The following is a 125,935-nucleotide window of genomic DNA, read 5'->3' as shown; positions in this document are numbered from 1 at the left end:
CTTTAAGGTGAAGTGAGTTAACCCCGCAGAAAGCCTCGCTTGGAGAAACTCAAGAAATGTACCAACTGGACAGTTAACAGGGTCAAGCTGGCGGTCTCTGCACCATGAGGAGAAGGGTTTCAACCTCCGGGCGTACAGTTTCCTCGTAGAGGGAGCTCTGGATTGGAGTGGGGGGGTCTCAACAACCTCGGTTGGGAGACTGGAAGCTATGAGCTGTGCCCCCTCAGGGGCTACACAGACAACTTCCACAACTCCGGGCGAGGGAGAGAGTAGATCTGTCCTGATCGGAATCTCCCATGGAGAGCCGTCGAGGAGAGAGATCAGATCTGTGAGCCATACTGGGCCCGTCCAGAACGGGGCTACTAATAGAAGACGGACCCCGTCCCGGTGTACTCTCGCCAGAGCTCCCGGGAGCAGAGCGATAGGGGGAAAAGCGTACAGACAAAGCCTCGGCCAGGTCTGTACCATAGCGTCCAGTCCCAGAGGAGCTGGATGAACTAGAGAGAAACAGAGGGGACATTGCGATATCTCTTGAGTCGCAAAGAGGTCCAAAAACTCTCCATATCTACTTCACCACCTTGGGGTGAAGCCCCCCGGGCCTCGGCCCCTGTCTCGACAGTATGTCTGCTCCCACAGTCAATCTCCCAGGAATATACACTGCTCTGAACAAAAGGAGTTTGTCCTGGGACCACAGGAGGATCTGGTGTGCCAGCTTGTACAAGGGGCACGAATGCCGATCTCTCTGGTGACTGATATAAGAGATTGCCAATTTGTTAATAGGAAATATTTCAATGCTCGATGCACAGCTAGCATCTCTAGACAACTGGTATGCCATGTCAGATGGCGACCGCTCCACAGACTGCAGGCAGGGTGGCCACTCATGACTGCACCCCAACCGGTGAGGGATGCGTCTGTCGCTAGCGTTACATAGCGACCAAGAGCTCCCAGCACCGGGCCCTGATTCAAGAACCAAGGTTTCTGTCACGTCTAAGGCACGAAGGCATCGCCGCGTGACCTTGATAGCTCGTAATGGATTCCCCCTCAGGGAAAATCCCCTGGTCTTGAGCCACCACTGTGTAGGTTATGTGCAGGAGGCCAAAAGGTATCCAGTTGGATGCAGCTGCCATAAGCCCTAACAGTCTCTGAAACTGCTTGACAGTGAGTGACTGGCCTTCTCTGACTCTCTTGACTGAGGTGAGGATTGACTCGATCCAAGCAGGAAACAAATGTGGCTGCATCGTGGTTGAATCCCACACTATGCCTAGATAGGTGGTTCTCTGAACTGGAGAAAGTACACTCTTCTGGGCGTTCAGTCTCAGACCCGGCTCCCCCATATGTGCGAGAACGGCATCTCGATGTCGAACCGCCATTTGCTCTGATTGAGCTTAAATCGTCGATATAGTTCAGAATGCGGATGCCCTGCATACGGAGGGATACCAGAGCCGCATCTACACATTTCCTGAAAGTGCAGGGTGAGAGTGCAAGGCCGAAGGGAAGTACTCGATATTGGTGGGCTTTACCCCCGAAAGCGAACCGCAGAGACTTCCTGTGTTGTGGAAGGATGGATATATGGAAGTATGCGTCTTTGAGATCTATTGTGACAAACCAGTCCTCGGATCTGATTTGAGCTACGACCTGTTTGACAGTGAGCATTTTGAACTTCATTGACATTACTGACAGGTTTAGATGACATAAGTCTCAGATCGGACGCAACCCCCCATCCTTCTTTGGAACTATGAAATACCGGCTGTAAAACCCGGACTCCCTGTCTAGAGGAGGAACCACCACGATGGCCGCCTTCCTTAATAGGGTATTCACATCTTGTTCCATCACCAGAGCCTGCTGGGGGCCGACTACTGTCGGTGTAACCCCATTGAATGTCGATGGTGGATGGCCAAACTGAATGCGATAGCCTCTTTCTACCATGTGCAGGACCCATTGAGATACATTTGGCAGTAGTTTCCACGCTGTTAACTGATGTACTAAGGGAATCAGTCTCTCGAGACTGACCTCTGGTGTAAGAGGCCCCCGAAGGGGCGGCGAGCATCTCAGCTCCGCTACGCTCACGGGCGGAAATAACTGAGAGCAGTGCTCGCTAGAAGCGGCTGCGCCCTGAAACTCTGGCAGGGTTGGCAGACCCACCTCCCGAGGGCACTGAGGTGAGACGGGCACCGTATAATGACGTGGACACCGCTCTACCCCAGTAGGGGCCGCCCTCTGTAGTCGTGACTGAAATGCATCATGACTTCTTGGCCGTGGACCTCCCAGCCTGAAGTACGCCATCGGATTTGGATTAGGCTGAGAAGTCACAGGCCCAGAGCATTGCTTCAGCCTCTGGTCCCAAAGCGGGGAACACGCGCGGCAACGCTCTGTTTGTACGTGCAGGGGGCTGCTCCCGCCCAGCAGTCCCTCCAGTACATCTAACTTCACATGTTCAATAACTGTCGTTATATTCCGCAGAATTTAATGCAATCAAACAATCAGTAAAGTAAACACGGTCTGGATTGAGATACAATTCACATTGAAGTGATATATTGAACTTCTCAAAGTTAGATAACGGTCATTAGATTCCTCAGAATCTAATGAAATTCAACAATCAGACAAGTAAACACGGTCTGGATTGTGATACAATACACATTGAAGTGATATATTGACTTCTCAGTTATTAAATTTCTCAGAATTTAATGAAATCAAAACAATCAGACAAGTAAACACGGTCTAGATTGTGACAAAGTACACATTGAAGTGATAGAACTAACTCCTCCTTATTAAATGGAGTTTAAACAACCAGACAAGTGGTCGGGTATGGAAAAATTCACATCAAAACTGAAAATGATGTAATACACGCGTTGCCTCGACAGTGCGCGAATGGCTTAGTCATACAAACAATATTGCTCTTATAATGTTAGGCATAACACTGTTTATTTTATATGCTTATGCAACTTTATGTTTGTGCAACTAAAAGCTCGCCTTTATAACTTTATAGCTTCCTGGTCGCTACGTCACCCCGCCCGTGACGTCACGCCCTTCTATTGAACAGATTGCACACAATATTCAGAGTTGATCTTTCCAAAGGCGTTTCCCCAAAGCGCTCGACACAGCTCGAGTTCCTGAAGAGGAGCTGATTTTTAAATTTAGCTCATCTTTAAAATCTTCATTTTACAATTTATTCAACTTGGTATGAAAATGGAATAGAGTTCTTTGAGAACAGGATAGCAACACCCCCACTTAAAGATGTTTTATGGCTACAAATCGTACCCTTGGAATTATAAGGTTCTATCTGACATTTTTGTCAAAATTGAGTTATTCACATATTCTTATTCTGTGACAATTTATTTACATTATGTGATGTTTTATTTTAAGTTGTGTACATTTTGGGATTTTTTATTGCACAAACAAAAATGTTCTATCTACAGAAGTCTATGGAACACAAAAACTTTAAAGCTCAATATCTCAAAACTACTCCGAACGCAGATAGAACCTTATAATTCCAAGGGGACGAAATGGATAACCCTTCAAATTCACTTGCTCAATCAGCTTCATAAAAAAAATCACTGTGTTTCTTGTGTAAACAAAATGTCTATTTATTTTTTATCTTGATTAGCTAATATAGTTTTCTTCCCTTTTCGTGCTCCTTTCAAATTGAGAGAAGCAATATTTAATTATTTCATCAAAGAAAAGGATACACAAGAATTACCAATAGAAACTCATCTCAATAAAGTATAATTCTAATGTTTTTCATTACTAACATTAGTTCCTAACTGTACATTAACTTTGGTGATAATCTTTATTCAACCTGTAAATCTCCTGATCAGAAAAGAGATCTTCACTCCTGAAAATGTTTGCTTTCTCAGCAAATTGCTCCAAATTAGTAAAGAATTCAGTGTTTCTTGCATTCTTAGTTACTCTCAAAAAGAGCTTAATGTCATCTACATTGTAAGAATGATTTGGTAACTCAACTTGAGATTGATCAAAGGAGATTTTACACACAGAAAGATCAGTTTCACTTTCAGTATTGTTTGACCCAAATCAACTTTGTCCATTTTTTTTTGGTTTACCGTAAAGACGCTGCTTCATTCTTCTCTTTTGTCGTGTCTTAAAAACATCCATCCTGTTCTTCCAATAAACAATAATCTCCTACCAGTTTTATGTCTTGATGTTTGTCTCTGCCTGTCTTCTGAACCATTGGTTGACTGCATCTGATCAGATACAGAATCTTCTTCCATCTCAACCACAGTTTTTCTTTTCATCAACTGCTGCTGCATCATCTGATAGATATATAAGGTTTACATCTGCAGATTTTTGTGTTTTTGTTTTCTCCAGCTACATCCTCTCTAAAAGTTTGTACTACCACCTTATCTTCACCTTCATTTTCAACCGAGACCAACGATACATTGTGCTTAGATTTTTCTTCTTTTCTCAACCACAGCGTTTGCCAACTAAACAGTTTTCATAAAAACAACAATGCGTTGTTCATTGCAGAAGCTGACACAACATTCTCACAGCCAACCACCTCTCCCACCGCTAAACTACAGTCCTCAACACTAGCCTTTGAATCTATTTTCACAGTCTGATGCCGTGTGAGGAAGTCTAAACTGGAAGAGATGGATTTGTAGCAAATTCTTGAAGATGGCTAAGGGCTCGGCTGCTTGGATTGAGTTGGGGAGGTCATTCCACTAGGAGGGAACATTTAATTCTGTAAAATAAAGTGTGTAAATGTGACTTTGTGCTTCTTGGGGATGGCACAATCAAGCGACGTTCTCTTGCAGAACGCAAGCTTCTAGAGGGCACATAAGTCTGAAGTAATGAATTTAGCTAAATGGGTGCAGAGCCAGTGGTAGTTTTGTAGGCAAACATATCTTGAATTTAATGCAAGCAGCTATTGGTAGCCAATGTAAATTTATTAACAGAGGTGTGACGTGTATTATTTTTGGCTCATTAAAAATTAATCTTGCTGCCGCATTTAGGATTAATTGTAAAGGTTTGATAGAATTGGCTGGAAGACCTGCCAAGATGGCATTGCAATAGTCCAGCCTGGACAGAACAAGAGCTTGAACAAAGAGTTGTGCAGCATGTTCCGAAAGAAAGGGCTTGATCTTCTTGATGTTGAATAAAGCAAATCTGCAGGATCGGACAGTTTTAGCAATGTGGTCTGAGAAAGTCAGCTGATCATCAATCATAACTCCAAGGTTTCTGGTTGTTTTTGGTTGTTGGCAAGTTATGGTTGATGTGCCTAACTTGATGGTGAAATTATGATGAAACGATGGGTTTGCTGGAACCACAAGCAGTTCTGTCTTGGCAAGGTTTCCATAGAGGGTTGCGTTCTTTGCCGTTAAAGGCTAAACATCAGTGGCCTCTGCAATTTCAGACCCTAATTAATTTGCTTGTAATTCATTCTTTTCTATTCTATTCTATTCATTCATTGGAATGTTGGGGATTGTGTACTGATTGCTAATAAGGGAGAGGGAGTGAGGAGGAAACTTGCCGACAAGTGGGAGGCAACCGTCTACGTGGTCATCAACCGGAGCCACCTATTTATGTGGTGCAAGATTAGAACGGATCTAAAAGAGTTGTACATCGCAATCTCGTGTTGGATATCATCTTTTTACCTGTTCAGCTGGACCTTGGATTAGCCAGTAATCCGCATCCCAATAAATGTGATAATGAACGGGAGTCCGTTGGTAACTCACAGCCCCAGGATCTTGCCAATTGTTTAGAGAGTGAAAGTTCAAAGACGAACAAGCCTTTGGATCCTTGATATTAAACTAAATTAAATTCATCCCATTTAGCAGACGCTTTTATCAAAAGCGACTTACAGTGCATTCAGGCTATCAATTTTTACCTATCATGTGTTCCCGGGGAATCAAACCCCCAACCGCTTGATAGCACAATGCTCTACCAATTGAGCTACAGGAACACTATATAATATATAACTGATATAACTGCACAAATCCAGTTTCACTTTGAGAGCTTTGACCCAGGGAATATTCTGTTCTATACTGAAAGCAAACAGCAGAGGCAAGGTAATGATTGCTCTGAGAAGTCTTCTGAGGATGAGTGACATATAACAGAGACTTTTAATGGTCAGACTGACTGTTTTAATCTCAATAGTGACAGAACCACTTCCATTATAGAGACAGGAGACATATCTAAAAAAAACAGCCTGATCAAGAGACTAGAGAATGAGACACTCAGGATGTAGAAAATACTTAAGAAAGAGTCACACTGTCACGGTAGGAAATCCATTGTTTCCTCCGTGTCATGTTTTGTGTTTGTATTTGTACTCACGTAGTCTCCATGTGCTCGTTTGGTTGATTGTTGTCACCTGGGTGTTGATTGTCTCGCTCCAGCTGATCCTCATCCCCACTCAGCTACTTATACTCACTCATCTCTCTGTCTGTTGTCAGATCCTCATTCATGTTTCAGCGTCTCAGTTGGATTACAGTCTCTCGTGTTCGTGTACTGGATTGTGTTCGTGAGGTTGTCTTCGTGTGAGTGTTCCGGTCTGTTCTGGGTTCATCCATTGACCGTCATCACATTCATCCACCGACTTCACCATCCAGCACTTCTCACGCCACCGTAGACCTTCTGTCACCATTGCCCACATCCTGGACTGAGTCTTCATCTTACATTTTGCTGTATTTTCTACCATCCTCAATAAACATTCTCTGATTGCCTGCATTTGCTTCCTCCTCTCTTACGTGTCGTCACAGTAGGATCTGACCATCATGGAAGCAGCAGGCGATCGCTCCCACTCATCTGGAGGAATTTCTGCAGAGAGCCGTTGGTCGTATGGATCGCCAAGACAAGGCGATAGAAGAGATGGGTCGAGCTTTCCAAGCAATGGTGACGAAGGTGTCCGAGCTCGCTCTCCAGGCTCAACATCAACAACAACCGCCACCCGCTGCGCCTCCCACGCCACCCACACCGCCGATCGTCTCCGGAGGGTTTTCCCAGTCCGAACCACGCCTCCCCATTCCAGAGAAATATGCGGGTGAGCCAAAGTTTTGTCGATCATTTCTGTCACATTGTTCTCTGCACTTCGCCTTGCAGCCCCGCACGTTTACCACCGAGGAGATGAAGGTGGCATTCGTCTTGTCACTACTGACGGGGAGGGCTGCCCTCTGGGGGACGGCGGTGTGGGAGAACCAAGACAGATGCTGTGCCTCGTTCCACACCCTTTCGGAGGAGATGAGACGGGTCTTCGACCGCTCCGTCGCCGGGAGGGTGGCGGCTAGACTTCTCACGGACCTACGTCAGGAAGACAGGTCCGTATCTGACTATGCGGTCGAGTTCCGCACCCTGGCGGCGGAGTGTAAGTGGAACGAAGAGGCGCAGTGGGATCACTTCCTGCATGGGTTGGCTGACCGCATCCAACAGGAGATCCGCGCCGCTGAACTCCCCACTTCTCTCAATGGTCTGATTGACTTCGCCATCAGAGTAGACAACCGACTCGACCAAGCCGACAGACGGAGGGGGAGAGCAGTTCTCACGACCAGACCGGAGGCTCAGCGTCAGCGCTCAGAAGTTGCGGTCAGCCCACCTGGAGATCCTGAACCCATGCAGGTGGGGCGAGCTCGGCTCTCCCTGGAGGAGAGGATCAGGCGGAGATCCCTGGGACTGTGTTTGTACTGTGGCAGCCAAGAACATCACATCCAGCGCTGTCCGGTAAAAGACCAAGCCCGATAGTAAAACTGAGGCTACTATCGGGTGGGATCTCTGCCAGGAAGACCTCATCTACATCGACACTCCTTTCGGTGAGTCTACGGTGGTCCACCCACGCACTCGATCATCACGCTTTGTTGGATTCTGGGGCCGAGGGTAGTTTCATGGACTTCAAGTTTGTTGGCAAGCTCAACATTCCTCTCACCTCCCTCAAACACCCCATTGCACCTTTTGCACTCAACGGACACAGACTGCCTGTCATCACACAGACCACTCTACCGGTTTCTCTCATCACAGCTGGTAACCAATACGGAGGAGATTTCATTCTTCATCACGGACTCACCTCTATCCCCCATTGTCCTCGGTCACACCTGGCTCCATAAACACAACCCCAGGATCGATTGGCGTCTCGGATCTGTGGTTAGCTGGAGCGAGGAGTGTCATTTGTCTTGTCTTTTGTCTGCTGGTGTTAATGTTTCTGAGTCTGTGTTTCAGGGGGAAGCAGTGGATTTGGCTAACGTGCCCGCGGAGTTCCACGACCTGAAGGAGGTGTTCAGTAAGTCTCGGGCTGATTCTCTTCCTCCTCATCGTCCCTATGACTGTGCGATAGAGTTATTGCCAGGTACTTCTCCGCCTAAGGGCAAGTTATATTCTTTGTCTATTCCAGAGACGGCGGCCATGGAGAAATATATATCCAGTTCTCTAGCAACGGGGTTCATCCGCCCTTCTTCTTCTCCAGCGGGGGCGGGGTTCTTTTTTGTGGGAAAGAAGGACGGATCCTTGCGACCTTGCATTGACTACCGAGGGTTGAACAACATAACGGTAAAGAATACCTATCCTTTGCCGCTTATGTCTTCAGCTTTTGAAAGGTTGCAGGGAGCATCCGTTTTCACTAAATTGGACTTACGTAATGCTTATCATTTGGTCCGCATCAGGGAGGGGGATGAGTGGAAGACTGCCTTTAACACCCCTAGAGGCCATTTTGAGTATTGCGTCATGCCTTTCGGGCTAACGAACTCGCCGGCAGTCTTCCAAGCACTCGTTAATGACGTGTTGCGAGACATGGTCGATCTGTTCATATATGTTTACCTGGATGACATATTGATTTTTTTCTTCGTCTCTCCAGGAACACGTGCAACACGTACGACGAGTGCTTCTGCGGTTGTTAGAGAATGGATTGTTTGTCAAGGTGGAGAAATGCGTTTTTCATGCACAGTCTGTTTCTTTTCTAGGACACATCATTTCGACTGAGGGATTTCGCATGGACCCTGAGAAGGTTAAGGCTGTGGCAGATTGGCCATCCCCAGAGTCTCGCAAGGCCCTGCAGAGATTTCTGGGGTTCGCCAATTTTTACCGCCTTTTCATTCGCAATTTCAGTCAACTAGCCGCGCCTCTGACCGCTTTGACCTCCCCTAGATTGACGTTCAGGTGGTCAGACGCAGCCGAGGCTGCGTTTGCCAAACTGAAGAGCTGCTTTGTTTCTGCTCCCATTCTCGTCACCCCTGATCGCTCACGTCAATTCATAGTGGAGGTCGACGCGTCAGAGGTGGGGGTAGGAGCAGTGTTGTCCCAGCGCGCATCCTCAGACGGAAAGGTGCATCCTTGCGCGTATTATTCTCACCGTTTATCCCCTGCGGAGGTTAATTATGACATTGGTAATCGAGAGTTGTTGGCAGTCAAACTTGCACTGGAAGAATGGCGTCACTGGCTTGAAGGGTCGGGTGTACCCTTCATTGTATGGACGGACCATAAGAATCTCGAATACATTAGAACCGCCAAAAGACTTAACTCCAGGCAGGCTCGGTGGGCATTGTTTTTCGGTCGTTTCGATTTTACACTTTCTTACCGGCCGGGTTCCAAAAACATCAAACCCGATGCTTTATCCCGTCTTTTTTAGCGTTCCGATCGTACTGCTACTCCCGAGCCCATTTTACCGGCGACCATCATTATCTCCGCGCTCAGATGGGAGGTCGAATCGAAGGTTTTGACTGCCTTAGAAGGGGTAACGCCCCCGGCCCGTTGCCCACCGAACCGATTGTTTGTGCCCGAGGGGTTACGGTCAGACGTTCTCCAGTGGGGTCATTGTTCCAGTGTTGCTTGTCACCCAGGGGTTAGTAGAACTAGGTTTCTTGTCATGCAACGATTTTGGTGGCCTGGTATGGCTCGTGACGTCCACGACTTCGTCTTGGCTTGTTCGGTTTGCGCTATTGGTAAGACTTCCAATCGATCTCCAGATGGGTTACTCTTACCGCTGTCTGTCCCTTCGAGACCCTGGTCCCACATTTCGCTAGATTTCATTACCGCCCTCCCGCCCTCTAAGGGTAATATGGTGATTTTAACCGTAGTGGACCGGTTCTCGAAGACGACTCATTTCATTCCCTTGCCCAAATTACCATCAGCCAAGGAAACAGCGGTAGCTGTCATTGACTACGTCTTCCGTATACATGGCCTTCCGACAGACGTGGTTTCTGACAGGGGTCCCCAATTTGTGTCCAGATTTTGGCGAGAGTTCTGTAAATTGTTAGGAGCGACTGTTAGTCTTTCTTCCGGGTTCCATCCCCAGAGCAATGGTCAAACCGAGCGAGCCAATCAGGATGTTGAAAGGGTTTTGCGATGTTTGGCTTCCAAGAATCCTTCGTCCTGGTGTCAGCAACTCTCAATTGTGGAGTACGCACACAATTCTTTGCCAGTGTCATCTACGGGCATGTCTCCATTTAAGTGTAGTTTAGGGTACCAACCACCTAATTTTGTCAGTACGGAATCCGAGGTTTCGGTCCCCTCCGCACACACACTAGTCCAAAGGTGTCACCGCACCTGGACCAGAGCTCGCAGAGCTCTGCTCCAGGCTAGGTCGCGCACCAAGGCTAAGGCCGATCGCCACCGGTCGAAGCCTCCCCGTTACGTCGTCGGCTCAAAGAGTGTGGCTTTCTACCCAGAATATTCCTATGCGTTCCGTTTCTAACAAACTTGCTCCCAAATTTATTGGCCCGTTTTCTATTACCAAAATTATTAATCCGGTAACAGTGCGTCTTAGCCTTCCTCCGGCGAACAGGAGGGTTCATCCCGTGTTCCATGTGTCCAAAATTAAATCGGTGATTTTTTCCCGTCTTAATCCGCCTGCCCCGGTCCCCCCCCCCCCCCCCCCCCCGCCCCCCGCCTTGTATCGTTAATGGGGAAACCACCTATTCGGTAATTCGTATTCTGGACTCTAGACGGAGGGGACGCGGATTTCAGTACTTGGTGGATTGGGAAGGTTACGGTCCGGAGGAGAGAAGGTGGGTTCCTGCTCGGGACATACTGGATCACCACCTTATAGATGATTACAACCTACAGGTAAGGCAGGCTGGGAACGTCAGGTGACGTCCTAGGGGAGGGGGTACTGTCACGGTAGGAAATCCATTGTTTCCTCCGTGTCATGTTTTGTGTATGTATTTGTACTCACGTAGTCTCCATGTGCTCGTTTGGTTGATTGTTGTCACCTGGGTGTTGATTGTCTCGCTCCAGCTGATCCTCATCCCCACTCAGCTACTTATACTCACTCATCTCTCTGTCTGTTGTCAGATCCTCATTCATGTTTCAACGTCTCAGTTGGATTAAAGTCTCTCGTGTTCGTGTACTGGATTGTGTTCGTGAGGTCGTCTTCGTGTGAGTGTTCCGGTCTGTTCTGGGTTCATCCATTGACCGTCATCACATTCATCCACCGACTTCACCATCCAGCACTTCTCACGCCACCGTAGACCTTCTGTCACCATTGCCCACATCCTGGACTGAGTCTTCATCTTACATTTTGCTGTATTTTCTACCATCCTCAATAAACATTCTCTGATTGCCTGCATTTGCTTCCTCCTCTCTTACGTGTCGTCACACACACATGCTGGTAGAGTGGTAAAAAAGGTCAGTCATCTTATTGAATCTATGGCACAGAGACAGTTAAACATTAAATCAATTGTAAACACAATGGTTAGAAAGTTCCAGTCATTACTCACCTTGTTTTAGATATTTATTTTATTGTCCAAGTTCATATCCTCTGATATATTCTTCTGATATACCTTTATTCATATGATTATAAATCAATTAATTTGACATTATTCATAGATGTGATAAAATTGACTAAGATTTGTGATTTGAAAACTGGTATGGTGTAAGAGGCATCATTTTATTCAAGAAGGTTTTTAAGGCCTGATCACCCTTAAATTTCTCTCAATTCCTCTCAAGAAGGTCATGATGTGCAAATGAGTTACATGAATGTGTTACCTTTTCTTAGAACTGAGTTAAAAGTGTAGTTTCAACTGAGATAATGCAGTGTGACGTTGTCAGCGTGAAAATGAAACTTGTGAAATTTAGCCTATGAAGCACGACTGCTGATTTATCATCTTTGTGTAAATGTTTAGCAGGAGCAGGCAAGATTGTACAATAAATAATTAACTGCATGTTTTCTTCTGATGCAGGTACAGTTTCTTATGTGTTTTCATGATTTATCTCTCTGTGTTCAAACTTTAATTGGTTTAATGTATATACAAATTGCTGGAAATGTTGAATTCATTAAATTAAATCTTTTACATAAGACATCTTCTGCATATGTAGTTATTATGTCTTATTTGAATTGATAACTATTTATTAGAATTTTCTTTATATTATTTATTCATCTTGTGAAATATTAAATTCTCTGTATTGTGAACTCTTGCTTCTGTCCACGGGAGGTCTGAGCAGAGGGAGCAGGAGCAGGCAAGATTGTACAAGGAATAATTAACTGCATGTTTTCTACTGATGCAGCCCGCGGGAGGTCTGAGCAGAGTGAGACCACTCAACATAAAAGACAACTAAACCAGCAGACTGACTCCAGTATTTCACAGCACACATCACAGCACAGAGGGGTGGTCGAGATGTGTGGGCTACACCGGCTACACAGGCATCCTATCATGTACATGCTGTGTTTACATGCAGTCAGTTTTGACTGCAAAAGATAAGGTAATTTGAATGTTCTCAGTTTGAAAACTACTGTTCTAGAGCAGTGACATGGAGCCATGGTGACATGTACTGTATAACCTGAGACATTCTGCAAACACTGGAAATATTTTAATCAAAGGACAGATTACAAGTGTTCATTTCGTTAACGAAGACGATGATGAAAAACATTTTTTATGTGACTAAGACGAGACGTTGATGAGTTAAAAATAATATCTGATGACGAAATTATGACGAAATTTATGCAGCATTTTCGTTAACTAGACGAGACTGGACTATAATGTTATTTGAAGACTACCGGGCATTCAAAATGCATCCTATTGTATTTCAAAATGTGCGTCGCCCGCCGGACTCCGCCCCTTACCTGGACCCTTCCTCCATGAACACTGCCCGACCCACACGAATCCTGCAGCACGACGAGGACACCAGATTCCCTGTTATTTTGGACACTCTTCCCCTTTGGCCACCTTTTATCCCCTGTTTTATTATTTTCTGTTAATAAAAGCCTCTCCGAGGCCTGACGTCACGCCCACTGTGTCTGTCTTGTGCTCCTCCCGTGACACTGGTGGAGAATGCGGGCAAACTGCCGAAGAATCACCGACACCACGACCCCATTAACTCACCGGTTTGTTTTTTTTGTCTTTCTGTGTTTCGTCAGGCGGTGACTCCTCCCCCAGCCATGGAGGAACTCCTCAAACACCTGACGGAGATCAGTGTTCGACAGCAGCAAATTGTTAATCATATGGCTACTCAGCAGGGAGAGACGGAGCGTGAAGTCGCCGCTCTCCGCTTCGCGGCTGCCCAGCGGGTCCCACTGCCGGATCCCCGCACTCAAGCCACCCAGCTCCTACCGAAGATGACCGTCCACGACGACGTGGAACATTATCTGGGCATGTTCGAGTCCGTAGCCACTCGAGAGGACTGGCCCCGTGAAAGTTGGGCACGGATACTGGCCCCGTTGCTGACAGGAGAACCCCAGCAGGCCTATTTCTCCATGCCAGCGAGCCAAAAAGAATCATACGACAAGCTACGGAAGGAAATCCTGGCCCGTGTAGGTCTGTCTCCATCGCCGCGGCCCAATTGTTCCGAACATGGGAATACAACAGTCGGTTGCCAGCCCGTGCCCAAGCCGCCGAACTCAACCACCTCGCCCACCACTAGTTGCTCACCGGGGATCCCAGCGTTGCCCAAGTGGCCGAATGCGTCATCGTGGACCAGTATCTGCATGCCCTGCCACGGCCCCTTCGGCAGGCAGCCGGAATGAGGAACCCGCAGACCGTAGGAGATTTCGTCGACGCAGTCGAACTAGCGGAAGCGATGTTACGCTGGGGAGCGAGCACCGCCATTTCCCCGGAGAGTGTACCAGGAGCGACGCACGCCAGAGGGCACCCAACGCACAGCCAGCAGGTCGGCGGTTCCCGGCGTACAAGACGAGCCAATGCCAACTGAGCCACCACCCTTACCCAATCGCGCTTGGCTGGCAGGCTGTCCAGTCCATCTGGAACCGCCGCGAGGGGCACCCCAGACCAAGGTTTTCCTCAATGGCCGTCCGTTTACAGCTCTGTTGAACTCCGGGAGCGCAGTAAGCCTGGTCCAGTCCTCCATATTTCCCCCACAGGTGGGAACCAAAGCCCGCATGTCCATCACATGCATCCACGGTGACACCCAGAGCGTACCTACCCGAGTGGTGACCATATCCACGAAAACCGGCACCTGGCCCCTGGAAGTGGGTGTGGTCAAAGACTTGCCTGTACCCGTGCTGCTAGGGAGAGACTGGCCAGGCTTTGACCAACTACTCACCCGAGTAACCCAGCCTGCCAGCCCTGCCGGGACCCGCCCGAAGAAAAAAGACCTGGGAGCAGCAGCCGACCACCCATCGGACCACGATCGAGCACGTGAGGGAGATGAGGGAAAGGATCGACCGCATCATGCCCCTCGTCCGGGAACACCTGACAGCAGCCCAAGAAGCCCAACGTCGACAATACGACCGGGCGGCCCAACCACGGAAGTTCCAGCCAGGTGATTACGTTTTGGTCCTCGTCCCCACGGCAGCAGGTAAATTCCTCGCTAAATGGCAAGGCCCATATATCGTCACGGAGAAAGTGGGACCCGTGACTTACAGAGTACGCCAGCCTGGACGAAGGAAGGAAAGTCAACTATACTACATTAATCTCCTGAAGCGCTGGGAGGGAACGAGGAATCAGGTCGCCGCGCTCGCCGCCACCTCTCCCGTGGTTGTTGACATCAGCCCCCAACTGTCGACCGCCCAGAGGAAGGAGCTCCAACATCTGGTCGGTCAATTCTCTGATGTGTTCTCCCCACATCCCGGGCGGACCCGCAAACTTCAGCATGACGTGCGCATACCTCCAGGGACCATCGTGCGACAGCGGCCCTACCAAATCCCGGAGGCCCGGCGACACGCAGTCAAAGGGGAGGTTCAGGAGATGCTTAAGTTGGGGATCATCGAGCCCTCCCGCAGCCCCTGGTCCAATCCCATAGTCATGGTCCCAAAACCGGACAGCACCCTCCGGTTCTGTAACGACTTCCGCCGCCTTAACGAGGTCTCCGAGTTTGATGGATACCCGATGCCCCGTGTCGACGAGCTGCTGGAGCGGTTGGGGAGAGCCCGGTTCATTTCCACGCTCGACCTCACCAAAGGCTACTGGCAGGTACCGTTAAAAGAACCCACCAAAGCAAAGACCGCCTTCTCCACCCCCAGTGGCCACTGGCAGTACCGGGTTCTCCCCTTCGGGCTGCACGGGGCTCCAGCAACCTTCCAACGGATGATGGACATCGTGCTGAGACCCCATGAGGCTTATGCTGTAGCCTACATCGATGATGTCGTCATCCACTCGGAGACCTGGGAGGACCATCTGGAGCGGCTCCGGAGGGTGCTTCTCGAACTGCGGCAGGCCGGGCTCACTGCCAATCCCAAGAAATGCTACCTGGCCCTACCTGAAGCAAAATACCTCGGTTTACGGGTGGGCCGGGGTCTGATCCGTCCGCAGGAGGGAAAAGTGGCAGCCATGCTCTCGGCCCCGAGGCCCACCTCCAAGAAGCAGGTACGGGCCTTTTTGGGATTGGCGGGGTACTATAGGTGCTTCATACCTAACTTCCCCTCCCTAGCGACAGCCCTGACAGACCTCACTAAGAAGGGACAGCCGGAGAAAGTGAGGTGGGGAACCCCAGAAGAAGAGGCGTTCAACAGGATAAAAGCGGCGCTCACGTCTGAACCGGTATTGCGCGCCCCCAACATTAACTGTCTTTTCTTGTTGCAGACAGACGCATCTGACACCGGGTTGGGAGCCATGCTATCCCAAATACAAGATGGTGAGGAACACCCGGTGGTCTACATCAGCCGAAAGCTGTCCACAACGGAACAACGGAACGCGGCGGTGGAGAAGGAGGCGCTGGCCGTCAAGTGGGCAGTCCTGGAGCTGAAGTATTATCTACTGGGACGGAAATTCACCCTCATCACCGATCACGCCCCTTTGCAATGGATGGCCCGGGCTAAAGATACCAATGCCCAGGTGACACGGTGGTTCCTGGCGCTCCAGGACTTCCACTTCGACGGGCGACATCGAGCTGGAACCGCCAATGCCAATGCGGATGGACTCTCCCGCCTGTGGACAGCTTTCACAGGTCTGTCAGGTGTGATCCCCCCCCCCAGCCCCCACCTCCCCACTCGCCCGAGGGACCAGGACGACGCTTAAGGGGAGGGAGTGTGAGCCGTGTCCCGGGCACCTACCAGCGTCGCCCTGGCAACAAATGAAATCCACCTGCACACAATCACCGCGGGCTGATCGGTCCCAGCTGAAGACGCTGAAGAGAGCCTGCCGTGTGATTCTTCAGCCCGCAACACTGGTGGAGAATGCGGGCAAGGCGGAGCCTAGACAGCGCAGTTGGGAAACATCTGGTGACGTCACTCCCTCTCGCTTGCAACCGTTTGTGAGAACCCGGACTGGGACGGAGGAAAACTGGGGACAGCCTCCCAGCCACAAAAGGGGTAAGTGACTTCTGTTATCTTCATTTTACCCTGTGGTTGGTTGAAGCTGTTACTAAAACCCGGTTTCTCTGTCCCTGTTCCGGTGCGCTGCGAGAGGGAGGACATAAATATAAAAATAAAAATATATTTTTTTGTTTGATTTTATGTCTTATTTATTAACTTTTATTTAAGTTGTATACCAAATAAAGGCTTATTTTAATTTCAAGCTATGATATATTTTACTTTATAACTTCACTGATATATTTTAATAGTATTTAGATTACAATGATTATGGTCGACAATTGTTTTAGTGTGGGTTTTTTCATGAAACTTCCATTATTTCTCAGAAAGAATGCCCATAAATATAATATGCTAAGTGCAATAAGCACATACATTGTTATTTTATCTCTCACTATCTTTATGTAAATGTTTAAAAATTAACATGATGGTAGATGATAACACAATTTATTGTGCCAAAAAGAGTATATCAGTGTATGCTATTACATGCTTTAATCATTTACAGTTTACTTGCATGAAATTGTTGACATTATCAGAAATGATATAATAACTGAAAGAAAATCTATTTATAAAACAGCGGTTCTTGTAAAGCATCTATACTTTCAGTTTGTTTCTTGGCTGCATCAGGAACAATACTCACTGACAGATGGGTGGGGACATTGTCATTTAAGGCTTACATATATCTCCTTGAGACAAAAGCTTGTTTTCACAGCTTTCAAGAAAGCTGTGAACACATTGTTTGTTATCTTTATTTTATAAGTGCACAAAGTTTTGTTGTTATTATGTCTGTATCCAAAAAAAGTAGACCCTTTACAGATTCGATTTATGTATTGCTCTTATCTGTACGATCAAAACTGAAAGTTTAATTTAAGTTATTTTCGGGCTTATCAGGAGAAAATGACTCATAACGCGTGTACGCGTTAATCGACTCCAGAGGGTTTTAAGCACAGAACGTGCAACAATGAGTTGCCAATAGGCTTTCTTCAGATGCTAAAGCAGTTGGTTCTCAGAGTTCTTTGAGCTAATGCATGCTCTTCTAGGTCTGAATATTAGCCTTGCTACATTAAACAGTCTTTCACAGGCTGCTGAGGCAGGAAGTGCTGTATTAAGTTTAAGTGATAGCTGGCACACGGCTGAGAAGGACTTCAGTACCTCTACTGTGTCTCCTGGTCACCCCAGGTATGCATCCAACTGCTGGGTCGTTTCAAGTGGACCGATCTTCTTCAAGGAGGAAAAAAGATGATTGGGAGCCCTCACTGATGTGATTCTCGATCTGACAGTCCAGTGGCTTCTGATATAGTCAAGGCATGCAGAATAAAAAACAAAAATCAGGATAATTTAGTCAATATGACAGTTGTAGTTGTGTATTGAATAGTGTGTGAGTCATTAACTGTAATTTCAAACTCATTTCACTGTCTCCGTGGAAATTACATGTATTAAGGGGAAGTTTAGACACTTACCAAGTTTGAAGATAATTTCAACACTTGTCCAGCAGGTCTTAAATTTGGAAACTAGAACGTCGATAAGCTCTGGATCTGAAATTGTTCACAGAAATTGGAGGCGACCTGAAGATGATGGAGATTGGTCCTTAGTAGAGATATGGTGGGGACCAACCATCCCATCTGCACACTGGTTTTCACCTGATAACATCCAGTGCCTTTGCATATTCTGAAAGAAATGCAGGTTCCACTGGAGTAAACCTGTACAAAGAAGAAAAGAAAAACACAACATGGAACATTTAGCCTACTTTCTAATATTCTAGATTCTAGAAAACCTTCCTATATTCTAGATTCATTGCACACAAACTCAAATATTTCAAGAGTTTTTTGTTTTAATTCTGATGAATATGACTTACAGCTTAGGAAAATTATAAACTCAGTATCTCACAAAATTATGGTATTTTCTCAATCAAAAAATATTTACTAAACAGAAATGTTCAAGATCTCCAAAGCAGGTTTAATTATGCACTCAATACTTGGTTGGAGCTATTTTTTAAAGAATGACTGCTTCAGTGCGGCATGGCATGAAGGTTATCAGCCTGGGGCACTGCTGAGGTGTTATTGAAGCCCAGGTTGCTTTGATAGTGGCCTTCAGCTCCTCTGTATTGTTTGTCAGATGTTACTTCTATTCTCTTCAAAATATCCCAAATCAAATCATCGCTAACTTCATAAACTTCACACTGTACTTCAAGCAGCTTGGATTCTGTGCCTCTCCAGTCTTTCTCCAGACCTTGATGTCCAAATGAAATGCTAAATTTTCTTTCTTCTGAAAAGAGGACTGTGGACCACATAGCATCAGTCCAGTTCTTTTTGTCCTTCCCGTACGAAAAATAACCATGGTTTTATTATAGTAAAACTGTAGTAACCCATGGTTTTTTGGCGTATTGACTGCCATTTGTAAAACCACAGATTTACTACAAATACCATGGTTAAACTATGGTTAATATAGCAAAACCATGGTTAATTTGTGGTTACCATGGTTTAACTACAGTTACCATGGTTTTTTGGTTTTATTTGTAGTAAAACCATGGTTAATTTTCGTAAGGGTTACCCTAGGTGTAATGTTTCTGACATTGTTTCTGGTCAGGAGTGGCTTGGTTCTAGGAATGTGAATGCTGTCAAATCGCCGCCCTTCACCAGGCTCCCGACTGGAGTGTGATGGGGCACATGTGAAGGGAATGGAGCCTCATCACCGCCGTTTTTTAAGGCCCAACGCGCCTCTCCTCGGGAGACCGGTCTCTTCCCCATGCATGCACGCTGGTGTCCTCGTGGTTCCAGGAAGGGTGTGTTGAGGGACTCCCACGCCACAAGAGACGTGAGCTGCCGGACCCGTGATCCAGAGGAGAACCGCACCCGTTTACACGGCCGACGGGCCAGGATGCCGGGCCGTCCATCCCCTACCAGCGCCGCGGCCAACGAGAGAGATGCAGCCGCTAGAGGAAGCCGCCGCCCCTCGCGCCCCGGACCGAGGAGGGGAGCGCGTGCATCCGCAGTACTCCGCCCCTTACCTGGACCCTTCCTCCATGAACACTGCCTGACCCACACGAACCCTGCAGCACGACGAGGACACCAGATTCCCTGTTATTTTGGCCACCTTTTATCCCCTGTTTTATTTTCTGTTAATAAAAGCCTCTCCGAGGCCTGACGCCATGCCCACTGTGTCTGTCTTGTGCTCCTCCCATTACAATATATATATATATATATATATATATATATATAAAAATATTAAAGAGATAGTTCACCCAAAATTTTCCAAATTCAGTCCTTGATTCAAATTTCTCATAAGCTTGATCGATTTGGTTTAAAGAGAGAAGAATGATTATGATTATTTTAATTTGAAAACTACATATAAAACAGTTTGGCTAAAACTATTAACTTAAAGTTATAAGTAAAAGTTGACAAAAATGCAATGACCTTTCGTTGACTAAAACTAGACAAAAACTATGAAAGATTTGAATGACTAAAATGTGACTAAGACTATTAATCATTTTCGTCTCTAAACTAAAACTAAGATTAAATAAAAAATGCCTGCCAAAATTAACACTGCAGATTACTATCAAACATAAAAACAAATTATTTTTTTATTTTTTTAGTTTTCGTTCAATTATAGTCAGAGGGTCTTTTATTTGTTTTACACTTTGAGAGCCTCGGTTATAAATCTTTTTTCATGAAAATAGCTCATCATTATCCAAAGAGCCCCAGGATATAGACTTTGCATATATGTCTAAGAAACAGTTAAAAGGATATCTTTTTAAGAGGAAGTATAAGAAATAATGTTAATTAACTGTTGTTTTTGTCAATTATTTGCAAATTGTTATGCTTGCTCCTCCTTTAACTAGCCAATAAAATACTGCAGATGTGCTCATGCAAACATTTTCAACAAGGCAGTAATCCAGGTCTAAAGGATCCAGGTAATCAGATTATTTATAAAACTTTATTTCTTTTTCTTTTTTCTCATTGCAAAATTGATATTCTTCAGTAATTTTGTCATTTTCCAGTACAAATATCTAAAAATTCTTGAATCAAGATCCATTTACTTGAGAAGTGTAAGAAATCTTTGCAGCTACTGTGCAGTGCCACTTGAATGTTTATGTACTCATAGCAGAATCTGCGAAAATGTCATTTTAACAAAATAAGAAAGATCATAGAAAATGTATGATGGTTTTATATTTAGTACTGTCCTGAGTAAGATATTTTACATAAAAGATGTTTACATTTAGTCCACAACACACACACAAATAGCTGAAATTATTCAAATAACCTAATGGTTCTTAATACTGTGTGTGGTACCTGAATGATCAACAACTTTTTTTTCTGTTTTGTGATGGTTGTTCATGAGTCCCTTGTTGGTTTTGGATGGTTAAACTGAGCACTGTTCTTTAGAAAAATCCTCCATATCCTGCAGATTCTTCAGATTTCCAGAATCTTTTGCAGCAGTGACTATGATTTAGAAATCCATATTTTCATGAGGACAATTGAGGGACTCAAACTCAACTATTAAAAAAGGTTAATACATTCACTAAGCTTCAAAAGAAAAATTTTGAACAGAAGATGTCCAAATTCTTTTCAAATTTGGAAGTAGTCGTGCAAGTAGTCAATTGAATAGAAAGACTCACATAAATAAAATCATAGAAAAGCATATTATTTCCAAAAATAAACAACAACAACAACCTTATATCCCTTTTCTGAATTTAAAGAAAAATAATCAAATGAAATAAAATCACCATGTTGTATGATGGCATTTTAGTGCCCCATTTAAAAAAAAAATCTAAGATTACAAAATTACGAGAATTCACTTATAGCAATTATGAGATTAAAGTTTTAATATTTTTAGAGTATATAAGCCTATTGCGCATGCGCATTTTATAGCAAAATACAAACAGTATGTCTTACAATAATTTATTCTTAATAATGCTTCATGCTCTTTAATGTAGCGTGACGTGACAGATTGCTGTATTCGCTTCAGTTTAAGCAGTATGTCAGTCAGTCATCTTTCCCATTACAATGAGACAATTGTTTCATTAAAGTATACTATACTGTTTTTATGCCTTCTGATGTTCCTTCAGTTTTATATCTTGCTATAAACTTGAAATAAAGAGGAAAAACACATTTACAATTTGTAATATGTGATAAAACTGACAGAATTTGAATGAGCTATGTTACATTAAAAGCAACAAAACTCAAAATTATTGTGATTACTGCACACCATCACACAACTCCAACCTCTTTATGTGGTTTTATTTGCAAAGTTCGGAAGGAGCACGATCAGATAATCATCCAATATGGCACAGGTGCATCTCGTTTAGCTAATCATCTTAACTAGCACACAAGCGTATATATATCCAGTCTTCCTACCTCATGTCCCACGACAGTTTTTCGGCATTCCTCCTCCACCCCAACTCCTCACTTCTAATCTATTTATCCCAAATAAGAGATAGGGGGAGTTATTTGGGTTCGGGCTATGCTCCGGGCCCGGACCCCTCCCCCAGGACAGCACGCCAAAATATGCCTACTATTCACCTTCAGATTAGATGTAAGGGTGAACTTGTGAAATGAAGTTTGCGGATGACACGACTGTGGTGGGTCTCATTAGCAACAAAGATGAGACAAACTACAGGAGCGAGGTGAGCCTCATCGAGAGCTGCATCACTGTGTGGTATGGCGCCTGCAAAGCATCATGCCAGAAAGAACGCATAGTGGATAAACAGGATAACTCTTTGAAGGACTTCCACATTTACACTCCATTTCCAAACAGTTAAAATAACAAATACACACATACTATGTAAGCACTCCACATGCATGTGTGATTATATTACTGGACGCTCGAAATTGCACCAGTCACTTTCTGCAGCATTGGTCTGCTCACTACAACCTCATTCAGCATAGAACTGACATCATTGTACCACCTCTTCAGTCAGTTTAAAGGGGGGTGAAATGCTCGTTTTCACTCAATATCCTGTTAATCTTGAGCACCTATAGAGTAGTACTGCATCCTTCATAACTCCAAAAAGTCTTTAGTTTTATTATATTCATAAGAGAAAGATAGTCTGTACCGATTTTTCCCGGAAAAACACGAGTGGCTGGAGGCGTGATGTGTGGGCGGAGCTAAAGAATCACAAGCGCCAGTAGTCTTTTGCGTTGAGAGCGTTTAGAAGCTGTGACATTACCGTGAGGAAAAAAACATCTAAAACAAACCATGGCTAACAGTCAGATTCAGCCGTATATTTATGATCCAGAATCAGATCCAGAGGCTGAAACTGAACGAGAGCAGCAGCAGCAACGACGTCTCTATGTGGTATGTACTGAAACTGTATATATTTGCTTAGCGGTTTTGGAAAATGACTAAGTTCCACTTTATGTCGTCTTTTTTTTTTTTTTTTTTTAAGATCTACATGTGAAAAGTGCAGTTTGATGACAACATCGCATGTTGTTTACTTGATGTGCTTACGCGCCGATAGCTAAGTTAACAACACAGAGATATTTTAAGCAGTTTTACTCACCGCCTGCGGTTCCAACACACGATCGTGACCCTTTTTCGTTGGGACTGCATTATCCTTAAGAAATAAACTATATGCAAATCCGGCATCAAACTGGGCCTTGTTTGTAAAACAAGCATCTTCGAAATGCAGGGAACAAACAAAAACACTTGCACAACTCCGTTGATGCTCTGTAAAAATAAACTCCATCCACTGGTCCCTTAATGCTGTTTCTCTTTTGGTAATCTGTGCAGGGTTGTCTTGCCCTGGCAACCAAAAACACACTTCTTTTGTGACATTTCGCGACGCTCTCGCTCTGATCAGTGAACGTCTGTTGTGCTCTCAGTGTTCTGCTGTACGGGAGCGCGCGCTCTTCCGGCAGAAGTGCCTCAGGACCCATATAAGGAAATTCCGCTCCATCTAACGTCACACAGACCCATACTCGAAAAAAACTTTCCGAAACTTGTGACAAACCGGAAGAGGTATTTTTGGAACAAAAATATTCCTTCAAACGTACAACTTAATTTTTGAAACTTTGTCCATGTTTAGCATGGGAATCCAACTCTTTAACAGTGTAAAAAACTCAGTATGCATGAAATAGCATTTCACCCCCCCTTTAAATAAGAGAAACGCTCTCTCGAGCCCTTTGTCAGTTTAATTAGACTGAATAAGCTCTTTTGCACTACAATCTTTTTATCTGCACTGTTTGTTTACTTCACTGGTTTGCACTCTATCTGCCATGTGCCTTGTCCTGCTTTATTTAACTTTCTTTTTATTTTTCTTATTTTTAAAACACCCTTATTTTTATAGATGCATTTTATATTATATAATTAATCTGCATCTATCTGTATTTTTAGGCTCTACTGTTAGTGTTAACAGTATGCACCGGGGGTCTGAGAGTAATGCAATTTCAATTCTCTGTATGTATGTGCTATACATGTGGAAGAATTGACAATGAAGCAGACTTCACTTGACATGGAATGATTTCTGCTAATAATCCCAAATGTATGCCAATTTGTACTGTATTAAAAAGGGTTAAATAAGTGCACTATGTAACCCCCCCAAAAAATGTTGAGCTGGTGTGTGAGCTGATGTTAATATAAAAAGTTTTTCCTGTTAATAGGTATCATATTCTTGACATTAAGCAGTTCCCGTAAGTCCTTTAAATGAACTCTTCCTCATTCCAGTAAGATGATGTGGATGATCGGACACAACAATATTCAAATAATTCCAGTGACCTCAATCCAGGCCAGTTGCATTAGGCTATACTCTCAAAATATTATTAATGTAATTTCTAAGATTAAATTTCACATAATTTTGACTTTATTCACGAAATATTTCGACATTTATATTTATAATTTTAACTTTATTTGAATAAATTCAAAATATTTAAAAAAATATTAATCTCGTAATTTATTTTTTATTTGTATTTTTTTTTTTACTAAATATGCTTTCATGTTGTGTTTTATTAATTAATTTACCGTTTTAGTCAACTCTATTGGTGTACTATACTGCACAGAAATTAAGTGTGTTTTAAATCTGGGAAAAAAATCTGCTAATGGGATCAGAAATGTAAGCTTAATGTAAAAGAAAATTAAGAATATGTTTCTGGCAACAGTGACTGAAAACAATACTTAAGTAATTTTGTTTCTTTAGAGTCTTGATTTGAGGATGTTTAGATATTGGTTCTGGGAAACAAAACAAAAATACTGAGGAAGAAAATATTTTTTTTGTGGACTACATATTCTTGGATACTCATCCCATGAAGAGAACTAGGTCAAGCCATTCTTCTCTCTAAAAAGCATTTAATTGTTAATCTGACTGGAGAGAGATATCAGCAGTGAGATTTGGTTTTGTTAGGTCTTAGTGTGTAAAGCATAGAAAACAACATACCCAAAAGCAACTTAAACACTCATGCCTCTTACGTATTTTACAGATGTCCTGGTTGTTTTTGTCTTAATTTTTTCAGTTTATGTTAAATATGTTTAATTTATGAAACCACACTCATTTCGCTATGTCCTCCATTTTATATGGTTCTGCTTTGAGCTGGTTGTGACAAACATAATTAAAATACAAAATGTAATATATATATATATATATATATATATATATATATATATATATATATATATATATATATATAAGAATAGCTTAAAATATTGCAAAAAATAATTTAATATCTCCTGACTAATAGGTGGTGCTGTGGTGAAACTGCAAATGTCCTAATGTCATGGTTGTTCTAACACAGGGGTCCTCAAACATTTCCATTCCATGACGCACCTAGACAAGTATTTTCTATTTCAAGACTCACCAAAATATTTGAGACCAAAAAAACAATTATTATGGTAAGATTAATCTTAATTAAAAGTTTAATACGGCAGAAATTATGTATTTAAGAAAAATAACCATATTATTTTATCAGATTTTTTTACTTTTGCAATGGTTAAATGCTTAACGGTATCTTCAAAAGATTTTTGAACTTTTGTGCTTTTCTAATCTATGTAGTGATATGGCCAGCAAATAATAGGAAATTTGGGAAATTTTGTTATGCTAGTGTGTGGAAATGTTTAAATTGTTATAATGTCAAAAAATTATTCACATTTTGAATATTTGTCGAATTTAAAATAAAAAACTGGATTTTGAAGGAGTTGGAGCCACTAGATGTGGTGCTGTTGCATTTTTTATAAAAAAAAAAAAAGAATATTGTGGAAAGAGAACATCAGTGTGGAAAAGTTTACATCAAAACTTAAATGAAGCCATTCACAGAGAATGCATATGTATTGCATTTTCTATAGGGACACAAGAGGGACACATGTTCTAAAAGCCATGTAAAATGAATGTACGTTAAACTTTGAAAAAACATATCTCAAGACTATGGTTTTTTTTTTCAAATGTTTTTCATTTGTTTTTGAAAAAAAGTACTGTGTGTGTTACAGAGAGAACAGAGGAAGTCTGCGGATCCATAAGCAGATATTTATTCATGAGCATGGTCAAATAACAGCAAGCCGACATGAATGAGGCAAGACAGAGTAATCCCAGGGCAAACATGTTGCAAACAAAATCCAGAGGGCTTGACAAAAGGGGTAATCTTTAAAAAAATGAGCAATAGTCCAGGCTGAGGGAAGCAATAGTGATGTTACATTCAACACGGAAGCTTGTATTTGAAAAAAAACCAACACATTTCACATTGAATCACTGTCTCGGAGCTTGATTCGATTTGAGAACAGCATGTGATCTATGACATCCGAAGCTTCATTTGCCTTGAAAAAAAAACACATGACTGCTTCATTATCAGGTAAAAAAAAAACAAAAAAAACGCGATGTTTCATTTTACATTATAATGTGTTAGCATTGTTTTGTACATTTCTTTAATCATAATTTATGTATTGAACTCAAAAATTAACTTTGGTTATGAAATATTAGTCTGAGGTAGAGTTAAAATAAACAGATCATAGGTTTAATTTATACATTTGTTTAATTTATTTTACTTATTTTAGTGTCAGTACACCGACACAAATGAATGACTGACAATAAACGTTATTTATATAAAATATAATAAAACAAAAAATCAATTGTAGAAACAGATGTGAAACGCCTGGCTGTATTGGAACATAACACTTTGGTAGGTGTCATTTATTTTTATGACCACTAGATGGCCACAGTATTAACAATTTAAAAAAAATTATGAACCTTTTTCCGATACAATTGTGATGAAAGCTTCACTGGTTCAGAACGCTTCACTTCGCCTTCACTAGCTAACAGTATAAATGATGGGGTCAGGCAAACGGGTAATCCAATATACACAGGCAAGAATGAAAGTCCTGGAGAACAGGCTAGGCAAAACTAAACTAAGACAAGGACTAGTTAACAGAACAATGGCTAACGAAAAGGCACCATAGCGTAGCTACACTAAGACAATGACAGTGCTAACAATCCTCAGCCATGGCTTATAAAGTGTTTGATTGGTTGCAGCTGTTGAAGTAATCAGTGCAATGGATGATGGGAAATGTAGTCCGGGGTGAAGTGCAACAGTTAGTGTAGTGCAGGGCTATTAAAATCTTGCCCTGGAGGGCCAGTGCACTGCAGAGTTTAGCTCCAACCCTGATCAAACACACCTGAGCCTGCTTATCAATGTCTTTGGGATCATTAGAAAATCACAGGTAGGTGTGTTTGATCAGGGTTGGAGCTAAACTCTGCAATACACTAGCCCTCCAGGGCAAGATTTGAATAACCCTGATGTAGTGCAAGAGTCTATAGTAATAAGCGGGTGATCTCTGGTGGTGAACGAACAGAAGGGAAGACACAGGATCTGTGACGGTGTGATTGATTTTGTTCCCTTTGTATTAAACTATGCATACATGATACTATTTTGTTTATGATCATTTGAGCAAACGTAATTATATTTGGTTAATAAATATTATTTGAAACATTATGCACTTATTTTCACAGACAGTCATGTTATTGTATTGCTTTAATACACGTGCATTAATATTTTGCTAGATGCGCCCAATTGTAGCCTCAGGAGAGAAGCCAAAACCTTTTTTCACCCTAACTGATATTGTGCATTTTACATTTATTTAAAACGCGTTTGTCTAAATGAGACTTGACATTTGCACTTACATATTGTTGCTTTTTTTGTTCATTTTGATTGCTTCTGTTGTCCTCATTTGCAAGTCGCTTTGGATAAAAGTGTCTGCTGAATTATTCAATGTAACTGTAAAATGTAAATTCGAATACAATTTGAATATTGGTAATATTTAAGTACAAAATGTAAATTTTGTTTCTCAACCATTAAGACAGCCTAACCGTTTGAGACAAGTAAAAAAAAAAAGTATACAGTATATATTTTTTTTAATAATAACATTTCGAAAAATCTTTGCGCATACAATTTTAGATTTTGGTATGCATTCGACTTGGCATGAGCCATGGAATCAAAAGGAAAACTCCACGGTTCAGTTAGTATCATAAACATGAGTGTAAATTTGAGCTGTTGGTGGCGCTAGAGGGATTGAGTTGCAGACACCAAACTTGCAATGTTAATGTTGAGACTTTCCTCTGTGTGACAAATTTCATAGCTTTCCTGCAAGCAGTTTCATGGATTGCCATAGACTCCCAGAGCAGAAAAAGAAGAACAATGCTGCCAACAGATAAAATAGATGTCTATGCACCTTCTGTGCTTGGCCTCTAATGGGCCTTGTTGAAGTTTGATTGCATTTTTTGCCAATTAATAGCACCTGTGAAGTGGGGTGCAAGCAGTTAATTTAGAGACATTGGGTCTCATTCACTAATTTTTGCGTACAATTTTCTTATTTATACGCACATTTGAACTTCTCACGAGAACTTTCCGCCTAATTCACAACACGTGCGTACGCGCATGAGCTTGTTCTTAAACTCGTTCTTCTGTTAGTGAATTTGGAGTCTTCTAAATGAGCGCCCGCGTGCACGAGGTCAGTAATTAGCATAATTCACGCCCAAACCAGCTCCATATAAGGGCTTTCCACAACGAGGCACTTGTACAGAGAAAGACAATTATGGCACCGAAACAAAAGACAAAGAAAAATAACTTTAACGATAATGAACGTAAGGTTTTGCTGTCGGAGGTGGAAGCCAGGAAAAATTATTTGTTATTTAAAAGTGTATCCCCTGGCATAACGGGCACAGGTAAAAAGGAAGCATGGGTTATAACACAGGCTTGGAGATAAGGTGGTGAGAGTGGTTTGTGATGTGGCTTAGGTGTGGTTCCAGTGAGTTGCATAAATCAATGAGGACTTCTCTGGGCAACCTAAAGCGACTGAACAGCCATTCGTCACTCTCCGTGAACATATCTGTGCGCTCTCTAAAGACGCGCTCTCTCCGAGCACACGCCGCGATGTCTTCAAGCAGTACCAAGTGTAGGTCTTGACTTATGAAGCTTAAATAATTTGTGGATTAAGAAGGCTCTCAAGGAACAGCGTTGCATGGATGGAAATTTATTGGTAAGGAGGATTGTATGCATCGCAGTCAGGGAGAAGGCTAGGAGGTAATTGGTCTTTGGCATCTCCTTGTGGTCCTGTTTGGTATCGCTGCTCGACTTGTGCTAATTTGGATTAAAACATATTATTTAATTATTGATTCACTGATTGTGGCACTATACAAACATTGTGAATTATGAAAATTAAAAATACTTATTTATTTAATATTTTTCCACTTCAAACACTGGTGAGATTAAGTAATAGACAAATGCATTAAACTGAATGAGAAGACATGCAAATGACAAGTTTGATGGTAAGAGGCATTTACTGTGAATGAAACATTTAAATAGATGAAACGCTTATTTTGCGTAGTGAAAAGGATGCTTTGTGATTTTGTATTTTACTAAGACAATTTAAAATATGCTGTCTCTAAATGTGCTGCCAATTTTGTTTGCCTTAGTACAATTCACACAATCAAAAACCATCCTTTTCACTACACACACAAAAAAAAAAGATTTAAAAAATACTAACCAAAACTACCAAGTAAACCCCCCAATATTTATACCATGTATATAATATATATATAATGGAAACCTCAAATCAGTCTATTTACTAATTATTTAAATCAAGCTTTTATAGTTCTTAATTGTAGCATTTGTTGTAATAAAGCTAGCCTATTAATCATAATCAGGCCAATAATGACCTTTTTTATGAAAAAAACAACGACCTGCACATTCAGAAACAATAGCTATAAAATGCCACAGTTGTAATCTAAAATCTATAGGGGAAAATCAATTAATTTAACAGATTATTTAACATAAATTCTAGAAGTTTTGTTACAATAAAACAACATTGTATTCTCCTCTTTTCATCAGTCCTTTTAGTTTATGTGCCTTTTTCAGATAATGTTAGACTTTCTCCATAGTATTTTAAAGGCAATTTCTCAATAGAGTTCAAACAGCTCTCACATTTTGCCATCAGCTTCACAATAGGAAAGGCTTTAATCACACTTTTCAAATGCGCTGGTGAACGTGCGCAGACCGCTTGTGTACAATATTTAAAAACTTGCTTTAGGCATATTGTGCTGATAACTGCTCCGTGATTTATATAATAAGTCAATAGACTCATTTTATGTTTCCATTATCCATGGTATAAATATTGGGGGGTTGTACTGGCTAGTTTTGGTTATTGGGGGGATTACGTGACACATGTCCACAAACAACCAGTCAGAACATTCTGTTACAAAATAAAAGTGTATTATAGTAATTATAATAATAATAATAATTATAATAATAGTCAATTTAAGTGTGTAGCTGTGTTTCTTCTTAATATGGATTCCTCAGTACCTCAGTATTTATTTTTGTCTATAGATCGTAAAATCAACTGTATCTGCACACATGGTGTGGGAAATATGATGGATGATGATACAGAAATTGCTGTTGTTGGCATCGGATGCCATTTTCCTGGAGGTAATTGTAAAAAAAATTATATTTCTATTAACACAATTTCTATTTCATTATTCCTTTATGTCAATATTTTAATATACATGCATTGTATGTGTTCTCATCTGTTTTAGGCGAGGGGCTTGAAAACTTCTGGAGAGTCCTCCTTCAAGGAGAAAACTGTGCAGTTCAGATACCAAATGACAGGTTTAATCTCTCTCAGTGGTATGATCCAAATGAGAGTAAAGCAGGAAAGACATACACAGCAAAGGCAGCACTTATTAATGGGTCAGTCTTCAATTCATTTACCTTTATAAAAGAAATCAAAAGGGTTATACTCTCTTCTTTTTAATCATTATGCTCTTTAGTGTTCACATATTTTTGTAAAATAAATGGTCCGAATGTATTAATACATTAAAGGCCAGAGGTTGAAATGCTTCATTTTGGGGATGACATGCTGAGCCCATCTGTTTGGCCTCTGTTTGCATCAGTTCACTCTCCAAATACAATAAGCCCATCATTTACTTTTTTTTCTGTGTAGATTGAATGAGTTTGACAACAAGTTCTTCGGCATCACTGATGCTGAATCGAACAATATGGACCCTCAGCACAAACTGTTGCTGCAGTGCACCTACAGGGCTCTTGAGGATGCTGGAATACCAATGGAGAAGGCCAGTGGAACGAGAACAGGAGTATTTTTGGGTAACATTTTAAATAAATGATATATTCTTACTGTTATTGTCTGGAAGAAATGTTATGTGTGTGTTCAGTTTTTAATCTCAGTGGATTTCTGTACACGTGCATTTATAATTGGATGGTAATTACCCTAGGAACAATCTGGGGTTAATATGCTTTGCTATCGTTTGATTGATTTTTCAGGCCTAATGAACAGGGACTTTGAGCTGGCTAGTATAAGGACCAATCCAAAACACATTGACCACACCGTAGCCACTGGTGTCGCTATGAGCATAGCTGCCAACCGCATCTCTTACATATTCAACTTCACTGGCCCCTCATTGTCCATTGACTGTGCCTGCTCCTCATCTCTTGTTGCCCTGCACTTCGCTTGTCAAGCCATAAAACAAGGTAGTCTTCACAAATATGTACTGAATGTAAAATGCCTGTTGTTTACTTAAAATGTTTTCTATCATAACCCCCTTTCCCAAAAGACATTATGTCGACTGATATATGGGAGTTCACTTGGGAGCCTAGTCACCTCTGAATTGTACAAAAATGGGTAATGAAATTGACGAGTGGAATTAGCATACCGAGACACTCTTGGGCATATGGGTATATAAGCTGGTGGGCGTTCTTTTCTCATTCATTCAGGTTTATGCTAAGGAGCCGAGACAGTGTGATGGCCATTCGGCAGGGGTAGTTCAAGGTTGTAGTCCAGTAATGTATCTGAAATCTCCTGTGCCCAGTGTTATATAACGTATCCTATAAAGTAATCATATTTTAAAGTAAACTGCCATACTTCAGTAAAGGTACCGATACCTTTATGGAAATCGACTCAAGTAAAAGAAAAAATTAATACTAAGCCAGAGTCACAGCAATCCTTATACACAAATTAGTACCCTTTGTATGTTCAGATGTAAAAACAGATCCAAATGGCAGATTTTTTATAGTCTCAGGGAGAATTGGTAATACTGCGCTTCTATTGGTTAACATTTACGCCCCTAATTGGGATGATGACAAGTAAGGACCTGCTTGGTGTCATTCCGCTTGCTGCACCATTCCACTCCACGGACAGGATGCGTGTACTATTCCCCTTAGGTGAGTTCTACAGTTCAGAACCCTGGGTTCCTCCAGCACTGTTGATGTCCAGCACTTGCGTACATGCTTTATCGGGCAGCCCTGTGTGGGACCAGGTGCCTCCATGTGTTGTGATTCCCCTTTCCTGGGCAATCCCACGCGTGTATTTCCACAGTAAGTCTCTTACGTGACGTCACGTCCCTTTGCCACATCGCTGTTCTGCTGAACGGCAGGTACTCTGGGCTCGGCTCCTCAGTGAAGACTTGAATGTGAGTTGCTTGCGCTGCTTCTTATATATATCGCACAGCGGGGCGGAGCTTGCGATGCAAATTCCACAGACCAGGGTACTCTGTGTACCATTGCCTCGTTTTGTTACCACTCGAAGGTGATTGGGCTCTCGGGCAAGACCCCATTCGTCAGTCTCTTTCTGATGTGAGGTCTCCGTTCCCTACTTCAGGGAACGAGGGTTTACATACGTAACCTAGATGTTTTAGGTTATCAGTTGTCAGTCACTTGAGCTGAATAATGACACTTGTCCTGTAAGGGCAGCTTTACAGCAGAATTGTAATGTGTTTGTATTGTTAAGCTGCTTGACACAATAGGCATTTTAGAAAGTGCTATAGAAACAGATGATGACTTTATTTGACTTAATGTTAACATGAAATCAAAATTGATCCTATTTATTTGTATTTTTATGCATAGTGTCCTATAGTGAAAAAGTCATCAATGCATTTATTTTATTAACATTTTTGGCATTGTAATCTTGAATTGAAATTTCATAACTTGCTCTTCCTGTGACATATGGAAGATTGCGCTGCAGTTATATCAGTCATTTTCAGATCTGCCTCCATTCCAGTATACAATACTCACTTGTCATAATCAATTCAACAATTGACTGATAAAATCAAATCCTGCCCTATACAGTTTTCTTGTAAGATAGCCAGTTCACTTAGAAATGCATCACAGTACATTAATACAATTTGTTGGAACCATTTTAATCCTATTTTAAATGGGACTTAAATGGGCCAGGAAAATCATGTCCTGTGCATTTAGTGTGTACAACTTATTTTGCCTTAAATTTAAGCACAATCGATCAATTTCTGATCACAGGATTAAGATTAATACAGCAAATTTAATATCAATGGTCAATAATATAGTCAAATAATATCAATCCCTAATTCTAGATAATGTAAAGAAAACTTTAAGTGAAATTGAAGTGACGTGTGGCCAAGTATGCTGTCCAATACTTGGAATTTTCCCTCTGCATTTAACCCATCCAAGTGCACACACACCCATAGCACTGGGCAGCCATTTTTGTTGAGGCACCCAGGGAGAAATTGGGGGTTTGGTGCCTTGGTTATTGAGGAACCTACAATTCCTCCCAGTAATGAGACTCAAACCTGCGACTATAACACCATTACTGCATACCAGACTGCAAAAAAATATCAATTATTATAGCAGTATTATTGTAATCTGTAATAAAGAGTGATTTGTCTATTACTTACATGATTTGTGTCTTAAAAATCACCTTTTGAGTACACTAGCATATCAATTGTAATGTCTGGCTCTCTGTGTTTCACTCAACAGGAGACTGTGAAATGGCCGTGTGTGGGGGTGTGAGCTGTATTTTGGAACCAGTTATATTTGTGTCACTCTCCAAGGCAAAAATGATCTCCTCTGATGGCACCAGTAAACCTTTCAGCAGCAAAGCAGATGGATATGGGAGAGGTGAAGGCTGTGGGATTATTCTTCTAAAGCCTTTGAAAAAAGTAAACAAAAAGATTGTATTACATAAACACATCATCATCACAACAATGCAACATACAAAAAAAGTACTAAAATCAAGAAACATAAGTTGTCTATATTTTGACAGGCACTCAAGGACCATGATCACATTTGGGGCATCATTTGCAAAACTGCTGTAAATCAGGATGGCCACAGTGTTAGTCCAATAACCAAACCATCCATGGTACAACAGGAGGAGCTACTTAAAAAAATCTACTCAACAGAGACTGATCTGATTAATGTCCAGTACATAGAAGCTCATGGGACTGGGACTCCAGTTGGAGATCCAGTAGAGGCAGGAAGCATCTCAAAAGTCATTGCCAAAGCAAGACCTAAAAAGTCAGGGCCACTCATCATTGGTTCTGTTAAGAGCAATATTGGACACACAGAATCTGCCGCAGGTGTTGCAGGACTCATAAAGGTTCTCTTGATGATGGAGCACAAAACTATTGTGCCATCATTGTTCTACTCTATGGAAAACTCCAGCATAGACATCGAATCTCTCAATATGAAAATCCCCACCACAGCAGAAAAATGGATCAGAGATGGCAGATCAGGGAGGTTTGCAGGAATTAATAACTTTGGTTTTGGTGGAACAAATGCACATGCAAGTGTCAGACAATATGTGCAGTCAAAAAAGCCAAATGTTCAACAGATTAGCAAATCCCAACAGTACTTTGTCATATCTGCAGCCTCTGAAAAATCTATAAAAAATATCATTAAAGATACAGCAGAACAAATCAGAGCAGGTAAAATATCAAATCTGCAGGCTTTATCGTACACATCTGCATGTAGAAGAAGTCATTTGAAAAACAAATACAGGAAAATATTTCAAACATCATCGTTGACAGAACTGCAAGAGAAACTTAATGCTTCTGTACAGAAAAAGCTTGTACCATCAAAGACAGACTCCAAGCTAGTTTTTGTGTTTTGTGGCAACGGTGTTACATATCATGGTATGTGCAAGCAGCTCCTAAAACAAGAGCCAGTTTTCAGAGAGGAAATCATTAAGATTGAAAGTCTTTTGCAAAGCTATAGAAGTCTGAATCTGATAGAGATGCTGGAAAGTGAATCTGAGAAAAGTACAGATCCATCCGATCCAAAGATTGTCCAGCCTCTTCTGTTTGCCATTCAGGTTGCTATTGTCAAACTTCTGAAACACTGGGGCATTAGTCCTGATGCTGTTTTAGGTCACTCTATTGGAGAAGTTGCTGCAGCTCATTGTTCTGGTTTGTTGTCACTTGAAGACTCAGTGAAAATCATCCACTATCGCAGTTCTTTGCAAAGCACTGTGACAGGAGGGAAGATGCTGGTAGTCAGTAATATGGCTGTTTCTGAAATCTTGAAAATTCTTCCCTCTTATTCGGGAAGGGTTTGCCTGGCTGCTTATAACAGCCCTCAGTCGTGCACCCTCTCAGGAGATGCAGATGACATCGACAGATTGCATCAGAATTTGAGCATCTCAGCCAGAGGAACTGAATTGTTCCTTCGAATTTTGGATGTACCTGCAGCATATCATAGTCACAAGATGGATCCCATTGAGTCCAAAGTAAAAGAAAGTATAGGCTCATTGCAGGCACATAGTTTGGAGACAGAACTGTTCTCAACAGTGACAGGTGTAAGTTTGTGTTCCTCAGATTTTATTACTGGTGAATATTGGGCAAGGAATATCAGAGAGCCAGTTGAATTTGAACAAGCTGTGAAGTCTGCAGCTAAAAACAAAAAGAATGCGATATTTGTTGAAATTGGTCCAAGAAAATCTTTGCAGAGGTACATCAATGAGACTCTGGGAAATGACTTCATTGTGATTCCCTCAGTGCAGCCTGATAAAGATCACGAGACAATGCTTGCTGTTGTTTCCAAACTGTTTGAGTTTGGGGTCACAGTGGACTGGGAAATGTTATACAAAGGTTTTGAGACTGAACCAATTCCCTACCCACGATACCAGTTTGATGATGTGAAGAGTGATGTCTTCACTTCACGCTTGCAGTCAAATGCTACTACTAGCAACCATCCAGTAGTTACACAAATTGGCACAGGCAGTTCAATGTTCAGCTGTGATTTATCCTCTGAATCAGTGGCCTTCCTGCAGGAACACAAGCACAATGGGGTTGCCATCATTCCTGGCGCATTCTATGCAGAGCTGGGTTTAGCAGCTTACATGGCATATGCGAAACCTAAGGTTCCACTAAGTTCCCTGCAGCTCAGCATAAAATTCCAGAGTCCATTCGCTTTCACCCAGAAGACCCCGGAAATAAACATACAGCTGGATCATTCAGAAAATTTGGATGATAACACATGTAACTTCAAAATACAGTCTACTTCTGCAGTCTATGCATTTGGCACAGTAGAAACAAAACCAGGTAGAATGCCTGAAGAACAATTTATTTCATTAGACTGTATTTCCAAAAGATGTACATTGCATATGACTACTGAAGATCTCTACAAGCATCTAAGTCAAACAGGATTTGAATATGGGTCTGTCTTCAGAAATAAGGCAGATATTTTTTGTGGAGAAGAATTTAGAGAGGTTATATCAGTTGTGAAGGTCCCAAAGGAATTATTCCCTCAATTACATGACTATCACGTTCACCCTGTGGTCTTGGATTATGTAATGCAAATTGTACCTATAACTATAGGGCATGATGTGTCATCAAGGCCTCAATTTCCTGCACAAATTGGAAGCCTGACTGTATTTGAACCATTGCAAAAGGAGATGGTTGTATATCTGAGAGCAGTAAATGTGGGAGAAGATGAATTTGACATTTGTGGCTGCTTAGCCAACAAACAGGGTAGGGTGTTGGTTGAACTCAGCTATGTGAAGATCAAAATGCTAGGAAGTCGTTCCCAAGTAGTCAAAGAGTACTTCTTCCATAACAATCTCAGTATCATCTCTGAATTTGCTCAATTTGATACACAGATTAAGGCACTGGTATTTTCTGACCAGGTAGGAATTTCCGAAGCATTGCAACAGTACTTGGATCCAAAATCTAGATATGTATCTCCTTTAAAAGCTAACATACTGTTAGAAGATGGAGTTGAACTCCTTCTGTCAAAACTGAAAATTTCAAGTGTAAAGAAAAATTTCCAGGAAATTTTGTTCATTTGGAGTGATGCAGATTTAACCTCTCTCGAATCAGAGAAGGTCTTGGACGGCATGGCAGGGTGTTGTGAGGTTTTCCGAAAGATTGTCGGCTATCTCAAGACGCTTCATTTTCCAGGTGATATCAGAGTAATAACCTATAGGTGCTCTGAGACCTTAGTGGACTCCATCAACCCTGGATTTGTTCTATCAGGCATGACAAGAGCATGTGCAGCTGAGTTGCCAGAGCTTTCCTTCCAGCTGATTGACATGGGCTCTGCCTCTTTTGAGGACATCAGAGCTTTGATTCAAGTCCTTAGGTCTTACCCCTGTCACAAATATCCAGAGCTAGTTGTGAAGGAAGGCATAATTCTCAAACCTGAAATCACCCACACACCATTGCCAACCTTGGCAATCTCTTCAACAAATGTCCACATGTTGCATGATCAAGTCTTTATGTTGCAAACATCTGACCCATATATAATGAAAAATCTGTCAGCAACACAAGTTGATAATTTAATTGAACTTAAACAAGGAAAAAACATTGAGCTACACCTCAGAAAAATCTGCATTCATTCATCAGACTACTTTCCAGTCAGCATTTCTGATCTGAATTATGGTCAGACATTGTACTGGAACAAGCACACAAATGAAAACCATAAGCTCTTAGCCCTCGACTTCAGTGGCACTGTCACAGCAGTGGGCAAAGATGTCAGTAAATTTAAAGTTGGTGATCACGTTGTGTGTTGTTACCCTGTGGCTGCCACCACTAAAGTAGTTCTCCCAGCAGCTGTTTGCTGTAAAGCTAAAAGGCTTTCATTCCTAAATGAAATCCCTTGTGTCTCTTATATGGTCTTAGCTTGGGAGATCTTGCATAAGGCTTTACCCAGAGCTAAACAGCCAAGGAAACTGGGTATTTTCTCCACTGTCCCTGACTCAGCTTTGATGACTGTTTTAATTGCTATTGCAAACAGATTAGGTTGGACTGTCAGAGTGAGCACACAGGCTGATCAGCTGTTTTGTGATTTTAGTGAGGTTGTGGGAGCTGTCTTTCTTCCTCCTTATAATGTAAAAACTGCTCAAATAGCTAGCAGCGTTAAAGGCATCAAAGACATTGTGTTTGTCTGTGACAACCAGACAGATTTTCCATTTAATTCAACAACATTTAGAGGTACAAATGAGGAAGTCTACTGCCATGTACTCTACATGTCCCAAATAATGCAGAAATCTTCTCTGCAAACCCAAATGCCACAAATTTACCGTTGGCTGATATCTATGGATTTGGGCAGGAAGTCGTTGTCTTTGGATGCAACAGCTGTTCAAAGAGTAAAATCTCAAGACGTTGATCTTTTGTCTGTAAAAGAATCTGAATCATACTTCAGATGCCAGATCGTACCCATAATAGTCCTGAACAGTGCTGCCAAACACCAGCTGTCTGACATTCCAGTGATGCCTAAGCACGGTTTATTCCAGAAAGATTCAGTATATATTGTCACAGGTGGTCTAACGGGATTGGGCTTTGAGACAGTAAAGTTCATTGCTCAGAAAGGAGGAGGAAAAATTGTTATCCTGTCTAGAAGTAATCCAAACTCTGCGATGCAACAAGAGATAAGTCAAGTCAGTAGCCAATGGGATTCAGTCATTAAATCTCTGCCATGTGATGTTTCAATATCTGAGCAGGTGAACCAGATGATGGTTAATATTGGAAAACTATTTCCATCCAGTCCCATTAAAGGGGTATTCCACAGTGCGGTTGTCCTGCACGATGGGCTGATTGAACGTCTTGACAGATCTCTTTATGAGAAAGTCATGAGGCCAAAGGTGAATGGAGTGATTAACCTTCATCGTGCAACCTTGCAATGCAATCTGGATTACTTTGTGTGTTATTCTTCCATCTCTGCCTTCATTGGAAATCCCTCACAAACAAATTACGCTGCGGCTAATACGTTCATGGATACTTTCTGTCAGTACCGCAGAAACATTGGGCTTTCTGGACAGTCCATTAATTGGGGGGCTTTGAATCTCGGCCTTCTTCTGAACAAAGTCCATTTCCAAAGATTTCTGGAGGCAAAGGGAATCATGCTTTTGGAGATTCCAGAAATCCATGAAAGTCTTGAGCAGTGCCTTTTGATCAACAAGCCTCAACAGGTTGTATGCAGGTTTGATTTTAATAAAAGCTGGAATAACATCCTAAGTCAGAACAAATCACTGAGTGTACGCTTGTACAAAATAGCACAGGAAGCCATCATTAAAACTGGAGTGATCATGTCTAGACCTGAGCAACCCATGACATCCTCCTCACCACGTGATTATCTGCAGCTCATGATTAGCGAAACAGCTGGTGTTGAGATGGATGAGTTGAATGATGATGTTAAACTTTTCGATTTGGGGATTGACTCAATGTTAGCCATGACTCTGCAGAATGTTCTCTTTGCTGATAGAGGTGTGAATGTCCCTCTAGTGACTCTGCTGGATCCGAATAGCACATTGTTAACGCTCATCAAAATCCTGGAGCAAAATTGTGTAGAAGAATATCAGAATGACGATGAGAGCAATTCCACATACTTATAAAGTTGATTTGTATTTCTCCACAGAAGTCCTGCATCCTCTGTATTAACAGCACATATAATTATGATCAGTTAGATTTTGCAGAATATTCTGACTGTAGACTTAATTTTTTTATCATGATTTTACACTGTAAAATGTGATAGCTTGGAATTGTTACCATAGGGAGATTTTTTTAAAGTCTGATTTAAACCCATATTTGTGAAAATTGGACCACAAAACCAGTCATCATTTTTTTTTTTTAATTGAATTGTATACATTATCCAAAAAGCTGAATAAATAAGCTTTCTATTGATTTATGGTTTGTTAGGATGGGACAATATTAAGCTAATATACAACCATATGAAAACCTGGAATCTGAGAAAAAAAGCTGTCCAAATAAAGTTCTTAGCAAAGGAAATGTATTAAATATCTTCATGGAATATGATCTTTAATTAATATCCTAATGATTTTTGGCATTAAAGAAAAATCAATAATTTTGATTCATACAATATATCTTTGGCAATTGCTACAAATATACCCATGCTCCTTATGACTGGTTTTGTGGTCCAGGGACACATTTATTGGTGCAACATTTTTAGGGGGGTTGATTTAGTGATGTTAAATTATAACTTTGACTTGAATTTATATTTTAAAATTTTTTCAGTGAAGTTTCCTGTATCTATTTTCATGTACTTGCAACAAAGTCTGAACAAGTGGCACCTGCTGACATGCATATTGTTTTTTTAATTGGGATTTTGAGAATTTTTTTTCTCACTAAAGTTATCATGCAAAAGATAACAACATACAAAATTAAGATTACATTACTTTAAGTAATACTTAAAGTAATTTTAATTAATTAAAGTATCTAATAGAATCATTATGTGTTGTAGTATTTCCAAAATACATTATTGTTTATATTCTGAATTTTATTTTAAATATTATATTCAATGATTAAAATAAGAAATGGTAAAATGTGTATGTTGATTGATTAATCAGTGCTTGCTTACTTTGCTTACTTTTGGTAAAAACTATTATCATAATTCTATATTTTACAAAGCAAATTTTGAATTGAAATACTGATATGGTACGATAGCTTATCAGTAAAATTATAATGAAAGAAATAAAGACATTAGTCATTTGCCTACTTCAACTTTGCAAGATACATTTGAGGACAAGGTGGTTTATATGATAGGCCTTATATGTGTGTGTATATATATATATATATATTAGGGGTGTAACGGTTCACAAAATTCACGGTTCGGTTCGATACGATACACTGATGTCACGGTTCGGTTCGGTTCGGTTCGGTACGTTTTAGATACAGCAAAATGCAAAAACATCTCAACTTTTCAGAATGCCGCAAGCGCACCGCGGGTCATGTGACAAGAACTAACCAATCAGCTTCATCCTTTCCCATAACAACGTTGAAAACTCAGCCAAGATGAAGGAACAGCTGATTATAGTTGTATATGGATTGCAATTTTGAAATAAATTTAGTAGCAGAGCTACTGCAAGCGATTTTTAGAGCTGCAAATCCATTTATCCTTCGCTGAAATTTCCGCGTCTCATGGAGAGAGCACGTCATTGTTGCTTAGCAAAGACAGACGCCTCATGAGCGCTTCTGCCCAAGCGCTTTGGAAAGGAGGAGAAAGACGCGCTTAGCGTTTTCCACGCGTTTTTAGGAGCGATATGTGAACGGACCCTAAGGCGCTCGCTCACTCAGCACGCGCTGAAGGCTCATTGCAAAATGTCTAATGCATTTAACAGACCAGAAATATAAGATCCTAAAATAACCAACAGGTCTGGTGTTTGGGTGCACTTTGGATTCCCTGTAAGCTATAATACTGGTGTCTAAATGCTGCAGGCATAGTTTGTTGCGTGCATGTTTCTCCTTTTTTTCGTCTTTTCCCAGATACTGACACAATAAGGTGATGTCGGCGTAAATGAGTTGACATGTTTCAAGTATTCACGCTGGTGTTTTTTTTTTTTTTAAAGCAATGAAGCAACCGCGCAAAGCCCTCACTATATAGGATTTTAGAAAGAATGCAGAGCACTAGTGTAGTGTGCAAACTTACCACAGTGTGGATTTCAGAAAGTGTGCAAAGACTTCACGTGCACACTTACCATAACATGGATTTACAAATAATGTTCTAAGGAGGGGCTCTCATGTCACTCTGATCGAGCAGCTCATAGATGGAATCATGCATCTCAAACAATATGTTTGAGAGTCATCTTCTTTTTCTAGTCTGTTAAACGCATTGGCCATTTTGCAACGAGCCTTCAGCGCGTACTGAGTGAGCGAGCGCCTGACTGAGTCATAACATAACATAAACATAAGTTGGTGTTTTTTTCTTCTTCGGGGGTGTCAGGGGCATTGCCTGTTACGTCGTTTGGGTTATTGGGCTACCTTGTTGAACGCATATCATTATATTTCTCTTTTTTTTTTTTCAAATATAATTAATTAGTCCAACGAACCGTTCGGTATACATAATGCGTACCGCGTACCGAACCGAAAGCGTCGTACCGAACGGTTCAATACGAATACGCGTATCGTTACACCCCTAATATATATATATATATATATATATATATATATATATATATATATATATATATATATATATATATATATATATATAATTTGTTTATGCATTTAGCAGACGCTTTTATCCAAAGCAACTTACAATGCATTCAGGCTATACATTTTTACCTATCGTGTGTGTGTGTGTGTGTGTGTGTGTGTGTGTGTGTGTGTGTGTGTGTGTTGAAGCGGCCGTTAGGATGTTTTCTTCTGGAATTTCTTAGGCAAAATTATTATAGATTTAAACCATCTTCTGACTTAGAAAAAACCTTACTATTGTACTTTCAGTATAAAACTAATAAACTAGCTGTTTACTGAGACTATTCTTCAAAGTATATTAAAAATGCAAGTACAAGTATGTAATTAGTAAACTATCAGTATACCTATAAGTTCACTTTTAGTATAATTGCAGTACAAGCAAAAAACTTTGTAACTAGTTGTGTACCCAAAGTTTACTACTGTTATAAAGTATACTCAAAAGTATATTTTTATATAATAGAAAGTGGGCCAATTTAGTCCCAAGGAGTATTGAAATAGTACACTTACACGTATACTACTAGTACACTGATATTTGTACATTTACTCCATTTACATTTATTCATTTAGCAGATGCTTTTATCCAAAGCGACTTACAGATGAGGACAGTGGAAGCAATCAAAAACAACAAAAAGAGCAATGATATATAAGTGCTATAACAAGTCTCAGTTAGGTTAACACCGTACACGTAGCATGGGATTTTAACTAATATGATAAATAAAAAGAAAACAGAATAAAAAAAGAATAGAGCAAGCTAGTATTAGAGGACTTTATACACACACACACACACACACACACATACAATTGCATAATAAATGAAAAGAAAATAGAATACAAAAAGATTAGAAAGGTAGTTAGATTTCTGTTAGATAAGAATAAGAATTAGATAAGAATAGAATTAGAATAGTGAGTGTTAAAGTTAGAGGGTCAGATAAAGATGGAAGAGATGTGTTTTAAGCCGATTCTTGAAGATGGCTAAGGACTCAGCTGCTCGGATTGAGTTGGGAAGGTCTTTCCACCAGAAGGGAACATTTAATTTAAAAGTCCGTAAAAGTGACTTTGTGCTTCTTTGGGATGGCACAATCAAGCGACGTTCACTTGCAGAACGCAAGCTTCTAGAGGGCACATAAGTCTGAAGTAACACATTTAGGTAAATGGGTGCAGAGCCAGTGGTAGTTTTGTAGGCAAACATCAATAACTTGAATTTTATGCGAGCAGCTATTGGAAGCCAGTGCAAATTGATAAACAGAGCTGTTATGTGTATTATTTTTGGCTCATTAAAAATTAGTCTTGCTGCCGCGTTCTGAATTAATAGTGAAGGTTTGATAGAATTGGCTGGAAGACCTGCCAAGAGAGCATTGCAATAGTCCAGCCTGGACAGAACAAGAGCTTGAACAAGGAGTTGTGCAGCAAGTTCCCAAAGAAAGGTCTTGATCTTCTTGATGTTGAATAAAGCAAATCTGCAGGATCAAACAGTTTTAGCAATGTGGTCTGAGAAAGTCAGCTGATCATCAATCATAACTCCAAGGCTTCTAGCTGTTTTTGAAGGAGTTATGGTTGATGTGCCTAACTTGATGGTGAAATTAGGATGAAACAATTGGTTGAAATCACAAGCATTTCTGTCTTGGAAAACAGTTTAGGGGAAGGAAGTGAAGATGAAACCATTGCAGATAGCCGGGAGGGGGAAAGTGTGCGTAGGTTACGTCGAAAGATGACATGTGGAGGGGTAAGTGATGTGTCAGGGATCATGTTGAGGTTAAGAGTGAGGAGGAAGTGATCTGATGTGTGCAGTGAAGTAATCAGAACATGATCAGTAGAGCAGTTTCGTGTATAAATAAGGTCCAGTTGGTTGCCTGGTTTGTGAGTAGCAGTAGTTGACACTCGGTTGAGATCAAAAGAGGCAAGCAGAGTGTGGAAATCAGCAAACAGAGGTTTATCTAGATGAATGTTGAAATCTCCAAGCATAACTAGGAAAAGGTTGAGAGCAACACATCTAATTCATCCAAAAAGTTACCCATTGGTCCCGGGGGTCGATAGACAACTACAAAATGTATTGTAAGAGGGTAGGTAACAGTAACTGAATGAGATTCAAAGGAGCTGTTGATACCCAAAGATGGTAAAGGATTACATTTCCAATCATTAGAGATGAGCAGACCAGCACCTCCACCTCTTCCAGTCAAACGGGGAGAGTGGGAAAATGATAAATTATTGGAGAGTGCTGCAGGTGTAGCAGTGTCCTCTGGTTTGATCCAGGTCTCTGTTAGGGCCATGAGATTAAGCTTTGAATGACTAATAATAGAAGTAATGAAATCGGTTTTGTTTACAGCAGACTGGCAATTCCAGAGACCAATAGGAAAAGAAAGTAGTGTATTAGCAGACATAGGCAAAGTATGCAGGTTGTTAAGATTGCACTGTCTACATTGTGTTATGTGTGGTTTGCGAGTGGTAGTGATAGTAGGGATCTGGAAACACATAGTAAGATTTAGTTATAAACAAAAAACTACTGAAACACAAATGAAACAAGGAGAAAGAAAACGAGATAAATCAAAACAATACTTATAATGCTCAATAAAGTCTTCTTTAAAAAAAAATAATCTTTACTTAAGTATACTTAAAAAATAAAATAAACTTTAAGTACACTACATTTTAGTAAGAGGTAGTAGAACTGTTTGTGTTCCACAGCAACCACAGGTTGCTACTACAGTTGGGCTAACTGTTGATAAATGACCAGACATGCAACCATGCATGCAGTGAAGATACTTCTTGTTTGTCCAGATGAATTCTGACTCAAGTGAAAATGTATCTAATGTCACAACCAGATACACCAAGGTGGTCGGCTACATGTATGAAAACAATTATTTAATTAATTACTAAATTAAATTGATATGCTGAAAAATATTTAACCAAATATTTGAGAATATGTTAAAGAACTTGCATCTTTTTATTTCTTTTTGCTTCATGCCAGGCCAGGTGTGTGTGTTGGAAGGGTTAAGAGACCAGGGTCGGCTGTCTGAGGCTCATGAGGACTTGAATTATAAAATGAAACAATCGCGCCACATGAAAACACTCTCAATCACTATCTTGCAATGTTGCTCTGACTTCCGGTTTCCACTTTCCATTCCTCATGAGTCCTCAGCTCTCTTGCACCTTGTCGGCGTCCAACTGGCTTATATACCAACTCCCCACGCCCATTACTGCAACGGGACCTAGGTGTGCAGGATATGGGCTACAGAGAAGCAGCACTGGACTGTTGCTCAGTGGTCCAAAGTACTTTTTTCAGATGAAAGCAAATTTTGCATGTCATTCGGAAATCAAGGTGCCAGAGTCTGGAGGAAGACTGGGGAGAAGTAAATGCCAAAATGCCTAAAGTCCAGTGTCAAGTATCCACAGTCAGTGATGGTCTGTGGTGCCATGTCAGCTGCTGGTGTTGGTCCACTGTGTTTTATCAAGGGCAGGGTCAATGCAGCTAGCTATCAGGAGATTTTGGAGCACTTCATGCTTCCATCTGCTGTAAAGCTTTATGGAGATGAAGATTTCGTTTTTCAGCACGACCTGGCACCTGCTCATAGTGCCAAAACCACTGGTAAATGGTTTACTGACCATGGTATTGCTGTGCTCAATTGGCCTGCCAACTCTCCTGACCTGAACCCCATAGAGAATCTGTGGATATTGTGAAGAGAAAGTTGAGAGACGCAAGACCCAACACTCTGGATGAGCTTAAGGCCGCTATCGAAGCATCCTGGGCCTCCATAACACCTCAGCAGTGCCACAGGCTGATTGCCTCCATCCCACGCCGCACTGAAGCAGTCATTTCTGCAAAAGGATTCCCGACCAAGTATTGAGTGCATAACTGAACATAATTATTTGAAGGTTGACTTTTGTATTAAAAACACTATTCTTTTATTGGTCGGATGAAATATGCTAACTTTTTGAGATAGGAATTTTGGGTTTTCATGAGCTGTATGCCAAAATCATCAGTATTTAAACAATAAAAGACCTGAAATATTTCAGTTGGTGTGCAATGAATCTAAAATATATGAAAGTTTAATTTTTATCATTACATAATAATGAAATAATGAACTTTATCACAATATGCAAATTTTTTGAGAAGGACCTGTATTTGTGGGTCTTGGGATATCTAAAATCCAATGCATATGTGACTCCCAAAAGATAGCAGCAGGCTCTGCTGAGATTCCCAAGATTGCGGAGGACAGTGATTCCCTCAATCACAACTCCAACATCGCTGACTGCCCCATCACTGTCCCGAAGGATGTAGATTCTTATGACCTCCTCTGCCAACTCTGCTTGTACGAAGACGGGTAGATCAGCTGAACCCTACAGGCAAATTTTAAAGATAACTGGTTAGAGCTAACATTCAAACCTGAATGTTACAAGAAAGCGACAAATACACAAAACAAATAGCACCTGAAGAAGCAAACATTCTGTTGGACCATATGATAGGTAAAATCTCAAACAAAGTTTACTAGGGGGAGGAGTTGCAAAAACTAACAGCATTCTTCTTAACAAGAGGACAGGTTAATTTTCTACATAGGGACATTTATTTTTAACAATAAACCTAAAAGAAAAATGAAAAGAGACCAACTGCGAGCTTCTATGCTGTAAATCAATGCTATAGGCTTTTATTGAGGTCCGCATTATTTCAACCAATTTCTTTATAAACATGTTTAATATTTAAGTAAAATGACTAATGCTTTTGAAACAAAAAAACTTGTTTAACTGCACTACTTGAAAAAAAAATATGCATTGCATTAACCCTCACACTCAACCCTTAACCCCCTAAATAATTCTGTGGCTTAATAAATATTACAGTAATATTTAACTTTATTAACTTAATAAAATCTTAATAAAAGTCCTTAATAAAAGCTTTCCTGTAGCTCACACAGTAGAGCGTCGGCGCTAGCAAAAATTGATAAGATTGTAAATGTGTACCTTGAAATGCAATGTAAGTTGCTTCGGATAAAAGCGTCTGCCAAATGCATAAATGTAAACATATAATAATGGACTAAAAATACAACAGTTATTTTTATCTAAAATGTACAGTTATATTTTATCTTTTTTTCCACTAAAACAATTTAGTATTTGACTAACAAATTGTTTATTTATAATACACATAATATATTTGTGAAATGTCTATCAAACTATTTAAGGACAGAAAATTAAACTGATCAAAATTAATATATTTGAACACACTCTTAAGAAATTTAGTAAGCTTACTCAATTAAAACAATGTACCCCTCCCCCAGCCTCCGCTGTCCTTCAATACCCACCAGGTCTGGATTTGTTGTGAAACAGCTGCGGTGACTGGAGTAATGGAATGAAAATTCAGCTTTAATATATATATATATATATATATATATATATATATATATATATATATATATATATATATATATATATATATATATATACATGTATATATATATATATATATTTAATATAAATAGATGGATATATTGCAGCATTTATTACTGAATTACTGTGGGAGGAGTTTCACTGATGATGTGTTGCAGTGAAAACATTGCAGAGATGCATTCATTTTTATAAAGGTGCGCTGTGAAGTCAAACAGTAACATTTTGCTTTTGAGAGCAATGTTGATTGAACTGAATGAGACCATGTCAGATATTCTTGCGTAAAAATTCATTTTAATTTATAAATAAAAATAAATAATAAATAAAAAACTGTACATTATCAGACCTAAACATGCTGAACCACTACATCTACACAGGCAACCCTAGCTGTGATAGGACGTGTGACAGTTCCTGTCCAGAATAACACAGAGGGGCACTTGGCATGCTTCACACATGAATGGAGTGCATTTCCCACACAGCCTGCATTTCTTGCGCCCCTGTGTGGCTTTTTTGTATCAGAAATGGCAACAGGTAAGTGCTGTAGGCTTAATTTGAACATATAGCGTCACAGATTTTGTGCTAGGCAGTTAGTTAAATTTTATACTGGCTTTTAAACAAAGACACGCATTCAACAACAGTTCTCAGTACAAACATAGAAACAATCGCACAAACGCATAAAAGTCAATAAATGTCAATATAGATAAATATTAATGAAGTCTGACACATGAAAACGTCAATAGATTTTGATCAGGGTGTGATGATGATGATGATGGCTGATTTCAGTGAGAGGATGAAGATCTTGGTGAAGACTCTGGTGAACTGCTTTTACAAGGACCTCTGTGTACAAAATAAAACCCTGTCATTCAGCCAGACATTTGTGAGAGGTTTCTGTCACACAGTACATTTACAATATTTGTCAGTTGTTATTTACTTTGATTTATGGAGTAAAGTGGATTTCTTAACCTGATGAACTAAAAGTACTTATGTCAAAATAACAGAGCAATAACATATTTTACATCTATGCTAATGCATATTCTTTGTAATAAAAGCGTTCTCAATAAAGAATTCTGCTGAAGATTACCCAAGAGTCTCCTGGTCTTTGTTTCCAACACATCCTTTCATTAAAAAGACATATTTCTGCTATTGTAGACTCGTTTTGTATGAAAGCTATAGACAGGCACAAACTGGTGCTTAATGCAAGTGTAATTGTCCACATTTACAAAATCAGCTGTTGATGTTCGGCCATATATGTAAATGTGTCTTTATGTCTAGAGACAAAAGAGTGAGGTTAATCAAAGAGTCGTCCCATCAGTCTGATTGTGTATCTTTGTAAAGACACTGATGAATGACCAGAAAACAAACTTGAACTTTAAGTTTTATTTTTCAGCAAACACAAAACAGCTTTAATCAAAGTGTTAAACCAGGCATTTCAACACCCCAAGGATGCTTTACAAAATAACAGAAGGAATTGGCAAAAAATACACCAGACAAACAAGTGTTGACAAAGAACTACAGATAATTAACAACAAGAGGTCATGCAATCATAAGATGAACATCAATTATGTCAAGAAGGTGCTCATACAGACAGAAACTGGGAACTTGAGAAGCAGAAGGGTAAATTAGTTATTTAGGGAACAAAGTTAATCGATGAGTTTTAAAGTTTAGGCTTAGGTCTGGAGAGAGGAGACCGCCGTTTTTAAGCAGTTTTCTATAATTTTAATTGGCTCCACTTCCGAAGATTCACAACTTCAAGGAAACTTTGTTAAACGTGTGCTGTGTAACAGGAAAAAATGCGTTTGTTCTCTGGTTTATGAATGTCCTAAAGACATTTATCATAAACCTGATATTGTTGTCTCGTGGTCTATAGACATAATAACAATATAGCTGGTAACTTCAGAAAGTGAAAAGAGAATAATAACTCTCATCTTCTTCCTAGGGGTTTCCTGATTGGACAGTTATACCGGTCTGAAAACGCCCAGGGATTGGGAAACTCCTCTTTTTTTGTCCTGGATTCAGTGAGAGCTGAGGAACGAATCACTTTCAGCAGAAACCAAGAGTCAACAAAGCTTTCGGACGCAGCTGCAGCGATCTTCTGAGGAGAGAGGAGCAGTTCACGGTATTTCTCATCTTTAAACAACTGCAAAACACACTTTACACTGCATGTTTGAACAGTACATGAGCTAATTTCTGGCTTGTTTTCATCGAGTAAGCTGTTTGTGTGTTTGACTTCGACATTAAGAGCAGCAGCAGGCAGTAAGTAGCTTTAGGTGAGGAAAACATTAAGTTCATTAAGAACTGAGCTATTTTAATGTTTTGTATGCTCGTGTAAATGATGGTTTCGATGTTTGCAGTGATAATGTTGCTGGTAAGCCGCGTTCAGACTGCACGATTTTAGCCCAGGTTTTGTCTTGCCGACATGTTTTGAGAAATCGCCGACAAATGCCCGAAATCACAAGCAAATCTGAGCTCGTTCACGCGAGTGACACTCACGCAGTATGAATGAGCAAAGATCTGAGAGAATCGCCGATGAGTCACTGATGCCCGTGAGATATTTTGCGTGCTAAATATCTGGACCTGTGGGCGATTCAAAATCATGCTGTCTGAAAACTACATCGGCAATGACCGACAGCCAATGAGAGAGCAAGATACAGAGCAGCGGGAGTTCGGGGAGGAGTTATAGACCACAATATCAGCAAGTATGGCTTCATTTCAGAAAAAGGCTTTCTTCTCTGTCTATTTGGACCCATGAAACGGAAGATAAATTAGTATAAATTTAGCAGGAGCACCCGTGTCTGTTTGACGTTTCATCTGAGCTATCCCAGTCTCACGTTAAAACTCCGGTCTTGCACGTGTGATATCGCGTTGTTTCCTTGTCACATCTCGCGTGTGTTTGGTTGTGAAACATAAGGTATTGTTTGTGATGCGCTTCGCCCTGCCTGAAATGTATGCGAGAGTAGGCGGCTGCAGTGAGAGGAGGAATGAACAAAGCGCATGCAAGCCGGACAGATCTCTCTTCTCGTAGTCGATCTGACACCTGTCTAAGATGACTATCGCGGGATTCACGCTAGTGCACAGTGTGGCTAATAGAGTCTGGGATCATGACGTCAGCAACGCAATGCATTCTGGGACTTTAGGACACGGACGCTGCTGTATGTATTGTAAGTGAAAGTGAAGTGACATTCAGCCAAGTATGGTGACCCATACTCAGAATTTGTGCTCTGCATTTAACCCATCCGAAATGCACACACACAGAGCAGTGAACACACACACACACACTGTGAGCACACACCCGGAGCAGTGGGCAGCCATTTATGCTGCGGCGCCCGGGGAGCAGTTGGGGGTTCGAGGCCTTGCTCAAGGGCACCTAAGTCGTGGTATTGAAGGTGGAGAGAGAACTGTTCATGCACTACCCCCACCCACAATTCCGTCCAGCCTGAGACTAGAACCCACAACCCTTTGATTGGGAGTCCAACCCTCTAACCATTAGGCCACGACTTCCCCAAATAATACTTTGTATTGATAATAGACTGTTTTGTTTGCTCTCTACAGCTAAAAAATAAGTTACAATGGTAAAACCTTGTTGTGTAATTAACTGCCATACTCGTACTCATGACCGGCATGGAAAAATAATTTGAATGGAGTGCGATTTTTCAGCTTTCCCGCTGGAAAACCGCACCTTGATCTCAGGTCTCCGAGTTAACAAAGCGGCATCACATAGTTTGGTTAGCAGCAGTAAGAAGGAAAAGAAGGATTGTCCCTTTGGCCTGATATATACACACGTATGTATGTGCATTTATATATATATATATATATATATATATATATATATATATATATATACAGAAATGTACGTTATATAAACAACTTTTTTTTTGGATGTGATTAATCGATTGGACAGACTTACATTAAATGTTACCTATGCATGAACCACATCTTCTGCATTATCAGTGTTATGCATATTGCATACCACCTGTTACAGTAATAAACAGCAAAATTGATAAATTCTGTATCTCTTTATTTGTGCATCATAACGCACTGAGGTTAATTTGTACAGTTTACAATAACGCATATTAAAAAGTAAAGGGGACGTGTAACTCGCTCGTTGACGCGGAAAATGTGTAGGTTCTGCACCCATCCATTTGTAAATTTATCATTTTTAAACTGATCAGAGGTGTACGCTCTGACACTACAAACAAGGTTAGAAAACACATTGGGGAAAGTTACGAGCGGCAGCTCTTAAAGATCATCCGACCATTCTTTGTGTTCGTGCAGATTGAGTTCGTTGATTGTCTTGATTTTTTTCTGAATACCGTATCTTTTCTTCCTTGAGTTTTTCTTTATATGTAATCTTACACTTGATCTGTTTGTAATGTCACTTTCACTTTTACTGATAAGCGTGTCCTCAAAAATGGCCGTGACTACCCAGAATGCAATACGCAGTGACGTAGTTTCCCAAGCTCTATAGGGCTTGGGCGTCGTGACGTCATTACTTGGTGTGGCCACCACGTTGACAGCCTCCTTTACTGCTACTCGGGCTACTGCGCAGTGTTTAGACATACTCCCTCTCATCCTTGTGTCTTAATTTGATTAATTAAAAATCTATTTCAACCATGGTAAACCGTTGCTGTATTGTGGAGTGTAACAGCGCAACATATAATCGCCATGGGGAAAATAAAGTGAGAATGGATTAACTTTACACCGCTTTCCTGCTTGGAGGCGCGACGAAGACCATAACATCTGAATATTCCTTTTATATAGCTTAAGTCAACATTGAAAATAAGGGAAATTTCTTGGGTTACTCATCCAAAATACGGGAAATTTCAACATTCATCTTTTTTTTGCTATTCGGGTCAATATCACTGTAGGGTGCCTTTTGGTGTTCTGAACATAAATAACTCATTTGCCTTGATAACTCAACACACAAATGACTATGAAAGGTGTGTTATATTAGGCTAAGTTTTTTTATTCATAACAGAAGCATTACTTGGCTCTTTAGATACATTTTCAATATTTTCTTTAGTTTTGTATGAGAGGATGTATGTTGTTTTGCTATGTCCCAGGCACTGCTCATTAAATTTGAATGAGAGTAAAATAGTCAAATCAAAAAAAAAAATTGTTTTCCTATTAATAGTTTGTTAAATAAGATATTACTCAAATTGAGTGTATTGATCATTTTGTAATAAAAACAATATTTTTATTTAATAAAAAAAGAAGAGTTTTTCCATGTCCCTTGAATGGTTGTCCACCCTGTCGTATTGCAGAATCTGTCCCTTTAAGAAGAGGCCATCACCATTAGTGACATCATTACAACAGATTTTTTTTATATCTTAAGTGGCGGGAATTTCAACTGCTGAGGTGAGTAGCAGCTGACTTTTCAACTGACAAATTTTCATCATATAAGTTTGCTTACTTGTTTTGCCAAAGCTTAACATGTCCACCCTGTCGCCATAAAATATACAGGAAGTGATTAAAATACAATATTTTCAAAGTATGTAAGTTTAAATATACCAAATTCTCTTCAACAACCAGACTAACTATTTAGCTAGTCACAGTTTGTTGTAAGCTAATAAGCTAATTGAAGCTCAAAAATGTCCACCCTGTCGTTGTTACAAAATGTCCACCCTGTTGGCCACTTAAACTCGATGGGGTGGACATACACATGACAGGGTGGACATCTGCTGTAGATAATAGTTGTAATAAAAAAAATATCAATGTGATTGAGAATGTAATTATATATTTATTTTATAAGTTGAATAAATGTTTCATTGTCATATTTTGTCATGCGTTTTGGGTTCTGCTTTATGTGTCCACTCCGTCGTGGGCTCGACAACCCTATTATCTTGGTATTTTTAAATAATATTTTAAATAATAATGTAATTATACCTATATAATCCATTGTGCTAGGTGTGGGGGCAATAACATGCAAACAAAAAACTGCAGCCAAATATTCAAATATTTCTCCAAATAATAAAAAAATACATGTGCGAATTGTATGAGTTTCTTTAAAAAAGCAGGGTTTACATAAAATCTTTTATGTATTTATAATTTGAAAGCAAACAAATAACCCTGTTTAGGAAAGGACATCATACCTTTCAGAAAGTATAATTTGTATCTTAAAGGGGGGGTGAAATGCTTGTTTTCACTCAATATCCTGTTAATCTTGAGTACCTATAGAGTAGTACTGCATCCTTCATAACTCCAAAAAGTCTAAAGAGAAAGATAGTCTGTACCGATTTTTCCCGGAAAAACACGAGCGCCTAGAGGTGTGACGTGTGGGCGGAGCTAAAGAATCACGAGCGCCAGTAGGCTTTTGAGTTGAGAGCATGTGGAAGCTGTGACACAGATCCAGAGGCTGAAATTTAACAAGAGCAGCATCAGCAAAGGTGGTATGCTATGTAGTATGTACTGAAACTGTATATATTTGCTTGGCGGTTTTGGAAAATGACTAAGTTCCACTTTGTCGTCCTTTTTTTTTTTTTTTTTTTTTTTTTTTAAGCTGTACATGTGGAAAGTGCAGTTTGATGACAACATCGCATGTTGTTTACTTGATGTGCTTACGCGCTGATAGCTAAGTTAACAACACAGAGATATTTGAAGCAGTTTTACTCACCGCATGTGGTTCCAACACACAATCGTGACCCTTTTCCGTTGGGATTGCATTATCCTTAAGAAATAAACGATGTGCAATCCGAAATACAGGGAACAAACAAAAACACTTGCACAACTCCGTTGATTCTCTGTAAAAATAAACTCCATCCACTGGTCCCTTAATGCTGTTTCTCTTTTGGTAATCTGTGCAGGGTTGTCTTGCCCTGGCAACCAAAAACACACTTATTTGTGACTTTTTGCGACGCTCTCGCTCTGATCAGGCTGTGCTCAGCTTCTCAGTGCTCTGCTATAACAGCTGTTTCGCTGGAAGGGCAAGGATTAGCAACAGGACAACAGCATAGAGACTTGACAGATCCAATTGAAGAACTAACGGGATGTTTTACAGGAAAATACCCATCCATTTGTGAACTGTACATGAGACTAAAATGACTTGTAGCTTCGGAACTATTCTGAAGTGTAGGTGCTCACAAAACAAACATGGTAGCCGAAGATATCTATTATGCAAAAGTGCGGCAGCAAGTCTCCGTCGGTACTCCACGCGTTTCCACCGAAATTACCCGGAACATTTTTACCAGGAACTTTTTCCCTCCAGACCTGTTGCTTTCTGCGTTTCCACCACGGTGTAAAGTACCGGGAAGATTAGGCAAATGACTGGTGACGTAGGTCCGCGCACGTTCCTCAATACAAAGTACCGCTGATAAAAAAAGAAAAGAAAAAAGTATGCTGATTTTGGACGTGCATCATCGGTAGTTAGTTCAGACTTTGTGCATTCGACTGGGGAGTGTGATGTCTGCAATTACGCAAGTCCGGTAAATCTATAAACAGCAGCGTAACTATATATATATTATACTTGTAACTTCAGTCAGCTCGTCTTGGCTACTGCAATTTTCCCTACTGTATATTTACAATAAAACGAAATAGGATATAAAATACCACTGCCTCCTTTGGTTTTCATTTAAGCATAATAACAGCTGCAGAAATGTACTTAGTTCAGAGATTTGTATATGCAGCCATTACAATAAAACAAAATATTATATAAATTTGCCTTTTTTATTTTCATTTTAACATATAGATAAATTGAATACAGACCAAAGAAAACCTGTTAGATTTACCCCGCAGCTCAATTATATTTTATGTTTAACCACTAAAGACACATTAGAGCCAGCGGCACATATCAGAAGGTCTATCCCAGGAGAGGCTGCTCTCTGTGGATACATTAGGACTGAGCTCCCGCTGATCGAGTGGAGCTCACAGTCGCAGAGATCGGCGAAACACATTTTTAAATAGGCGCTGTCTATATAAATAAACATCAGATTTGAATTTTAAACCACTACATTCTCGCCTGAAATACTTTTAAAATTACATTTCATGACACAATAACAGTAAAATTTTGAAAATGTTGATCCGAATAAATGGTGTTTGAACTCAACCAATGCTGCGTGATATCAACCAATCAGAATGTTTAGCGCCAAAGTCCCGCCCCCGAAAGTTCCGGAACTCTGAAAAAGTACCACCTTGCCAGCAGGGACTTTCTGAGGGGCATTTTTTTACCCGGAACTTTATTTAGTTCCTGGTTCCTGCGGTGGAAACACACCAAGTACCAGGCCAAAGTCCCTAGTTCCTGGGTAAAGTTCCTGCGGTGGAAACGCGGCTTTAGTTGGGAATTTCATATGGATCCAAACTGTTAATAGTGCCGATTTTGTCCACATACCGGTCCCTGGCATCCATATTTAGCGTATCCCTATAAATCCCACAACCTTTTCACGATTTTGCCATCTTTTCTCTTTCTCCTAACTCTGCTTCTTCTTGTTCGACTTCATGTATGTTTACATTCGCGAGGCTGCCAGCAGGACCGCCACGTCCCAGAATGCAAAGCGGCGCCCAAGCCCTATAAACAGGATGTAATTCAAGTTCTGTTGCTTTTATATGAAAATAAACTAAATGAACAAGACCCATTTAATTACATACCAAAGACGTGTTGATGATGATATTAGAGTTTTAAAATCAAACATTTTAAAAGAGAACATTACATCACAGTTGTTTAAACCAATGAGCATAAAGCTGTGTCGCCAGCAAGTCGTTTACCATCGTGCTTTTGATCAATGCAGTCAGTGGAGAGGAACTGCGCCCGACTGCAGAATCCGACACGTGCGCCTTGCGCTCGCGAGAGATTTTTGATATACGTCAGCATGACATCAGAGCAAGGCGGACGTCAGTCGGACACATTTCTAACCGGCATGCATCATAAAGAATAACTAAACCTTAAAACAACTTTTTTTTAGTTAATGATCTGTAAGAATGGGGGTTTATTAGTGCTGTTCATTGATTTGAGTAACTCTTTGGACATTTGAGTATAAAGTGTTTTTATTCTACAATATATGGTGTAAAAAAGTGTTGCCCTCTTCAGGTTGAACGGTGGCTACTGCAGTTGATTTTTCCTATCGGATGCAGTGGCAGGTGATGTAAGCAGTTTCCAGCTCACCACGCCCCTTGGTACGAGCTACCACACCCGTGGGAGTATAAAACCATCTTGTTCCGTCAAAATCACTGTACTGAGTCAGGAGTTGGAATTGTGAGTATTGAAACCGATCAGGATAGAGTATTTTAGCATCTATTTAGCATAGTATTTACAGGTCCTTCTCAAAAAATTAGCATATTGTGATAAAGTTCATTATTTTCCATAATGTAATGATAAAAATGTAACTTTCACATATTTTAGATTCATCGCACACCAACTGAAATATTTCAGGTCTTTTATTGTTTTAATACTGATGATTTTGGCATACAGCTCATGAAAACCCAAAATTCCTATCTCAAAAAATTAGCATATCATGAAAAGGTTCTCTATACGAGCTATTAACCTAATCATCTGAATCAACTAATTAACTCTAAACACCTGGAAAAGATTCCTGAGGCTTTTAAAAACTCCCAGCCTGGGTCATTACTCAAAACCGCAATGATGGGTAAGACTGCCGACCGCTGTCCAGAAGGCCATCATTGACACCCTCAAGCGAGAGGGTAAGGCACAGAAAGACATTTCGGAACGAATAGGCTGTTCCCAGAGTGCTGTATCAAGGCACCTCAGTGGGAAGTCTGTGGGAAGGAAAAAGTGTGGCAAAAAACGCTGCACAACGAGAAGAGGTGACCGGACCCTGAGGAAGATTGTGGAGAAGGACCGATTCCAGACCTTGGGGGACCTGCGGAAGCAGCGGACTGAGTCTGGAGTAGAAACATCCAGAGCCACCGTGCACAGGCGTGTGCAGGAAATGGGCTTCAGAGAAGCAGCACTGGACTGTTGCTCAGCCAAAGTTCTTTTTTCGGATGAAAGCAAATTTTGCATGTCATTCGGAAATCAAGGTGCCAGAGTCTGGAGGAAGACTGGGGAGAAGGAATTGCCAAAATGCCTGAAGTCCAGTGTCAAGTACCCACAGTCAGTGATGGTCTGAGGTGCCATGTCAGCTGCTGGTGTTGGTCCACTGTGTTTTATCAAGGGCAGGGTCAATGCAGCTAGCTATCAGGAGATTTTGGAGCACTTTATGCTTCCATCTGCTGAAAAGCTTTATGAAGATTTCGTTTTTCAGCACGACCTGGCACCTGCTCACAGTGCCAAAACCACTGGTAAATGGTTTACTGACCATGGTATTACTGTGCTCAATTGGCCTGCCAACTCTCCTCACCTGAACCCCATAGAGAATCTGTGGGATATTGTGAAGAGAAAGTTGAGAGACACAAGACCCAACACTCTGGATGAGCTTAAGGCTGCTATCGAAGCATCCTGGACCTCAATAACACCTCAGCAGTGCCACAGGCTGATTGCCTCCATGCCACGACGCACTGAAGCAGTCATTTCTGCAAAAGGATTCCCGACCAAGTATTGAGTGCATAACTGAACATAATTATTTGAAGGTTGACCTTTGTATTAAAAACACTTTTCTTTTATTGGTCGGATGAAATATGCTAACTTTTTGAGATAGGAATTTTGGGTTTTCATGAGCTGTATGCCAAAATCATCAGTATTAAAACAATAAAAGACCTGAAATATTTCAGTTGGTGTGCAATGAATCTAAACTATATGAAAGTTTATTTTTGTATCATTACATTATGGAAAATAATGAACTTTTATCACATTATGCAAATTTTTTGAGAAGGACCTGTATATAGTTACTTAGTTTTATTTTATTTAGATTTATCTGTATTTAGTACAGTGGTCAGGATGGTATGTAGCGAGTGTTGCTGGTTGCAACAGCAAAGCTGGACTGCATAGTTTTCCAGCAGACTTGAAAATTAGGCTCCAGTGGTTGCATGCGCTTAGCCTGAAAGACCGTGAATTCCCGCCTAGAGCTGGAGTGTGCAAACTGCATTTTACACGGGGTTGCCTTTCCAACGCAATGGAGGTGAAAATGGGCTTCTCCACACAGCTTGTGCTGAAAAGTTTTTTTTTTTTTTTTTTTTTTACTTTTCGCTGAAGTATCTCATGTGAGGTGAAGTGAGTTACTTTGAGCTTATAAGTACCTACACTAGTAAAATACTAAAAATAAATGCTCAAAAATGCCTACCAGAAGTGTTTTATTGAAATGAGTCCATACATCAATATCTCTAGGTAAATTATCCATTGTTTTGTTTGCTTCCAAACCTCATAAACATTGAGGAAAGCACTCACAAGCACAGGTTATGAGCGCCCAAGACACTAAAGGTCTTAAGTCAAGTAATAAAACTGTAAATATAATAATTTCTCAATTCAAAATAAAATATTATTGAATCCATCTCTGATAATCCAGAGTTGCTATGGTCGCGCAGGTTTGTTTATGCATTAAACTCGTATCCAAGAGAAAAACATGTCATTCCCTCAACATAAGAAGTTGTGGCCACGAGAAATGGATGTTGTTCCCTCAACATAACATCTCGAAGCCAAGACATAAGGATGTCGTTACCTCAACAAAATGATCTCGTGGCCACGAGTTAATATGATGTTCCCACAAATTAATATCTAGTGGCTAGGCATGCAAAGATTAATTGACTATAGGTTTATATCGATTTAAGGCTGTCGATGGTCGGTTAACTGATTTAATGTTGGGCTGTGTGCGACTAGGCCTGGGACGGTATTGTATTTTTCTTACCGCGGTTGAAAAGCAATAAATTCCCACGGTATAGCGGTAAACCGCAACTACCACCCCCCCCCCCCCCCACGCCACCGTGATCGATGGACTTTCACTTTCGCACACACACACGGGAGGCAAATGAATTTAAGGAACAGGTTGATTTCACTTTTTTTTTTTTTTTTTTTTTTACATTTAGAACATGAACATTTAGAACAGAAATGGAATGATGTCTGAAATACAAATTCTGCAAAACGAAATAATAGGCGAGGTTACCCTAGCCATCATATTTTTGGGGGGCGATATCAGATCTGATCGCAATTCACAACAGAGATCTGAAGATAGAGCATCATAAAAAAACACAAAAACATTTTTATTTATCGTATTGCTCAGTAATAGATATTAATTTGCATGTTTATTTTCCATATTTTTACCTTCAGATTAGGCTACAGTCTTCGTTATCAAACAATCACTTAAACTATAACGACTTTTGCGCACACAGGCTAAGGCAATTGAGCATAAGGAACACGTTTATTTAACATTTATTATTTCACATTTAGAATAAGAACATTTAGAACAGAAATTATGTCTGAAAAAAAAAGTGCTGGCTAAACGAAATGCGCTATGGTTTACATCCCAGCCTTCATATTTTTTTTGCTAGAAAAACTAGCATGTTCACTTTGTCAGGTTTAAGGGAGGCCCTGAAAGACGTAACGACGTTACCTGCAGCACTGAACACACGTTCTGAGGGAATGCTTGTAGCGCAAATGGTCATATATTTCGGGCGGGGACATTCAACATCTCCTCCATGAGCTCATCCTGCACCTCGTCAGAAATGTCAATATCCTTATACTTAGGGTTCCATCAAAACGGCAGACATTTTTCCTTTCTATTTTAATATTTATATAGATCATACGTGTGCGCTTTTTTGTCTCAGTGGTTAATGAAGGCTATTTAACGAAGGCATATAGAGTAATATAAATATGTAGACATATAGGCCAAATTAATATAAATATTTAAAAATCTATAATATATATAAATATTATTTATTATATATTTTTACATATTTATATTTATTTAGCCTACATCTCGTGTGCGCTTTGGTCTCAGTGTGGTTCAAGGCTATAATTTAACGAATGCTATTTAATTTAACAAAGTGTCACTGCTCACAATATTGTGGTTGTTTTTTTACTTGCAAATAAGATAAATATAAATAATATTTATAAATAAGATAAATATAAATAATATTTATAAGTAAATAAAAATAATATTTATAAGTTAAAAAAAAAAAAAAAGACCTGTGTCCTCAGGTTGGACGTATTTGAACGTGATACTGGAATCTTTTTGTAGCAAATTCTACAAATGGGCTCATTAAAATTGCCTGGAAGTCCTTTTTCATCAGGTTCAAAGCCAAAATGTGCCCATATTGGCGACGTGACATTTGGCTTTGCCACCAAGTTAGCCCTCTCTATCATGTTTTGATGGAATAGTATCTTAAATGCGCAACCACGTGAGAGAATTGTGTTAAGCAGAATAAGCACGTGCAATTAAAAACTGAGGTCCTGCTTTTTTGGCTTTCTCATGAGTCTTCCGCCTGTATTTTATGCTTTAGTAAAATGAATATATAGGCTACAAGACATTACACAGGTACTCTAGTCAATACAAATGGATGGTGCATAGATACATTTTTAATCTATATTAATCTCCCTGTAATCTTGGAATTAATCTAGATTAAAAAGGCTCATTTGACTTCTGCCGAAGGCATTCAGATGTGCAGGCCAATGTGTGTTTTTTTATTTTTTATTTTTTTGTGCTGTGATGACGGTTACAGGTTTAGACCCGCGGTAGGCGTCACGTGACCGCGGTAATGCGGTAACCGTCCCAGGCCTATGTGCGACACGTACGCAGAACACGTGTAAGCGGCTATGAGTGACGTTGACCTTATATAAATGCATCATCATTCATTGACAATGTACTAGCTAAACTTTTAATGTGATTTTAAACTTTAAAAGTACATTAAAATGGAAACAACATAAGTTGTTCAACATGAAAAGCAATAGAAACGTAGTAACTAAGTAATTTCATCAGTTAACTGCACTTCTAAAACACATTAGTTTGTTTGACAAACACAATTAAACTTCAGCGGAAGAAGATTAGTTTCCCATTTTCCCATTTACCATGTTTACTACACACAGTAAGAGATGTGATTAAAAGTGAAAGATAATAAAATAAACCTGTGAAACCGGCAAACCAGAACAAAGCCACATTAATGAAGGCTATATATCTTGAACGGCATCCAGAGGCATGGTCACGATCTAATGTTTTCCCAACCCTGAAAAAGTTGTATATACTAGCAATTCAAACTTGCATCGCAGTCTGTTCATTATGAAAATAAAATGCAGTCAACCAAACATTTAAAAGGTTACACAGGTCAGTTTCAAGAGAATAAATGATGCCCACTGCTTTGGGTGTGTGTGTGTGTGTGTGTTTGTGGTCACTGCTGTGTGCACTTTGGATGGGTTAAATGCAGAGCACAAATTCTGAGTATGGGCCACCATACCTGGCTGTATGACACGTCATTTTCTTTTTTTCCTCCTCTCGCCGCTTCACTCTCCAGTCCAGTGTGTGGCGCTAAACACATTTGTTTGACAAACACAATTAAACCTCAGCAGAAGAAGATTATTTCACTGCGCTCTGTTTTTTTTGTTTCGTGATGCTGGTTTAATACAAACTGTTAAAAAAAGTTGTTTCTGTCGATAAAGAAATACAGTTTTTGAGTTGGGTCAATAAATACCTTTTAATATTCTCATCCTCACAGTTGTGACTACGTTTTGAAGCAAGCAGGAATATCAGGAGGAGTGTCATCTGAACTGAGATCTGCTGCTGTGAAGATGGAGTTTGTTAAAGAGAAGAGTGAAGAACATATGAGTGAACCAGAAACCCGGGGAATAAAACACGAGGAACCAGAAACCCAGAGAATAAAACACGAGGAACCAGAAACCCAAAGAATAAAACACGAGGAACCAGAAACCCGGGGAATAAAACACGAGGAACCAGACACCCGGGGAATAAAACACGAGGAACCAGAAACCCGGGGAATAAAACACGAGGAACCAGAAACCAAGAGAATAACTCGCGGGGAGCCAGAAAGCCGGGGAATAAAACTTGAGGAGCCAGAAACCAAGATAATAACCAGAAACACAGAGAATAAAATGCAAGGAGCCAGGAGAATAAAACACGAGGAACAACGAGGTTGGTGTATATTTTGCATTCATCCTTAAATTTTAATATTTGTGGTACATACTAAGACGTTAACTACCATGAAATTGTCTTAAATCCTTGTTTTAAAATTCTTATGGAAATGTAACTTCACTGACACTGAGGAGATCTAATTATTACTTTAAATAGACTTTATTTTTGCTTTTTGAAAATAAGGAAACTGTATTGAACTCAGAGCCTGGGGAGAATGAATAAGTTTTTACACTAGCAGTAGAAACCAGCGTGGTAAAGTTAGTTTAAGGTTCAATGTTCGCCAGACATTGGCTTTCATGTGCCACTACTCTATAGAGTCTACAAAGATACCACTACCACAATTAGTTTTAACAATATGCAACAACTTTATATCAACGTTAAAATATTATTTAAAAACCAAAATGTGTATTGTAGCAGCAAATTTAAACCGGAGAAAGCTTTGACGTGCAATAGCGGCAATTGATGCGTAAGGGACCGTCTGACAGTTTCACCAATTGGGTTTAAAACGTCCAATTTATTTGAACTAACATGACTTCTAACATTTAAAATAAAACATTGCCAAACTGTAAGCCCTGTATAACTCAAAGTGATTTACTACAGGTGGAGTTTTGACAATACCTGCCTTCATATATGCAGTACAGTAAACACTTACGTAAAAAAAAACTACTGTAAATACCCAAACTGCTGTTCAAGGTGGTAGTACATTCGTAGTGTCCAGTCTGACTTACTACAGGTGAAGGATTGCCAATATATCTCTTACTGTACATACAGTACATATTTCATACAAAACAATTACTTCAAATCTGTCTTACTGTACATACTGTACTTAATTATTCTTGGAAGAAAATACTGTAATTCATTTTTTTTTTTCTTATTCCAAAGGCTGTAGAAAGTTTGTACATACAAGACTGACCTTCTACAGGTTCAACTTTTCCAATATCGTCCTTACTGTATTTTTTCATGCTCCAAAGGCTGTAGTAAATTTTTAGTTACAATACTTATTACAGGTGAATTTTTGCCCATATCTCCCATTACCGTACATACAGTACCTAATTATTCTTTAAAAACAATTACTGTAAATAACCAATGGGGTTTTTATGTCCCAAATGTTGTAGTACATTCCTAGTGGCCAGACTGAGTTACGACAGCTGAAATTTTGCCAATATCAACCTTACTGTACATACATTACCGTAATTGTTTTCTAAGAATGAATATGTAATCAACCATAAAGGCTTTATGTCGCAAAGGTTGTATTATGTTTATAGTTACAAGACTGACCTACTACAGGTGAAAGTTTGCCAATATATCCCTTATCTTCGCTTACCTTACAGTACATAATTAATCTTTGAAAACAACTACTGTAATTGACCAAGAGTTTTTTCACTGTCCAAAGGTGTATGTTTGTAGTTACAAAACTGGTTTACTACAGTTGAAATTATGCCAGTATCAACCTTACTGTACACGCAGTACATAATTCATTTTCAAAACCAATACAAATCACAAAATTGATCAAAAAGTTTTTTTTTTGGTCCATATTGCAAAGCCTAAGTTCTCACGTAGTTCTTCCCCTTAAGACTGATCACTCAACTTATAACACGCACTATATGGTGATGACGACGTAGAAGGACGACGTGAGAACCACTATGTAAAGTTCGCTCTGCCGCCTTATTATTTTCATGCACTCCGCACTATAATGTCATCCATGCAAAATACATAGTTTTGGCTGTTACAAAGTCTCCATCCAGAAACAGATGTACATCTTCTGCAGATATAAGGTATTTCATTGCAATTTAACAAGTAATCTGAATGATCTATATTGCCGCTTTTCCACTGCATGGTTCGGTACGGCACGGCACGCTTTGGCGTTTTTCCACTGCATGGTACGGTACGGCTCGGTTCAGTACAGTACGGCTCAGTTATGGCGCATTTCCACTGCATGGTACGGTACGGCTCGGCTCGCTTCGGCTCACTTTAAATGGTACCACCTCTGTTGAGGTTCCAAGCGTACCGTACCGATACTAAAATGTGACGTGAAAACACTGCAGATCACTGATTGGTCAGACAGAATCGTCACTACCAGCGTCATTGTATTTGCGACACGAGACACTAAAACCCGCTAGATTTAAATAGCCAGACAACAGCCAACGGGGTAGCACCTGTTTTGACAGTATTTACTTGATAAAAGAATTTTTAAAATTTCAAAAAAGAAATGGCTGAATCGTGGTCAGTGGACGAGGTGCAGACGTTCCTCTCGTTGGTTGCCGAGGAGCGGATCCAGAAGTAGCACAGCTCTTCACTTTATTGACCATCTATACTGGTAAAGCTTTATCTTGTTTTTTTTACATTTATGCCAATTCAATTATTATTTAGATGTTCTGGATTTGTTATTGTTGCTAGATTGATTTGTGTTGCTGTAATTTGTGCATTAACAAACATTGTACAAACTTTTTTTTTCAGATGCACTGTCTACGATTGACTCATTAGCACTTTCTCCGTGCAGTGATGCCTCAACGTCCCAACTGGTGATAGCAGCGTCACCACCAGCACGACCGTCGACACCAGCAACCTCCAGCAGGACACCAGAGCGTGTGGTACCAGGTATGAAATATGACTAAAACACTTAATGTTACAGATCATATATTTAGACTAAGCTTACCTAATCCTTTTCTTATATCGTTTTGAAAGCCTGCACTAAAATTGGATATTTCATGAAATCCTGTTGCTCACCATAAATCCATTATTGCTAGCTACTGTAACTTTGATTAGTTCACACTGTAGATCATGGGGTTGTTAATGAACAGTTCTTTCATAAATTAATTGACGATATGTGATAAGCTTTATTTTTCCTCTCAATTTTTTTTTTTTGATTTTAGCAAAAACCTTTAGAAAAAAAATCACAATTGTAACTTTTCTTTCTTTGTGTCTAGGCAAGAGGAAACGGAACATGCACCATCAGGAGCATCTTGCCTTTTTAAGAGAGATGCAGGTGACTGATATTCTACAGCAGAAACTGAACCGGGAAAGGAGGGAGCAATATTTGCAGATGGCAATAGATGAGGCCCGGCAAGCAAGGGAGCAGGAAGCGGCCTTAAGGAGGGAGGAAAATGCACAAACGGCTGCATTCAATCAAGCCTTTCTCAACATCATGGGGATGCTTGTACAGGCGATGAGTAACAGAACAGAACAGTGACAGAACTGACAAGAACAGAACACTCTGCCCGACTAAAACCTCCCTAGTCCATACTTCACGGAAATAGTTATTTTTTTTACTTGTTTTTCCTCTGAATGTTTTTATACTACATACATTTGTGCACAACATTTAAAGTTTGCTTAGTGTACATTTTTTACTTTTAAATGTTTATATATGTCTTTATATACATTTTTTGCACTACAGACATTAATACTTTGTTTAACGTTTGATCTGTTTACATTTTTCTTTAATAAAATTTACTAGTCAAAAGTGTACTTTCCTTTTTAATGGTGCATGTGGATTAGAGCAACAGGTATCATCAAGCTAAATGTCACAATTTAAAAGATTAATAGTACACTTTTACTTAAAACTCACTTTAAACCGCTATTGAGTTTTTGTATCATATTCTGCTCGTGGTTTAAAATAGTGTTTGGGCATTAAATGAACAAAAATGCTATTCTGTATGGCAAAATATTTAAAAGAACATGTGATAATTATTTCTCCAAATGTGCTAACAATTGGATAAGAGCCCTGATGAATGCTGTATATTTCATGTCAGTGAACACAAACCCAAGTGCATTATGAGTGATAATTCCCATTCAAAATATCAAATGTTACAGATTAATAATTTTGCACTCCTGGAATAAATTAAGAATTTAATGTCACTACAAAGCAGATTTATCATAAACCGTGGCCAAAGCTGGAGTCTTGCATCTTTATAATGATGCTACTTATTATTAATATTATATTTATAATATTTATAATATTATATTTAGAGCCTCACAGACATCCCTGCCCTCCTCTACAGGCTGTGCCAGTCCCAGCACAGGCTCTGCTGCTGAAGGTGGATCCCATGCACTCTCATAGGCCTCTCCATGACTCTCACAAAGGTTATGTAGAGCACAGCATGTCAGCACCATAGATTTCACAAGGTCGACCGCACAGTCATTTCTTTTCATAAGGCAACACCATCTTCCTTTTAATCTACCAAAAGCATTTTCCACCAATATACGTGCTCTGGAGATTTTCATGTTGTAGATCGGCTGTGATCCATCAATAGCACTGTGGAAGTCCCAATCTGTTCTTTCAACTTAGGCAGCCATTTCCTTAAACCTCTCCTGATCTGGAAAACGAATTTGTTCTGGTATCAACAACGTCTCTGCTGCAGCACAGAACTCCTGAACACACTGACACACAGTTGAAATGCTTGCTCCAAAAAGATGTTCAACACTTCTGTACTCAGAGCCGGTAGCAAGCTTCCACAGTGCAATGGCTACTCTCTTCTTTAGAGGTACACAGACACGGAAGTTTGTGTCCTGTCTCTCCATCGCAGGACGCAGTTTGTTGCACAAGTAAATAAAGATTTCTTCCGACATTCGTGTTTGTAAACCCAGGAACAATCACACCCCACCACTCCAACAAGCTCTGTTAAATGTCCAAACAGATGGTCTTGCAAAATATGATACATCTGAAATATGATACTTTGCAAAATATGATACATCTGAAATACACAGAGTACACATTTTAATACATAAAATTGTTAGCTAGATTCATTATATGCTTTGTGACAATACAGCGATTGAGACCCTAAACAAGATTAGCTTACCCTCGTGCGCCGTCGGGCAAATCGAGTGATGTCGTCATCTTCGCTTTGTTGTAAGAGTTCCCAGACTCTTTTGGTTTTTTTTGCAGTAATTTGTTTTGCTGTCATCAGCCTCATTTTTAAAACATTTCTCCATCTTGAAGTTAAAAACATCCACATGCCGAGAATCAAGAACACCATCCCCTCGATAGGCTCCATTGTTCCTGTGTTGTGCGTTTGAAATATGGCGCGTTTAGGATGATGTCATGACAGTAGAGGCGGCAACTATGAACGATCAGTCCCACCCGTTTTGAAGCGGTACTAACTGCAGTGGAAAAGTAACCGAGCTAAAGGGAATCGAACCGTGCTGTACCAAGTTGAGTCGTACCAAGCAGTGGAAAAGCGAAGCGAGCCGAACTGTACCAAACCGTACCATGCAGTGGAAAAGCGCCATATATGTGCAATATTTAAAACAAGCCCTAACTACTGAGTTTAATGCCACAATCATGGCCGTAGCCAGGCTTTGAAAATTAGTGAGGTCCAGGAGGTTTCTATAACCCCCTTAATATAAAATTGTGTTATAACAACCCCTATAAATACAACTATTTATATACCCTAACACTTGAAAAGAGACAATTTAGATGTTTTTGGAGGGATGCTCATTTCTAAATCTTACCCTATTTATTGCATCAAAGTTTGTTATTACTATTGTTATGTGGTGGGGTAGGGATGAACTCAGGAACAGACGGGAAGTACAACACAAGATTTATTTACACGAAAAAAGGGGAAAACAAAACCCACGAGGGGGAAAACAAGGACTAGGGCAGATACAAAATAACTAAACAGGACTGTGTTGGCACGATAAACAAAGACTCAAAACACAAGAACACTAACTACAAATAAACACTCACGGATATACAAAGACTTCTCAAAGGGGTGACAAGGATACACTCTCTCACGAGGCTGACAAGTATAAACACATATGAGGTACAATCACAAGTAGGAACAATCTCAGTGTGGAACAATGAACCGACAAAAGACAGAGCACACTAGGAGATCTAAATAGGGGAACTAATTAAGACACAACAGGTGGCACAGATAGGGCAATCACGACAAGACTAGGATAACAAGGGGGGCGGGGCAAGGGGACGAGACAACACAAGCACATGGCCCAAAGACAAGGCCATGTGCTTGTACACAAAACACGGGTCTGTCATGATCCTGCCTCAAGACTAGAGAAAAGTCAGGACATGAAGGCAGAATCATGACAACTATATTTATGGAGTGGATAATTTTATCAATTTTTATCACAAGTTTTAGTACAAGTTTGATTACAAAAGACATCAATTGACAATCAGCTCCAGTGGTACGTTTGTCATACACATTTTGACATGATCAACCCGGGTTCGAATCTGGCTTTTGGCAAAAAAAATTAAACGCTTGCCAAATTTCAAATCACATCAGAAAAGCAGTTATTTTCAATGAAAATTAAGTAAATAATCAAAATAAGGGTAGGCGCAGGAAGGGCTTTATTGTCCCAATAAGGTGGTGTTGGGAACTCAGAAATGAAGACCAGGAGACTTTTGGGTAATCTTCAGCAGAATTGTTTATTGAGAACACTCTGCGTGGCGCTGCAGTCATCAAAAGTCTGTCCAGTCATTTATACATTGTAGATTATATACATTTCTAGGAGGAGGGATACATGGAGGTGGAGACCATTTAAACAAAGCATGCAAATGGAATCAGTAAAGTGCCTGACACTGGCATCTTCCCAGCCTTGATCTAATCAGCATAACAGTGTCATTTAAATACAGAGGTGCCTGATAGTATCACCCGTACCTTCACATTATCATAGAAATAAAGGCACAGCTGTGCCTTGAGTTAAGCAGGCACTTTTATGTTGGTACATTGCCCTATATTTAGGATGTGCATGAAGACAAAAGGTTAATGTCTCAGGAACCTGCTCTGCTTGACTTGATCATCTCAGAATGTCATAATCTTAACCTAAGAATTTAAAAACTCAAAGTACATACTATTACATTTGAAACTTGATTTAACATAGTACAGATTTGTAATCCCACAGTGGCAGCCATTTAATTAGACTCAATAAGTTATTGCATACTGTTTTATAATGTACTACAATACTGAGGTGCAGATAATCGCCACTATTTGCAGTGAGTAGTATAAATGGCAGAAAAACTATTTTTTTGATTATTGGTGATTCCATAGGCTCTCTCTCATGCACTTGTGTGGTTTAAAACACCCAATAGTTATGCTATGACAAAAACAAAGAGTCTCTCTCTTGCTCCACCCATGCACGATAATATCATGTATCATCGATCTCACGGACTGACGATATGACGATTTGAAAAATTACCATATCGCCCAACACTAGCTTGGGAGCGCAGAGGTAAATTGTTGCCGCTCCACTCTGCTCACATACTCTAGTGTGAGACGTGAATCTAAATGTCCATGTGTAAAGATGCTGCGCAGCGCAAATCCATGAAAGAATGTTCTGAAGTGAGGTAAACTTCAACAGAGTAGGGAGCAAGGAACACTGCATAGGGACCATGTCAATGTGAACAGTTCATGCACGGAGCTCACTTCTAACAAGCTGATCATTTGAATAAGATGTGTTAACAAAAGCCCCTTTCACACTGCATGTTGGTCCCAGAAAATTGCCGGAACATTGCTGTATTGCCTTCTGTGTGAATGCAAACACGTCCCGGGATTGATTCCGGGACCTGGCAAATGGTAAATGGACTGCATTTATATAGTGCTTTCAACAGACTACATGGCCATCCAAAGTGCTTTACAATTTGCCTCACATTCACCCATTCACACACACATTCACACACCGACTGCGGTGTCACCTATTCAAGGTGCCATCCAGCTCGTCGGGAGCAGCTGGGGTTAGGTGTCTTGCTCAAGGACACCTCGACACTTGGTCAGGTGGAGCCGGGGATTAAACCACCAACCTTCCAGTTTGTAGACAACCTACATGAACCACTGAGCCACTGCCGCCCCATTAGTAACATTGCCAGGTTCAGTCCCAGAATGAGTTCTGTGTGAACAAAAGCCAGAACTAATGCTGTAAAGGGTGTGTCATAGTGATGATGCATGTTACCGTGCAACTATTTAAGTGTGTGTTTTAAATGCAGATCAACATTCACAACAAAAAAATGTTGAGATCATAGCTTAAATGAAAGTTACATCCTGGTGTCGGGTCTGTACGGGACTTTTACTGGTTGTGTGTGAATGCACGAGCACATTCCGGGTAATCACTTCCAGTGTGAAAGGGGGAAAATCTAGCGACCCGGGAACAATTGCCGGGGCACATTACCTGTGTATTTTCTGGAATCGCAGTGAGAAAGGGGCTAATGAGAGACGTGTGAAATAAGCTGGGGGCGCAAGGACTGGAATTTGAGAACTGCTGACCTAAAGGAAGTGTTCTTAATAGCAATGCTGTTGTGATCACTGGGGTTTATTAAGCTATTATCATTTTGACATATCTTTTCTTTATTTAAAGGCTGAAATGTGAGGTTTACCTTTTTATTAAACTTTTTCAAAGCTTTATTTGAAAATTTACATTTGATATTTTGAATTCTTGAATGCTATTAAACTGTTGTAAGTCAAGTTGTCTTTTAAAATCGGGACATCATTGGTAATGTTATTGTTTTAGTGATTATGCAAACAAGAATTCATTTAATTTATTTTTATTTATTTTTATACATAAAACTTAGTTAAGTGATTTGTGTATGTACTTTTTTAACATCTCTAGCACATTATAACAATACTGTGATAATACTGATAACCGTGATGAGACATTTTCATACCGTTACTTCCCTATTCCCAACACTGCAGACTATTTTTGATAATTACTCTTGTTGTAACTCCTTCCTGGGAGTTGGTGGGTTGGTATAAACATTTTCTCTGTAATTGGTCACCATAGTCTTTGCTTAGGCTTTTTTTGTTACTAAATAACTTATAAACATTTAAAAATAGCCTGTACGATTAAATTCTCATTACCAAAAAAAGAAGTTCTTTCTACCGCAACTGGCCTTAAATTGTTGTGGTAAGTGAGAATGGTGTTGTAGAGGATGAGGTGTGTTAGCATGTTTTGCTAACAACCGAGAAGCCATGATGATTTAGCCAATTTTTTACTCAATGTATATAATCAGACATTAATGAAGTATATTTTTATATAGTTTTTTTTTTTAATGTGTAAAACTACCCATTTTGGCAATGATAATCAATTTGTCGTGTACACTTTCTGACAAGGGAATTTGTAACTTTAACAATATGAAGAGATCTGCCTAGCTATTTTGAAGGTTCAGCCACATGTGTTGCATAATTTAAAATCAAGATTTATCTAAAAAACAAATTGTGTGTATAAATGGTCCTCAAAAAATGTTGCGGAGGATGTGTTCATCAGTCATGGACACTGTATTTTTCCACTTGTATCATTATTATACATAAATTCAGTCTGTCATTTTTCTGTCATGTAAAAACATCTAGCATAACATAAATTCAGACACAGCTGGACGCATTGCGGTAATGAGAATTTAAGCAGAAAATGCAATAAAATACAAAAATAATTAATTCCTATGTTGAAATTACTCTTTGCGTAAGGTAGAGAACAATATTGTCTAAATTGCATATTTAATATTTAAAATAATTAGTGCCATGGCATTTCAACAGATTCATGAGATTGACCCAATCAGTGATCTGTGATGTGCAATTATTTTGGTTCAGTCAGATTGTATTTGTCTCAAAGTGTTCAATGTTTTAATGTGTGTGTGTGTGTGTGTGTGTGTGTGTGTGTGTGTGTGTGTGAATCAGTGACCAAACTAAACTTTGTTTCTCCCAATGATATGAATGTAGTGGGTCCCACTTTATATTAGGTGGCCTTAACTACTATGTACGTACATAAAAAATAAGTACAATGTACTTATTGTGTTCATATTGTTTTGTAAAACACTTTTGCTGCTATTGAGGTGGCATAGGGGTAAGGTTAGGGAGAGGGTTGGAGGTATGGGTAAGTTTAAGGTTGGGTTAAGGTGTAAAGTATGGGTCAACAGTGTAATTATAAATGTAATTACAGAAATTAAATACAGATGTAATTACATGTTTTTTTTTAAATATAAGTACAATGTAAAAACAAGTATATACAGAATAAGTACATTATACTAAATTATTAATTACAATCTAAGTACATAGTAGTTAAGGCCACTTAATATAAAGTGGGTCCATGTAGTGTGTTGTTTAAATTGTTAAATTAAAGAAAGTGATCAAAGAACAAACCTTGTTTGCTGGAGCTGTCCATGTGTAGTGTTTCTTTACAAAGTGATGTTACCATCTATTGACCTGTCAGCATAATGCAGTGTTTTTATTTCAAATGCGCATTCTTATTCTTTGGTTTGGGTTAAACTAATTTATGTTACTTTATTGGAACAGCAGCTATGCAAATGATGTCTCTATTTGTTTCTCTGTTTTGCCACGGGATTTACATAACTATACACAAGCTCCCGTCTGGATCTAGAGCACCTGAGAAGAGATGATGCTGACCCTCAGAGGACCTCAGATGATGCTAACCCTGAATCAACATACAGATCTTACAATGTGGTTGCATCATATAATAATTGCTGTTAATAGTGTTCAGCGTCTGGCTGACTATGTCTTGTATTAATTTTTCAGAAAAATCCTGTCATATGCACACAAACTGACAGTCACCACTGATAAGCTAGAAACGTAATTTTCTGTAGAGTTGCTTTGTAATGATTTGTATCGTAAAAAGAGCTATACAAATAAACTTGAATTGAATTTTGTTATTTTAATGGCGCTGTGTTAAAAAAGGGCAGTTTTGACATAGTTTATGTCTGAACACAAATATTTTATCCTTATTTTTCAAATGTAATGTTCGATTTTCATTTTTTTATAGGCCTGATGAAACTGAAAGAAGAAAGGCAAGATCTGAATGATGTGGAGGAGAAATATCAGGATCAGAAAGATCATGATGTCAATGGTGAAAAATCAGTGAGTTGCAGCATTAAAAAAACAGAAGTCAAAAGGCCTTTTAGCTGCTCTCAGTGTGGAAAGAGTTTCAGACGTAAAGCAACCCTTAATAGGCACATGCTAATTCATGCTGGAATAAAGCCTTTCAGCTGCTTTCAGTGTGGAAAGAGTTTCAGACTTAAAGCAACCCTTAATAGGCACATGCTAATTCATGCTGAAATAAAGCCTTTCAGCTGCTCTCAGTGTGGAAAGAGTTTTACCGTGAAAGCAAGCTTAAAGGATCACATGTTAGTTCATACTGGAATAAAGTCTTTCAGCTGCTCTCAGTGTGGAAAGAGTTTCACACAGAAAGGACACCTTAAGTATCACATGTTAATTCATACTGGAATAAAGCCTTTCAGCTGCTCTCAATGTGGAAAGAATTTCAGACTTAAAGCAAACCTTAATAAGCACATGCTAATTCATGCTGGAATAAAACCGTTCAGCTGCTCTCAGTGTGGAAAGAGTTTCACACAGAAAGCAAGCTTAAAGTATCACATGTTAATTCATACTGGGATAAAATCTTTTAGCTGTTCTCAGTGTGAAAAGAGTTTTACACAGAAAGGACACCTTAAGGATCACATGTTAATTCATACTGGAATAAAGCCTTTCATATGCTCTCAATGTGGAAGGAGTTTCAGAATTAAAGCAAACCTTAATAAGCACATGCTAATTCATGCTGAAATAAAGCCTTTCAGCTGCTCTCAATGTGGAAGGAGTTTCAGACTTAAAGCAAACCTTAATAAGCACATGCTAATTCATGCTGAAATAAAGCCTTTCAGCTGCTCTCAGTGTGGAAAAAGTTTCAGAAATAAAGCAAACCTTAATAAGCACATGCTAATTCATGCTGAAATAAAGCCTTTCAGCTGCTCTCAGTGTGGAAAAAGTTTTACACAGAAAATACGCTTAAATGCTCACATGTTTATTCATACTGGATTAAAGCCTTTCAGCTGCTCTCAGTGTGGAAAGAGTTTTACCGTGAAAGCAAGCCATGGAAGGCACATGTTAATTCATACTGGGATTAAGTCTTTTAGCTGATCTCAGTCTGGAAAGAGTTTTACAGAGAAATGACACTAAAATGCTCATTTGGTAACTCACTCTTCATAAAAGCCTTTCACCTTAGGGAGTTAAAGCTGCAGTAGGTAACTTTTGTAAAAATATATTTTTAAGTAATTTATTTGTTAAACCTGTCATCATGTCCTGACACTAGAATATGAGACAGATAATCTGTGAAAAAAATCAAGCTCCTCTGGCTCCTCCCAGTGGTCCTATTGCCATTTGCAGAAATACATGGCTCCCGTTAGGAAACAACCAATCAGAGCTGCGGTCCGTAACTTTGTTTGTGTTCAAAATATAGAAAAATTTATATAATAAGCGAGTACAACATGAATCCATTTTCCAAACCGTGTTTTTAGCTTGTCCTGTATCACTAGGGTGCACCTATAATAAGTGTTTATATTCAGACTATTTTAGATTGCTTTGGGGGTACCGCGGCGGAGTAACCCAGTACCTTTGTGATTCTTCATAGACATAAACAGAGAGAAGTAGTTCTGGCTACGATGTTCTTCCGCAAGATGCAAGCAGTTCTGTTTATTAACCGCTAGAGTGTCAAAAGTTACCTACCGCAGCTTTAAAGTAAATAACTGTTTTTCTTAATGACTATTCTTATCAACTGGATCACCTCGAGGATGTGTCCTCTACCCCTTATTATTTATTTTGTACACAAAGGCTGTAAGAGTAGTTATAGAAGTAGGCATATTTTAAAATTTGCTGATAATTCTGTTATCGTTAGCTTAATGAGTGGCACAATGTGTAATTTTTCACCCGCTAGAGGGCGTGTATTCAAAATACGCCATCTAAGTGAAACAAGGCTAATGAATGAGCATGACACGCGTATAGTTCGAAAGCGGCGGAGCTTTTATTATGCCACAGTCGATCGCTTCCAGTTGTGCGTATTAGAGGTAAAGCAGCACTGTTTTATCATACTAGATTCTTTTGAAATTCCAATTATAATGCTACTCTGTGCGGTCGTCACTGGTTTTGAATAACAATTTTTTTTTTTTTCCAATACTGAGGTTTTGTGTAAGAGGGGCAGCAAAGTTTGTATTGCTTGCAGAAACTAAGGTTATTAAATGTGGACAAAACATTGATTGAGTTACTTGACATTGAGTTAGTGTTATCTTTTTTCACAGTTGTGCTGGTTTAATTCTTTAAAAGTGAAAAACATGAATTGTCTTGAGATGATTGTAAACCAGGGAGGTAAAATAACTTTCATGTATCCCCTCAGTTGTAAAGTTTAAAAATTTAAAGTAAGAACTTTTTAGGAAGGAAATGTATTGTGTTTTTGTTGTTTATGTGAAAATCAACCAAATTGCCTTCGGGAAATAAATAAAATGAACTGAACTGAACCTGCTCTAAGTATGGAAAGTGTTTTGTGCATAAAGGATACCTTGAGAGACACATTTTATAGGGGTCATCGAATGCCCATTTTCCACAAGTTGAAATTACTCTTTAGGGTCTTTATAAAAAGTCTATAACATACTTTAGTTAAAAATTCTCAATTGTAGTTTAAAGCAGCACAATTTTTACCCTGTCAAAAACAACTCTGCTCACAGTGAGTGGTTTCAGTACATGTTCCTTTAAATGCCAATGAGCTGAGTTTGTACAAAAGGCCCAGATATTCCCAACCATTCAGGGGTGCATTTCCCAAAATCATAGTTGCTAACCTGTTAGCAACTTCATTGGTTGGCAATGGGAAATTGTATTACAACCAACAAAGTTGCTAACTTAGTTAGCAACTATGGTTTTGGGAAACGCACCCCAGATTGCTCAATGCTTGATGCGACTTTGCGGAGTGGTTGGAGTACGAGCCCCAAGTTCAGGATGATACTTATAGAACAGTTACTTATGCTCCTGACTCATAAACCAAGAGGAGAGATGGTCGTTATGACTCCAAGTCCCAAGTAAAACCCACAAGCATCCTTACCTAGCAGGTACCCAACTCCTCTCCTCCGCACCGTAACCTTCCCAGTCGACCAAGTACTGGAATCCTCGTCCCCTCCCATCTCGAGTCAAGAATGCGATTTACCAAATAAGTAGGTTCCCCATCTATGAGTTGTGGTGGTGGAGGAACCGGGGTGGGCAGATTAATGCGGGCGTAAAACACGTTTAATTTTGGATACATGGAAGAGGGGATGAATCCTCCTGTACGCCGGAGAAAGTTTGAAGTGGACTGTCACCGGACTAATGATTTTGGTGACAGGGAATGGGCCAATAAATTTAGGAGCTAACTTATTGGAAACGGAATGGAGCGGAATGTTGTTGGCAGAAAGCCACGCTTTTTGACCCATGACGTATACGGGAGGCCTTGACCGGTGGCAATCGGCCTTAACCTTAGTGCGTGCCCTCACTTGGAGCAGTCTCCTGGGCTCTGGTCCATGTGCAGTGGCACTTCAAGACAAAGGCGTGAGCGGAGTGGACCGCGACTTCAGATTACAGACTAGAAAAAATGGTGGCTGGTAACCTATACTTCACTTAAACGGGGAGAGGCCTGTGGATGACACTGGCAATGAGTTATGTGTGTACGCAACCATAGAGAGTTGTTGGCTCCAGGATGAAGGATTCTTTGTGACCAAACATCACTTAAGTTCTCTCCAAATCTTGGTTGACACACTAGGACTGACCATTGCTCTGGGGATGATTACTTGAAGACAGGCTAACCGTAGCCCACAATAATTAACAAAATTCTTGTCAAAATTTAAACACAAATTGGGGACCCCTGTCAGAGACCACGTCCATTGGGAGGCCATGTAACTGAAAGAAGTGATCAATTACAGTAACTGCTGTCTCCTTGGCAGAAGATAATTTGGGCAAGGGAATGAAATGTGCTGCCTTCGAAAATCGATCCACTGTGGTCAAAACAACCTTCATAAATAAGAGAGCGGTAACAAAATGTAGTGCGATGTGGAATCAGGGTCTCGAAAGAACAGACTCCGGTTGAGTAACCCATCTGGAGGTCGGTTAGACGTCTTACCACTGGCACAAACCGAGCAGGCCAAAACAAAATCATGAATGTCGCGAGCCATAAGTGGCCACTAAAGTCATTGCTTTACTAAGCACCGAGTACGTCTAACTCCTGGATGACAAGCGACATTGGAGCAATGACCACATTGAATAATGTCAGACTGTAACCCCTCCGAAATGAACAACCGATTCGGTGGGCACCCGGGCGGAGGCGTTACCCCTTCTAAGGCCATCTTGACCTTCTACTCGATCTCCCATATGAGTGATGAGATAACTAACTTCTCGGGTAAAATACATTCGGGAGTCACCGGGTGTTCGGATGGATCAAAAATGCATGACAAAGAAACGGGTTTGATGTTCTTAGAAACCGGGCAGTACGATAGAGAAAAGTCAAATGTTTGAAAAAAAAGTTACCACCGATCCTGCCTTTTGTTGAGTCTTTTGGCAGAACTAATATATTCGAGATTCTTATGGCCGGTCCAGAAGATAAAAGGTACCCCCAGCCCTTCCAACCAATGACGCCACTCTTCGAACGCTAACTTAATGGCCAACAATTCTCTGTTACCAGTGTCATAGATATGTTCAGCTTTGTCCCGCAATGGGACAAAAACGTGCAAGGGTGCATCTTGTCATCTGAGGAAGCGCGTTGGGAAAGCACTGCACCTACCCGCATTGACCTCCACCACAAACTGATGTGTGGGATCAGGGATGACCAAGATGGGAGCAGAAACAAAGCAACTTTTGAGGTTGGTAAATACAGCTTCGGCTGTATTGGACCACCTGAATTTTGTTCTGGGGGAGGTCAAGGCGGTCAGAGGCGCGACTAGTTGGCTGAAGTTGCAAGTAACACACAGATAGAAATTGGCAAACCCCAGAAACCGCTGTAGGGCCTTATGGGAATTTGGACTTGGCCAATCTATCACAGCCTTAATCTTTTCAGGATCCATACATATTCCCTCAAACGAGATAATGTAACCTAGGAAAGAAACATACTGGATGAAAAATGCATTTCTCCACCTTGATAAAAAGCCCATTCTCTAGCAACCTCTGGAGTATTCGCCTGACGTGTTGCATGTGTTCCTGGAGAGACAAAGAAAAAATCAATGTCATCCAGGTAAACATATATGAACTGATCTACCATGTCTCTTAACATTTCATTCATGAGGGCTTGTAAACCACTGGAGAGATGGAAAGCCCGAATGGCATAACCAACTATTCAAAGTGCCCTATGGGTCTGTTAAAAGCAGTTTTCCATTTACCCCCCTTCCTGATGCGGATCAAATGATAAGCGTTTCTTAAATCCAATCTTGTAAAGATGGATTCTCCCTGCAACCTCTAAAAGGCTGTAGACAAAAGCAATGGATAAGTATTCTTCACCGTGATGTTGTTCAGCTCTCTGTAATCAATACAAGGTCGCAGAGAACAATCCTTCTTACCAACAAAAAAAAATCTCACCCCCGCTGGAGAAGAGGAAGGGTGGATGAACCCCATTGCTAGAGAATCAGAAATATATTTCTCCATGGCGTTTCTCTCAGGAATAGGAATAGTTTGCCTTTAGATGGGGACTTACCTGATACTAACTCTATGGCACAGTCATAGGGAAGGGAGGAAGGGAAGCAGCGCAGGACTTACTGAACACCTCCTTCAGGTCCAGATACTCTGTGGGCACGTTTGACAAAATCGCTGCCTTCTCCTGAAACACAGAACCAAACACAGAAGAACAAGTAGACACCAGAAAGGACTCATGACAACGTTCGCTCCAGGGACCAGGGACCTCCGCTTCTCTCTCTCCACCCGGGACAGCTGAGCTCTACCCACCTGCATGGGGTCGTGATCGAGGACAGAAACGGCTGTGTTCTCTCTGCTTGGGTTGCCAGTTTCAGTGTTTACGGGGAAACATTTAGAACAGACATGCTGTCTCAGTTGTTAAATGTGGGCATCCACCCGAAAAGCCAAGTCAATCAACCCATGAGTTAGATCTCCTTTTGAACACGGTCAGCCAGCCCATGCAGGAACATATCCCACTGCACCTCCTCGTTCCACTTGCATTCGGCTGCCAAGGTGCAAAATTCAATGGCATAGTCAGCAACAGAACGGTCACCTTTAAAGCCCTGCATTTCAGCCCAAAATTTCAGGCCAATTTTCACGTCAAGTCAAGTCACCTTTATTTATATAGCGCTTTAAACAAAATACATTGCGTCAAAGCAACTGAACAACATTCATTAGGAAGCAAATAATGTAATAATGTGTCAATAATGTAAAATTACAGTTAAAGGCAGTTCATCATTTAATTCAGTGATGTCATCTCTGTTCAGTTTAAATACTGTCTGTGCAATTATTTGCAATCAAGTCAACGATATCGCTGTAGATGAAGTGACCCCAACTAAGCAAGCTAGAGGCGACGGCGGCAAGGAACCGAAACTCCATCGGTGACAGAATGGAGGAAAAAACCTTGGGAGACACCAGGCTCAGTTGGGGGGGGCAGTTCTCCTCTGACCAGACGAAACCAGCTCTTTAATTCCAGGCTGCAGCAAAGTCAGATTGTGCAGAAAAATCATCTATTTTCTGTGGTCTTGTCCTGGTGGTCATCTAACACAAGGTCTCTAGTTGTCCTGGTCTCTGCTGTCTTTCAGGGATGTAGAGGTCCTTTCTAGGTGCCGATCCACCATATGGTCTGGATACGTACTGGATCCAGGTGACTGCAATGACCCTCTGATCTGGATACAGGCTGGATCTGGTGGCTACGGTGATCTCGGGAATAAGAAAGAGACTAATATTAGCGTACATACCATTCTTCTAATGATGTGGCAAGTACATCGGGTGTTTTGGGAAGTGTTCCCGATTCCAATTTACCTAATTAATGCAGCCTTAATATCCTTTAACAGATTTGGATATTAAAAGCATATTAGTCTGTTATGTGTAAGCCAGGTTAAAGAGATGGGTCTTTAATCTAGATTTAAACTGCCAGAGTGTGTCTGCCTCCCAAACAATGTTAGGTAGGTTAATCCAGAGTTTAGGCGCCAAATAGGAAAAGGATCTGCCGCCCGCAGTTGATTTTGATACTCTAGGTATTATCAAATTGCCTGAGTTTTAAGAACGTAGTGGACGTGGAGGATTATAGTGTAACAGGAGCTCATTCAAATACTGAGGTGCTAAACCATTCAGGGCTTTATAAGTAATAAGCAATATTTTAAAATCTATTCAATGTTTGATAGGGAGCCAGTGCAGTGTTGACAGGACCGGGCTAATATGGTCAAACTTCCTGGTCCTAGTAAGAACTCTTGCTACTTCATTTTGGACTAGATGTAGTTTGTTTACTAAGCGTGCAGAACAACCACCCAATAAAGCATTACAATAATCTAAACTTGAGGTCGTAAATGCATATTAAATGCATAGATTAAAATTTCTGCATTTGACCTTGACAGCATAGGCCATAATTTAGATATATTTTTGAGATCGATAAATGCAAAAGGTTTTACAAATGCTAGAAACGTGGCTTTCTAAAGAAAGACTGCTATCAAATAGCACACCTAGGATCCTAACGGATGACAAAGAATTGACAGAGTAGCCATCAAGTCTTAGACAGTGTTCTAGGTTATTACATGCAAAGTTTTTAAGTCCTATAATTCCTTTTTTTTTCAGAATTTAGCAGTAAGAAATTACTTTTCTTTTTTTATATCGACTATGAATTTCATTAGTTTTTCAAAGAAAAGAAATATAGAGCTGAGTATCATCAGCATAACAGTGAAAGCTAACACCATGTTTCCTGATGATATCTCCCAAGGGTAACATATAAAGCGTGAAGAGTAATGGCCCTAGTACTGAGCCTTGAGGTACTCCATACTGCCCTTGTGTTCAATATTTGATACCTCTTCAATCACTGCTGCGAATTGATGATGGTCATGTAAGTACAATTTAAACCATGCTAATGCACTTCCATTAATGCCAACAAAGTGTTCAAGTCTATGCAAAAGAATGTTGTGGTCAATTGTGTCAAACGCAGCACCAATAGATCTAATAGAGAGACAACCAAGATCAGATGATAAGAGAAGGTAATTTGTAACTCTAAGGAGAGCAGTCTCAGTACTATGATACGGTCTAATTCCTGACTGGAAATCCTCACAGATACCATTTTTCTTTAAGAAGGAATATACTTGTGAGGATACTACCTTTTCTAGTATCTTGGACAGAAAAGGGAAGATTCGAGATCGGTCTATAATTAACTAGTCAAGTTGTGTTTTTTATGAGAGGCTTAATAACAGCCAGTTTGAAGGTTTTGGGGACATATCCTAATGACAATGAGGAATTAATAATAGTCAGAAGAGGATCTATGACTTATGGAAGCACCTCTTTTAGGAGCTTAGATGGTATAGGGTCTAACATACATGTTGTTGGTTTAGATGATTTAACAAGTTTATACAATTCTTCCTCTCCTAGAACACTGCCCTTGTAGCTGACGGCTGAATGGTAACAATTTTATCACTAATAGTATCGATTTTAGAAGTAAATTCGTTCATAAAGTCATTACTGCTGTGATGTTGGGAAATGTCAACACTTGTTGAGGCTTTATTTTTCATTAATTTAGCCACTGTGTTGAATAAATACCTGGGGTTATGTTTGTTTTCTTCTAAAAGAGAAGAAAAGTATTCGGATCTAACAGTTTTTAATGCTTTCTCTGCAGGATAGGTTTGTTTCCCACCTAGCAATACGAAATACCTTTAGTTTTGTTTTCCTCCAGCTGCGCTCCATTTTTCAGGCTGCTCTCTTTAGGGTGCGAGTATGCTCATTATACCATGGTGTCATACTGTTTTCCTTAACCTTCCTTAAGCGTAAAGGAGCAACTGTATTTAAAATGCTATAAAAGAGAGAGTCCATAGTTTTTCAATTCAAGTTTATTTGTATAGCGCTTTTTACAATACAAATCGTTGCAAATCGTTGCACTCACAATTTAAGATACATTATTCGAATGCTTTGCGAAAGAGATACATTTTTAATCTAGATTTAAATAGAGAGAATGTGTCTGAACCCCGAACATTATCAGGAATGCTATTCCAGAGTTTGGGAGCCAAATGTGAAAAAGCACTACCTCCTTTAGTGGACTTTGCTATCCTAGGAACTACCAAAAGTCCAGCTTTTTGTGACCTTAGGGAGCGTGATGGATTGTAACGTGGTATAAGGCTAGTTAGGTACACAGGAGCTAAACCATTTAGGGCCTTATAGGTAAGTAATGATAATTTGTAACTGAAACAGAACTCAATAGGTAGCCAGTGCAGAGACTAAAATTGGGGTAATATGATCATAATTTCTTGACCTTGGTAAAGACTCTAGCTGCTGCATTTTGGACTACCTGTAGCTTGTTTATTGAAGAAGCAGGACAACCACCCAGAAGTGCATTACAATAGTCCAGTCTAGAGGTCATAAATGCATGAACTAGCTTTTATACATCAGAAACTGTTACGTAAGACAGAAACAGGATGTAAATGCAAACGCTTTTTATTAACTCAGCACAATGGTCAGAATAAAGACGATGATAGCAACACAGTAGAACAGGCGGGCGGACACAATGCAGGATGGAACTGTGACGCAGGGACCTTGGTGGACAACTGGTGAAGGTGCTCAATCCAGTGATGATCCCTTGAATGGTATTCCGGTCAGTGTAGTAAACCATTGTGACGGTGCTCGGTGATCCAGTGCTGAGTAAGTAATTAGGGGAAGAAACAACGATGACATGGGGAATCCAATCCGACTAGACAGACACAGGAACAGATTAATGGGTGCCCGATCTTTGATACATGGAAGGCGTGATGGATTCTCCTGTATGTAGGAGGAAGTTTGAGTCGGACTGACACCAGACTAATGATCTTGGTGACAGGAAACGGGCCAATGAATTTAGGAGCAAGTTTATTAGACACGGAGCGGAGAGGAATGTTCTTGGTTGAAAGCCACACATTTTGACCAATGACGTATACGGGAGGCTTCGACCAGTGGCGATCGGACTTGGCCTTGGTGCACTTGGAGAAGAGTCTCACGGGCTCTAGTCCAAGTGTGGTGACACCTCTGGACGAAGGTGTGAGCGAAGGGGACCGCGACTTCAGATTCTATACTAGCAAAAACCGGTGGCTGGTAACCTAAACTACATTCAAATGGAGTAAGGCCCGTTAATGACACTGGTAATGAATTGTGGGCGTACTCCGAACCAAACATCACAACGCTCTCTCCAGATCTTGGTTGGCTCTCTCCATTTGACCATTGCTTTGGGGATGAAACCCCGAAGAGAGACTGACAGTCGCCCCCAATAACTTACAAAATAATAACTTAATAATAACCCCCAATAACTTACGGTAATAAAATCTGGCGCAATGTGGGACCAGGGTCTCGAAAGGACTGGATTCGATTGGAAGTCTTTACAGTGGCACAAACCGAGCAAGCCAAAACAAAACTGCGGATGTCGCGAAACATTAATGGCCACCAGAATCGTTGTTTCACGAAAAAATTAGTGCGATTTACTCCTGGATGACTCCTTTTAGCGGTTCTAATATATTCTAGGTTCTTGTGATTGGTCCAAACGATAAAAGGTACCCCTGACCCTTCTAACCAGTGATGCCATTCCTCCCGTGCTAACTTGACTGCCAACAACTCTCTGTTATCAATGTCATAGTTACGTTCGGCAGGTGACAATCGATAAGAGAAAATCGCGTAAGGGTGCATCTTGTCGTCTGTGGAAGAACGTTGGGAAAGAACTGCTCCTACCCACACCTCTGACGCATCGACCTCCACCACGAACTGACATGATGGATCAGAGGCAACGAGGATGGGAGCCGAAATGAAGCGGCTCTTAAGTTTTGCAAATACAGCTTCCGCCGAACGTCGTTCTGGGGGAGGTCAAAGCAGTCAGAGACACGACTATAAAACAGCGATAAAATTTGGCAAATCCCAGAAACCTCTGTAGGGCCTTACGGGAATCTGGACTTGGCCAATCTATCACAGCCTTAACTTTGTCAGGATCCATACGCATTCCCTCAGACGAGACCATGTACCCTAGAAAGGGAACAGACTGTGCATGAAAAACGAATATCTCGGCAAAAAGCCTATTCTCTACCAACCTCTGAAGGTGCTGAACGTGTTCCTGGAGAGAAGAGGAAAAGATCAATATATCATCCAGGTAAACATAAATTGGTCAACCATATCTCTCAGCGCGTCATTGACGAGTGCCTGGAAGACCGCTGGCGAGTTGGATTGCCTGAAAGGCATAACCAAGTGTTCAAAGTGCCCCCTAGGGGTATTAAATGCGGTCTTCCATTCATCACCCTTCCTTATGCGAACCAAATGATAAGCGTTACGTAAATCCAATTTTGTGAAGATGGATGCTCCCTGTAATCGCTCGAAAGCTGAAGACATCAACGGCAAAGGATAAGTATTCTTTCCGTGATGTTGTTCAACTCTCGGTAATCAATGCATGGTTGCAGAGACCCATCCTTCTTCCCCACAAAAAAGAACCCCACCCCACTGGAGAAGAGGAAGGTCTAATGAATTTGGATGCTAGAGAATCAGAAATATATTTCTCCATAGCCTCCCTCTCTGGAACAGAAAGTGAATATAACTTGCCCTTAGGCGGAGACTCACCTGGCACTAAGTCTATGGCACAGTCGTAGGGACGATGTGGAGGAAGAGAAGCAGCACGAGACTTACTGAACACTTCTCTCAGGTCCTGGTACTCCTTGGGCACGTTAGATAAATTCACTGCCTCCTCCTGAAAAACAGACACAGGTACAGACGAACACGCAGACACAAGACATGACTCATAACACATATTACTCTACATAGAAACAGAATTGTGTCCCCAATCGACTCTGGGATTATGCTGTGTGAACCAAGGATGACCAAGTACGATGGGTGCCAGAGGTGAGTTCATGAGGAGGAATGTTATTGTCTCAGTGTGGTTGCCAGACGTGATGAGAGTGATGGGTTCAGTAGCATATGAAAAATGTTGGGAAGCTGTTGTCCATTAAGAGCATTGACAGAAATCTTGTACGTGAGAGGGGTGATAGGAATGTGAAGACGGTAAGCCAGTTCTAAGTCCATAAAATTACCTTCTGCCCCCGAATCCAGTAAGGCCTTGGTGTCATGTGTGTTGGTTGCCCACCTTAGTCTTACCGGAAGGAGAGTAGATGATGATGGTGAGGATGAGGTCTTCTCGGCGAAGATCCCACCCAATAGTAGCCTCATAGTTACTACCGGGCTTGATCTTTTAACGGGCATGAGTGGATGAAGTGGCCCGTCCTCCCGCAGTATAGGCACAGTCCTTGGGACCTCTGCCGTTCTCTCTCCTCCAGGGAAAGTCGAGCTCTACCCATCTGCATGGGCTAAGGGTCGTCAAGGGGACTGACCATATCCAGGTTCTCAGAGCGCATGGTGCCACGAAACGGATGGTCCTGTTTGAAGTGACCCATTCTGCTCAGCCGAGCATCCACTCGTAGTGCTAACTCAATCAGTCCATTGAGACTGGTAGGAAGGTCCAGCATATAAATCTCAGGACTCTGTCCCACTGTGGGAATCTGTCCCACTGCGCCTCCTCGTTCCATCGGCACTCTGTAGCCAGAGTGCGGTACTGGATCGTATATTCCGACACCGAACCTTTACCTTGGTGGAGATCGGCGAGTATTCTGGCCGCCTCCCTCCAGCCACCGCACGATCGAAAACCCTCTTCATCTCCTCGGAGAGGGCCTGGAACGAGGCGCAGCATGGGTCTTGATTCTCCCACACCGCCGTTCCCCAGAGAGCCGCCTTGTCTGATAACAGCGTCAACACAAACGCCACTTTGGACTGTTCCTAATTGAACCTCTGAGGCTGTAATGCAAAGTGCATAGAACATCGGATCAAAAATGCTCTGCAAAACTCTTGTTCACCTGCATATCCTTCTGGTGTAGGCAGTCTCGGTTCTCGCTGCGGCTCTGGTGGAGGGAGCTGAGCTGGCGGTGTGGACTGCGCAATGGAAACTCTTAGCTGTTGTATTTGAGAGATGTTCTCCTCTTGGGTGTCCATTCTTGTGAAGCTTCAAGCCGCGAACTCGTCCCACGTCGTAATGCCTGCTACATCCATAATGGGTCAGATCGTTCTGTTACGTAAGACAGAAAGAGGATGTAAATGCAAACGCTATTTATTAACTCAGCACAATGGTCAGTATAGAGACAATGATGATAGCAACACAGTAGCACAGGCGGGCGGACACAATGCAGGAAGGAACTGTGATGCAGGGACCTTGGTAGACAACTGGTGAAGGTGCTCATTCCAGTAATGATCCCTTGAATGGTATTCCGATCAGTGTAGTAAACCCCAGTGACGGTGCTCGGTGATCCAGTGCTGAGTAAGTAATCCGGGGAAGAAACGACGATGACATGTGGAATCCAATCCGACTAGACAGACACAGGAACAGGTACAGGAACACACCGGGAAGCACAATGATCTGACAACATGAGACACTGGTTACTGAACTTATCAAGGGAGCAAACAATAGAATCCAGCGGGCGCTACTGATCACCGCTGATCAGTGACCACGCCCACAGACACACACAACAGCACACTAGACGAGAGAGAGAGACCGTGAATTAATGAGCCGTGACAGAAACAGATAACATGTTGTGTAGCCCGGCAATGTTTCTAAGATGGAAGAATGCAGTTTTTGTAACATGGGAATTATGATTTTCAAAAGACAAGTTGCTGTCTAATATAACACCCGGATTTTTGACTGAAGAGGAAGTAACAGTACATACGTCTAGTTGCAGATTGTAATCTACAAGATTCCGTGTAGTGTTTTTTGGTCCAATAATTAATATCTCTGTCTTATCCAAATTTAATTGGAGAAAATTATTGGTCATCCAATCTTTTACATTTTTAACAAACTCTGTTAGCTTAGATAATTTAGAAGTTTCATCTGGTCTCATTGAGATATATAGCTGAGTATCATCAGCATAACATTGGAAGCTTATTCCGTATTTTCTAATAGTCTTACCAAGGGGCAACATGCATATTGAAAAATAGAAGGGGACCTAGGATGGATCCTTGTGGCTGTCCATATTTTACTGGTGATAAATGAGATGACATTTAAATAAACAAAATGGTAGCAATCGGACTGGTAGGATCTAAACCATTTTAGAGCCTGCTTTTGAATACCTGTATAGTTTTGTAATCGATCTATGAGTATGTCATGATATATTGTGTAGAACGCAGCACTAAGATCAAGTAAAACTAGAAATGAGATGCAGCCTTGATCTGACGCAGGAGGCAGGTCATTTGTAATTTTAACAAGTGCAGTTTCTGTGCTATGGTGGGGCTTGAAACCAGACTAAAATTCTTCATACAGATCATTTTTGTGCAGGAAGGTGCTCAATTGAGCAGACACAACTTTTTCAAAAATTTTAGACATACAGTTGCAATCAAAATTATTCAACCCCCTTGACTTGCAAGACAATTTGCTGTGGAGGATAACATTTTATGAAATCAATTTAACAAAGGCATCAATAAAGTATTAGAGAGAGGGTGTTAATACACTTTTGAGTGATTCTGAGAATGGAACATTGATGAATCATGATAAAATTCGAATTGGCTCTAAACATTCATGTTTAAAATTATTCAACCCCCTTTGTGCAGAATCTTTTATTCTTTAAAATCTCCAATAAACGCTGTATGTAAGTGTTTAGAAGCTTCTGTCACCTCTCTACTACAGTCTTGGCCCATTCCACACCTGAAAAAGCTTTCAGATCACTGATAATCTTTGGTTTTCACATTGCCACTGCTTTCTTCAAATTCAACCAGATATTTGAAATGAGAATTAAGCCTGGAGACTGAACAGGTCACTCAAGTACATTTTATGACTGATCCCTGAACCAAGGAGTAGTTTGAATGTGTACTTTGGTATGACTGGCCTGCAGGAAAGTTTTTCCATGCCATTCTAAAAACTTCCAAGTTAGTTTTTCTCCATTTGCGTTAAAGATTACGAGTTTCTTTTTGATGAGGGCAACAGCTTCTAATGTTTTAGAGAAAGTAGTGCCCATGTTGTCAGTCATTTCATGACTGAAGGTTTGAGAGGAAATCTGCAAATTCTTTTAGGAATTCTGTATACGGCCCTGGTGGTCTATACACAGTAGCTAGAGCAAGAGATACATTAGATTTATTTTGCATGTCTGACAGTGTAATATTAAGCAGAAGTATTTCGAATGAGTTAAACCTGTATCCCGTTTTCTGGGTAACATTGAGAATATCATTATATATTGTTGCAACACCTCCTCCACGACCAGTCTGACGGGGCTCATGCTTATAACAGTAGTTTGGTGGAGTCGACTCATTTAGACCAAAATAATCATTTGTGCTGCGAACCGTCCCGATCAGGCTCCTGAAGTCCCTCTTCAGCATCTCCGTCTGCCGCATCGTAGTGTCGTTAACCCCCGACGTGAAGGACGACTGCTCTGGGGCTCTCGTCGGCCTTCAGGATTGCAGGTATCTGTGCAGAAACATGGAGAACACGAGCACCAGGGAAACAATAATGTGCACTTTACCTTTCTGTCTAACAGAGCACATCTAGATTATGATCCGCTATCATATAATTTACAAAAACTGTTTTCGTAGAAAGGGATCTGATATTCAATAAGCCAAGCTTTATCATTTGTTTATCCGTATTGCATCTGTTTTTTGTTTCTTGAACCTCAATTAAATTGTTACTCTTAACTTGGTTTGGACTTTTTTGTATTTTCTAGTTCGGGGAACAGACATAGTCTTTATGTTGTGATATCTAGGTGAAAGATTCTCTGTGTTGAGAATTAACTGACCTCTGTGACATGAGGCAGCTCACCGACCGTGGTTTAACCAGTCTGTCTGCTTCCTGACCTGGGCCCCAGTTAGTCAAGCATAAACTCTAAGACTATTTGCCATATTTCTTGAGAGAAGAGTGGCGCCACCCCCGCAGGGATGAAGACCATCTCTTTTCAACAGGTCAGGTCTTCCCCAAAAGCTCATCCAAATGTCTATGAAACCTCTGTTATTCTGTGGGCACCCCTTAGACATCCAGCTATGCTATCTGCTATGCATCTCGTCACCACAGTAAGCAGGGAGGGGACCAGAGCATATTACAGTGTCTGACATCGTGCTTGCAAGTTCACACACCTCTTTAATGTTATTTTTAGTAATCTCTGACTGGCAAAGTTGAACATCATTAGCACCGGCATGAATAATAATCTTACTGTATTTACATTTAGCATTAGCCAGCACTTTTAAATTTGCCAAGATGTCAGGCGCTCTGGCTCCCGGTAAACATTTGACTATGGTGGCTGGTGTCTCTATATTCATGTTCCGTACAATAGAATCGCCAATAACTAGAGCACTTTCATCAGGTTTCTCAGTGGGTGCATCACTGAGTGGGGAGAACCTGTTTAATGTTTTGATCGGAACAGAAGAGCGGTGTTTTGACCCACGACTACGCTGCCTCACTGTCACCCAGTTGCCCTGCTGCAGGGGCTCTGCTGGAACCGGACAATGTACAGGAATCCCTGAGCTAGACGCACCCAAAGCCATATCTAGTGCCCTAACATTCTTCCTGTCCTCAATTAAAGTTTGGATGCGTGTCTCTAATTCTGAAATCTTCTCTGTCAGCGTAACTATTTCCCTGCATTTATCACATGTGAATCCCTCATCAGTGACAGAGATAGATAAACTGTACATGTGGCAAGAGGTGCAAATAACAATAGCAGGAGAAGCCATTACCCACCGTGCTTGATGAAATATTCTTCCCACAGTTGTTTGATAAACTTGTGAAAAACTGGAGTGAGAGAGAGGAGAGGAGAAACGAAAACAGTGATAGGTTCGAATTAAAATGCTAGTGACAAGCTAACGAGTGCTAACACTTTGCAGGTGCACTGCACTCATGGATATAAAATAAAAGTGAACGATCAAAATGAATCTGATAAGACTGATTGACAATATCAGAAATATGGTGTGAATTAAGTTATATTTTATCACTTTATACAACAGAGAGTGATAGTACGATAAAGATTCTACCTTACTATCACAGGTGTCTAGGAAGAAGTGGTGAGATGAGGCAGCAGGAGTGCGTGACACAGGAACTGAGATGAGCGATCCGGAGTGGATGGGGTTAAGCTAAGCAGGGCATGGAGCATCAGACCAAATGCAACGAGTAATAAAAGCAATTTTAGGATGATTGTAATTGAAATGGCTGAAAAATCATAATGGCTTATCACTTTTGACCAACAGGTGGTGCTGTTACCAAATGAATGTGGCATGGTCAGGGTGAGGTGATAATGGCACATTCAAAGTTTGGTATCAAAATGTCAAACGTTTGCAGAGATACAGCCTCAGATGCAGTTTTTGCACTGTGCCTTAAATTTGTAGCAGCACTGAACAAAAATGGTTTTGCTTATCGACATGAAATAACATTTTGTCACCACAGTCAGAAAATCACCTGACTCTATTTTGGTGAAAATTGGACCAATGGTCGAGGAGGACTTCAAAAAAGTAAGATTGAGGTAAGGAAATGTTATTGTTGTTGTTTTTCCATTTGATTATTTGTATATACGTTAACTCTTCCAAGTATGATGCAGCATTTTGTTTCCATTATGATTTACATATGCGCCTAGAGATTTGATTCTAGTTTAGTGAAAAAGGCCAAACTTTTATTTTCCATTTTATTGCTTGATTTATTGCATTAAAATATTTACAAGTGTGCAGTTTACAAATGTTCAGTTTTCTACAGTAGCCTATGTATTAATGTGTCAGTCACTAAGGTGTCATTTCTGACAACTGATAGCCTCTAATCACTTAGAAATGCCATGTAAAAACAAAAATAAATACATGACTTGAAGAAATCTGTCTCATTATCTCTTACTCTTGCACTGTGTACAACAAAGAATGTATTCATACAGGGGGAAACTATTCAGATCTTTACTGTCTTCCACTAGTTTATTGTCTTTCGTGTAAATACAGAGTATCTAAAATAATGAAGAGTAAATGAGAAGTTTTAGTTATCCACCTGTGTCCTATCATATTATTTTAATCTATTATATTAATTAAGAACACACTGGTTTGTACAGCAAACAGTTTTACCGTTTACTGCACGTTGTTATTCTCCTCCTTATTTACCTATAGCGGCTAATGAAACGAAAGTCTCAGCCATAGGCTTACTTCCGCATTGAATGTGGCGAGTGTCCTGCAGGAGGCGCCAGAGCTGCTCAAGCACTCACTGATGACGCTTCTGCATCTGGAGTAACAGAACACAGTTCAAATCAACGGAAACTGAATTCATTAATATTTATACCCTCACGGGCATTTATTTAGTCCACAGTTTAATTCACAGAGCAGGACCATTTGTGATTGACCCGCGTGATATGAGGAGTTGGGACACAGTCACGTGACTGCTCTTCATAATATTCAGACAGATATTTTTAGTGAAGGATTTATTATATTGTTACTTTCAGTCTCTCAGATGGTGACAAAATCATAGCTATGTGAACTCGTGTACATGTTACTCTAAAACAATCTGAAGTATTTTATTGAGTTTAGGTTAGGAATCTACATAAGAGATGTGGTTTTGTATGAATGTTTTAGAGTTAACTATAGTTGAACACTTTTATTAGATGTTTTACTTGAATATATCCCGCAGATTGAATATGATAGTTCACTTTCAGAGGTTGGTATGGTTTTGTAGTATTGCTTTTAAATCTTCTCTGTAATTTACTTGTTTCTCTGATTCAACAAATGCTACAGAAAATCCTTCAGATTTCATCGTTTATTTTTGCCAAGGATCCGCTTAAGGTATTAAATATGTGTTTCACATATCCGAGTTATGTTTTGTTAGTTTGTATGATTTGTTTGTTTGTGTGGTTTTTATAATTGTGTTTGGATCAATCTCTGTATACTTCAGCAGATGCTCAGACTTAATGTTTCTGTGTTTCTAGACTAAAAGTGAAAAAAATAATTAAATATAGTTAAACTGTAAAATATAGTTTAGTAAAAACAATACTAGATTAGTGAAAATCTAAAGGAACACTCCGACTTTTTTGGACTTTAGCTTATTCACAGTATCCCCCAGAGTTAGATAAGTCCATACATACCTTTTTCATTTCTGTGCGTTCTGTAAGTGTTATTTGACGCACCCACCGCTAGCCTAGCTTAGCACAAAGACTGGATGTAAATGGATACTGTTAGCATAGTAATCCCAATAAGTGACAAAATAATGCAAACATTTTCCTATTTACATGTTGTGATCTGTATAGTCACAGCGTGTACAAATAACAAGGCTATATGAGACAGAGCCCATTTTTAATCGTATAAATGCTGGGAACTATATTCTCACTAGGCGTAGGAGCAACAGCTAACGTTACTTGGGCGGAGTGGCTACTTGGGCGGAGTGATTAGCGCAGCACACGAGACGCGCAGTGGTGAGGAGCAGAGAGTTCGCTCAGAGTTGGAGTAATAGAGTCAGCAATCACTAGATAGTAAATGTATAGTGTACAATCATGGGTGTTTGCTGTATTGTAAAGAGCTGCGACAATAAACAGGGGAGACCAGGTAATACTATGATGTTTCATAGAATTCCAACCAAAAACCCTGACCTGATGAATCGATGGCTACTTGTTCTGGGTTCCAAACACACCTGTAAACACCATCACAAAGTATTTTGTTTGCTCTGAACATTTTACTGTAGACGACTATTTTGAAAAAAATGCAAGTTGCCACACGGACCATGAAACGTGTGCTAAAGGATACAGCCATCCCATCTATAATAAAGACAGGACAAATTGGATCACCTGTTGCTGCGGTAAGTGTTCCAGTATGTTTTGAGATGACTAACATAGCCATACTGTAACAGTGCCATGCTAATGTAATATAACCTTAGTAGTGACACTAGTACGTGAATAGGGGCTCTGTGTATCCCTTTTATTGTTATTATTGTGTTGTCATGAACACACTGCTCGTGATCATTATAACAAAATCACTTACTTGGTGGACAGCTGACCATTAGGTTCACTCGGCATGGGGTGTTTCTTCCAGTTGATCTTGTCACAATGCGGAAAAAAAGCGACAACTGCGGGGTGTATTAGGGCAGAGAAATCTTCCGTGCTAGTGACGCAAATATTTTGATTGTCATCAAGACTTGACATTGATGGCAATACCCGGTCCCATTCATTACAACAAAGGCACTCGGTTTCTGTCGGCATAGGTTGGCTTGTTCCACATTTACAGCACCAGTCTGTGTTCGTTCTGATTCTCGCTTTGACATCTTGTCTTACAGCTTCCAAAGTTTGTAACTCCTCGTCTGTGTATTCTGGCTCAAAACTATATGGTTCTGGATCTTGGTTTGATACACAGTAAAATTACTCTGAGTCTGACAATTCCTCAAAGTCAGCCATGATCACGAGTCACGTCTAGCTGGTTAGTCACGTTTGTTTGTTTACGGAACCATCAACAGCGCGTCTCGTGTGCTGCGCTAATCACTCCGCCCAAGTAGCCACTCCGCCCAAGTAACGTTAGCTGTGCTCCTACGCCTAGTGAGAATATAGTTCCCAGTATTTATACGATTAAAAATGGTCTCTGTCTCATATAGCCTTGTTATTTGTACACGCTGTTACTATACAGATCACAACATGTAAATAGGAAAATGTTTGCATTATTTTGTCACTTATTGGGATTACTATGCTACCATTATCCATTTACATCCAGTCTTTGTGCTAAGCTAGGCTAGCGGTGGGTGCGTCAAATAACACTTACAGAACGCACAGAAATGAAAAAGGTATGTATGGACTTATCTAACTCTGGGGGATACTGTGAATAAGCTAAAGTCCCAAAAAGTCGGAGTGTTCCTTTAATGAGCATCATCAATTGTGCATGAATCACATCGCAAACAGGTATTTAAAACATTTGAGCGTTTAACTGTAAAGATCAAGCCATTCCTCCTACGTGTGAACATTAGACATACAAAGAATTACACAGTATAGATGGAATATAACACTAATTTAAGAAAAAACTGAAAATACAGAAGTAAAGGGGTAAAATATATAGGCCAGTTGTTTAAATTAATGTACAGGTATTATTTAAAATTGTGCAGTTTAAAAAGGTAACATTTTTGGATGAAAGATCAAAAAGATAAACAATGCAGATTTATATTCCCAGCCGCCTTTGCTCATATTGTGCCGATATTAGTGGAGGGCACCGTAAATAAATGGATCAATTATATAGATATAAAAGATGAATGAAAGATTAAGTAAATAAAGTTTAAAAACAATGACAATAACAATAATGTTAAAATAAGTACGGGAAATAATACATAAAGGAAAGAAGTAATAAAAAATTAATTCAGGATTAAATGTTAGAACTGTTGTATCCAGTAGATCCAGTAAATGAGGTGCACTCTCCTAATCAATCACAAGAAACTGACATGAGTGCTTTAACTGTACAAGGACTGCAAAGAAGACAAGACAAAGACATTAAGAACCAGAAGAAGAAGGGAAAACACAGAAGAAAGAAGAACGGGACCGAAACTATGAAGAGATCGTCTCCCAATCAAAAGATCAGATTAATTATATAAAGAGGAGATTAATGAGATGATTGTATTTAGTGATTATTGTTTGTGTATCAGAATCTGTCGAGGTCTTAAACCCAGAAAGTCCTCAGCTCCGTCAGTGAGTGAGAATGGTGTTTCTACATCCTGTGAGCCAGAAAGGAAACTGATGTTTCTCTGTGATAAGATGAACGTTAGAGAATTAGAGAAGCTGCTTGTATATTTTGTGTCGCAATGCAGGCTGTTAAAAGTGACATCTCTCATTTTAAGAGATGTACAACTTTTTCAACGCTTGACATAACTTGTATTGATAAATAAGTAGCCCATTGTAGTGTGATTGACAGTTCTTTATTTTTATTTTCTATTTTTCATATTGTGTTTTCTGTATTTTCCATGTGTTGTTGGCCTTCAGGTCTATATGACTCAATCTTCTGTCAGCATTCCTCTAACAGAGGAAGACTATGAGCAGTTAGAGCGAGTCTTTCCTACTACTTTGAGGATTTCCTTTCCTCCGTTTTTCCCCCTTGTTCTCCTGTCCTGCACCTTCATAGTGTTTTGTGCTTGTGAAACCTCAGGCGTGGGAGCGAGAACCCTCAGGGATCTTTTCGAGAGAATCTCTATTACTCGTTACAGTCAGTTCATTCCTCTTTGAGTAAAGGTTTAATTTAATTCGTAACAGACAGCTTTGATCTTTTAATGCAATTAGTAAAACTGTCAAATGGTCCGTTAAGCATGATGTTGCTGTTATGTGCTACCAGGTCTCATGGCACTTTTAGTGAAACATGAAATGTGTAGCAATAAGTACATATCATTTGTTTCAAGAACAAATGAACACTAGAGGCAGTAAAACGCTGACACCTTTTATTCCTTTTCACACAATTTTATTACATCCTTTACATCTATTAGGGGTGGGAACCTTCAGGCACGTTATATTCCGATCCAATTCCGATTCTGGGAGTCACAATCCATTTCCAAAACGATTCTTGATCTACATTTTTTCCCCAATTAATTTGTCTGCTGTGCTAATAAATCTTTACAACTTTACATAAAGAAAATTGCAGTTATATGCTTTTTTATAGTTGGAATCTCTTTGTCAGTATTGCCATCTTAGAAGTGGGAAGTCGTGGCCTAGTGGTAAGAGAGTATGACTCCTAACCCTAGGGTTGTGGGTTTGAGTCTTGGGCTGGCAATACCACGACTGAGGTGTCCTTGAGCAAGGCACTGAACCCCCAACTGCTCCCCGGGCGCCGCAGCATAAATGATGCCCACTGCTCCAGGTGTGTGTTCACAGTGTGTGTGTGTGTGTGTGTGTGTGTGTGTGTGCACTTTGAAAGGGTTAAAAGCAGAGCATGAATTCTGAGTATGGGTCATCATACTTGGCTGTATTTCACTTTCACTTTAAAATATAGGGTCTGAATCGTTAGTGGTTTCACAATTAAAATCAATTACGATTATCATTATCGAAACAATATCACTTTTCTTCACATTCTCAGTTTTCAATATTACTGCACATGGCTACATTTTCATAAAAAAATTATATCAAATTTATTTTGTGCAAAATTAACTTTTTATATATATATATATATATATATATATATATATATATATATATATATATATATATATATATATATATACACAAGCACAGCAGGCTATTTTTTCAAAAACAGTTACTTATTTTTAAATAAGCGTTCTTTAAGTGTCTGAAAGTTTACAGCCAATAGTTGAGGATTTAAATTTTTTTCCTCTGCATTATTAATGATGAGATCATAGAAAGTGGCCACCTTAACAGGCTGCATTTACACTAACGAACAGATCTATTTCAGTATCAGATGTTCTTTCCTGCTCTGAAAACATTACTGACTGTGTGTACATCAATTTCGTATATATTTTATTCCTACTGTGGTTAGACTCTGTGAGAGTGTTGTTTGTATTGTTCATGGACTGTTTTTAGTATGATGGTTGCATCACATAGATAAAGAGGATTTACATAAAAAGAATAATTTCATGATCATTTTATTTAATGCTTGTGCATGACAGCATACTAATAAAAATGATGTGCCCCCACTCTCTATTATAGGTCAGTGTGTGCCCCATGGTAAACCAAATAAATATTATATGATAACGGTTAAATGATCTCTCTCTCTCTCTCTCTCTCTCTCTCTCTCTCTCTCTCTCTCTTCATGTAAGGATTCTAAGATTATGAGAAAAATGTAATACAATTATAATTAAGTGCAGTTTAATGCAGTTGATTGATTTGCTTAATTTTGAAATGATAATGTTTTATTTTGTTTTGACTTGCCATTTAAAAGAAATTTAAACAATATTACACTTAATTAAAATGTATTTGATAATTTAACCATTATCATGCAATATTGTATTTGTCTTGTTTATCATGGGTCACTCAATATGCTGCCAGATCTGATCACCTGACTGATCTGGGCCACACTCCTCCCACCAATAGTCTGCCTTTTTTGCTGAACCATGCTGATTTTTGAAAGCACCAAAACAAACATGCCCATACCCTGAAGGAACTCGCCCCTATTTATCTATGTGTAGCCAATCTGCTAATATCAGTCTGTGCACTTAAATTTAGCGCTCTCTTCTTGCTATCCTTACAAGACACGCCCCTTACTTCTGATTGGCTACAGATGTGTTTTGGGCCTCGGTCCGACACTAGTCAAAAGCATTTTTTCAAAAATTGCTTCATGCACCTTTAAGTCAAATATAATATAATGTAATATAATATACTAATGTATTGATTTACAAAGAGAAAATACTTAATGCATCTTTGATTTATTGTTTATTTTGGCAAATCTGCTTCTTCCACACAGAAACTGAGCTGGAATTAACTTCGGCATCTGTCAGGGAAGAGAATGCATATGAGAGATCTGTGACTGTGGCTGTGACATTTCTGAAACAGATGTACTAACTTGTCTATGATCCAGTACCCTGTGATCATCGCACTGCCCGCACTTGAAACACAAAGTATTCACCGTACACTTAAATCACAATAAACATTGTGTACTGAATTCACCTACCTTTGTCTCCTGTGCATATCCTGTAAAATAATCACTTTAACTAATTTAAATTTGCTATAGTTTAAACTCATTTAAATTAACTAATTTGTAAAGTGAGTGTATCAATGAAATATCATCACAATGCATGTTAACTGAACTTTTTTTTTAATTCTTTTAAGGTTGGCACTAATTAGTGCTGTACTTGAATCACTAGACAAGCCAGCATCCACATGTCCTGGTGCTTGGTACAAGATAAAAACTCCTCCCAAGTTTTTATTATTTTTGAACGGGGAGGCGATGGAACAGGAGACGATACTACAAGCAGTTGATCTTTTTCAAACTTTTCATTGTATATGACATCTTTATCCAAAGCCCTCTGTTCCCATTTGAGAGTTTTTGGAATACACAGTTTCATTCTTTTATTACTTAACAACATTCTTCCATCCACCATATGACTATCTTCTTCCTCCTATTCCCTAAACATCTTGGAATTAATTGTTTTGCTGCTTCTCCACAAACTACTCGATTTAACCCTTAATCACTCACGTTTTTGAAGATAGACTTGAATGTGCATAATACAAACCTACATTTTTATAATTCATGACTGAAACCGTTTTGTAACATGATATTGATGTACCATTTACATGGTAATGCAATGTTTGATTTTAAAATGGATGAATTTTGAAATTTTACGTTTTCAGTTTATATATAACTTCTGATGATTTCTAAAATGTGATAGAGAAAAAGGCAATGAAGAAGCCTTTTTTTAAACAAAGGTCAAAACTCCTGTTATAATTTTTGAGGGTGCACTCTTGTCATAAATTGACAACCTTTCCAACAATATAGTTTGTCAAGATTAGATTAGATTGTAATATGGTATAGTCAACGTAGGCGTCCCGTATTTGGGACGGGGTGACAGTTAATTGACAGATAATTTATTTCCTCACCAACATTAATTACTCCCATCATTTTATCACTTATCTCCCTGAATTTCACCCAATCTGCTCTACTAAATACCCACACTGTAAAAAAGAATAAAATAAAAATAAAATAAAATTAACGTAAAATATCTTAAATCCAAGTGCAAATTACAAGTGTAAAAACTATATTTTTACAGAATTTTTCATTGTTATTTTACAGGTTTTTCTTTGTTTGAATTAAGATATTTTACTTTAATTTAACGGTTTTTGTTTGGCAGTCATAGCTGCCAGTTATTTGACCATTTTTATTTTTTTACAGTGTAAAACTGTTACTTCACGGATTTGTCCAATAATGACCAAACACATTCAATAAAGTGATGCCAATAATAGTTTTATAATGGAACACTGTTATTTTACAGGCATTTTCTAAATTATTACTGTCAAACACCTTCAATAAAGTGATGGTACTAATAGTTTTATAGAGAAATGCTGTTATAATTTAGCAAAGGTCTGTTAAATAACAATCAAACACATTCAATAAATTGTGTGCTCAAGATTTTAAATTAAGTGTTTTTGTAAAAAAAAAAAAAACTCTATAAATCGGATTAAAATAATCTCCGTAAACATGTAATCTAAATAAAATGGAGTGATTCAGTTGCACTGAGCAGCATAGAGTACCCTTTCGCGGCTGTAGACGGTAATGTTTTCTCTTGGTTCTTGCTTCTAAATAAATGCGACTTATAGTCCAGTGCGACTTATATGTTTGTTTCCTCATCATGACGTATTTTTGGACTGATGCGACTTATACTTAGGTGCGACGTATAGTCCAAAAAATACGGTAGTAGTTATCAGTACAACAGATATTAAATTCTCAAACTTTAGGATTAAAGTTACATTTTCAAAACAAACTGAACACAAAACTGATACATTTACAAGATTTCACACCACTATTGATTCTAAACATTAAGCAATTTAAATTTAAAGGAACACTCCACTTTTTTGCAAATAGGCTCATTTTACAACTACCCCAGAGTTAAGCTGTTGAGTTTTACAATTTTTGAATTCATTAAGCCGATCTCTGGGTCTGGCGGTACCACTTTTAGCATAGCTAAACATAGATCATTGAATTGGATTAGACAACTCTCTCTCTCAAAAAAAAAAAAAAAAAAAATACTAAAAAGCTTCAATATTTTTCTTATTTAATACTTGATTCTTCTGTAGTAACAATCGTGTACTGAGACCGACGGAAAATGAAAAATTGCGATTTTCTTGGCAGATATGGCTAGGAACTATACACTCATTCCTGTGTAATAATCAAGGAACAGTGTTGCCGTACCATGGGTGCCGCAGGTGCAATGATATTACGCAGTGCATGAAAAATTAATGCCAGTCATTTTGGAAGTTACCTAGCTGGGGACTATTTTCAGACTCTGCGTAATATCATTGCATCACCCATGCACTGCAGCAAAGTTCCTAGATTATTACGCAGGAATGAGAGTAAAGTTTCTAGTCAAATCGGCCTAGAAAATCTCAACTTTTACATTTAAAAAAATATAGAAACTCTTTAGTCATTTTTCTGAGCGAGATGCTAACTTTCTATTCAGATTCAATGATCTATGCCAAGCTATACTAAGTGGTACCGCCAGACCCGGAGATTGGCTGAATGGATTAGAAAACGGTAAAACTGTTTGACTCTGAGGAAGTTGGAGAATTTGCCTATTTCCAATAATAGTGGATTGTTCCTTTACATTTTTAGTATTCTGATGTAAATTACCATTATAAACCAATTCTTCTCAAACAGCTCTTCAGAGGCCCCAGGAGGAACTGAAAAACAAAAAATATGATTTTTTTAAGTGTCTTGTCAGTTGGGGTTACCATCATGATTTCACATTTGAAAAGGGTGGTGAAAAAAACTAGTTGTGCTGTTTTTGGCTTGTATTTTCTAAATCAGTTTTATATATTGTTTTCACAATATTCTCCTGACCTCTAGAGGCCATGCATAGTTCTGATAATAAATATTATACTTTCTTTTAGTTCGGAATCCTAACTAGTGTATTAATACATTAAATCAAAATATACAACAAAAGTGTACCAGATGTGACAGATACAGCAAATAAAGAGCAATCCTGCAAATGGCCTGATTCTCTCAAAAAGGATGATTTAAAATATTTTTGTTTCCTTTAAACAAGCTTAATAAATTGTATTTAAATCGTCTGTTTGTCTATTATCTTAAACTTTTGTCTGATGCGATAAAAAATGTGCATCACCAAAAGGAACATGTAGATTCACAACAATGGACATTCTTTTCCAGGGCTATCATTGCGAGGTAAACACCTAAAAAATGTCAATTTGTATTATAAAATAAACACACAATATTTGTATTAAGTGGAGGTGTTTTCAGACTGCTATGATATTGGTAATGAGGGTCTTTCTCTCGATATTCTCCAGGGAATTAAATAAAGGATTGATGATGATATGTGTTAAAAAAGGAAAATATATATTTTTTGATATAGCTGTTTATCTAGAGTTAATTTTGCTCAATTTAGTGTTAATATTTTACTATTTCCTGTTATATTTGACTCTATTTAGTGTTATTTTAAATTAACCCTTATACTATTTTACTCAGCTCAGAGGTTAAAGAAATTGACTCTGCTACTTTTTAACTCCGTTCAGAGGACATTCAAATGAACTCTACCACAATTTACCTCCCCTCCAGAGTTATTTACCATCAATTATGAGTGAACTTTAAAGAATAACTAACTCTATCCAGAGTTAATCTTCTAAATTACACCCTTCATGTTTTATCCTCAAAAAGCCCTAAAATATAAATGAAAAACTGTCAATCAGAAAATAAAGTCAACAACAAATTGTATACTCATGTCCCACAATTTTATTTTCAAGCTCCTATTTATACAGTATTACATTTAATTCACTTGTGATAATGATCACTCGATGGTTTCAGCATCTGTATCATATGCAGTGTTTTGCAGAAACCTATACACTGGTCAATTCCTGGGTAGGGCCATAATGGCATCATAAGGCCTTACAGGGTAGGGCATGTTTGACATTTACAATAAAACAAGATTGGACCCTACTTCTCTTCAGCCCAACAACAAGTAGATATAGCTGGAGACACTCCAGTGCTATCTAAGTGCTCTGGGATACTGGTAACAGTCTGCAAAAGGATGAAAACACATTAGTGCTAATATGACTTAACAGTTAATGTTAAAAAGCGACATGAATAAACATACAGTGATGTAGGGCTGCACAATTTTTTTTGGTCTCGTATAGAGATCACAATTCTCCTACGATTCTTTTTCATTATTATTATTACTATTACTATTATCATATGTTTTATAATATTTTAATATTATTACTATTATCATGTTTTTTTGAACAGCAAATCATATTAGAATGATTTCTGAAGATCATGTGACACTGAAGACTGGAGTAATAATGCTGAAAATACAGCTGCATATCACAGAAATGAATTATATTTTAAAATACATTCAAGTAGAAAGCAGTTATTTTAAATTGTAAAAATATTTAAAAACTTTACTGTTCTTGCTGTACTTTGGATCAAATAAATGCAGGTTTGGTGAGCAGAAGAGACTTAAAAAACATTACACATCTTATGGTTCAAAAACTTTTGACTGGTAGTGTATATATAATACATTTAAAACCCCAGTTTTTTATATTAGAATGATGAGAAAGTTGTTTAAATCACTGATTCAAGGACTCACTCATAAACCTACTTCACTTGTTTCATTACTGGATGAATCAGCGTTTTTGAACGATTCTCTTGAATGAAAAATTAATTCATTGACAAATAAATTAAGGCACTTGTTGCCACTTAGTGGTGAAACAATGCAATCGACACAAACGTTATTTGAAGCGCAGTACTTTCAAAAGGGGATTTGCTCTATTTTGATCGCTGCCATATAGACGTCAATGTTTATATCTGAACTATAAACTTTATCCCAGTATTTCTGTGATAGTAATATTTCTGTCTTACAGTCATTTATATTGTGTAGTTGAAAAGACCATTTGTGAAGATGTTTCTTGACCAGACATGGTAAGAGCTCTCTCTGTGTCAGCAGCAGTGCGTGCACGGATTTGAATGATCCGGTAAGACTTTGTCAAAGGTTTAACAGACTCGGGGAATCGTTGTCTTTTAAAAATGAGATCGAGAGGGTGTCTGAATCGAGATCGCAATCTTTTAACGATTAATCGTGCAGCTCTACAGTGATGTCTGTCTTTCACCAAAGTTTCTCTTTAACATACTTCCAAAAGAAAATAATAGCAGAAAAAGAATTGTTCTTCCAAAAATTTCAAATCCATAAGACTGTCATTCATCTTCGGAACACAAATTAAGATTTTTTTTTCCTGAAAGCTCTCTGACCCTCCATAGACAGCAAGGGTACTACCATGCCCAGAAACAGAGGACAATGTTAAAATAGTTAATCTGACATTAGTGGTTCAACCGTAATTTTATGAAGCTACACAAACACTTTTGTGCTCAAAGAAAACAAAAATAATGACTTTATTTAACCAAGTCACTGTCCTTTACCATTTATGGGAGTATCAGGACACATGCGCATGCTTTCCTCTGCTCGTAAACAAGGCACAGTGCATGCATGTTTGATGTCCGCAGCTTTACACACATACATGGTGGTATTCTCAATAATAGCTGAGGATGCTGACGTGAAGGAGAAGAATTGTTGAATAAGCATTATTCTAGATTTCTTCGCACACAAATGTATCATCATTCAATAATGGTTGAAACACTGATGTCACATGGACTATTTTAACAATGTTGTTACTTTGTTTCTGGGCCTTGTGGTAGTAGTACCCTTGCTGTCTATGGAGGGTCAGAGAGCTCTCAGATTTCTTCAAAAAATATTTTAATTTGTGCTCCAAAAAAGAAAATTAACAGCTTTAAAATGACATGAGGTTGAGTAATTATTGACAGAATTTTCATTTTTGGGTTAACTAACCCTCTAACAACCTTTCTGAGAAATAAGCAAGTTCAATTTCACACATTAATACAAAATTATGAACTAGTGTCATTTGATCTGCTTCATCAGTAGCTTCACTGTGATGAATTTCACAAGATGTTCACATGCTTGTCTATGCTGTCTTTTGCGGCGATGACTTGAGGGTGGCAAAAGGTGAACTGATTGTCTTCCCCAGAATGGAAGACATGTCGCTGTCCCAACCTGGAGACAGGGGAAAACAAAATTAACAACTTTTTTTTAGGTTTTTAGATAGGAGTTAAACATGCCCTCCTGCTTATTTTAACTTGACTTCATTGGAAGAGATGCTAACACAAATACATTAACCACTCCAGTACTTCAGTTTATGCTGCACACAGATTCAGTATTAACAACACATTCATGCCCAAAATATGATGAATACAGATGTGTGTATAATTTGAGCTGAAACCTCTACAAGTATTGAAATGAAGTCATACAGTTAAACTTTATCAACAACATGATTTTGTTAATCAGAGTCCCAAATGAAAACAATTTCTAACTAAATCTGAAACTCATGTACGATAAGCCCTTGCGAAATGATCAGGGTATAAATGTTTGAAAATAAAAAGAATGAGAGGCGACATCTACTTACATAACCAAACTTGCTCCTGGGGTCAACCAAGTATGGGAATAGGGAGATGATTCTCTTTGCACATTCTTCTTTTAAACTTCGGGAAGGGCTTGTTCTACAAACCCGATTCAAAAAAAGTTGGTACACTATATTAATTGTGAGTAAAAAAGGAATGGAATAATTTACAAATCTCATAAACTTATATTTTATTCACAATAGAATATAGATAACATCTCAAATGTTGAAAGTGAGACATTTTGAAATGTCATCCCAAATATTGGCTCATTTTGGATTTCATGAGAGTTGGGACAAAAAAGTTGGGACAGGTAGCAATAAGAGGCCGGAAAAGTTAAATGTACATGTAAGGAACAGCTGGAGGACCAATATGCAACTTATGAGGTCAATTGTCAACATGATTGGGTATAAAAAGAGCCTCTCGGAATGGCAGTGTCTCTCAGAAGTCAAGATGGGCAGAGGATCACCAATTCCCCCAATGCTGCGGCGAAAAATAGTGGAGCAATATCAGAAAGGAGTTTCAGGGATTGTTTTTGGATGAGAGCATTTTCTTTAATTGATTTTTTTTTCTTGAAATCCTCCCAAACAACATGTGGTGTAGGTGCTGTTGGAATTTGTTTTTTTTTTTTAAGGTTTTCTGACCCTGAGACTCAACAATCTTCTGCAATTCTCCAGCTGTGCTCATTGTAGAGTCTTTGGCCACTCAAACGCTCCTTCTCATCGTGTATTAGGACGATATAGACACGTCCTCTTCCAGGCAGATTTATAACTTTTTCTGTTGATTGGAAATTCTTAAAGTCCCTCTGTAGTTAAAAATTTGGTCTTTTTAAACCCATAATTGATCATAAAAATAACATATTTAAATGTTTTTTTTCATGTAATTATAATAATTTTCCTCTGCCTTAAAATAGCTTGAATGCAACTCTACACCCTTGCCTCATTTACTAAACGGTGATCTATGAATACGCAAATTAGTCCCACCTCCACTCAGTCACACACCTGAACTGTACTGAACTGTAGTAAACGCGATACAATGGCAGTAGCAAGTGGAAATATTGGTTCAGTTAAGCAATATGTGTTTAAACTATAAATGAGTTGGTATGCTCAACGTAAGCAAGTAGACTGATGTCTAACTTCGTGAGGTAACATTATCTGTATGCGCTCATTCGTACATGGATAATGACTGTTTTAATTAGATAATAAATTGTTTTCACTAGAGGACAACTAGTGACGTGACATACAGCCAAGTATGGTGATCCATACTTGGAATTCATGCTCTGCATTTAACCCATCCAAAGTGCACACACACACAAACCATGTACACACACACATGGAGCAGTGGGCATAATTTATGCTGCAGCACCCGGGGAGCAGTTGGGGGTTCAGTGCCTTGCTCAAGGGCACCTCTGTCGAGGTATTGAATGTGAGAGAGAGCACTGTACATTCACTGCCTCCACCTACAATTCCTGCTGGCCGAAGACTCGAACTCACAACCTTAGGATTGCGAGTTCGGTAGCTAAGGCGTAGGCTATGTGTAGTACGGCATAACCTGATATGCACCTCTCCAAAAATCTAACAGCACATCAATTCTACGCTGACAAGCACTATGATTGGTCTGCTAGAATCCCTCCCTCCATATGTTCTTGAGTTTTGTGTGTGTTTATGTGCACTTTAATGTATTTTAATTAGTGGTGGGCATAGATTAATTTTTTTTATCTAGATTAATCTCACTGTAATCTAGGAATTAGTCTAGATTAATCTAGATTAAAATGGCTCATTTGACATCTGCCGAAAACATTCAGAATACAGTATTGTTCAAAATAATAGCAGTACAATGTGACTAACCAGAATAATCAAGGTTTTTAGTATATTTTTTATTGCTACGTGGCAAACAAGTTACCAGTAGGTTCAGTAGATTGTCAGAAAACAAACAAGACCCAGCATTCATGATATGCACGCTCTTAAGGCTGTGCAATTGGGCAATTAGTTGAAAGGGGTGTGTTCAAAAAAATAGCAGTGTCTACCTTTGACTGTACAAACTCAAAACTATTTTGTACAAACATTTTTTTTCTGGGATTTAGCAATCCTGTGAATCACTAAACTAATATTTAGTTGTATGACCACAGTTTTTTAAAACTGCTTGACATCTGTGTGGCATGGAGTCAACCAACTTGTGGCACCTCTCAGCTGTTATTCCACTCCATGATTCTTTAACAACATTCCACAATTCATTCACATTTCTTGGTTTTGCTTCAGAAACAGCATTTTTGATATCACCCCACAAGTTCTCAATTGGATTAAGGTCTAGAGATTGGGCTGGCCACTCCATAACATTAATTTTGTTGGTTTGGAACCAAGACTTTGCCCGTTTACTAGTGTGTTTTGGGTCATTGTCTTGTTGAAACAACCATTTCAAGGGCATGTCCTCTTCAGCATAGGGCAACATGACCTCTTCAAGTATTTTAACATATGCAAACTGATCCATGATCCCTGGTATGCGATAAATAGGCCCAACACCATAGTAGGAGAAACATGCCCATATCATGATCCTTGCACCTCCATGCTTCATTGTCTTCACTGTGTACTGTGGCTTGAATACAGAGTTTGGGGGTCGTCTCACAAACTGCCTGTGGCCCTTGGACCCAAAAAGAACAATTTTACTCTCATCAGTCCACAAAATGTTCCTCCATTTCTCTTTAGGCCAGTTGATGTGTTCTTTGGCAAATTGTAACCTCTTCTGCACATGCTTTTTTTTAACAGAGGGTCTTTGCGGGGGATTCTTGAAAATAGATTAGCTTCACACAGACGTCTTCTAACTGTCACAGTACTTACAGGTAACTCCAGACTGTCTTTGATCATCCTGGAGGTGATCATTGGCTGAGCCTTTGCCATTCTGGTTATTCTTCTATCCATTTTGATGGTTGTCTTCCGTTTTCTTCCACGTCTCTCTGGTTTTGCTCTCCATTTTAAGGCATTGGAGATCATTTTAGCTGAACAGCCTATCATTTTTTGCACCTCTTTATAGGTTTTCCCCTCTCTAATCAACTTTTTAATCAAAGTACGCTGTTCTTCTGAACAATGTCTTGAACGACCCATTTTCCTCAGCTTTCAAATGCATGTTCAACAAGTGTTGGCTTCATCCTTAAATAGGGGCCACCTGATTCACACCTGTTTCTTCACAAAATTGATGACCTCAGTGATTGAATGCCACACTGCTATTTTTTTGAACACACCCCTTTCAACTAATTCAACTAATTGCCCAATTGCACAGCCTTAAGAGCGTGCATATCATGAATGCTGGGTCTCATTTGTTTTCTGAGAATCTACTGAACCTACTGGTAACTTGTTTGCCAAGTAGCAATAAAAAAATATACGAAAAACCTTGATTATTCTGGTTAGTCACATTGTACTGCTATTATTTTGAACAAAACTGTATGTGTGCTACCCAAATAAAATAATTACTAAAAGTAACGTTAAGTCTTTGAGAACGGGTTTCTCAAGACAGGTGGTGCATTAGACCAGGGGCTCATCTCCTGTTTCCAAAATGCATCACGAACTGCTTGAGAAAGCTGTAAACTAATTCCACCTTACACAAGGTGCAAACAACCTTACGCCTGTTTCACACATAATCCATCTGCAGTGCGTATTTGTTTCATATTTTTTTACGCACCCATGTTAACGGATTCCAGCGTTCACACGGTAGCGGGCCGTCAGTGTGTTCCAGGTGATTGATCGTTTACGTACCGAGTAGCGGACTGCAAATGCATCCTGTGTTAAAGCACAATGAGTATGAGTCCATGCTACTTCTGCACCCAGGGCCAGTGTCAAGGTACAGAAACTGAATAATTAAATGTAAAATTGCACTGGATAGTCTTCAATGTAAAAATGAAATATACGATCAAACCAAAATTTATTCAGACACCTTCAACATTTCTCACATTATTACAGTTTATTTGCTATCGCTTGTAAAATGGTTCTAAAATATGACAAGAATTTAGAGTTAAACTGTGTCAAAACAAATTTGATAGAAATGTAATGGATTACAATCAACCAAAACTTCAGACAACTGTTATTATGACAATATTTAGACTACCATCAATACTTTGTTGAATAATTACCAAGCAATGCTTAATTTTGTTCAGACTGTGGTGTGAAAAGGTTGTATTAGCAATTCAGAAAAAAAAAACACATAAGCAATACATGGTGCTTGATAAGGTGCTGAATAATTTTATTTATACAATTTTTTATCAATTTCACTAGTAGTTCACTGTATGAAGATTCTTTGGGTATAATATGTCAAAGTTCACTTAATTTTGCTATACTCACTTACATAAATGTATTATAGTATCCTGTACCTTCTAGTCAAATATATTAAAAATTATATCTGGTGTCTGAATAAGTTTTGGTTTGACTGTGCATTAATTCTTGTTAAAACTACAAAGTAATTCAGTCAAGAGCAGTGAAGTGATTTTCTTTCATTTTCTTGGATTAACATTACAGCAGCTAGTAGCTAAATTAGGCGCGGTCACTTTAAGAGACCATGAACGCATCCATTATAATACACATCCCATTTTTCCTCAACTGTTTACTTTCACTTAAGAAATAACTGACAGTTTTTCCAAGCATACTTTCTGAGGCGGGTAATTTGACATATTTTGTATGTATTTGTCGGCACAAGAGCAAAAAGAAGCAGATTCGGTGTTCAAGTGTTTTGAGACGCCTTTCTCTGCGTGAGCCCTGAACACCAGAACACCGCGAGTACTGAATTGGGCTCTTTCACATCTTTTTGTTTATTCAAAAAACTGCGATTTGTTTTTGTTCGTTCAAGTGCAGGAGGGACTTCGAGGAGAACTTCGCAGAAGAGAGCTCGGTTCAGTGTCGCTGTTCGTGATACGTGGCTCTCTCTCTGCGTGCGCACCGTGTTAGCACTTCACGTTTGATGTGTTAATTTCACAGTAGGTTTAAAGACTCGTTCTCGCCCCCTACAGATTCGGCTAGGTATACATCCGCGCTAAAATATCAAGGTGAAAGTCATCATAGCTAATCATCATAGTAGTATAGACCCAGCTCTCAACCCAACTTTGAGAATAGATTAACGGCGATATTTTTTTTATTGCCCGATAAGAGTGTCACGTTAACGCAGCACGTTAACGCCAATAACTGCCCACCACTAATTTTAATATTACATCTTCTTATATAAAATAAAGCAAAGCAAAGAACAAGTGTCTTATCGTTTTTTTATACTAAATAGCATTATACAACAGTAGTTGTCCGCGACAAATAGTGTTGATCTGCCGTGGTACAAGTCTTTGTGGAGATGGAAAGAATGCCATCTTCTCCTGTTCCGTTCTTGTCTCCTTTTGTAGTTTTAAATAATGACTTAATGATTTGATATTTATTTGCTGCCGTCACGGCTATAATGCTTCACTAACGAGCCGCTTCTTCTTCGTCTTTTGTCATGGTACTGCAGGTTACACCAGCAAGATGGACGTGGACACTGCAGACTAGTGGTTTGCATGTGTACTGCTCATCGACGCAGACAACCATGCAGAAGTATAAATGAAAACTGATGCATAGCCTATGGCATATAGGTCTAACGCAGAAGTATAAATCAGCTTTAAGGCCACGACTTCACAACAACTACAGTGGATACTGTAACATTCATTAAATATACATACTTGATGATGTTGTGTCCTCAAAATCTTTGAAGACTCAAATGCAGCCAAGATTGTGATTCTAAATCGCGCCCGCAATCATACGTGTGACGTGCGGATGTCAATTCGGGACAGGTCCGTCTGATTTCGAGCTACTTTTAGGGTGCTTTCACACTAGCACTTTTGCTGCGCACCTGGGTTCGATTGACGTCAGAGTGTGGTTCGTTTGGATGATGTGAAAGCTGTCTTCCGAACTCATGTGTGGACCCGCGAACCGTACACTTAAAAACGGTGGTCTGGGATACGGTTCATGTGATCCCTGGTATGGTTTGCAGCTGATGTGAATGAAATCGTTCCAAATCACAGAAGTGAACCGCTATTAATGACATATGTGTTTCACTCACTTTCCTGATGCGCTATATATCTCATTTCTGTTCACCTTCAGCATTCTTTATGTGAAGTGAAAGTTACATACAGCCAAGTATGGTGACCCATAATCAGAATTTGTGCTCTGCATTTAACCCATACTAAGTGCGCACACACACACCGTGAACACACACCCAGAGCAGTGGGCAGCCATTTATGCTACAGCGCCGGGGGAGCATTTGGGTGTTCGGTGCCTTGCTCAAGGACACCTCAGTCATGGTATTGCTGGCCCAAGACTCGAACCCACAACCTTAAGGTTAGGAGTCAAACTCTAACCACTAGGCCACAACTTCCATGACTTTAGACCATTTGCAGTACATTCGATAGACAGATGCAAGTACCATTATGTACTGAAGCTTTGTAAACAAAATGAACAGTTATAAAATTTAAATACATAAAAGTGCATAGAGTAATGTTATGCATATGCCGCCTTCTCCTGCGCCATCATTACTAAGCAACGGCGTAAACAGCTGCTGGCTTGATGACGCAAGTAAACCATGGTTCGGACCCTTATAAAATGATATAAATGCAGTCCAGTGGGGGCAGGGGTAGGGGAGAGCAATCGAACTCTGCTTCGGACCAGGCAAGTGAACCAAGTGTGAAAGCACCCTTACACTGCTGCTGTGGTTTATTATTCAAGTTGGTGATTCTAAATACAAATAATTAAGCGCCAATAGCACATGACATCATGAAAATAGGGGGAAATATTAACAGTCAGTAAAACATCTAAAGAAAAAATATAATTGTTACTGGATTAACCTAGCTGCCTTAATTTGCATATTACGACTTCTAAGGATCAATATCTGCATATACCCTCAGTGTACCAACTTGTTTTGTTGCTCCACAAGTCCGTAATCTACCGGGATCGGGACATTCGCAAGTCCATAATCTTCCGGGACAGGGACATTTCTGGACCAGTGCACCAGTCGAGTTGAGAGCAGATGGCCGAGGCGAGGGAGACCTTCCCCACATTAGGCACTATTTTTAAGTTACACCAAACTGGAAAAAGCAAAAACTGCAAAAAAATGTCAAGCAGCACTATGCAATGCATCCGCCAGCCATACGCAAGAACAAGTCTCCCAGCTCTACGTTTGTGCCACAATGTAAAGTGATAAACAGCCCAAGTCGCTTCATCCATTCAGATGTGACAGAATTATTGTTATAGTCTTGTCATGTGATTATATGAAAACATTAAATGTTCTGTAGTGATGCTGGCAGAAAACAACCATGATAATGTAAACCGAATGAAAAGGTTAACCGGAAAACACCAACAGGCCTACATAGGCTTGTCAATTCAGCACCACAGTAATTTACCATGGATTTGCTTCTTATGACCATTTTACTAATAGGCGTACTAATTACAGTATAAGCAAGAACTTCTCTCTTTAGATGTTTAGTTCTAATTAATCTGAATGGAAGTAAAATGTTGATTCAGTAAGAGCCAGATTAAATATAAATATCAGTGTCTTTTATAATTTAGTTGTGTATTACAAAAATGTGTATTATTATATTACACGGCAGCAAGATTAATTTTTTATGAGCCAAAAGAATACACGTCACACCTCTTTTTATCGATTTGCACTGGCTTCCACTGGCTCTGCACCCATTTACCTAAATTTGTTACTTCAGACTTATGTTCCCACTACAAGCTTGCGTTCTGCAAGTGAACATCGCTTAATTGTGCCATCCCAAAGAAGCAAAAAAAAGTCACTTTTATGGACTTTTAAATTAAATGTTCCTCCTGGTGGAATGACCTCCTCAACTCAATCCGAGCAGTCCTTAGCCATCTTCAAGAATTGACTTAAAACCCATCTCTTCCATCTTTATTTGACCCTCTAACTTTAACTCTCACTTTGCCGCGTACTATAATATATATATATGTGTGTGTGTGTGTGTGTGTGTGTGTGTAAATACCTCTTAACACTAGCTTGCTCTATTCTTTTTTATTCTATCTGTTTTCTTTTTATTATATTATTTAAAATCCCATGCTACGTGCACTGTGTTAACCTAACTGAGACTTGTTATAGCACTTATTTATCATTGCTCTTTTTGTTGTTTTTGATTGCTTCCACTGTTCTCATTTGTAAGTTGCTTTGGATAAAAGCATCTTCTAAATGAATAAATGTAAATGTATTATTTACAAATTTTAATAAAGTTCTTAAAGGGATAGTATACCCAAAAATGAAAATGACAGTTTACTCAACATCATGTCATTCCCTATCTTTATGAATTTCTTTCTACTGTAGAATATAAAAAAAAGATAATTTGAGAAATCCAAGACACCTTTGTCCATACAGTAGAAAAATCAAGGGTATAAGCAAAATGGTTTGGTAACATTCTGCAAAATACATTATTTTGTGTTCCACAGAATAAAGCAAGTCATACAGGTTAAAAGATGACAGAATCGATTAGAATAAGGCCTAATGTTTTAAATTCAGATGTATCTCTTATTTTCACAATGAACATAATTCAAAAGAAACATGTTCAAACTATAAAGAACTGTAAAAATGTGTCGACAACTGGGCTGAAACAAAGCATGCTGTGGACTACTTGTAAAATAATCTGTTGATCAAATTTAGAGTGCACTGTATTGATATTACTAAATTACTATTTAAATCACTAATAAACCAACAACAATAAAAGTTTTTTTTTTGTGTTGGTATGACAAGGAGTTTCTGGGTAATAGTAAACCACTTTTTCTTTTGGAGTACACCACTAATGATAACGTAAACATGGCGGATGATGTATGGATCATATATGAGATTTGGCTGTAGAATACCTACTCTTTTAACGCTCGTTAAGTAAGTACTTAAGTAATTACTCATAGAGTATGGTGTTTCGGACACTATCTTTGTCATTTTTTTCTTTGATTACTAAAGACAATTTCATGAAGACTATCACCCAATAGATGGGACCTGGAAAATATTCAAAGCAGTTCACTTTTTCCACATTTTGTTATATTGCAGCCTTATTCCAAAATTGATTAAATTCATTATTTTCCACAAAATTCTATAATACACCATAATGAATTTACCACAGGTTGACTCCATACAAGTTGTATAAACATCTCAAGAATGATCAATGGAAACAGGATGCACCTGAGCTCAATTTTGAGTGTTGTGTACATGTGATTTTATCGTTTTTTTTATTTTGAATAAATTTGCAAAGATTTACATTTAGTCATTTGTCAAACTTACAAGTGAAGACAATGGAAGCAAAAAAAAAAAAAAAAAAAAAAGATTTCAAACAAACTTCTTTCACGTTGTCATTATGGGATATTGTTTGTAGAAGTTTGAGGAAAATTATTAATTTAATCCATTTTGGAATAAGGCTGTGAATACTTTACAGATGCACTGTAATTAAATGCACTTCATGACTAATATTGTAATTAAAATTTCACTGGACACTAGAAGCAACCATGTAACAGAGTATTTTAGACAGAACTAAATATAAGGAACAGCTAGGATAATTGTGTCTTTTTAAACTTACTGCTTTGAAATGTTGACTCAAACATTTTGATTTTGTAAATATAGTGGATGAGATATATATTGTTTAATTAATCTATTTATTTTTTGTCAACAGTTTGACAACCAGTGGTCAATGTCATTTTAATACTGCAGCTTAGGAATATTATATATTTAAAAGATTGCGAATTTTTATAATTCAGTCAATTTAAATAAGACTTAATTGGTACTTCAGGGTTTTTGTTGTTGTTGTTGTTGTTTTGTTTTGGTTACTTTAAAAAACCTCTCATCTTTGTTTGAGGGACATTATGACCATCATAAGCAGTAGTTTTGTTGTTGACTCACATAATATGCAAGTGTGTTAATCAGGAAACACATGACTTTGATGCAAACAATATGCAAACACATTTGCATGCCCTAAGGCTGAGATTGTGTTCATGAAAGTCATGATAACCTGTACAGGTGCTTCTCAATAAATTAGAAAGTCAGGGAAAAGTTCATTTATTTCACTAATTCAACTCAAATTGTGAAACTCATCTATTAAATAAAATCAATTCACACAGACTGAAGTAGTTTAAGTCTTTGGTTCTTTTAATTGTGATGATTTTGGCTCACATTTAACAAAAACCCACCAATTCAAGATCTCAACAAATTAGAATATGGTGAAATACTAATCTGCTTATCAACTCAAAACACCTACAACCGGGGTCAAGGTTATGATGTGGTTGCGAACATGAGTGGGCACTATAAGGGACTGCAGTCCAGAATCCTAAAGCAAAATCCAAAGGCTTTGTATATGCACTGTCAGGCACACTGCCTTAATCTGGTATTGGTAGAAAGTGCAAAGTCAAACATCTGTTTTTTCAACTTTTTCAATCTGGCTGCAACATATAGCATTGTTGATGGAGTTTTAAAGAGGCTTGCCTACAGCAGAACAGAAGAAGAGTTTGAGAACATTTATAAACACGCTACAGAGAAGGCTGCATCAGTGGGTCTGGATCCTGCACCTGAGGTCCCTGGTCAAGCTAAGAGGAGGAAAGTGCCAGAGAAGTTCAAGTTTGCTGCCACATCAACTACGACTGACCATGCTTTCCCAACTTTGCTGGAGTACTACCACGTTAAAGTGTATTACATTTCTGTGGACACAATGATACAACAGCTTCAGAGACGCTTTAAAGGAGGAGAAAATTCCAAATGGGAAATCTTGCATGCCTTCCATTGCCTGGCAGTCCCAGAGAACTGCAAAACAGCTAGCATTCCAACAGCAACATTCCAGGCTGTGAAGAAACTGTGCCAGTTCTATAACATTGAAGATGAAGACAAATTGTAGACAGAATTGAAGGTCTTCCAAACATCATACTCATGCCCAGTGTTGTGGGTAACGCGTTACAAAGTAACGCGTTAGAGTACTCTAATTACTTTTTTCCTGAAATTTGTAACTTAACGCGTTAGTTTTGTGCGTAAGTAATCAGTAACTTCGTTATTTTTTTAAAAAAAGTAATCCGTTATTTTAAGGAAAGGAAAATCCCGACTGCAGCCTGCTTTTTGTCAGGCAGTAGGCCTAGGTCTACTGTGCCACCTGCGGATGTACAGTATCAGCGGAGCCGAAGCTCTGTGATCGTAAAGTCAATGGCTGTGATGCGTCTGTGCCCTGCGCCTGACCCTGTGTGTGTGTGGGAGTTATTTTTTTTTCGAACTCCCGGCAAGATAGCAGAGAGGACAGCGTTTGGTTTATGGAAGTACGCACATTATTTTCAATTTGTCAACGAAAAAGAAAAGAACATAACGGTAAAATGCACACTCTGCTTTGGTGAAAAGCTTCTGTCGACCGCCAAAAATTCTACCTCAAATTTAACGCTACGTTTTAATCACTACTTTGAAGAGTAAATGTAAGAGGACTGTGTTAAAGCGAATTTAGGCTTGTGACTGTGAGTGACACTTTAATAATAATTAGTTCGGCTATTAAGCGATTTGTCATTTGCCTGTGTGGCAGTGAAGGATTTAATTCGGTTTGTTCTCATTTTTGTTTGACAGGCAGCTGTTAATTTCTGTTAGATCATTGGCTGGCTGGTTGTTCATCATTTCTAAATGGATTTAAATCTGCAAGCCTGTTTAAGGTTGTGTTTACAAGTAAGCATACTTGTACTTTGATAACTGCATTATTTAAAGTTAAAGAAAAATCAGGAGTTATCTTGTGGTGCTCATAATATACAGTAGCCTAGGCTACCCGGGCTGGGTAGGTGCGAATTTTGATTAATAATATGTTCTGTGATAATAAATAAATAAAACGCCATGTGGAATAGCCGATTGCTGACTGTCTTTCTTGTTATTGTTATCCTGCAGCGTTAATTTAGTCGGATGACTGACGTTATTCATTGTCGGGAGTCACGACTTCTAGGTGCATTTAAAGGGGCCGGGGGCTGTGTCTGTCATGTGTGAGCCGCTGCAAACGGCTTTTAATTTTTGGTAACGCATGAGTACTCTAACGCGTTACTTTTATGAATAGGTAACGCTGTATCATAACTGATTACTTTTAATTGATGGTAACGTTGTAACCTAACTAACTACTTTCCAAAGTAACTATACCCAACACTGCTCATGCCCATCACCAGTCAATGTCATCTATTCATTCAGTGGTCAAGGAAAACAATGCACATCTAGTTTTCCCCAACATGACTCAGCTGCTGAAGACATAAAGGCACACTTTCAGTGTACACAGCAACTGTGGAATGTTCCGTCTCAAAACTGAAGCTGGTGAAAACCAAACTTCTTCTTCTGTTGGCCATTGAGAAGGACATTCCAATAAATAACAATGATGTCTTTAACGTTTTTAGGGACATGTCCAACAGGAAACTTCTGTTATAACTGCCTTTAAAAAGCTGATTTATGCTACACTGTGATTTTTAGTAGGTGCCAACAGAATGAACACACACACACACACACACATTTTAGTTTCTTTATTTATATTTTTGATTAGACATAATCAATCAAAATCCAACTACATCTCATAGTCACAATGCAATTTGAAATCAGGATCACAGTATTGTATACTGTAGACACAAACACACACACCTCTGTCTATAAAATGAAAATGTTTCTCACCCCTACCATGGCCACCATCATCCTATCCCCCAATTAATGTTTTTTTTTTCTCAGATAATAAAACTATATTGTACTGTACGAAACATGGGTCATGTTGATTTTACTATAACGTTTTTACTATAACAACTGTTCTTAATTATTCTGTAGAACAGAGAAGAACAAGCCATCAGGTTGGGGCAACTTAAGACATTTTAGTTTCTAATGCCAGAGTTATTATTTGGTGGAAAGAAAACATTTAAAATCATCACAGCATTTGCTGCTGTATCAATACATAATCATCCATATTGATACACGAATCAGCAAGGACTGCATCACAATATATTGCTGTATTGATATTTTGAGCAGCGCTATTTAAAGCCTTGTTCCATGTGCCCCTTTTATACTTTAAGCACCTGCCCTTCCGAAGTGCACCCTATTGAAGAAGAAAGCAATCTTGTTGTTGTATTGTTACCTCAGGTGTTTACACACTTTTGTTAAACAGAAATGATAGATAATCAGTGGCTTAATTTTTGATGCACAATTATGAAGATTGTAATGTACTGGTAATCAAACCTGATAAAATATTTAATATTGATAATCATTGGAACTCAAAGACAACTGGGACGCATATTAAACTTGTATCATAAATGTATGTAATTTAATTTATACTCTCTCTATTAGGTTATGAAGTTATAGCCATCAGAAACATGGAGGCAGGCATATTGTTGTTAAACATGGGTCAGACAAAAGTAGACCTTAATCAGGTGTGTTACATGGATTCATACACTGTTATTCATTTACAGGACAGAGCCCATATAGATAATTGCTTTCCTCAAGCACAAAGATGAGCTGGACATCCAAGATAATCTTTGCAGTGATGTGACAGATTCATATTCCCACACTGAAGAGGAATTATCTGAGTGTGAAATGGTCATTAGGGGCAAGAGCCATCGACAAGGACATTGTTACTTTAAAAGACTTGATCAACCCAGCAAGGTTAAACACAGTACTTGAAGCTGTGAAAAAGATGACCGGATTTGACAGCTCTACAAACAGATTCTCAGATCCTTCAACAGCACTGAAACTGCGACATTCCCTTGTCAAAGTGTCATATATTTAGCAAGGAGAGGCTTTACGTCAAGAGGATGATGCTTTAAAGGGAAGAGCAGTGCACTTTAGCAAGTTAATTGAGCTGGAACGGACAATCCATGTGTCATCAAATGCACTGAAAACATTATACCAGAAAAAATGGAATAGCCCACAAACACTGCATCTAGCTGAAGACATCAGGAAGCTTCAGGATCATTTAAAGTACCTAGAGAAGGTCATCAAAAAAGCACTCATTGACCATCCATCCCAAAGGTCATGGAGTTATCTTTTCCAAGTGACTCTAGCACAGCTCATTTTATTAAATCGACGTCGTGAAGGTAAGGTTTCTTGGATGGAAGTTACAACATATCTGAAGAGATAGCAACACAATATGCAGGATGAATTTCTGGAGAGTCTTTCACCTTTTGAGAAGAAACTATGTGAGAATCTCACCAGAGTAAAGGTACGAGGGAAAAGAGGTCACAAAGTACCAATACTATTTCCAATAAATGTAAAAGAATTAGTGGACCCTTGTAATTAAAACTAGAGAGGACGCTGCAATCTAGTAATCCCTACATATTTGCACGCCCTTATTATGGATCACAAAAGAACATGCGTGGATGTGACCACTTAAAGCAATATGCCGAAAGCTGTGGAGCGAATCATCCAGAAAATATCACTTCCACTAAGTTGAGAAAACATGTAGCCACAGTTTCTCAGCTACTCAACTTAAAAACGCATGAACTCGTCCAGCTAGCCACATTCATGGGACATGACATTGACGTCCATATGGTGTTCTATAGACTCTGTGAAGAAACCTTGCCAATGGCAAAAGTGAGCAGAATTCTTTTTGCCTTGTATATTGGAATATTGGAATTTTTTTAAACGAGGCAAAAGCTCCACACTTTGTAAAACCTTTTTTTATATTAAACCTTTTATATAGTATTTGATCATTTTGATACAGTTGAGGTGGACTTCAACTCAAAGGCAGAGGATGTTAATTAAAAATAACTGATAAATCAAGAAGGTAAGTTTTATTGGTAATTTTTGAATTAAGAATTAAAAATATAGAATAAAAAATAATTTCCATTAAATGCAATATCAGTTTCATCTATTCTGTCATTTTAAGTAAGTGCTGCTGTCCATGTGGTTTCAGGAAATAGTGACACAAATGATGATCTTTCTGAAATAAAGACTGCCAACTCAGGAAAGACTTCAGCCTTCAGCCTTGGACACATCCGTAAATCATTATTGCCTTTAAATCAAAAAGGCAGGCATACACCATAAAGAATACAGAAGATCTGAAGATCATGATCTATTCATGTTTTCAACTTTGTAATATATATATATATATATATATATATATATATATATATATATATATATATATATATATATATATATATATATATATATATATTTAATCTTCTCCTTTTGTTAAATAGCAAAACCAAGAAAGCCCTGGTCAGAAACATAGGAGAGTCATAAAACACTGTTTCAAGAACTGCTTTAAGGAAATGAAGGCTCCTGGAAAAGTGGACTGTGAAAAATGCATAAATAAAAACAAGATTTTAAAAGATAATGGAAGGGATTGGAAAGCAGTTAAATACTTTGTGCACAGCAGAATAAATTCAATTAAGAGAAATTTGGGTCAACAGTATTGAGCCCATAAACCCTGAGAGCTTGCGATGTGGAGTATCAATTGTGTCACAACATTGATAGTCCATGTAAATAGAGCCATTAGTGTGTCATAGCATTGAAATGATTGACTACAGCTGTTTTCAGTTGAATAAAAAAAAAATAGAAAGGTAGTTAACTTTTTTTTTAAGAATTAAGATGGTCAAATAAAGATGGAAGAGATGGGTTTTAAACCAATTCTTGAAGATGGCTAAGGACACAACTGCCCGGATTGAGTTGGGGAGATCATTCCACCAGGAGGGAACATTTAATTTAAAAGTCTGTAAAAGTGACTTTGTGCTTCTTTGGGATGGCACAATCAAGCGATGTTCATATCTATTAAATGTATATATATTACCTCCAAAGATCAAAATGGACATCTGTTTGCTTGCGTTTACATTTAACAATTTACATTTTACATTAACGTTTAGCATATTTTGACTATTTCCGATTGTAATGGCAATGTTGATAATAAAAATGGAGCCCCTAAATCAAGTGCTGGTCTGAAAAATGTCAGTTTGTTAAACGACTAAAGTGCCAATTATTGAAGTGCCGTCCATACAAAACCTGACACTAATACACTTGTGGAGGTCTAAACTCGAATTGTGATCAGGGCTGCACGATATTGGAAAAAAATTAAAATGCGATATTTTTTTTCCCAACGATATATATTGCGATATTGAGAGCCATCAATCCAGGCTAAAGTCAATAATTACCATTCCATGTTAGTAATAATTTCACTAATAAGCAAGCTTTATTACAAGTGACAAAAAGATCACTTAATATTTTATTCCAAAATTAGAACATTTCTGTAAACACAAAAGCAGAACACATTTTTAAATAAAACAGCAGCTTTACACCAACCCCCCGATTGGTTTACAACAATATAACTTAAAATAAATAATTTTTATAATACAACTTATAAGCATTTTGGTTCACAATCTTTTAAGTCAACTTTCTCAGCCAAAGTGCCAAAGTAAAACAGTGTTGGTGTTAGTCATAATAATCATAACCCCATTTTGTTTGGCATTCTGAGATGAGACGATGTGATGGTAGATTGAGTTCCTTCTGGACTTTTGCCAGGGCATTGCTGCCTTCCAGCTGTGAGAGAAGTGGCTCACCAGGTTCTTGCAGTCTCCTACAGCACGATCAATGCAGCCATCATTTTTCACTGCATTTTCGAATCCAAGAAAACAAACAAAACATTGCAAACTATAATTATTGAAACACTTTTATTTTAAACAATAAATGAAGAGCTCTTTTACAAAACGCGATAAACGCCAATAAGAATTTCCTTGTTTAAAATGTACTGCAAGATGCAGTTTCTTTCCAAACCCCAATAAGCGCCAAACTTATTTTTAGCCTAAACGCGAATTCGGTGAACGTTCTACGCAATCCAACGTAGCTGTGCTTTTAACAGATGTTTAGGCTATAGTTCCACAAAATAAGTAAAAAAATAATCTTATTCTCTCACTCACTCACATGCACATTTCATACGAATTACATACTTTTATTTTGTTTTGAATGGTTCTGTTTAAAACTAGAGATTTCTGTAGATAATATATATAACGTTATTTCTAATTTTTTTTTTTAGGTGTGTGAGGCGAGTAGGCTTACGCTGAGTTTCGGTTCATGGTTGATAAGTTCCAGTTCAGGCGCTGGCGCCTCCGTGTCGTGATTATCTATTGTCTGCTATTACTTTTTATTTATTAATAGGGAATTGGATAACGAAACACTGATTGAAATTAAGATACAATTAATACAAAATGAAATTAGCTTTAAATAAAGGCTTTGTGCTTTCTGTTTGAGGTCTCTGTGAAAGTTTTAGTGCCGCTTTCAGAGCGGTCGCGTCCATTATGGAGAACTGTCACGTAACATTGTTTTTTTTACTCATAAATGTGAACATGAAAAATAAAAGACAAAGGACTTTTTAAAAAAAACAACCATCCATTTTTGGAAAAATTAACTTTGAATTTATCAACAACAATATAGTTGTTTGATTTAATATTCATTATTCAACATGTTCAGACTGAGCAAAAGAAAACAAAAACATTTTAACAGGAAAAATTGAATATTCACAAAATGTGTGGGTCTAGGTAAAAAAAAAAAAAATTTCCCTGAAAACTATTGAAATGGAGTTAACGCGTTTTGGAAAGAGCTCCTAAAATGTACTAATAAAACTATTTTTTGCCACTGATTTAATAATAAGTTGTTAAAAATTAAATGTTTAGTGTCTGTATTTTTTTCTTACATTTTAAAGATCTACGTACACACATGCAACAAATTAATTTTACAAGTTTTGTTAGGTTCAGGGCAGGTTATTAAGTAAAACAGCTGAGTAAAAATGTATATTTATTTAGGATAAAGATCATGGTCATTACTCACCAACTGCAAGATGCAGTCTGTGGCCGAAGCACTGTAGCCTGGGTCCACTTGTTCAGATCGGATGCTTTCACCATGCTGCTACATTATCTTTTGTTATACAGACTGCCCAGCCAGCAATGACATGTGGGGCCCAGATGGGTTAAGTACGGGTTCCATGGTTACTGTGTGGGATTGGGTTTTGGATGGGTGAAATCAGCGGGTCCCATGTAGGTTTTGTAGTAAGAATCCCACATAGGAAGCCCGTATGAGCTGATTACATGGGCCCCATAAGGGACAGGCATGGGCCAATTGGGCATGGGTTTGAACTGAGAACACATACAGTAGGAGGACAAGCTAAATGGGCTTTACAGTAGCGGCGGTAACTACTGAATTCATTTGCGTGTTAAAATAATTCGCTTAACTACCGCCAGGTGGCGCAAATGGGCGAATTTTGAACTGACTGTAATAATAAAATGACGGTTTGTAAACTAAGATGAAAGGACAAGTAAAACATCAATAGCATAATATTATTGTAATGATCGCGATCCAGAGATCCAAGTGCAGGTATGTATTTATTGGGGTAATCCAAATCGTAGTCAAAACAAGCCAGAGTCAAAACCAGAATGCAGTCCAAAAACAAACAAACAAAGAAGGAACAGGAAAGGGAACAGGAACGGAATACGAGGAATCTCGGAGGACGAGAAGACAGGATCATGAAAGGAAAGGACTCCATACAGACAACAGGAAAGGACTAGTAAATATAAGGAGGCTAATGACAATTAAGTGAAGGCACCTGGTGCAATTAGCAGGAGTGCAATTACTGTGATGAAGAGACAAGGCTAGTGGGAATTGTAGTGCCTACGGTGAAGTGCCTAAGGGGAAGTGAGCCCACTAGTGGACACCCAGGGAAACAGAGACTAGACAGCGTGACATTACCCCCACATCTCCACGGAGCAGCTGCCAGATGCTCCACCCGAACCCAAGAAGAGACCAAAGACACAAAGAGACCAGGAGGGAGGTGGAGCGGCGGAGGACCAGGGGGAGGGACGGAGGGCCAGGTAAAATGGGGAAACAGAGACAAGAGGACCAGGTAAAATGGGGAAACAGAGACAAGAGAACCAGGTAAAATGGGGAAACAGAGACAAAAACAAGGAGTCCAGGAGGGAGGTGGACCGGCGGAGGATCAGGGGAAAGGACGGAGGGCCAGGTCCTTAGAGGGGAACAGAAAGAAGAACAAAAACAAAACAACCACAAAACACGAGTCCAAGAAGGACCTAACGTAAAGCCCACCAGGACGGAGCAGAAGACCACCACATCCGTGTGGTCTAGACAGAAGCCCACCAGGGCGGAGCAGAAGACCGCCACATCCGTGTGGTCGAGGCAGAAGCCCACCAGGGCGGAGCTGAAAACCACCACCTCCGTGTGGTCGAGACAGAAGCAACCCAGGGCGGCACAGAAGACCACCACCTCCGTGTGGTCGGGACAGAAGCCCACCAGGGCGGAGCAGATGACCATCACATCCGTGTGATCGAGACAGAACCCCCCCAGGGCGGCCCAGAAGACCACCACCTCCGTGTGGTCGAGACAGAAGCCCCCCAGGGTGACGCAGAAGACCACCACATCCATGTGGTCGAGACAGAAGCCCCCCAGGGCGGCGCAGAAGACCACCACATCCGTGTGGTCGAATAAACAGGAGAGCAAGTCTGGTTAAGCAAGTCTGAAACAGAACATGAACAAGTTAAGGGTAGCCTCCGTGGCCACAACAGGATCAGTCGGGCGCTCAGAGAGTTCGACTGAGACGTGACGAAGCTCTGGAAGTTCCGCAGAGGTGAGGAGAGATTCCGGTAGATCAGCCGAGCCGAGGAAAGGCTCTAGTAGTTCACCAGAGACGTGGAGAGGCTCTGTTAGTTCAGCAGAGACGTGGAGAGGCTCTGGTAGTTCAGCAGAGGCGTGGAGAGGCTCTGTTAGTTCAGCAGAGACGTGGGGAGGCTCTGGTAGTTCCACAGAGATGTGGAGAAACTCTGGTAATCCCATGGTGTTTATACTGGATTCCAGAAGATCAATGCTGATTTGACTCTGCTCATGAAGATCATTGGTGGCCTGACTCTGCTCATTAAGATCATTGGTGACTTGCATTTGTTCATGAAGATCATTGGTGACTTGCATTTGTTCATGAAGATCATTGGTGACTTGCATTTGTCCATGAAGATAGTCTGTGACTTGACCTTGCCCATGAAGAATACTGGTGACTGGACTTTGCCCGTGAATTTCATTGGGGACTTTCCCCTTGTCCATGAATTTCACCGGGGACTTGACTTGACTCCGGAGTGCCAACGGTGACTAGTCCTGCCTCTGGAAGGTCAACGGTGACTAGCCCTGACTCTGGAAGGTCAACGGTGACTAACCCTGACTCTGGAGGGTCCACGAGCATCTGACTCAACTCTGGAGGGTCCACGAGCATCTGACTCAACTCTGGAGGGTCCATGGACTTGCGGCCATCATGGGCAGTGGCGTTGGGCTGACGACCACCTTGTGCTGTGACGCTGGGCTGGCAACCACCTTGTGCTGTGGTGCTGGGCTGGCATCCATCTTGCCCCGTGGCACTGTGCTGGCGGCTAACTTGTGCAGTGGCGCTGGACTTGCAGCCATCATGGGCAGTAGCGCTGGGCTGGCGGCCATTCTGCGCAGCGGCGCTGGGCTAGCGGCCATCTTGTGCAGTAGCGCTGGATCGGCAGAGGTGCGCTTCCTCTCCCCTCTCCGTCCGCCATGGTGAGACGGCGGCTCCGATCCGTTCCACATGAGCCCAGGGTCGAAGGGGGGCTATGGTGGAGAGCGATGCCGGACCTCCTCTCGACCACTAACTCCTCTGCGACCTCCCCTGGTCCCACGGAAAACAACCAGGCGGGTTCCCTTAAAACCACTCCTATCCCGCTCGGTGGCTGGGGAGGAAACATAAAAGAACATACCGCTGGATCTAAAGGGATGGAGTCCTTCTGTAACGATCGCGATCCAGTTAAACACAGGGAGAAAGAGATCCAAGTGCAGGTATGTATTCATTGGGGTAATCCAAATCGTAGTCAAAACAAGTCAGGGTCAAAACCAGAATGCAGTCCAAAAACAAACAAACAAAGAAGGAACAGGAAAGGGAACAGGAAATCGGAATACGAGGAATCTCGGAGGATGAGAAGACAGGATCACGAAAGGAAAGGACTCCATACAGACAACAGGAAAGGACTGGTAAATATAGGGAGGCTAATGACAATTAAGTGAAGGTACCTGGTGCAATTAGCAGGAGTGCAATTACTGTGATGAAGAGACAAGGCTAGTGGGAATTGTAGTGCCTACGGAGAAGTGCCTAAGGGGAAGTGAGCCCACTAGTGGACACCCAGGGAAACAGAGACTGGACAGCATGTGTGACGAGTGGGGCGGGGCCGAGAGACGCGAGAACCGGAGCGAGGCCGGTGGAGTGATTGGGAATTGAGCGACACCTGCTCGACCCACCGGTCTCGAGTCCCACGGAGGAAATGGAGGGATATAAAACCGGATCGATGACAGTGACGGACGAGAGAGGACCAGGCCTGGGCTTTTAGTT

General features: G+C 39.6%; 2 protein-coding genes across 8 annotated transcripts; both read left to right on the top strand.

Annotated features, from left to right (window-relative positions):
* Positions 1-20,509: 20,509 nt before the first annotated feature.
* LOC127952309 (uncharacterized) lies at positions 20,510-40,082 on the top strand. The gene is made up of 7 exons (XM_052550694.1): positions 20,510-20,543; positions 30,430-30,528; positions 30,636-30,789; positions 31,043-31,203; positions 31,381-31,587; positions 33,844-34,025; positions 34,130-40,082. Exons 2-7 carry the CDS (start codon positions 30,471-30,473, stop codon positions 39,692-39,694), a joined length of 6,327 nt encoding a protein of 2,108 aa, XP_052406654.1. The 5' UTR covers positions 20,510-20,543; positions 30,430-30,470; the 3' UTR covers positions 39,695-40,082.
* Positions 40,083-49,614: 9,532 nt separating this feature from the next.
* LOC127952314 (gastrula zinc finger protein XlCGF57.1-like) lies at positions 49,615-91,009 on the top strand. 7 transcript variants are annotated; one of them, XM_052550702.1, is made up of 5 exons: positions 49,788-49,924; positions 50,009-50,353; positions 52,919-53,012; positions 62,181-62,614; positions 73,328-75,871. In XM_052550702.1, exons 4-5 carry the CDS (start codon positions 62,254-62,256, stop codon positions 74,476-74,478), a joined length of 1,512 nt encoding a protein of 503 aa, XP_052406662.1. In that variant the 5' UTR covers positions 49,788-49,924; positions 50,009-50,353; positions 52,919-53,012; positions 62,181-62,253; the 3' UTR covers positions 74,479-75,871. The 7 variants fall into 7 exon arrangements, with proteins under 7 accessions (XP_052406665.1, XP_052406664.1, XP_052406659.1 ...); XM_052550705.1 differs by lacking the exons at positions 49,788-49,924; positions 50,009-50,353; positions 52,919-53,012 and adding exons at positions 49,615-49,773; positions 90,524-91,009 and having other exon boundaries at positions 73,328-73,422; XM_052550704.1 differs by lacking the exons at positions 49,788-49,924; positions 50,009-50,353; positions 52,919-53,012; positions 73,328-75,871 and adding exons at positions 49,615-49,773; positions 65,072-65,212; positions 65,542-66,296.
* Positions 91,010-125,935: the final 34,926 nt, after the last annotated feature.

This window comes from Carassius gibelio, chromosome B3, assembly GCF_023724105.1.
Source record: "Carassius gibelio isolate Cgi1373 ecotype wild population from Czech Republic chromosome B3, carGib1.2-hapl.c, whole genome shotgun sequence".
Lineage (NCBI taxonomy): Eukaryota > Metazoa > Chordata > Actinopteri > Cypriniformes > Cyprinidae > Carassius > Carassius gibelio.
This window is presented reverse-complemented; position numbering and strand designations above follow the sequence as displayed.

Coding starts and splice junctions, on each gene's coding strand:
- LOC127952314 (XM_052550699.1), top strand. CDS start 62,254: ATGGAGTTTGTTAAAGAGAAGAGTGAAGAACATATGAGTGAACCAGAA. Junction 62,615..73,327: donor AAAACACGAGGAACAACGAG/GTTGGTGTATAT, acceptor ATTTTTTTATAG/GCCTGATGAAACTGAAAGAA.
- LOC127952309 (XM_052550694.1), top strand. CDS start 30,471: ATGATGGATGATGATACAGAAATTGCTGTTGTTGGCATCGGATGCCAT. Junction 30,790..31,042: donor AAGGCAGCACTTATTAATGG/GTCAGTCTTCAA, acceptor TTTTCTGTGTAG/ATTGAATGAGTTTGACAACA. Junction 34,026..34,129: donor TTCTAAAGCCTTTGAAAAAA/GTAAACAAAAAG, acceptor ATATTTTGACAG/GCACTCAAGGACCATGATCA.